The sequence below is a fragment of the Urocitellus parryii genome, chromosome 12, assembly GCF_045843805.1.
Source record: "Urocitellus parryii isolate mUroPar1 chromosome 12, mUroPar1.hap1, whole genome shotgun sequence".
Taxonomy (NCBI): Eukaryota; Metazoa; Chordata; class Mammalia; order Rodentia; family Sciuridae; genus Urocitellus; species Urocitellus parryii.
This window is the reverse complement of record NC_135542.1, coordinates 69839244-69983422: the sequence shown is the minus strand read 5'-3', so window position 1 is coordinate 69983422 and position 144179 is coordinate 69839244. Positions and strand designations below refer to the sequence as shown.

At 38.6% G+C, this 144179-nt stretch overlaps 2 protein-coding genes across 2 annotated transcripts; both read right to left on the bottom strand.

Moving 5' to 3' along the window:
- Nucleotides 1-8619: 8619 nt before the first annotated feature.
- On the bottom strand, nucleotides 8620-59844 carry Ston1 (stonin 1). The gene is made up of 4 exons (XM_026385728.2): nucleotides 59809-59844; nucleotides 23727-25703; nucleotides 15576-15778; nucleotides 8620-12924 (listed from the first exon to the last, which is right to left on the bottom strand). Exons 2-4 carry the CDS (start codon nucleotides 25654-25656, stop codon nucleotides 12850-12852), a joined length of 2208 nt encoding a protein of 735 aa, XP_026241513.2. The 5' UTR covers nucleotides 25657-25703; nucleotides 59809-59844; the 3' UTR covers nucleotides 8620-12849.
- A 9146-nt stretch (nucleotides 59845-68990) lies between these two features.
- Nucleotides 68991-134036, bottom strand: Ppp1r21 (protein phosphatase 1 regulatory subunit 21). The gene is made up of 22 exons (XM_026385759.2): nucleotides 133953-134036; nucleotides 120857-120925; nucleotides 118859-119005; nucleotides 116445-116546; nucleotides 115128-115292; nucleotides 114891-114949; nucleotides 113834-113928; nucleotides 108980-109032; nucleotides 108357-108506; nucleotides 104727-104828; nucleotides 104548-104636; nucleotides 102185-102321; nucleotides 97994-98086; nucleotides 93700-93827; nucleotides 90289-90441; nucleotides 87601-87693; nucleotides 84943-85185; nucleotides 76462-76494; nucleotides 75192-75308; nucleotides 73086-73184; nucleotides 71967-72095; nucleotides 68991-69654 (listed from the first exon to the last, which is right to left on the bottom strand). Exons 1-22 carry the CDS (start codon nucleotides 134007-134009, stop codon nucleotides 69625-69627), a joined length of 2343 nt encoding a protein of 780 aa, XP_026241544.1. The 5' UTR covers nucleotides 134010-134036; the 3' UTR covers nucleotides 68991-69624.
- Between the last annotated feature and the right edge of the window lie 10143 nt (nucleotides 134037-144179).

The window sequence follows — 144179 nt, the reverse complement described above, 5'->3', positions numbered from 1 at the left end:
AAGTGGCACGCTCCTGAATGCTTTTTGAATGCTTCTGAATGCGGCACTTCTCCACATTCAGAAGCATTCCAAAACAAGACTAAATCAAATTTTGAAACAAACATTTTAATCTTTTCAATCCCTTGAGGATATATATATGTGTGTGTGTGTGTTTATTAAGAAAAATACATTTGTAACCATAAGTGTGATGTTTTAAATTCCTTGAGGACTGATGAAATTCTTTATATGCTCCCTAAGTACCTAGCATAGTACCTCCAATCTGTAAAGCATTCATTAAATATTATGATTTGAATTTATTGTTACCCAGTTACAAAATGGAGTTTCTGGCCTATGCATGGGGAATGATTAGAGACTACCATGCAACCATTCTTGGGGGAAGTAGTGCATTGATCTAAATCCACCCTACCATTCATTCATATGATATTTTTAATTCAAGACATAGCTGCCTAAACTCCAGCCAAGGGAGCAGCCCCACACTACCAGCTTTGTTTCTACCACCACCTATTATTACCCTTGTATATGCGCTTCTTCCCAGAAAATGGGAAATCACAATGGGCAGAGCCAATCTAATCAATGTCCCAGACAGGGTGAGGTGGAAAAAAAAATGTAAGTAATTACAATATAATGGGATTAGTAGTAAAAATGACATATGAGGAGTCCCTAACCTGAATGGGAGGCCCAGGCAAGGCTTCCTAGGACCTCTCAACTGAGATCTATAGGACATAAGGGCCAAAGGAAGGAGGCAAGAAAGATTGTTCCAGGAAAGGACATTGTATTAAAGCCTGAGGCCTGATGACAGGATGGGTCTGAGGAATGAGAGCAGTTCAGCTTGGCCAGAGGACAGAGAACAAGGCAAGCTGGAGTGAAAGCGGAGGCTGTCTGGTAAGCCAGTGCCAGATAATGTGTTCCTCGTCACAGACAGCAGCATGAAGGCTAGGTCGGAGGATGGCCACAGTGAAGACAGAGACACGCCTAAAGGTCTGGAGGTATGGACGAGTAAGCAACACTGTTAGAAAAACCTACAGCAGAAGCAACATCAGAGTGGAAAGACAGCAAGGTCTAAATGACTGGCACTCGATTATATGAAGCAAGAAGGGAGAGAGGGGGAAGCCTCCAAGATCTTTGTGGAGATACAGGGAGAAGGGGCTGGGGCATCCCCCGATAGAGGAAAAGGCAATAAAAAGAGGACTATGAGCACCATCTAGCTCACAATCCTACCCAAGGCCATCTCTGATCCCAGAGCAAGTTTAATATAGAATTTGTCCTTTTCCACAATGAATTCTTAGCAAGGCCTTTAAAAAGTGTTTCAGAATATCTCAAAATTATCCACTGGAGAGACAGGCTCTTGGCATTTAACAATGCCACTGTTCAGAGATGCTCTTTCCTTGTCCTTTTCATGGCACTTGAGGACCTTTGGGTGGAATTCTCTCTGAACAGTGTGAAAATATCAAAATAAAACTCCACAGGAAAAGGACAAGCATAGCAACTAGGTGTCATCTCCGACCCCCACGCAGCCACTCAAGATCTGCAGCATCTCAGAGATGAGAAGCAGAAAAGGAGACTGAATTCTAGAGTATTCACAAGTGGGTTTCCCAAATCAGAGCTACCTTATCATGTATTCCATTAGAAGGGATTGATACTCTCAGTTGCAAAGTCCCAAGAACGTCCTTGTTTGGGTCAGTACAGTTGATATTTGAACACTAATACCAGTAAAGAGCATGTACTAGAAGATATGATCAAAGATTTCAAGAAAATAAAACTAAAATCTGTTGATCATAAAGGATTCTTAGAGAAATAGGACTCTTACTGTCAATGGGACATGTAGAAAGTCTCTGAATGCAGTTCTACTTCTAGAAAAAAAAATGAAGGAATAATACTTTGAATATATAGGACTGTACCCTACACCTGTGCCCATATTACTTGTCTTTCACCCACTACAGTGTTGAACTGTTAGTTTGGGGATTTTGTTTTTTTATTTTTTTACCTAAGGCAGCCCCTCCATTAGCAGTCTTGGGTCCCACCTCCTCTTGTCTACTTACAGAGATAGTCCTAGAAATTGTCTCACTCTATCCTTTGTGTGATTAGTTTTCCTTTTACTACTAGAACATTGCTAATAGGCATAAATATCTACAATCCAGTGGTGTACCAAGATGGGAGTGTGGGCTGTTAGCTCCAAGTACAGGCCATACCAGGTGTGTTGTTGAGAATTTAAACACAATAATGAAACAACAAAGTCACTCTGCATTTGATTATCAGCACACACACACAATCCTAAGAAGTGTCCACAATAAAACACTCACCACCCCCCATTCAATTTCTTTATTACCTTACATTCTAAATAATTGGCACAATTACTATTGGGTTTTAATAATGCATATCAAAGATGAATATAAGTATATTTTAATTTCTTAACATTGAATAAACATTATACTTACATGGAAGTTAATTTGGAGAACTCTAAATTATCCAGTTGGATCCCTGATACACACAGACTCAAATATATGTATTCACTTTGGGAAATCATAATGGGCCAGAATTTTTCAAACTTGTTTCACATGCAGTTTGTGTCTCCATCCTTCTTGGTAATACATATTCTTGGATTTAAGCCATGGATTCATAATAAGCCGTTATTGTAAAGATAAAGAAATAGAACTGAGTTCATTTCAATTCTGTCATTCTATGTGGACATGTCAAGTTTTTATTTGTGCTTTTAAATTTAGAAGAATAAAATAAAAAATAAAAAGAATTACAAGATATTATATCTTTGGAAAGTTTTGTTCGGTCACTTTGTACATTAAGTACTTAGTGTGCAGAGAAATAATATTTTAAATTTGAAGTTTATTCTTCTATTTTAATTGTAATAATTATTATTCTGTATCTTTTAATGATTCCAAATACTTATATAGTTTGTTATGTGAGATTTTGCTTTGATAAGAATTTGGGGTATACATCCCCTCCCTTTATAGATATTATGTCACACCTTATCAAACCCCATATGTGAAATACTGACCTCAACTACTGGCCTACACAATACACATACACCTAAGAATCTGACAGTTGCTTTGAGAGCTTAGTCTGTGGCCAAGTTACCTTCCTTCAGTCACTTCTCTGAAGATGGATGATAAAGAGCTAAAGTTAAGTGTGAACCCTGGGTTAGATCCCAAGAGACAGAGAGCTTAAATTAAGGCAGGGACATACCCCATTAGCCTTTGAGTTAATCTCAGAAGCTTCACCAGCACTTGTATATGGCGGGCCCCTAGATATCTTCACAGATCTTCATAGTTCTCCATGTCGGATGCCATCTCTCTAGAAAGCCTCTCTTCTAAAAAGGGACACCTCACACTGCACTTGGGTTTTACTTTCCACAGAGGCCTGCTTCCAACCAAACTGAGCAACTAGACTCTAATAATTTTGGAACTCACTACGTGATTAATGTGCCTCACCTCTCAATGTATCCCCAATGGGATTTAGTCTCACTATTCAACCCCTCTTTAAGCATTGTAATCCTAAGGAGAAATCATCTTTGTGTTTCAATAAATCATATGATTCATAAATCCTACTTTGACCAGCTCCTTATTTTAATCATAAAAGCAGTCTTATAACTAAACAGTAAGTCAAGAAAATAGAATATTACATTAGTAGTTGCTTAATTTCTGCCTTTTGCAGGTACTTTAATTATATTCAAATTCACTTAGTAGTACTGGACAATCATTTACACAGAACATTATTATATCAAAGCATAAAAAGAACCAATGCTTAAACAGGTAGATATAAAAACTATGAATTAATAGTTGTGCTTTTTTTATCCTGCAGTAACTTGTGGTCATTCTCAAGATTGTGAAACCAGCAATTGCTTCATAATTACTTTGAATTCAATAACAAAATTTGAAATAGGATTACCATACCAACATGATATGACATCAACCCAGCAGAGCTCATTGAAGAAAAAAATAAAAAACAAAATGGAAAGTGATTAAAGTAATGGCTAAATTTATTTTAAAATGTGTAACACCCACAACATCACAAATATGTTAGTGAAAACTCTGAAGAAATACAAGCTGGTACATCTAACACCTATGCAAGACACAGTACATGATTCAGTTGACATGGATTGAAAGATGACAAGAAATCATTTTCTATAAGCATTGACATTGAGAACATTTTAGCAATAATTAATATCAATAAGGTAAGATAGTAATAATAATTAAAGAAAAAAGAGACACTAGTAGAAACAAAGGCCAATACTTGAGTCTCAAGGAGGGCGGAGGGATCTCACTCTCACCAGCTACTCTCCTGATGTTTACAGCACAACTCCTCAAAAGACTTTGAGAAGTTCAGATCATGCCACCCAAAAAAATGCTGCTTTGGCATATTGATTATTTTAAGTTGATGAAACTTGAGAAATAGCAGTTGCAGGAAGGGTCTCTGACCTCCTCCTTTCTACCTAAAAGCAGGTCATAAAATTTCCCACAAGCAAGGTGGTCTCCTATGCTAGGAAGAAACATTCTTATCATCAGAGACTGGGAGTCAATGCCAAAATGGATCTGTACACACAAAGCTACTAAAAATAACCCTTACCTTCCATTATGTTCCACATTATTTCCTGGTCACCGTTCCAAGCCCCTTTCTCTTCTCATGTTAGCACAATTTTTTTTTATTTTTCACATAAAATTTAATATAAGCATTATGGTCTAAAGGCTTTTTTTTTTTTTTTTTTGGTACTGGGGATTTGAACCCAGGGGTGCTTTACTACTGAGCCACATTCCAGCCCTTTTTATTTTGAGACAGGGTCTCACTAAGTTGCTTAGGACGTCACTAAATTGCTAAAGATGTCCTCCAACTTCTGTCTCAGCTTCCAGAGTTGCTGGGATTGCAGGTGTGTACTACTGTGCCTAGAGCCTGGAGGCTTTTTTAAATTTTCCTTTTGAGGACTCCCACATACAAGTAGAAACATTAAATAAAATGTGTATGCTTTCCTTCTGTTTATCTCTTTCAAGTCATTTTGATTCTTAGGCCAACCACAGGACCTAGGAAAGTAAAAAGAAGTTTTACCTCCCCAACAGAGTATCTACTGTCTGGCTCTCTATGTGCTTAATTGGCTTTCCTTGCCTTTACTCCAATGACACTGCTGCCTGTTGCTAAATCCAGTGGTCAATTCTTAGTCCTCATCTTACCCTATACCAGCATTTGAGGCAGACACTACTTCCTTTCTCACCGAGATACCATTCTCTGATGTCTTCTCCTCCAGCTGCCCTTTCTTGGTCTCCTTTACTGTCCTTGTTTTTCCGACCTCTAAACTTCAAAAAGCCCAAGGGTTCAGCTCTCAGATCACTTCTAGTATTTCTATTCTCTCCCAGGTGATCCCAGCCAGTCCCACAGCTCTAAATTCTGCTGTTCCCAAAGTGGCATCTTTAGCCCAGCACTCTCTCCCACCTTATGCACCCAAGTAGGACTCACTGTCTCCACTTGTATACCTAATAAATGTCTCAAGGTTAACACATCCCATTCAAGCATAAACTCCTGATCTTTCGCTCCCATTCTGTAGCTGCTCAGATGAAAAATCTTAGAATCATCCATCTTCCATTCCCTCTCCCCCTCACAATCCACATCCAGTCCCTCAGCATGCACTGTTCTTTCTTGTATTTCAACAATTTTGCATCTTCTTTCATAACTCCTAATCACTATGATTGGTCACACCTGGTGCTACTGTCTGAAGGTTTGTGTCTTCCCAAAATTCACATGTGGAAATCTAACCCTCAATGGATGGTAGTAAAAGATGGAGCCTTTGGGAAGTAATTAGGATGTGAGGCTCCACCCTTACAAACAGGATCAGTGCTATTTAAAAAAAGGCTCAAGGGGGATTGGAGATATAGTTCAGTTGGTAGAGTGCTTGCCTTACATGCACGAGACCCTGGGTTCAGTCCCCCACACTATAATAGATTTTTTTAAAGGATTGAGGGAGCCTTTTTGCTCCTTCCTCCATGCAAAGACACACAGATGGTGCCCTCTATGAAGAACTGAGCCTTATCAGACATTGAATACTCTAGCACCTTGATCTTGAACTCTCCAACCTCTCATAACTGTAAGAAATAAATTTCTGATCTTTATAAATTACCCAGCCTATGGTATTTTATTATATCAGCAGGAACAAACTAAGAAGCCTGGGTTATTGCAATAGGCTCCTAACTGCTCTCTCTGCTTCTGTCATTGCCCCCCACTCATTCATAGACTCACCTTAACATGTAACAAAGTTCATGTAACTTGTTCACCAGAAACTCTCTAGGGGTTTCCATCTCATTTAGGATGAAACCTGAAGTCCTTACCATGGCCTACAAAGCCCTACCTGATCTCCTCCCTGACCTGCTAGCAACCTCTCTGATTTCCTTCTCCCTGGTCCTCTGCCACTGAGTAGCTATTTGCTGCTAGCCTTGATATTCCTGAGACAGTCCAAGAGCCCTGATTCTAGCACCTGTGCATTAGCAGTGGCTGGACTCACTCTTCCCTGAAGGATCCAGGTGACTCTCTCTTTCACTTTTTCCAGGTTTCTTCTGGAACTCCATTTCAACATTCTTCTGCCACTCTTTGCCACCCTCCCTTCTTTATTTTCCTGCATAACAAATTACTGTTTATTGTCTGACTTCCTCCATTATTATATACCCTCTAGGATAACAGCAATTAACTGTTTTGTGATTGTTTATCCCCAGTGTCTAGAAAAAATGTAGACACATAGAAAGCACTCAATAAACATTAGAATAATCAGCAAGATGATTGATTGTAATGACATAGCATTTTGAGGTTATTAGAAGTGACAAACTGTGGCAGCCAATGCCTTAAGCAACACTTCTGTACTTCAGATGGCGGCAGACACCTTTGGGAATGTCTCATACTACACTCATAGACTTGCTCATGACATAAGATTTTTAGAAGAAGAATGTTCTAATGGGCTTCATAAAAGAATGGCAACATCCACCCAGAAAGATTTCTGAGAGAAAGAGCTCATTACTGTTTTCTGAGGATTGAAAGAACAAAGCCTTGTCCCTGGGTCAAGGTAACATGGAATATTCTGCAAGCAAATATTTGCTTGGTCTTACCCATAGACTGAAAGTACAATCCTGGGCTGGAGCTAAATTTTAGAGACCACATTGACTTTGCTACATGCCCACACAAGATGGATTAATTACAATATTTTCTAAATCTTCATAAGTAAGATTTAGAGTTTATTAACTCTCATTAGAGTTTTAAATCAGTGGAGAAGGAACATGCTATTTTTCTGTCTCCTTAATAGAAATGTTTAGAGATAAGCATAGTATTTAAATCCTTGGGATGTGTAAAATTGTATTCAACAGCATTTTTAGACAAAGCATTAAGAATACTTTAAAGTGTTTGTCTACTGCATTAATTTTAATTATGCTTCACCGGACTCACGATGCTTTGAAATGATTTGTAAAATGCCCTCAAGATCTTTTATTAATCAAAATACAAGCTTCACCAAATTCAAATGCTGGTGTTTCTGACTCTGGGTAACAGCAGCTTGCCTGAGAGCACCCTCTTCTGTTTTAAAAGTGTACTGCAAGTTACATTTCATGGATATTACAGCAATTCTGGGTAGGACAAAGGGGGCTTCTCAGAAAAATGTCAAGATACAATCCTTTTATTTACATAAACTATCCTTCCTTCTGAGGTTTGGAAGGCTGTGCTGGTGTGCAGAGGTATGAGGGGAAGAAGCAAATCTCAAGGTGGAATGGCGATTTGTGTTTCTTCCTAGAATTCTCATGGAAATGAACTTCAATCTTTCAAAACATGGGGCAACACACTAATCCATTTTCTTCTTTCATACAGGTGGAAGGAACATAATCTTAAAAGCACAATATTACCTGAAACTTTTATCTATGGTATTTTTAGTAAATCAACTATCTGCTTGATAACCAGCAACTATCTTGCTTTAAGAATTAATTACAGGGCTGGGAATGTGGCTCAGGCGGTAGCGCCCACCTGGCATGCGTGCGACCCGGGTTCGATCCTCAGCACCACATACAAACAAAGATGTTGTGTCCGCCGAGAACTAAAAAATAAATATTAAAAATTCTCTCTCTCTCTCTCTCTCTCTCTCTCTCTCTCTCTCTCTCTCTCTCTCTCTCTTCTCTCTCTCTCCTCTCTCACTCTCTCTTTAGAAAAAAAAAAAAAAGGAATTAATTACAAGGCTCAGGAGGCTGAAGCATGAGGATCACAAATTCAAAGCCAGCCTCAGCAACTTAGCAAGGCTCTAAGCAACTCAATTGAGACCTTATCTCTAAATAAAATATAAAAAAGGGCTAGGAATGTGGCAGAGTGGTTAAGTGCTGCTGAGTTCAATCTCCGGTACCAAAAAAAAAAAAATTAATTACAGTCAAATTCATATCTCAATGCCAGCTCTAAGCAAGAACTTATTAATATACTTACAACAAGAAAAAAAATCCTTGTTTCATATAACCCTGGAAAATAGATAGGTAATTAGGTTGAGCCCCATGAAATTGCTAGCAAGAATGACAAACACTGGAAATTGTCAATGAAAATATCAAATTGTCAATATCAAAATCAATATCTCACCAAATACACACAGTTCTATACTTTAGGAGCAAAAGGTCCTAGGGACAGAATTGTGCAGGGAGTGAGAGGGTCTAGGATAGATGAATAGATACCTGGAAGCGGGCAGGGCTGCCTAGGTAGATCTGAACAAGAAAGAATTAAATGATGGGGCTTTGAGGGACATTGTTACAAACATGTCACTCGATGACACTTAATCCTTTCTCTTGCTCCTGAAGAACAACAGCCAAGCTTTGTCACTACCAGCAATGGCTAGAATAGTGCTCAGTGATCTTTCTGGTACAGTTTTGAAATATTAACTTTAATAGATAAAAATTTAATTTCAACAAATGTCAGTTTTCTTATGATGGAAAGAGAGGTTGGTTTCATTAGGGTTTTTTAATCAGCATTGATTTACTATTGTATCTATTATGGCCTACCCACCGCACCCACCCCAGCTCTCTGAAATATATTCTGCACTATTGGGTAAAAATATATTCTGCACTATTGGGTAAAAATAGTTTTCAAAACTTCAAAAACTTTGCTTTTAAATACACATGATTTCTTTAGTACTACTAAACAAGTTGCCCAAGTTGTACAATTCTGTTCTCCTGTGGACAAAGTTCAGCCTATTGTCAAAAAAAAAAAAAAATGGAAGTCCTATCTCATTTTCATCCAGGTTATCAATACCTTTACTTTGTCTTTGAATTATTTTATGAATATGTAAATAATAGAAGTCTGATATTAATGCACATGACTCTTGTCCACAGAAATGTAAATTAATTGTTAGGACAGGAGGATACTATATTTTTAAATTCATTTGAGAATTCCTTACTTCCTATATATGTCTCTTTTTGAATTCTCTTTGGAACTCCTTATGACTTTTTTATTTTATAGGGTCTCAAGTTGCTTAAGGTCTTGCTAAATTGCTGAGGCTGGCTTTGAACTTAGGATCCTCCTTTCTCAGCCTCCCAAATTGCTGGGATTACAGGTGTGTAACACCACACCCAGCATTGAACCAATTATAACAGCTTATGGATTCCCTCATTAGTGAGTTAAATAAAATCTTATGCACATACTCACTTCACATCTTTATGAGTCATGATTATTTGCTCTTTTAAAAATCATCCTTTATCATATCATCAATTACAGTTTGATGGTATTATTTTTCCAGGATATGCCAAGATGCCATGTTCAATGAGTCCTTAATAGTGAAGTCTTATACATATGCCTGACAGAGAGTCAATTTTTGAAGGTTATTGAAATTGATTTCACACCTTAAAAAAAAATATCCCCAGGCCTTGCAAAAGATATAAGTCCATAGCACAGCAAGAATTATTTGAAATACATCTTTAATTTTAGAAAAATCAATATGCAATCTACAAAATACTTTGTTACATGATTATTAGGGCTCAAACTGTTTTATATTTGTATTGATAGGACACAAAATCATATTTTGAGTAAAACATTATAACAGTCATTGTTAAGGAAGACCTTCTAACTGAATTTATAAGAAAAGGGCTGTATTATAAGCACAGCTCCAGAATTAAGGGAACTAAACTCCTAGAACTGTCTAAAATATACATCAGGTCAAAAATTTTAGCCTTTATGTTCTGAAAAATATCCTTTTTCCATCCCTTTTTAAATAAACTGTTGTGATTCCATTGAAAAAGGAAATATTCTTTAATTCAGATCTTCATAATTGATCATGTGATGATCAATCCGTGAACTCATTTATATTGTTACTATGACTCTGTGATTTGTAAAGTGACCAGACTAGAACAATTGGAACAGAATGGGAGTAGTCACAACTGCTCCTCTCTTTGGAAATGTGCCATGGTGTCAATCAAACAACTGACTTCAAAATGGTCAAACTCGTAATAAACAAGTAAACTAACCTAAAATGCTATAAGTATTTCTTCCTTTATTCCCTCCCGACTTCCTTTAAAAGTGAGGGGGGGGGGCTTGAAAATCACTATTTACTTTCTGACAAAAGAAATTCTACTTTCTATTTTTTAAATCTAAATGGACCCTACCTGATTTTTTTCACTTAGAGCTCCATAGTCACATTTGACCTCCTGCCATTTCTAAGGTCAGAAGAATCATATTAAGAAGGCTCTCATTCCTACACAGAATGTTAATTTAACACTAAGTAATGAATATTTAAGGTTCTAATAAATGTGCAAATTAACAATTATTCCGGAGCACCCTGCTGTTAATGCTATCAACCTTTGCATTGCTGCAGAAACTCAATTTGGGCTTTAGTCTTTTGTTACTATATTTTCAACAATGAGTCTTGAGATGCTCCCGGAAGTCTGGGTGGCTTGTGAGTAAATGACCCTAGCAGTGACATACCCACAGATACTAGTCAACCTGTGAAGCATGACAGACAATTAGTTGAACCCTTTGTTGAATTTATTTTGAGGTGTAAATATTCATTAAGTTCGTCTAAATCAGACTGTGAGTTCTTTGTAGGCCAGATGCCATAAAACATACTTGGAAGGGAATGGCAGTAATTAACCCAGCTAACTTCTGGGATTGTGGTATAGCATCAGATCTGGCCCATGGCCATATTTGTTCTGAGCAGACTGAAGTTGCTCCAGGGTGTGCCCATGCCAGATGATAAGAAAAGATGGTACAATTTTAAAAACAATCTCTCTCTCTCACACACACACACACACACACACACACACACACACACACACACAGAGATTTGCCCTCCTATAAACATAAACAGTGAGTCTCAAACATATGATATTATGAGCAATATGTCAAGTGAAGTTAAAAAGAACGACATCAATTCCTTTCTCCCATTGACTTTTGCATTCTGTGCCTTCACAGTAAAAAATGAAAAGCAATAAAATCTGCTAATTGATACAGACCATCATAAATGTTTGTTTTAATCTATTTGAACAGATTAAAATGAATGTAATACAATATTAAATAAAACATAGGAAATAAACTCTGTAGGCCAACAAAAAATGTTGTTGGGAAGAACATTATATCAGTTTTGACTCAAAACAATCCAGTAAATAGAGAAAAATGCCTCCTGATCATATTTAAGATTCAACATATATTGGAGGTGTATTAAAACCACAGAGAAGTTTGTTTTTCAGACTAAAAAACATAATTCTGACCTGTTGCTGTAAATACTAAAAGGAAATTACAACTAGTATTATAGGTGCTAATGATGCTGGCTTTTCATTAAAAACTAAACTACTGTAGTCATTTCCCTGACTTTGAAGAATAGAAATGTCTTCTCTCAGAAATATTAGTAAAATAATCTAATGTCTTTCACTTTACTCATCTTTTAAAGAATAATACTCTAAATTAAGCATATAATTAACAAAAATAGCATGATAGCAGCACTACATAAAATAATCATGATTTAGAATCTACTCAAGAGAGGCTTCTGTTAATTACAAATAATACTTTATCAAAATACATTCTTAGAGTCTATACTTTTAGAAAACAATATTCATGAACTTTTAAAATTCATCTTTAATGTACATAAATATTTTAACTAGTGTCCAATACTCTGATTCTATTTTGAAAGGAATCCCACCAACCAAAAGGCAGTATGTCTTAGTGACTTGTACTAAAATATGTATATCAACAGGAATAGCTTCTTTGCAGCACATACCAGAATACAAAGACACTTTTCAAATGATAACAGAGTCACGGAAAGACAGCTACCAGATACAGCCAATGATTACTTACCAATGTGGTCAGAGGATGGGAATATAAATAATTCAAAACCACTGATACTTCCAAATCTCCATTTTAGCTGTGGTTTCAACCTCATTCTCTACCAAAGCACGTTTCAGAGATGAGCAAAAGGGGAAGTTAAGTATTTTGGTTTACATCTTCTTTGATTGCCTTTCCCTCTGGTACAGATGCTAACACAGCAAGAAGAGATTGGGGACTGAGGGATAATAAATATGGCACTCAGGTAATCCAGAGTACAAAACAATCAGCCACTCAGTAATCAAAAATCAAAAACCCTTCAGCCAAACTGGCTGCCAGGATGTATTTCAGATAACAGTGCCTTTGAGTTTCAGTAAGAAGCAAAACATCACACAAATTATAGACACATTTAGATGAAACCCCTATGGCAAAACATATCAAAAGCACAAAACACAGAAGGTTTGGTTTTAGGTCTAAGCTTCTGTACACACAGCCACTGGGCCTGTCCTAAGCCCACCACTCAGAAGCCAATAGCAGAACTTCATGTGGTTTCTCTGAGTTACATATCTGACGTGTGGATCATCATCACTCTTGGTACTTCTACTGAGTTATGCAGCCACCAGCTTTATCTGGGTCTTCTCCATCGATTTTAATCCATTTCTTTTCTATTTCAACCTGTTATAAAAAAGCAAAACATGGGCAGCATTAGCAGTCCAATGTATACATGAGGCAAGGATGGGCCAGCTCACACTGTGACTTCAAACACAGCCCTCCAGCCTCCCACGCTAGCTTAGAAGAGAGCTCTCTTTGGGGACTAAATAACCCCTCAAATCCTTCCCTCCAAATCTGAAGTTCTTTAAGTCAAAAGTACTATAAATATGCATCTAAAATATTAACTCATTTTTAATTCCATATTGAGAATACATGTATATATTGATAAGATATTGACAAGTCTGGCTAGATGTGATCAGTTATCTCCTAAAGGATCATATTATACAGTCATTGGCCCACCCAAAATTTAAAACATACTCCAAATTATCTTCCTAAAAAAAAAAAAAAACTAGTTTACAAACTAGTAACCCAGTTGAGCCAAACCATCTGTGCTGCTTCTTTTTCTAATCTCATCTCAAATGTCCCCTCCTCATGGAGATCCTCCTGGACCACCCTGGAATAAAGGAGTCTCCCCTCACCTCATTCTCAATCCTGTTGCCCTATCATATTCCCTTTTTAGAATTCATCAGTTGTTGAAATAATATTATTTGCTTGTTTACTAATTTTTTGTTTGCCCCACACACACACACTAGAAGCTCCATCAGGACAGGGACCTTGTCTCTCTTGTTCACCATTGTGTCTCCCATCTATAGCAATAGCTGGAACTAGGACACAGTTCATCAGACACTAAAAGGAAGGTAGCATTATGAAACTAACAGACAGTGGGGATGATCAGGACTTTGAAGAAATAAAGACACAGATCCATGGTAAACCTGAGACACTTTGTTATATAATTTTAAGCTGTCTACTAAAACTATGTGAAATTGACGTATTCTACAAATAGGGAGGCCGGTATAAGTAAAGTCTCTGTGTGTACTTGACTCACATTTCAGTCATACATAACACTTACACAACTAGTATTATAGGTCAGGTTCCCAAGAAGCAGATTTCGAGATAAGATTCAAGTGAGAAAGTTCACTGGTGCGTTCTGCTGATCACTGACGACAGCGGGGAGACAGGTGGGCAGAGCAGCCAATATCTGGGAGGCTGACCCTTTATTGGTCCTGTAGACTTAGCCTAGCTGATCAAATGGGGTCTTTATACACTGTATCTACCCATCTCTGGACACAGGTGATCCAGGAGAGGACATGACCTTGGGGAAAGCAGCTCTCTTTAGCCATGCTGGAAAAGTATGTTCTTCAGTGCCAAAAAAAGTACCCAGGACAGCATCTACCCATCATTAATTCTATCGATAGGAAAAAATCACCAGGCTCAAACATATAGACTTCTAAAACAGATGGTCCAAAATAAAGAAAAATCCTGATATATTACTATGTTATAGGACCACTAGTTGGTGTTAATGATGTCTTATATAAAATCACGTGATTTTAATAGGAATAAATGAGTAGAAAATCAGGATGGCATTAATCATAGCTGAGATTCAACCAACACATATATTTAAAATGCTATTAGTATAAATATTGTCCATGTGCAAAACAAAAAGAAAACAAATTCTAAACAGAACCACCTGTTTGTTAAGCACTATTCAATTTCTGTGATTTTCGAAATATTTTCCAATTTAAAAAATATTTGTAAACAAAACCAGCAACATATGTCACCTTTTTAAGATACTACAGGAAATATGTGGGAGATATGCTCTGTGTGTGTTTCTAATGTATGTTTAATATATATACTGTCTAATATATGTTTCTAAACAGATATGTGTGTGTGTGTGTATACACATACCAAACTTGAAGATAAAAAGGAAAAATAATAATATATATGAAGAAAAAATAAGTTTAGAAACAGATGTAAGTGTAATTCACCTGGCCCAAGAGTGCAGAACTGATGGTGAACACTTAAAACTCTTGTAACAGAGTAACTCAGCATTTCTCAAAGGATGCTCCACAGAATACTAGTCCATGAGATATTTTTAAAATATATTTTTAGTTGTTGATAGACTTTTATTTTATTTATTTATAGATGGTGCTGAGAATCGAACCAGTGCCTCTCACATGCCAGGCAAATGTACTACCACTAAGCCACAGCCCCAGCCCCCCGTAAGATTTTGATGTGTGTTTTATACACACATAACCACCAGACAATCAGTCAATGAGTTGGGAAAAATTAGATAAGCAAGCTTAGCAATTTTCTTTTCGTAGGACTTTTCAGAACCTTCATTTAGTTAATTTACTATCCCAACCTTTTTTTTTTTTTAATTGAATCACTATGAGAGACACATGTTCCACAGCACATGAGAAATGCTATCCTAACACATGTTCCTCAGAACATCTTGGGAAATCTCACATCATAATTTTTATTACAAATGTACTTCTAAGATATGAGTTCATTTTAAATGTCCTGTTTTTCATTGAAAGTTACATAACTGCTAATTTGTGTTCTCCAGTATGGAAGGGAAGAACTAAGCTCAATAGTACTACAAAGTTTCCATGGCCAAACTTATTTTCTAGAGCAAATATTATTACACACACACACACACACACACACACACACACACACACAGAGTCACTTCAGAGGGTAAAGCAAATATTTAAAGCTAAATCAGGCCCCAGTTCTAGATGGCCCAACATGAACCAAGGGGCTCTAGGATGTACCTGGATGTTGTAGCAAGCTCGCTGTTGAACATGTTTCTGTGGCTGGACATCGCTCTCCACCCCCAGAGACCTGACCTCTGTCCTTGAGGCACAGGACTCAGGCATAGAAAACTGAACAGTAGCAAATGGATACCAGTCAGAGGGAATTTCTTGGTCTGATCCAAGTTCTAGTTTGTATGACAGACAGTGGGGATGATCAGGACCTTGAAGAAACAAAATTGAATGGTCAAAGTGTTTTAATGGCTGTTGAACATTTCTCCTGAACATAAAAGGCATTTATCTTTTACTTTAATAAGCAATTCCATTGGCATCATAGCAGTACAAATTCTATTTAAACAAAATGCTATCAAAATCTACAATTGTGTACCAAGTAGTGGAAATTCCATCTGCAGTTTCAAGTACTAGCTCTAAGAAAAAGTATAATTTTAGCCAGGCATGATGATTCAAGTCTCCCAGCATCTTGGGAGGCTGAGACAGGAGGATCATGAGTTCAAAGCCAGATTAAGCCACTTAGAGAGACCCTGTCTCTAAAATTAAAAAAAAAAATCATATATGTGTGTGCATGTGTGTGTGCATGTGCGCGCACACACGAGCACGCTGGGGATGTGGCTTAATACTTAAGTATCCCTGGGTTCAATCCCTGGTACCAAAAAAAAAAAAAATTACAATTTTGTTACTGTTACTATATACCTACAGAGATTAATTTCTCAAAATGTTTCCAATTATAAGTATTACAAAGTTTTTTCTCTAATTAAAAGGTAAGAGTAATGATTATAACATAATTATTTGGCCACAATGTGCTTTAGCCCTGTGGAAACCTCTTAAGCTCTTACAAGTAACTCTTAATTCATTCATTTTCTTACCACTCCATTTATAGATAATGCAAAGGTAAATTTCAGTCCAAATTAGGTTATATGAAAAAGTATGATTTTGTTAAATTTGAAATTTTATTACATTTCAAAAAATATTCCAAACCAAGAATTATTTTTTCAGAGGGACAGATTATTTTTCTCTACTGTAATTCTCATTCATCCTTCTAAAAAGCTTTGACTGGAACAGAGTGCAGAGACGGGCATATTGGCATCCAAAATTTCAATCTAATACTTGTTTTCACTCTATCCAATTTGTCATTTATTGAGCATCTATGCTACACCAGGCCAGGATCTATGCCAGACCCAGAGAGATACTGGATATACTCAAAAGATTTTAGGTGGGTTCACATATGTGTGTACATGTATTATAATGGAGTATAAAATATTTTCACTGCAGTAACTTTATAAATGATTCATGATCTTGTTGCCATTGTTCATAGCATCTACATATCCAATGTGGCTGTCTTAAATAAATGTCCATGATGACAGTAATTTCAAAAGCCAGATGAAATTGCTGTACCACTGACATAAATCAAGAACATTTTCATCAGAGTATAGCTTTAGGCACAAAAACAAGAGTTTAAAGGAATTCACTTAATTCTGAAAAGATAAATTGCCTTTCATTCCCTACAACCTGTTTCTTGTAGAGAAACTAATAGAATTCCAAGGCTGTAAAAGGCCTTGAGAAGTTATCAATCAATTAACCAACAGATGTTCATTAGCCACATCCATAGGAAAACAGTGGCCTCTGAGCACTTCTACCCACATCACTACAGGCAAAGTGATGACTTCATTCACACCCCACCTCTCAGGAGAGCCACAATCTATTATCCTTTCTAGACTCTGGCCACAGCCAGGATGCACAAAGTTCATTCACACTTAATTCAGTCCTACGATGGCAGAGTGATTAAGAATCCAACCTCTGCACCCAGACTACCCAGAGGGTGATCCAGCTCTGCTACCTAAGAGCTGTGTGATCCCAGGAAAGTTCCTTACTTCTTTAAGCCTTGGTTTCTCCATCTGAAATGAGGGTAATGATAACATGAACTTTAGATGGTTGTTGTCAGAATCAACCAGTTATATACATACAGAACAGGGAAAGTAGTGTACTCCAGTGGTACAGATGTGCTGCACATGTATTATTAATTTGACAAGTACTACTTGATTTTTATATCCAATATTATTACCTAATTATTATGACTGTGCTAATAAAGAAACTGAATTCTACATAGAGTTGAAAATTATACCGGAGATGATCTAATTTTTTTTTAAATTTTGACTTGTAGATGAACATAATATCTTTATTTTTATTTATGTGGTGCTGAGGCTTGAACCCAGTGCCTCACATATGCTAGGCAAGCACTCTGCCACTGAGCTACAACCCCAGCCATGGAGACAATCTAATTTAAGATTCATATTTTATAAGGAAAAAAATAGGGGAAGTTTTTAATAAAAATCTAAGAAAAAAAATTAAACCCAAGTTGAAGATCTCATATTTGTACAATGTTAGAAATAAAACCTACCTACTTTTCTGGGGGAAACAAATTGTGAAAAATAAAACCACTTTTTCTCTTCAAGTTTTCTGGGATATTTTTCCTGGCTTTTGGAGTACTCTAAATACTCCATAATGTTTACTAATACACTCCTTAGACTTTGAGCTCCATGATAATGGCTATCCTGGGACGTGGAGCTTAGCTGATTATTTGTCAAATTCACAGATAAATGAATGAAAGATAAAGGGAAATCCCGTCATCTCAGTTCTGACCACTAGGGGGCACTCCGGGGCTTTGATACTTGTTACTGTCACAGCCCAACTCCTAATCTTAGGTCGGGAAATGCACATCACAAAATCTTCTTAGATCTGTTTGATATCCAGTCCCCCTGAACCAAAATATTTAACATCTGAAACTGAACTGTTGAGGGTCCAAAGAAACGAATAATACAAGGATGACACACCAAAGTTCCTATGGCAGAGAGGCACAGTGGTGCACTCCTTATAATCCCAGCAGCTTGGGAGGCTGAGACAGGAGGATCACCAGTTCAAAGCCAGTCTCAGCAAAGGTGAGGCGCTAAGCAACTTAGTGAGACCCTGTCTCTAAAGAAAATAGAAAATAGGGCTGGGGATGAGGCTCAGTGGTCGAGTAACCCTAAATGCAATCCCTGGTATCAAAAAGAAGAAAAAGAGAACTATTGGTAAGAGGCATGTTTGCTAATAGACACTCCAGCACTGCCATTATTGCCCTTTCCAATTCTATGCTACTGTTTACACCGCCTGTGGCTAATCAGGGTTCTCATTCTCTTTCTGGGACTCTCTCTCTTTCCCTGCTACTTCCTCTCTCTCCCCCACAACAAGGCCTAAGCTCCTAGTTCTCCCCCACACCTCAGTGTGATGAAATCTATGAGCTCCCGCCCAGGCCAAATTTGCTGTAAAGGAACAGTGAGCATGGAAGAGCTGGTAAGAGAGACATTTCAGAGACCTGCAGCTCATCCCACCTCTCCTGAAATCGCAGGGGATCTCACCAATAGGAAAGCTGGGCTCACAATTTCCCAGGAAGAAAAGCAAAAACAAAATATTTTTAATTAGTGCCTAGTAGACTATTTCATATGTTCTCCACCAGTTTCCACAAAATATTTTTCTAATAGCGAAGGTTTTTCAGAAACTGGTTTGGAAAGCATGATATTTTAAAAATATTTTTTAAAGTCTTGTTCTCTAAACACACAAATCATATAAAAAAATCACACCGAGAACTAGAGATGACTTCTAGGATCCAGTTACTGTGAGTGGTTGGTCCACAGCAGCACTTGTTAGAGACACAGGGGTGTCAGCCCCAGCCCCAGAATTGGCCTCCATTTTAACAAAGAGATTCACGTAGAAGTTTAATAAGAAACACTGTCCTGAAACAAAGGCTTCCCCTCAGTCCCAACCTTCCTCTGCCTCCACCTCTTCTCACTCACATAACCAGCCCCCTCGGACCTGCACTCTCCCCTCCCCACTCTGACACAGCCCTCTTCTCCTTGTCAGGACCTTGATCTTACCTTGGCACCCAGATCTAATCTTTGCCAAAGCTTTGATCCCAAAGGATTTGTTCAGACCACTATCACTGTAAAATTGACTGAAATGCTTGTAAAATGCTGTTCTGTATGGGCCTGGCGCTCTGACAGTCTCCAGAAAAATCCCTGAGGGCCCAGATCAAGTCCAACCAAAGTCCATTCTTGTAATTGTTCTCATTGAGCCCAACTGCTGGTAAATACCAATGGGAGATGAGTAACAGGCCTCTAGATGATAGGAACACACGGAGCAGGAGGAATGATCTCTGCCTAGGAGATCAGACAGGGTTTCACAGGAGAGTGACCAAGTCAGTAGTTCTCCTGAGCCGTGGCTGCAATAGGAAAGCTTTTCACAAATATTAAAAACTGGGCCTCAGCCCCAGAGATGTGTTAGGGGCTGGGTACAGGTTGAATATCCCTTATCTGAGATGCTGGGGACCAGAAGAGCTACAGATTGTAAGTTATTTTGTTTTTGTTGATGATGATGTTTTTTGGTTGTTTTCTTTTTCTAATTTCATAATATTTACATAGACATAATATCATTGGAATGGGACAAAAGCCTAAATGAACTTCATTTATGTCTCATACATACCTTATACATACAACCTGAAGCTAATTTTATACACTATTTTAAATAATTTTGTGCATAAAACTGAATTTCATGGAATGGAATTTTCCACTTAAATGCTCAGAAACTTTCAAATTTGGGAGCATTTTGAATTTGGGGATTAGAAAAGTTCAACCTGTATGTTTTTAAAGCTCTAATGTGTCTAACATGCAGCCAGAATGGGGAAGCAGACTATTCACTCCAAAATGGGGAAACAGACTATTCACTTATTTACTTATGTGGTAAATAAGTATATTGATATCCAGTCCCCCCTGAACCAAAATATTTAACATCTGAAACTGAATTGTTGAAGGTCCAAAGAAACGAATAATACAAGGATAACACACCAAAGTGTGGTTACTGGGAGTACTGGGAATTGAACCTGGGACATCTACCACTGAGCTATTTTCAAGCCCTTTTTATTTTTTATTTTGAGACAAGGTTGCAATAAGTTGCCCAGGCTGACCTCAAATTTGCAATCCTCCTGCATCTCTCTCCAAGTAGCTGGGATTACAGGCATGCACCACCATGCCCAACACAGACTTAATTTTAAAAAGGTGAATGATTGACAGATCCTAGGCTATCTCAGCTAATGGCAACACCATTCCCCACACTAGACACCCTGACTTTGTCCCCACTGCCTTGCCCCCATGCCCAATCTGTCATCATCTTGGAGGAACCTCCTCTAAATTTCCTTATCCTTCCTTGTCAGCCTCCCTGTATCTATAACCTACTCCTGCACACCTCCCCTGCACTACACACCTGCCTTTCCAAAATGGGGTATGATACTGTCCCAGTCATACCTGAAGACACCTCTGAGGACCTGGTGACAAACTCCATACCCCATAACATGGCTCACAAGATCTTCATGTGCTTCTTTCTTCTCCTACCACTCCCCAGATTTTAGTAGATTACCCACCTACAGGCCTGTGGTTCTGCTGTTTATATTCTGAGTGGAATCTGCTGATAGTTCTGTGCCAAGCTTAACCACCAGCTCCTGAGTAAAGCCTTCCCTCATACCCAGGCTTATCTCTCCTATTTCTGGGATCTCCACTGTGCCTGTGTGTGCATGCTGGAATAGCATACTTCTCCCCAGTGCACCTGGGGGGGTTGCTCCTGGGTCTGTCTCACCTGCTACACTCACATGTCTCTGGAGAGCAGGGATCATGTTTGTGCATCTCCCCAGCATCCAGCACAGAGCCTGTACCTGGAGGAAATTTAGTGGGTCTGCAATGAAGGAATGAGTCTTCCTCTCAAGAAATTCTTGTTGATTCCATCCATTATCTACACCATTCATGCTGAGAACATCCAGTGTTATAACAGGATTATTTTCACAAGAAACTTTATATGCTGGTTCCACTTCCAAAATTTAAAAAAAAAAAAAAAAAAAAAAAAAAAAGTATGGGTTCAGTTTGCAAAATAAGTGGCGGCCCTGGCCAGGTTAAACTGAGAGCTTAGTCCTTTCAGGTCCTCCAGGACTACCTGCTCCAAGCAGGTTATATGAGTGAGAAAGACAGTGCAGAGAAGCAGCAGGATGGTCTCCCTGTCTCTCTGCTCCCAGCTGGTGAAACCAGCAGGCTAAGCTCTGCACTCCTCTCTCAGATGCATAATCACTACCACAAATCTATGAAAAAAGCATGTTTGATCTTTTGCTCCAACAACCATCTCTAGGACCAACAGAAAACTCCAGGAGCTGAGTTACCAGCCCTCAGGGGAGGCCTCTGGTTCCAGGAGGTTCCAGTAGGCATTCCAGCCTGCCTGCCTTCCCAGCTTTCCTTTTTTTTTTTTATTTCCTTTAATAAGATAAAAGCCAATATATCCTGATTTTGTTTAACCCTCACAACCTCAAAGTAGCACAAGTAGCTTTCACAAAAGATCACTGAAAACCTGGTTCCCAAGATCTTCTACTTGTTTCCCTGGCATGCAGACAATCTGAGAACCCTTCAACTTGCCTCAACAGACTAGTTATAAAAGAAGGCAGGAGGAGGTCTCTGTGGAACACATCATGGAAGATTCTGACCTTCTCATCACACTGGAGTTGGCCAGAAGGTGCAGTCAGAGGCTATCCATTGGGACCATGCTAACCCAGCACTACCCACCCTGCCTGGGCCCCAGCTAACCTCGCTGGGGAACAGACTCCCAGCTAATGTGGGAGTCACAAGAACACTAAGGGGTAGAACACAGCTTTAATAAAGGAGAAGACTACAGCGTGGGGACTTCTCTTCTAGACAGAGACCTAGGTTCCTCAGTCCTCCAAGCCTGTGTCTCTTACTTGCTGATCTTTGTCTGTAGCTCAAGCTCTAGTCAGTTGACAGATGTCACCAGAGAATTATAAGTCATGGAGAAGGTGGTCCACAGCCACCCGGGGAGCACTCCATGCTGCCCCTCTATCCACTGTAGCTGGGGCTTGCTTTTCCTGCTTTAGATCATTACAAAGTCTGTAGGGCAGTGTGTATACTGCCCTGCGATGAGGTTCACTTGGGAGCTCTCTAAACATGCTCGTGCCTAAGCCCTTGCCCCAGGGGTTCTGACTAAATTGATATGGAGCATGGCCTGAACATCCAGATTATTTAAAAGGTCTCAGGTCATTCCAACATTTGGTCAGGTGTGAGAAACACTATCAGAGGGTCACCCCAAGTAAAAGTTCTTCTTCTCAAGTCCACAGGCTTGAGAGGTCTCAGATGAGCTTAAATTTCCCTAAAGGACTAGAGCAGCCATGAGCTATTTGGAAACAGGAACCAGATCTTACCCAGCTTTACCCTCACACTTGCTACTGCACTTGGTATACAGTAAGTGCTCAGTTTGACTGAATACATGAGAGAATGAATGAGTGAATGAATGAGTGCATCAACTCAGATCTCCCAAACCTGCCCAAATTCACCTCCATAACTAGAAAAATTTTTAAGAAAGGAATAGCCCTAATTTCCAAATTTCCCTTGTTGTTTTATGATATCAAGCCCACTACTAACTTACTATCCTAAAATGAATGTGGGGCTAGAACTGGCTTTTCAAAGTTCTGACCTTCTAGATTACTTGCTCTGCAGATTTTTAAAAATAAACTGAATTTTTAATACTTGGATTGTGTCTAATTCTAAAACAACTATTTGAGACAGTTAAATAGGTAAATTCAGCCAAAGAAATCAATTTGGTTAAAAAAAAAAAAAAAAGTAAGCCAGTCTTATTTCCAAGAGCAGGGAGGGAGCAAAACCTAGGGAGGAAGCATGCTGGCTAAGAATTCAAAAAAGTTCAAGTATACTCATGAATGGCAGGTCTTTAAAGATTAATTAGCTATGTTAGAAACATTTTTAATATTTGATGTTGACAGGTTGATGTCAAAAAGCCCAAGGGAATGTCTGCATATTTTCCCTCAGTGCACCAGCCACAACAAACTCCTATCAAGATATTAAGAAAGATGTAAAAACTTAAACTTTTGTGGTAGAAATAGGCCCAAAAGGAAACAAATAAACCAGCTGTTGGGCTAAATGTTCCCTTTCCCACAGGTCTAGGTAAACTGGCCTCAGCTGACAAGTTACCATCTGTCTCTGCCTGCTTGCAACCCAAGGAGAAGGGAAAACACATTTATGTTATTTCCTATGGAAATCAACTTAGGTGTTGAATATTTACTTGAATTTTTATCAGGAAGCCGATCTATCTTCCACACCACAGCCCGGTAGGCACTCTCATATTTGGCTGACCCCACAGTGACCTGAATGACAGGTTCAGATTCAGGTTCATGTAAACTCCCCAGACAGGCCCTGCGGTTCATTTTGGCTTTCAGGGACTTCTGCCTCTGGAGGTTCATGGTCCAGAGAGCCTTGATCCACTGAGATGGGACAGGAAAGTGTATCATTATATTGTCACAGCCCCTGGAGGAACTGGAGTGGGATGGCCTCTGAGCCCACGGGGCCATGTTGACAAAGGCCTGAAGTTCCACGTAGGCGCCTTGGACAACCACGACGGACTTCACAGAAAAGGGAAGCTCGTCCCCATCATACAAAGTCTTAAAACGCATCAGCTCAAACCGGCAGGCATCAAGAGGGACAAACTTAACGACCCTGGACGGCTCAAATTCTTGTCCTTTCACACACTTATGAAAATGGTAGTCAAGAATCTCGATCCACTTCTTTTCTGGATCTTTTTCAAAACAGCATTCATCTTGCTTCTGCAGTCCAAGGTCATTCAAGGTTAAAAAGCACTCCACGTTCCCATTCACAAAGCAGAGGCAATAGATTTGAGTTATGACAGCACTTTCAACCAATTTCCCATCCTCTTTTGTGACTTTACCCCAAAAGTTGTCCACAATTTCCAGGGAAATTTCTTGCTCCTCATAGTTCTTCTTTGGTTTGGGAATGACGGGTAGCTTCAGCAGCTCCTCCTCCACGGTGGTCAGAAAGTCCAGGAAGTCCCGGTACTCTGTGGACCCCAACTTCAACATCTGCTCGACGTCTGGTTCATGCACGACTTCTGTCTTAGAATGGTATTTCCTTTTTTCTGTGTAAGACACATGTTCAATCTTCACAGTATGGATTTTTCCCGCCACACTAAAGTTTTCAACTTTGGGTTCAGAAAGTCTGCAGTGTGGGTCAAGCTGGAACTCTTTGAATGGCTTCTCCAAGCCCTTCTCATAATACATTTGCAAAATCCCTCCGGGTAAGACTTTCAGAAAAATTGGGCCCCACTGCCGGGAAGACATCATGTTCTTCTTTTCAGGGATTCTCAGCATGAAGGACCATCCGGCTTTGGGCTGGCTCCTGAAAAGCGTATGGGGGACAAAGGACGAAACAGAGTCTTCAGCATAGGGACACTGCGCAGACAAATTTCCAAGAGGGTCTTGGTGCTCAGATGACTGGAAGTGTTCAAGCTTCTCACAGATGTAGTCAAGGGAACATTTATTGAGGCTTTTCTGATCCATAGGCATCTCCCTGTCTCTTGACGAGAAAGTCTTTCTGCTTCCCGAGGGATCAAAGGTGAACTGAGAAGCACTGCCTTCATCTTTCCAAAATGGACTGGAAAAAGCACAGTCCTCCTGAAAATACTGAAACTGGGGAGCATCGCTTTGCAGCCCTCCACCTTCAGCCTGCTGAGGACTCGTCTCATCTGAGAGACCCACGCTGGGAGCTGGAGGTGTACCTGACGGGTCCTTAGGTACGAAAGCATAGGAGACACAGGTTGACTTAGTAGACAATAAGGAGGAACCTGTTCCTGCTGGCACAAGTGGACAGTTTGGAGAAGATTCTGGAATGGGATAAAGGACATGAACCCCTGATTTAGGGATGCCGGGAAAACCTGGGAAGTCTTTGGTTGGTGTAGAAAGGGGAGAATTACTTGGAGGTCCCGGACTAAAGTAAAAATCAACAATGGGAGAAGACAGTGGGGTGCTGCTGGCGGAGGAAGGCCCACTGGGAAATTCTCTGAGACCAGGCAGGTTCAGTTTAAGTCCATTTGGTCTACAGACACTTTGATTCTCCAGAGGGAAATTCTTGGACTTTGGAGAAGACTGAAAAGCAGGGTCATCATCAAAGGTGACCCAATTGCCTGGGTTTGTGGAGCACATCTTCAGGAGGAGGCTGTGGCCTTGTCAAGGAACCAGATATGTTGTCTCTGTTCGAGGAGAAAGAGAAAACAGGCATAGAAAATAAAGAGGAAAAAACAAGTTACTAGAGGTCTTTAGTTATGAAAAACACTGGGATATACAAGTACACATAATTACTGAGTGCAAACAAGTGTTTAGAGATGAATTCTTTTGATAGCTGAATGGATATTCTGTTTTTAAAAAGGATCCAACTGTAGGCTGTCTACATGAGACTCACTTTGGTTTAAGAATACATATAGGCTAAAAGTGAACAGATGTAGAAGGATACTCCATGCACCTGGAGATCAAAGTAGAACAGGGAAGGGACTAGCTTGGATCTAGAATGTCCCCCTGAAGGCCAATGTGTTAGGAGGCTTGGTCCTCAGCTCCTTGTACAAATGAGAGGTGATACAGCCTTTAGGGCCTAGTGGGAAGAACTTAGATCACTGGGGGTGTGCTCTTGAAGGAAATCGTGGAACCCCATTTTTTTCCTCTCTCTCTCTTTTTGCACCCAGCTGAGATGACTGGGCTTCCTCTTCCATGTGCTTCTGCCATGAGATGCTGCCTCGTCACAAGCCCAAAAGCAGTGGGCCAAGCATGGACTCAAACCTCCAAAATTGTAAGCCAAAATAGACCTTTCCGATTTTTAAGTTTATTATCTCCAGTATTGTATAACAGTAACAGAAAGCTGACTAACACAGGGGACCATATTTATATTAGATAAAATAAACTATAAGTCAAACACTGTTAGACAAGACCAAAAGAACTTATAATGGTAAAAAGGCCAATTCACAAGGAGGCAATAACAATTATATATGAACCCAACATCAGAGCAACAAAATATATGAAACAAACATTGACAGAAGCGAAGAAAGAAACAGATAGCTGTTACGGTTTCAATATTAGGTGTCCCCCAAAAGCTTATGTGTGAGACAATGCAAAAGAAACTTTAGAGATGAAATGACTGTGTTATGAAAGTCTTAATCTGATCAATGCATTAAATATCTGATAGGGATTAACTGAGTGGTAACTATAAGCAGGTAGGGCATAGCTGTTGGCTGTGGCTGGAGGAGGGGGTTCCCTGGGCTGTGCCTTTGAGGTATATATTTTATCTTTGTTGAAAATAGCTCTCTCTCTCTCTCTCTTCTCTCCTCCTCTTCTCTCTCTGGTGTGGTGTCCTGGGCTGCTTTCCTCCACCACCACACCTTTTCACCATGATGTTCAGCTTTCTATGGACTGAGACCTCTGAAACCATGAGCCTCAAAATAAACTTTTCCTGAAATTGTTCTTGTCGGGTCTTTTTGGTCACAGTGGTAAAAAAGCAGACTAAACCAACAGCCAAACAATATTAGGAGATTTCAATATACTACCTTTTTTTTTTTTTTTTAATACTGGAGATTGAACCCAAAGGCATTCTACCACTAAGCTACACCCCAGTCCTTTTATTTTTCTTTTCAGGCAGATGTCCAAGCTGGTCTTGAATTTGTGATCCTCCTGCTTTAGCCTCCTGAGTAGCTGGGTTTATAGGTGTGCACTAGTGTTCCCAGATTGCATATCCCACTTTAAATAATAATTACATCATCCTGACAGAAGATCAATTAACCAAGAAAAGACAGAGGACTTGAACAACACTATAGATTAAATGGACCTACCAGACAATATGCAGAACATTCCCAACAGTGGCAGAATGATGACACATTCTACTCAAGCACACAGAACATTCACCAGATCACGTTAGGTCACAAAACAAGTCATAATTTAGGAAGACCAAAACCACACAAGTATCTTTGCCAACCACAATAGAATAAAACTGGAAATCAGATACAGAAGGAGGACTCAAACAATATCTGGAAAGACACAAATATGTGGAAATTAAAGAAAACACAATCCAAATAATGGATAAATTATATAGTCACACATTGCAAACAAAAAAGGGGGTAGCAAGAGAGAGAATTAGAAAATATCCAGAGACAAATAAAAATGAAAACACAGCATAACAAACTTAAGGCAAGAGCAATACAAAAGGGAAATTAATGGCCATAATGTCTACATTAAAAATAAGAGAAATGTCAAAAGAAGTAACATCACTTTATGCCTCAAGAAGCTAGAAAAAAATAAACTAAGTCTAAAATTAACAAAAGAGAAAAATAATAGAATACAGCAAAAATTGATGAAATAGAAAACAGAGCTGGCTGGGTAAGGTGGCACATGCCTATAATTCTTGAGACAGGAGTCCCCTGTGTTTCTCCTTTGCTAGCAAAGCAATAAAATGTTTTTTTTTTCCTTTTTTTCCCCAAAATAAATAAATAAATAAGAAGAAGAAAATTGAAAATAGGAACAAAAAGCAATGAAACTGTGAGTTGCTTTTTTGAAAAGATCAACAAAAATGACAAATTTTTAGCTAAACTCATAAAGGATACAAACCTTAAAATTACAACTAATACCCCAGAAATAAAAGGTATCATAAGTGACTGCTATGAACAATCATATACTAACAAATCAGATCACAAGAGAAATGGATAAATTCCTAGAAACATACAACCTACCAATACTGAATCATAAGGAAACAGACCTATAACTAGTAAGATAATTCAATTAGTGATGAAAAATCTCCCAACAAAAAAAAAAAAAAAATTCAGGACCAGATGGTTTCCCAGCTGCTTTTTACAAAACACTCAAAGAATTGATGCCAAACTCTTTCAAACTCTTCCAAAGAACTGAAGAGGAGGGAACACTTCCAAACTCATAATGCCAGTTACCCTAATAACAAAGCCAGCGAGACACTACAAGAAAAGAAAGCAAAGGCCAAATATTCCCAAGCAAATATAAATGCAAAAATCCTCAATAAAATCTCTGGAAACCAAATTCAACTGCACATTAAAATGATCCTACACCATAGCCATGTGGGATTCATCCCTGAGATGCAAGGATGGTTCAATGTGCAATAATCAATCAACATGATCCACCACGTTAACAGAATGAAGGATAAAATCAACACAATTTTCTCAACAGATAAAGAAAAAGCATTTCATAAAATTTAGCAAATACTTTCATGACAAAAATATTCAAATTAGTAATAAAAGAAAATTACCTCAATATAATTTCCATGTATAAAAATCCCAAAGATAACACCATAAATCCCAATGATTTTCACCAACTAACAACAAATTATCCAAAAGGGAAATTAAGAAAACAATCTTATGTGCAATTATATCAAGAGGAAGAAAATACTTAGTAATAAACATAACCAAGGAAACAAAAGAATATAAAACATCAAAACTATTTAATGTCACTGAAAAAAATTAAACAAGACACAAATATGTAAAAAGATGCCCGTTATTCATGGATTGGAAGATTTGAAATTGTTAAAATGGCCATACTACCTAAAGCAACTTATAGATTCAATATAGTGCTTATCAAAATCTCAATAGCATTTTTTATCAAAAATAGAAAAAAAATTATAAAATTCATATGGAACCACAAAGGATCCTAAATAGTCAAAACAATGTAGATAAAAAGAACAAATCTGAAGGCCTCACACTTATTGACTTCAAACTTATACCAAAGCTAAGATAAGCAATACTGTATGGTACTGGTCTAAAGGCACATTTGCAGACTAATTGGACAGATAGTACAGAATAGAAATAAATCCATGGTCAATGATACCTGATAAGGGCACCAAGAATACACAACGGGGAAGGGAGACTTTCTTCAACAAAAGGTATTCAGAAAACTGCATATCCCCCCACAAAAACAATGAAATTAGAACTACATCTTACACCATATACAAAAATTAACTCAGGATGAATAAAAGACCTAAATGTAAGACCTAAAAATGTCAAACTCCTAGAATAAAATATGAGGGAAATTTTCATAATTTTCATCTTGGTAATGATTATTGAATATGACACCAAAGTACAGGCAACTAAAGTTAAAATAGACAAATGGGACTTTATTAAACCAAACAGCTTCTGCACAGCAAAGGAAACAGTCAAGGGGGTTAAAAAGAAAACATTCGGAATAGGAGAAAATATTTGCAAACCATAAATATGATAAGGGATCAATATTTTAAAAGATACATAAGGAACTCAAATAATTCAATAGCAAAAAACAAATAATTTGATTAGAAAATGCACAAAAGGACTTAAAAATTTCTCCACAAAAGACAGAGAGCCAACACGTACATGAAAAGATGCTCAGCATCACCAATCATCAGAGAAAATCAAATCAAAACCCGAGGTATCATGTCATACCTGCTAGAAGGATCAGTATAAAAAATAAACAAATAGGGCTGGGGATGTAGCTCAGCGGTAGAGCACCTGCCTTGCATGCACAAGGCCTAGGTTCCATCACCAGCACTAGTTAGATGAATAAATAAATCAAATGTTGGCAAGATAGTGCAAATAATGGAACTTCTGTACATTTTTAGTGGGAATGTTAAAATGGTACAGCCACTATGGAAAACAGTATAAAAGTTCCTCACAAAAATTAAAAATATGGCTACCATATTTCCAAGCAATCCACATCTTGGTATTTATCCAACAGAACTGAAAACAGGATCTTGAAAAGCGAGATTTGCACTCTCATGTTTCTTGCACCCAATTTTCACAATAACCAGCAGGTGGAAACAACCTAAATGCTGACTGATGGGGAAAGAATAAAGAAAAAGCAGTATATGCATACAATAAGATACTTGTCAGTCTTAAATTAAGGGAATTCTAACACAAGCTACAACACAGAGAGAGCTTGAGCAACTCAGGCTAAGTGAAATAAGCCAGTCACAGGAGGCAAGTACTGCAAGATCTCACATATGCAAAGTATCAAAAGTGGTCGGATTCATAGGCAGAAAGTAAATGGTGGTTGCCAGAGGCAGCAGGGAGGGACCAACGAGGAGGTAACTGTTCAATAGGTTTAGTTTCAGCCACTCAAGATCAAAAAGTTCCAGAGATCTTCGGCACAACAATGTGAATATAATTAACAACACTATGCTGTACACTTAAAATTTTGTTAAAAGGGTCTATCTCATTGTGGGTTTTCACGATTGAAAAAAAAAAAAAAAACTGTCCTATTTTCTAATTAAATCACTAAGTTTACTATGTAGCCAGACCTTGTTATCTTGTGGAAAATACAGGAGGAAAATCTAAAAGTCTAATTTATAATAAACTTTTATAATAAACATTTTTCATAATAAATAATGCATCAACAGCTCATAACCGAGGTTTACAGTTTAGAAACATTTTAAAATTCATGATCTTGTTCATCAAAATGACCCTGGGAAGTGTATGTTATTATTTGTTTTATAGGTGGTTTTGTTACATTGTCTAAAGTCACTCAGCAAATAGAAGATAGAATCAGGATTTTTTAAAATAACAGCTTTACTGAGATATAATTCACATACATAAACTCTACCCTTTTCAACAAAGTATTTTGTTGATTAACAGAGATTTAGTTGATTAATCTTTAGATTAAAGATTTAGTTGATTAACAGAGATGTGCAACCATCAGCACTGATTCCACAACATTTTTATTATCCTCCCAAAACCCTGTATCTATTTAGCAGTCACTCCCCATTCTCCCCTTTTCCCAGGCTCTGGCAACCACCTATCTCTAAACTTGCCTTTTCTGGACATTTTAGGTATGTAGAAATATACAACGTCTGACCTTCTATGTCCAGCTTCTATCACCTGGCATGTTTCCAAGGTTCACCATGGAATAGCACCTATCAGTACTTCATTCCTTTTTATTGCTGGATAATATTCCATTGTGTGGCTGTACCACATTTTGTTGACTCCATTCATCAGTTGGTGGACATGTGGTTTGTTCAGTTGCTTTAGCTGATATGAATAATGCTGCTGTACATATTTGTGAGTTTGTTTTTTGTTTTTGTTTTTCAGGTAATAGGAATTGAGCCCAAAGGCCCTCTACCAATGAACTACCATCCCCAGCCCTTTTTATTTTTTGACTTTGAGACAGGATCTCACTAAGTTGCCCAGGCTGGACTCAAACTTGCAACCCTCCTGCCTCAGCCTCCTGAGTCACTGGGATTACGGGCACGCACCACCCCACCTAGCTAGTGTGTAAATTTTGTGTGGTCATTTCTCAGGTATGGAAAGAACCAGATGTGAACACGGGTCCCTTCCGTCCAATCTGATATGAAATTATTCCAGTGGCACCAGAGTCAATGAGCTGTAAAGACCACTGCACTGACCTGGAGAGAGGGTCACCCGAATATTGGGCACCATGGTCACTCACGAGCTGTGTGCACAGCCTCTCGGAACATTCAGTGATTGCCCCAGAGTGAACTCTGGAGTCCTTTCCAACTCTGAAACAATTCTATGGTGGAGGACATTCTGTTGAAAATGTTTAGAAAAGCAGAAACGGTTACCACCGAGTTCATGGGCCTCAGTGCTAAGACTTTTAACCAAACACCCAAAGCAACAGAACAAAACTCCATGAGATCCACTGATGTGAAACTGACAACCCGCTGCGACAGGGCCCACAGGAAAGGCCATACTCCGTCCAGCCCTCTCGCTCCTTGTGGGTAAGGAGGGTCCAACCAGTGCAGCCATCCCAGCTTGGAGAAAAGCCAGAGCAGAGAGAGGGGGCCTGGGGCTCCTCTGGGGACAGAGCCCTCAGTGTTGTCATCTGCTGCCTCCACACATTCCTGAGGGAGGGCACAAAAACACACAGTGGCACAGCAGCCGGCTGCTAGGAGGGCACTTCACTGTCCCCTTTAGGCTGAAGCTGCCAAAAAGCACTTGCCCTGGGAGCAGAAAGAGCTCCACGGGATACCGCCAGGCATACCCCTCCCCCCCCTTCCCTCTCCCCCCTTCCCCTCCCCCTTCCCTCTCCCCGCCCCCCCCCCAGGAAGTCAGCAACAGGGTTTCTTGACCTGTCCTCTTCCCACCCTCCTCACGAGGACTCCAGCCAAAACAACTCCCTACATAGGATGAGAGACTGTGAAAATATTTACTTTAGTTGAGTTTATTAAAAAGAAAGAGAAGCCCAAGAGAAGAAATAACTCAGCTTCAAACTGAGATCCTGTGCCATAAACATTTTGCCTCATCAGTTTTCCCCTGGTAACGTCAAAGTTTGGAAGGGTGGTGTTCGTTTCTTTCGTGTTTGCTTGTTATGAGACAAATACAGTGATTTCCATAAGCCAGGAAAAGAAATCAATCCCATCTCTAATCAATCCCATTTCTCTGTATGCAGACCAAAAATTCTCCTACCTTGAACCCAAAAATCCGTGTAAGGTGCACTCCCACCCAACCCCTAGCTCCCTCCTGGTGCAGGATTCTTCTGGAGGAGACTCTCAGCAAATGTGCCATAAGTTTCACTCATCCCAACAGAATCCTGCATCCTGACCAACAGGAACCCAAACCTTTATCCCTGAAGGCAGGGGGAGTATAATGCTGCTCTGAACAAGCAGGTTTGTTTCCTCCATACTCCTCTTTCTCCCCTTTTCTGTCCCTCTTGCTGCCTTTCTTTATCAGACCTTCTGTACACATTTCCTCTTCTCTCATACCTCTGTTACCCCCCCCTATATATGACCTCATCTTTCTATTCTGGCCCCAGAGCCCCCACCAGTCAATTGGCCCAAAGTCAACAACTAGGACCATTTCCATCCAGTGCTTTCCTTCCCTCCTGAACTTCACAGGGAAAGGAGGCCACAGATTGCTCAAAGCCCCAGACTATAAGAAGCCTGCTAGGTCCTGGGAAGGGATGGGAAAGCCCAGGGCAGTTGAGATGCATCTTCTACTACTGTACCCCAGCTGCACGGAGACACTGAAGGCAGAAGTCTTCAAGCAGCAGCATCTATTTAACCTTACTTTGTTTCGTTTTGTTTCCTACATTGTAAGCAGCATATGATCTAATATACACCCTGCCCCCCAGAGCACTGACAGAGCCCTGACATGGACAATATCTCATTTAAACTTTATAACAATCCAAACCGGACTACAACATTTAGGCATCTTCCCCAAAGTCTAGAATCCAGTGAGTGCAGAGCTGGGAACTCAGAGCTCTGGGCTGCCAGTCCCCCAGCCACCTTCCTCAGAGGCAAAGACCCTCCAGTCTGACTCTCATTCTTTCCTCAACTGTGAACTCCATCCCTCCCTGCACGCCCCAGACCCTCCAGAGGGTCTAATTTCAGTCAATCTGGATCATGCTACAAACTCCTAGAAGACAATTCCAGACAAAGTTCAGAGACAGGGAAAGTCACCAAGACCCTGAGGAGTGAGGCACACATAGAGAAGGGAAATGTATCATGGTAGAAAGTTCTAGAAATCTAGGTCCAAGGTTTAAAAATTTGTAAGAAGAATACTTGCTTTTCTTTAAGATTATTAGACATTATTTATAGCCACCTGTTTTCAAAGCAGCATAAGTTGAACCCAAGAACAAATTAGATGCAACAGCCTATCCGTACTGGGAATAATGAGGATGTAGTTACAGCCTTACACATGAACACATATGACAGGGGGCATTCAGAAGTCTAGCACATTCCCTGGAATGTGCAAGACTTTAACAATCCCTGTTTTAGGGAAGTCCTAGAAAAATCAATTATTCTCACCATCCTACATGGTAGGTCAGCAACAGGAGGGAACTAAGCCTGAAAAATGTGCAAAAAGCCTGCACCTGCATAAGTTCCTACACTTTCTTTCACTTAAGAAATCCTGTGGGAATATTATAGAGATTATCACAAACTGACTCTAAATTATTTCTGAAAGGAAATCACAAATAGCAGTCCCTCTAATATCAATAATATTGCAACAGGTTTTGTAAATAAGAGGCACTGATATGGGGGGGGGGGGGAAAGCAGCCTCAACAAAAATAATTTGGGAATAAACTCTTTCAAGTGATCCCAGGAAAATATCTCATATTATTTAGAGTCAAGAGTGAAGCTTTTTAAGGAGGGCTCAAGTTTCATTTGTTAGAGCATTTTCCACTCCATCTGTGAATGCCTGACACGAATTTAAATTCAATATATTTTTATTAAATAATTTAAAACAATCTTTCTTACTTTTCAGCAAAGTAAATCTCTATATTGCCCTCTTCCGTTTAAAGAATCACTGAATTTGAGAGTCAGGAAGAAATTGGAGGCATTCTGTTCAATGAACCACACTAACAAACATTGTATCAAATAGTGTGTGCACCTGGTCTGCTAAAGGCTGTGTATGGATGCTCTCATTTAATACAACCTCATGGGCTGATAACATTATCATCATTTGTTAAAGAGAAAAATAAGGTTCAGAGAGGTTAAGCTACTCACCTAAAGTCACTCAGCCAGTAAGAGACAGGACCTGGGCTGTGACCAGTTCTGTCTGATCCTAAAGTCAAATGCCTCCTGAGGCCTAGGTGATTTGTTGGCATTTATTGTCCTGCCATTCCCGAATACTTTCCACCACCCTAACTAAAGAGCTAGCACCAGGGAGAGCCATCACTTCCGGTAGCCAGGAGCTCTCTAAACTGGAGGGACATTATTCTCACCTGGGAAGAGCCTGATTCTCCACCAAGTCCACCACATGCATCTGCATCAGGCTGTGGGAAAGGCAGACTCTGGAACATTTTCCTCCAAAGCTGCTCAAGAACAACAACAGCCCAGCATGGATTTGGATCATTTCTCAGAATGACTTTCACAACTCAGCCTGACCTACTTCCTGTCCCTTCTTGACTGTGTCAATTGCCATCCTATCTTTCATAACGAGCAATTTCTCAGAACTCTTGTCTAACAAATACCTGCAGGTGCCCCCTCTCCTGTCGGAGGTGTCTTGGCATACTAATTCTCCAAACTCCATCTAACTCCTTGAAAAGTCCTTCTTCCCATTTCACCTCTACCCCCTCTATTTTGCTGTTCTTTGAAGTTTTCCTTTGCTTTTCTTCAGAAAGCATCCAAAAAAAAAAAAAAAAAAAAGAAAGAAAGAAAGAAATCATCCAAAAAGGTACATAGGATGCTCTACCTTCTCCTGCAGATTGAAGAAATCAGATCAGATGCGTTGGGTTGGCAAAGCAGCATTCCAGGCCATTTGCGGCTGATGACGGTCCCTTTCAATATGTCTGTGGAGAACATCCTCCAGTGTGTCCCTAGCATCTGGCTTCTTGTAACCCGCCAGATGCTAAGGGAGGACTGAGGCTGAGGAAGGATTTGTTGGAGCTCAGGAGGTCATCACCAATGCCTATCTGTTTCCTCCTTGTACCAGCCCCAGCCCAACTGTCACCGTTGGGCTCCATTTTCCTCAAGCCTCAGGAACACATCTGGATTCCCCAGAATACCCTAACCTTTGCAGAAGACCGAATTTAGTCTTTTATGCCTCTGACTTTTTGCTCTGTAACAGTACTGCCTAACCCAGAGAAAGAATTGTCTTAATGTCGGTATCTGTGTGTTTTCATTGGCTGTTTCCCGAATAAGGAATTCTCAGATTCCCCACAGTGCCAGATTCCTCCAGAGCGATACAACTAGACTGGAGCTGCACTTGAAAAACCCTAGTCTTGTTTTGTGTGGTTGGAGGAGTGCAATCCAGTTACCCAAACAGCTCCCCGAGGATGCATAGGGTGGAAACCAAGTCAGGGCAGACCAGTGTGTAAACATGCATTGTGGAGAATTCTCTTCGAGGTTTCCTATGCTATGACAATGTTTTAAATATCATTCCTACAGAAGTTTTCCCTTTAAAAGGAAAAGCAAATGTTTGAAACAGAAAGGAAACAAGACGTCAAGGAAAATGAAAAGCCTCACTTCATTTTAGGTCATGGAGAAGTAATCAGTCCACGTGAGCTATACTATTAACACTTATGTTGTACAGTCCATAATATTCCATCCAAACCTGTGGTATTTAGGTAAGCTATGCAATAGGAAATACCATTTGTAAAATATGAAGCCACAGCATAATCTCCCCATGCCTTCGAATACTATCGGCTCTGATTCCAGCTCAGCTGCCCACCCTGCCTCTCCCCTGTGGCAGTTAACCTTCATTTTTCTGGCATTGAATCTGGGTCCTGGTTATTTCTTTAAGCTTATTTTATAATCTGTTAATTTCCTACATTTTGAGAGTAATGACAGAGGTTCTCTCTTTGACCAGATTCTAGCCAGGATCAGAGCCTCCTTCTTAAACAGGCCTGTCGACTCTGACCCATAAAGACTTGAACGAGAACAAACATGGCTTCTTATGGTTCAAGGCTGCATCCCTCCGATGACACTGGCCTCCCTTAAAGTGCCTGCTTGACAAAATTCAAGGCTGCCTCAAGAGTTTACTGTTTGTTTCAGCCCACACCTGAAGGTAGGGTTCCCGTTTTCCAGGTTTGATGGGAGGGTAGAAGCCAACTTTAATAAACACCAGTTTGCAAACTTAAATGGGTTTCACCCGGACCAATGCCCTTCCCATGTTGTGTAATTTTTCACTTCCTGACTCTACAGGGCTCAATCTCCCTTCAGAAGTCTCAGTCATTTCTGTACAAATCAAGTTCAGTTCATGCTAGCCTCTTTCCCCTAATGCAATAGTTATCACCAATGAAATCTATTCTCAGCAGTTTAAGGTCCCGCTGTTTATCTCTGACAACAGTATGAACAGATACCAAGCCAAAGATGAGAAGTCGGCCATCTGCCATCTCGGCCAAACTCGACCATTTTGGCACCCTGATCTCAGACACCCAGCTCTAGAACTATGAGAAATGAATCTCTTGTTTATAAGTCACCTAGTCCTTGAAGACAGCATCTTCCAAAATGGAGAGAGGTTAATAGGGTAGGGAAAAAAGACCCAGTGTCCCATGCAATTGAGAATTCCTGGTTTAAAAGATTAACAGGGCTCTTCATGGCTACCCTCTGCACAGCCTATAGGACACTAATGTGCTCCGGAGCCTTGAGGAGGAGGAGGGAGCTGTCCTCATAACACACATGGCAGGTGTGCCGCGACACTGTGGAACATGGTACCAGAGAACACACAGTCCACCCTTAAATCCAGATGCCTCAGCCTTTCCATTCTGTTGCCGGCTTCTCTTCTATGACCTGGAGGATCGGTTCTGGGGCCCCTAGTGGCTTCTTTGAGTTGGCAGGTTCTCAGCAGAGCTCCCTGGACTAGCAGCAGCCACAGGCCGTTTCCCTGGTATATCAGCAGTCCTCATGGGGGAGGCCCAGGCAGGGGAGCAAAGAGGGCCAGGCTAGGGTCAGCCTCTCATCCGCATTTAAGTGAGTGGCACAGACTTCTTGGCTGTCTGTCAGGCAGGCTGCATGACCAAGTTATATCCAAGTTATGAAGGAGGAAGTTAGATTAACTGGGGGTCTTTCCTAAGCTGGACCCAGTGCTGGGACCCAAGGCTCGACCAGCCTCTGCCTGGCCTACAGCTCTGCTCTTCATTCACAACACCACACCCTAGGACTTGTGGGTAGCAAGATAGGCATTTGAATCCCAAGTAAGAAGAGTCCTGCTCCGTGGGCTTCTGACCTCTAGTTATAGCAATGGCTCAACCCACAAAGGCAGAAGAGCATGGAGGTCAAGTGCTACGGGCTGTCATGTCAAAGTCACCTGGCTTCTCATCCCGGTTTCTGGAATCACTACTTCTAGGACATGTTGCTAAGTGTCTTTTGGCCTTCATTTCCTCAATCTATAATGTGAAAATAAAGAGTCTAATTCATAAGGGCCAAATAAGTAACTTGCCACATAGTAGGTTCCCCCCAAAATGGCAACATAAGGCTTACAAGCATGAGGTTTCCAAATCTGCATCATCATAGCTCCAAGGCCAGGGCCTGAGCAGCAGGCAATACCAAGCTTGAGAGGTCGCCAGCGAGAGTCCCAGGGCTTGTGTTTGACCCTGAAAGGTCTCTCATTTTCCAGCAAGAGAAAATCAAAGTGCAATCCTGGCATGTGCTGAACTGGGTTGTGATATGAAAAGCACTAGTTAATAACCAAGTCAGCACAACAGCTGGAGACATCAAAAATAATCAGGAAAGAAAGATTAAAAGTGACATGGCCCTTCACACATGCAGCTGATGACTTACTTTAAGGTTACAACCTGAAAACCTGGGCCCATGCTTGTCACCCACAAACCAAGACTTAACATCACTCTCTACCAGTGGTTCTCAACAGGAGCGATTTGCTTTCCAGGGGCCATATGGAAGTGCCCAGAGACACTTTGGGTTGTCATAGCCATGTGTGTGGGATGCTACTGGCATCTTGTAGACAGAGGCCAGAGATGCTGCTAACACCCTATAGTGAGTGCATTGGACACACAGGGCAAAGAATCATTCCTCTGGCAACATCAGTAGTGCTTAAGCTGAGAAACCTGCTCTAGGGTCAGGGAGCTGGGAATGTGGCAGGCCTGAGGTGCAGCCTTCTGCACTGGTCTGCTTGGCAGACAATGCTTTGGAAACCTCGGTTTGGCAATGTGCCTCGGATCACACAACCAGAAAATGGTTCTGTCAGAATTGGTCCCTATCTCAAATCCCAAATCTCATGATCTTTCCACAACGCCACACTAACAACCAGGGGCAGAAATCAGCATAGGACAGGAGGATAAAGGGAGATTTTAAGAGAGGACTCAAAGGATTTAACGGAAAGGGGGCAGGTGGAATCTGGCACTCAGAATAGCAGAGCCCTAGAGCAGACACACGACACAGGAACGCTTACCAGGAACCAGGGGTTAGCAGAGGGAGTCAGGGGTCTTTCCGGGCTAAGTGAGAGCTGAAGGCAAGAGAGAAAGAAAAGCCACAGGGCCTCAGAGCTGAGGGCTGAGCCAATTTATAGAAGGAGGAAATGAAAAGGAGTGACACACCCAGGAAGCCCAAAGTAAACCCAGGAGACAGAGACCCCAAGCAGGAAAGAGCTTCTTCCTGGGGTGCTGAAGGAGTGCAGAGGACAGGAACAATACAGACAGGAGGACTTTGGGAGTTTAGGGATTTGGTCGGCAAGGACAAGGGTCGGGGTCAATTTCAGCTGCTGAGCCAGGCTGCCAATCTGGAAGAAAGGGAACATGTTGCCCACTCACCCTACACGGAGGCCAGGCTGCTGCCCACCCACGTCACCACACAGACTCTGGGTTTTTGCAGTGTGATACTGTGTTGTTTCCTGGGGGGACTGGTCTCTGGCAGCCCTTCATACCCTACCTACCTTCTGGTTTCAGAGGCAGCACAGAAAGGACCCCAGGGCTTCCCACTCTCCAGAAAATTCAGCCCACTCCTGGCTGGAAGGAGGCAGACAAACAAACCTTCGTTCCAGCGAGGGCCTGCAAACAAGGTCTGCTTTCAGAGCCGGCTTCTGGCATTTGTGTTCCGTGGGTTCCTCAGTGGAAAGAGCAAGGCACTCAGAGAGAAATGAGAGAAGGCATTATCCCCACAACGGCCCTGGAGAGCTGGGCTGTGGTTACTAGAGGTGGTTCCAGGAATTTTATTCTGAATTCTCCAAGGAAACCATCAAAATGATGTGAGATAAAGTTAGCTGATGGTAGCCTGGCTCAGATCACACAACTTAAACATGTGAATCTCCTTCCTTCTCCCAGGAGGCCCAACTGCTCCTCCTGAAGATAAGCAGAAAGTCTTGGAAGTTTAAAAAACTTTAAAGAGGATCTCTCTCTCTCTCTCTCTGGACTTAAATATTTAGTAGGGGGCGGGGGTGGGGGGATCACCAAATTCAAACATTTTGCTATGAAAATTGGTCAAATAATTTATCTTAATTATCATGTAATAACCTTTAGTGTTTGAAGGAAGGCAAGTTGCTCAATAGCCCAAAAGAAATATTTAATGCTCTAAACTAAATTCCTTCCCATACACCAGACAAGCCGTGGTCAGTAGGAACAGACCTTCTGACCTGATTGGGATTGTGCCCTTCTAAGAGGCCCTACAGAGCTTGTTCATTCATATTGTGGGAGGACACCATTAAGAAGGTATCATTTATGAAGCAGAGCAGGCCCGCACCAGACATCAAGTCTACAGTCACTTTGACCTTGAAATTCCCAACCTCCACAACTATGAGCAATAAATGTCTGTTGTTCCTGAGCTGGCCAGTCTAAGGTATTTTGTTACAGTAGTCCACACTGACTGTTTACCTTAATGGGTTCTTGCATATTCTAAATAAAGCAACATCTGTGAAATGGCAGTGCGTGGGAGTGATCATAAACAGACTTATTACTATAGGTTCCTGCTTCTACAGTGCGTATAACCTGGTCGGAAAGACTAAAGAAAACAATAAATGAGAGATAAAACGTACCCTGCTAATATTCACTGGGAGACCCAGAGTGGCCAGCAACCCAGGCAACATGGCTCAAGGGCAGGGACAGCTTCAGAGGGAGGAAATGAACATCTGCTCCAGTGGAGAGACATGGGCAGCAAATCAGGCGTTCAGGATTGAAACACTGCTCGTGTTTTCTATTGATTTGGGTCATGTGCCACTTAACGCTGGTGTAAAAGAAGTTCTCCCACCTGGCTTTATTCACCCCAGTGAGCAGACACAAAATATCCACTCATGCACACATTTGGCATCACTACGGCAGGTCTCCTCTCTGGCTGTCTAAACTGGGCCACAAACCAACAGAGATAACCCGGGAGGTGATCAGGGCTGCACACATGCCCCCACATCAAATGTACTTTGGTATATCCATGGCCAGTCCTGGATGCTACTGACCACAAAGGTCACTGGGAAATGCCTACATCACTGTAGCTACACAGGCTGAAGCTACTGAATTGCAAGGGACAGGAGCAGGTTTGCTTCTATCCTCTCCAGCCCCATGGACTTTCATGAATGTATATGTGTATAAATACTTAACAACTTGAGCAATCCCAAAATTAGGAGAGATTTTTAAAAAATCACTGATTAAGGTTATGAAAGATCAGCATTTACTTAATGTCTTGGTCTCAAATGCAGACATGAGCACACAAAAAATAATATTCATATCTCTAAGTCCTCAGGGAGTGCTCGCAAAATACTTGTGAATTTTATTGCATCTCGGGGGCCACCAAAGGCTTCAAAATAATTTTGCACATAAAGAAAAGTCTGATTGGAAACATGTAAGTGGGCACCAATGGTTGGATTTGCCACCTAGCACCCTCAGGGTTAGCTTATATTTAAACACACAGCTCTTGCTTGGATTCTCAGTCACAGATGCTTGAACATGTGGCAGACTGACAACCCCTTCCTCTGGGCTCTAGAAAACTGCCAACCTGCTCAGGAAGTCTGTTCTAAAGTCACCCTGGTTCCACCCTGGACACAGCCCTGCCCAGCATGGCCCACAGCTCCAACAGATCTATCACAGCAAGGAGCTTGCCCATGTCTGAGGTGCTGACCACTCTATGCTATACACCTTCACCCACCACCCCCCACACACAGGGGCCCTCTTCCTATATTCCCCTCTCCACTGTGATAAGCACACAGATGTATGTCAGGTCTTGGAGCTGGAGTCGTAGCCCAGTATGTGGAAGCTTTGATCCAGCTCTGCTTCTCCCTGGCTCTGGAAGTTCAAACAAGCCACTGCTAACAAGTGGTTTCCAAGGTCACTTCAAACTCCCACAAACCATGAGGATTCATTCTCCCAAGATGGGGTCCACAGAGAAGTGGGTGCCTCCCAGAAGTCTGCTTCCTGCCTAAACTCCTCAAGACTCCTGCAACCACACTGCAGGCCAGAGGCTTTCCAAAGATGCCAGGCCACAATATCACCTTGCCCCCCTCCCATCGAGAAGGGATCCTGTTTCTCCTCTCCTTGAATCTAGGTAGATTTTGTCAACTCTGACCAACACAACGTGGCAGAAGCAACAATACCAATTAGGGGCAAAAGCATCAACTGACCCAGAGACCTCTCTTGCCTGCTAATTGGAGCCCTGAGAATCCCTGAAGAAGGCCAGGCTATTCTGCCAGGCAGAGAAGCCACATGGAACAGCCACATAGGGCAGCATTGTGGACATCCAGCCAGTTGAGCTTTCAGTGATTCTGATCCCTGTCACCATCTAACTGCAACAGCATGAGAAGTTCAAAGCAAGACCCTCCCAGCTGAGTCCAGTTAACTACAGAACCAGGAGAACATTGGGGTTTTAGGATGTGTGTGTGTGTGTGTGTGTGTGTGTGTGTGTGTGTGTGTAAAAATGTACATCTGACAGGGAAAGATTCACCACCATGCAGTTCAGGATCTCCACCAAAGCACAACCAGGCAGGCAGCCATGGGGAAGCAGAGGCCCCACCACCTGTAGGGGAAGGTGCCTAGATAGGAAGACAAGCAGGGCAACAGGCTGAGCTGACATGATGAGGTTCCTCATTGAGCATCCTTGCTCAGTTTGTTGGGCCCAATTACCAGGGCTCAGGGGCAGTAGAGCCTCACTCACTTAATGTAGGGGCAGGGGCAAGGCTTAGAGGGATCTGGCCCTTGGCCATGGTTCAGGCCTTGGAGGGAGGAAAAGTGGACTGAGTTGAATTACATAGCTACACCCTGGGGGCTTTAGGACAGCAGCCTTCCTTTACAGGAGGGCCCCCAGCGTGATACGACGTCCTCAGACCTCCTACCCATAACCACTTCCTCCAGGAAACCCCAGTGCAGAGCTCAACCTATTCTCTCCACTGTGCTGTTCACTGGGCCACATATCTAGGGTGCCCAGCAAGGATCGGGCCGCACCAGAGCGTGGATGTGAATTCCAAGTCTGAGGCGACAACTTCCTCCCGATTGACTTAGAGAAAGCCAACCACTTGGAAGTTCAACAAGAAGGACTCAAGGAGTTGTTCAACGCTGCATTTAGGTTTTTCAGCCTTTAAAGATAAAGTGAAACCTTGAGCCATACTTTTGAAGGAGTTTTATCTACTTCTTCTCTAGGCATACATGGGGAACATTCGCAGCTGCTTACCACGTGGACAGCGGCTAAAAGCACCAGTGAAAGGACTCAGAAAGCATGGATTCTGTACTTGGCTTAGCTCCTAACTATGGGACTTAGGGCAAACCAATTATCCTTTTTAGCCTCAGTTTCCTGATCCACAAAATGGAGGATATTAGTATGTATTCCTGTGGTTTAGTTAAATAAATGCCCAAATAAACTAAGATTATAGCAAGACTCCCATCTGATGAGAGCAGGTCTTTCCTCTCACTTCAGAATCCCCAGCTAATCTCTACTAGACCCAGGGCCACCTCACTAGGGGACCCTACCTCCAAAGCCTTCACTCTCGTCTCCCATCCATACTAATATTGTTCCAACCCATCCATGTGGAGCTGGCCTGATTACAAGGACTAGAACCTGCCTCACCACCCTTCCTCACCCCTGACCTATATCCTATTTCCAAACACTGCACTCAGCTGCCAACTGCCAAACTCAGACCCCAAGGTCTGCCTCCCTTGTCTTTGACACTAGATAGAACAGTTCATTCCCATTTCCTGGTTTTTCTGAACTTGGGCACAGGGCAGGTTTGGGGATGAGAAGCCAGCATCTCTGTTCAGGACCTCCTTCACCCACCAGAGGCCCGCACTCCACACTTCGCCTGCAAAATGAAGCTCCAATGTGCTCTTCCACATCAAAGGACTATGGGGAGCATCGTACATGGGGAAGGACGCAAAAGTTTCTTTGAAAACTATGAAGCACTAGGTAAGTTTCTATTGCTCTTGCTACTCTTGTTCACGGTCTTTAGTGTGGTCTCAGACTCTGAGTCTCTGGAGGCCTGGGATTGCTTCCCGGGCAAATTCTTTTGGTACAATGACCACACACAGAGAATAAAATTGATGCTCTTTGTGACTCCAGTGCTGTTAGCAAATGCAGTGTGATCCACAGGACAGAGGCTGGGAGAGAAGTCAGGAAACCTGGGTCCTGACCTCCTTGATCTGCCAATGAATTAACCGCATCACTTAACCACCCAGGGCATTTTGCTTTATGTGCATAATAGAGCTTACAAGCCACCCACATTCCTATTCACCAGGATACCAGGAGGGCAAAGAATTTGAATAGAAAAACACTGCACAGTATTTAGTGGGCACAGAGAGTTAGAAAGAGGAGATGACAAAGAAAAATGAAAGGGAAAAAAGAAAGAAAAGAGGGAAAACAGGTATTTGGGGTAAAGTATGAGATTCTGGAGAATGCCAGGCTGAAGCTGGGCATATTGACCATGCCTGTAATTCTAGCAACTTGGGAAGCTCAGGCAGGAGGACTGCAAGTTCAAGGGAAGCCTCAGCAACTTAGCAAGGCCCTAAGCAACATAGTGAGACCCTGTCTCAAAATAAAAATAAAATTGTTTTAAAAAATTTTTAAAAAGCTGGGATGTAGTTCAGTTGTAAAGCTGGTAAAGCATCCCTGGTTCAATCTCAGTACGGGGGGGGGGGGGGGGGGGGGGAGCCCAGCTGACATGCTAGTGAAGTTCCCTGTATACAAAGGGTCTCCCAAGCCTGAAAGTCAATGTCTAGGTTAATTTACCCCAGAGGGTCCAGAAGACAAAGCTGAATGAAAGAAACCAAAGTCTTCCAGCACCTGAGATACCAGAAACAGCCACATTCATTGCTCTTTGCTTATACAGCTCAGCTCAGAGCAAGAGGCAGATGAGGAAGTAACAGGCCCACCACCTGTACAAACTGTGTAATGTCCCTCGAGGGGTCCTGGTCAGGCCACATCCTGGCACACAAGGTCCAATTCAAGAAACATTCAAACACCATTCAAACACCAAGACCTGAAAGTACACGGGGCACAGTGGGGTGCTCCTGTAATCCCAGGGATTGAGGAGGCTGAGGCAGGAGGATCACAGGTTTGAAGATAGCCTCAGCAATTTAGCAAGGTCCTAAGCAACTTAGCAAGCCCCTGTCTCAAAATAAAAAAATAAAAAGGGATGAGCGTGTGGCTCAATGGTTAAGCACCTCTGGGTTCAATCCACACTATCCATAATAAATAAAATAAACCTGAGTGTTTACTTAGATGAGATTCACTGAGAATATGAGAAGAAAAGGTTCTCTTGGAATGAGAAAAATAACTTTTAACATCATTTAGTTTCAACCTTCATAATTCACAAATTTTTAATGCAATATCCCTGGCTGAGGATTTATTCAGCGGCTGCATACACTACATTCTTCAAGTGATAGAGACCTCATTGTGTTATAAGTTAGTTCATTTCATTCTCACTTGGACAAGATTAAACTCTTCTCCTTCCTATTAACCCCAAATTAACCTCCCCCAGGCCTCCCCAGAGGCTCTGCAGGCCTAAGTCTAAATACCTTTTCCTTTACCAGCCTCCAGAGAACTTGAGGCAGCTGGTAGGGGTTCCCCAGAGACTTTCCTAAGAGCAGGACAAATTTTCAGTGTATCTAAAAGCAAACCACCCAGCCCCCTTCCACGCTTCTTTCCTGATGACCTCAGGCCAGCTTTGACCTCAGACTGCGGTGGGACACTGTCTGCTGTCTCCACTCTACTCAGGGCATTGCATCCTGGCCCTGCCTCTGTGTTTGATTTACAACGACTTGGCCTCCTGCCCCAATTTAGGCAAATGCCGGTCCATCTTAGGACTCCACTCGGACATGTCACATGATGAGATTAAAAAAATAACAGCTCCAAATTCATTCCCCTTAATGGAAAGCAGCCGGTCATCTATCGTTGCCCTAATAATGAAAGACTTTAGAAACTGTTCAGCAGGCATTAAGTATTATCTTTTCTAGCATTTCATTTGACAGATGAGGAAACAGAAGTTTAGAAAGACAAAATTATTTGCTCATGGTAACAGAGCTGAGAAGATAAACTAATCTTATTTTCCAGCCCCATATTCTTCCTATTTCAGTTAAGCAGAAGCAAAGCTACATTATGCCTCTCTTCTGAATATATTTTGGGATAAATTTTCCATAGTTTGTGTGTAGTTGCACTCATTCTTTTTTTTTTAATATTTCTTTTTTTAGTTTTCGGTGGACACAACATCTTTATTTGTATGTAGTGCTGAGGATTGAACCCAGTGACATGCGCATGCCAGGTGAGCTTGCTACCGCTTGAGCCACATCCCCAGCCCTGCATTCATTCTTTCTTTGACTCAACAGAAATTGACTAAGCACCTATTATGCACTTTGTAAACAGTCTCAGTAAGAACTGAAAGAAGGTTCCCACAGGGATCTATATATTAGTGTGTGTGATCATACTGTGTGCACAAGTGTGTGTGAATTAAAACTCATGCATGGGGCTGAGGTTGTGGCTCAGTAGTAGAGCACTTGCCTGGCACGTGAGGCACTGGATTTGATCCTCAGCACCTCATAAAAATAAATAAAGGTCATCAACAACTATAAAAAAAAAGGAAAAATAAATAAATAAAAGCCAGGGACTTTCGTTCTAAAAAAGAGAAGAAATTTCTGGCCTAAAAAAAAAAAAGAAAAAAGAAAAAAACTCATGCATGCATGCATCCACTCAACAATAACCAAACACTTTAGAAACTACACTACACACCGCTAAGTCAAACAGTCACAAGCCACTACCGCAGGGCATTCTCCTTCTAGTAGAGGCCTTTCTCAATGCTGTTAAAGTGATAAAGCCCATCCCAGGAGTCTGTGGGACTCAAACCCAGATGCCTAATTAAGACTGGCAGGAGTGGTGGTGGTAACTACCCATAATGGTGGTGGGGGACTGAAGCTGCTGGCCCTAGGGAATTGAAAAAGCCTCTAAGAAGAGTGGACCTCTGAGCTGAATCTTGACAGTTGATATGAACTGATCAGGCAGAACAGAGTGAAGAGTACAAAGGCAGGGAGGAGAGAGGGCCTGATCCTGCCAAGGAAGACAGGCACAGCTAGGGAGGCAGACAGGTGGGGTCACAGAAGCCATTCTTTATTATGCTAAGAGTGTGTGTTTGCTCTAAATACAATAGGGATTCAGAGGCAAAATTTAAAGAGAGAATAAACAGGATCAGATTTGAATTTGGGAAAGCAAGCTCTGGCAGAGAACAGGACAGATTAGAGGGTGACAAGGCCAAAGGCAGGAAAACCTGGCAGGAGGCTAGGCAGAATTCAGGTGAGAAACCGGCATTGAACCTGATGGCTCCGGCCCCTACACGCTTCAAGTTTGAAATATATCAGGGGAGAAGAAATTGTTTTTCACGTATGTCTCTCTCGGCACAGGTAATTTCCACAAAGCTCTGCAGATCTGTAATATCACCTCATTATTCTCCTTGGTGATTCTGGTGGCCCCAGAGAGTGACGTCACTGCTCAGTAAGTGGTGGCTGACTTCATGAGCGGTGGAGGTGGAGAAGTCCTTACCAAATAAAGTCAGGGTTCAGGAAGCACAGAGAAATCAAGTTTAAGCAAGGCAACATCTGAACCAAGACAAACAGAAAAGTTTCAGGATGAAAGGCATGGAGTGAAGAGCACAGGGAGCATAGGAAACCAATAAAGCAGCCAGCGCCTGCTGTCTCTGGTGGGGAGATTCTGCATATCTCCCTTTGCAGAGTGCACTGCACACAGCCCATAAAGCACCCCCAAGAGAATCTGGGAAAGGAGCCCTTCTGGTCAGACAGGCAACAAGAGGTAAGAGTCTGGAGTCTGCAGCAGAGTTGGCACAGGGGGTGTGCATGTGTGAGCAGTTAAGTAGGAACATCTGGCAGCAAAGAGGACTGTGTGGGTGAGAAAGAGGCAGATGCCAACAGGCAGGGGGCTGTTTAAAGCTGGCTAAGCCCCATCACATGTGCCATTCGCTCTTGCAGATGACAAAAAAATGATTAATAAAGAGGATAATGTTAAGCCCAAAATAATGTATTTTCTTACTGGAGGAAAATGCTGATCTAGGCAAGTCTGAGCTTTCTTGGAACTGGAGGATCCTGACATTATCATCTAATTCCCAGGAAAGCCTGACCATTTTTTTTTTTTTCATAAGATCATTTTTCCAAAAATCAGGAGCACTTGACCATTGGTGTGCTACTTAGAATGACCCCAACTGAACACTTTCCACTGAAGCCATGACAGAGCACTGGGATTTTTCACAAAATTCATGAGGTTTTGCTTCAAGCCACACAGGAGCAACAGGCCCGGAGCTGTGCTAAGCAAGCTTCTCAGGTGTAAAGATTTGAGATTAAAATATTTCTCTGTTTGTATTAATGCTAAACAGACGCCAACAAAAACGAGGTTTGTAATATCAATTACTATCTTCCAGGCCTTCTAAATTGGCCCGGAATATGTATTACCGTGAGCTAGGAAAAAAATATTCAAAGGGATGAACAGGGGCCAAGATGTCAGTCCCATCTCTGAATTTCTGGGTCATGGCTGTTTTAAATTAGATTCTCAATGCTGTTTCCATGAAACTGTTGGCTTAGCTCTGCAGTGGAAAAGCTATTTTTGTGCTCTGGACCACAGATATGAAGGCATATCCATAATTTTAATCATTTTGTTTTCATAACGCTCTTTCCCTCCACTTAAGAACAGTCAAAGCTATCACTGTCATTACTATTTCTAAAAAGTCCCTTGCAAAAATTGACATGCTCTGAGTCATACACAGATGCCACAGGACCCAAATAATGATGGTTGTAAAATAAGCACATTTTAGGTTTTGTGAAATTCTCAAGTAACACCTTCAGTATTTCTTCCTATGGCTACCTTCTCTCTGTCAGCTCCCCATCACCTACTCTTGAATGACTCAGGAGGGTGTTCAAGCCCCTCCTGGGAAAATCTAGTCCCAAAAGTGTCTCTCTAATACTGACACTTAACAGGCTCCCTCTGGGGTCTTTGTAATAAAAGTTGTATTTCCTTAAAGGAGAAGAGCACCAACAAATAAAGTGAAGAGATATTTCTGGTTAAGAGGGTCCTGGTTCTTAGGTAACCACATAGATATTCTATAGAAAGCTTCAGGAGTAGGCTGTATGGGCTACCAAGTGGCATACAAACACATTAAGAAATCTTACACAAAAGAAAAGTAAATTGATTACCAAGAAAATAGAAGATAATAGTGGGTATGACCAAGGGCTCTCTCCAGAAGTATTCCCTATTAGACCTTCTAAAGCACAATCCTGGTTTTGAAAGAACCGGCAAGAGAAGGTACAAAATGGGAGGGGACTAACATTTGTGAACATTAATATATACCAAGCACTTGACCCATATATTTCCTGTCATCTCACTGAATTTCAGATCAACCTGTTGAGGTAGATTTTGTCATTACTGTCTTACAGAGAAGAAAACAGCCTTAGATTATTAAATAACTTGCCTAACGCATTGAAATCCATGCCTGCTTGACTCTAAAATCCATTTCTTTTCCATTATGACTTAAAGCTTATGTGAGGATCAGAGAAAACCAAGGACTAACCCTGGTTTGGTTTCCTTAAAGTAAAGAACAGGGTTTGCTGGAAGGGTTGGTGGAAGATGTCTTTGTGTAGATTATTTTAAACGTGACAAACAGGCTCCACTGATGTCAATCAATGTCCTCAGAGATGGTGTTGGCTGCAAGTAAAGAATCAATTGCTTAGTGTATGCCTCTCTTACCATGAGAGACACGATAATCATGTAGCCCAGCAGGGAGAGAAAAGCAGCTTCACACAGCACAGGAACACTGGCCTTTCACATGCAGTATTTCCCTTCAGTGTAGGTGTTGGGATGCTCACATCATACTCAGATGGTGTGCTGAAGTGAGATTGCCTTTTACAAACTTCTCTTGAAGGTCTTAATCTATTACGGAGACTCTAAAGGCCAACACTTGGAAAGCATCATGTTTGGGAAATTCAGATCTCATCTAGACAGAAAATATGTGGCCAGACAGACAGCAAGACACCACAGCAAGGGTGCCTGTGATACTGATGTCAGCACCAGTATCAGGAGCAGCCTATTCATATATTCACATCCTAATGTATATGTATTTACCTACTTGGATTCTACTTTACATATAACACAATGAACTTTAAAATTAGTAGTTAAAAACTTTATTCACAATGATGGATTGACAGAAGAATTACCCTTCCTAATTAATCCAAACACTTCAGAACACAGAACAAAAAAATATAATAATAAAAATATGTTCTAAAACCTGTATATAATTAGGTACCAGCAATGAAGAGGGAAGTCAAAGTTCGATCAACAAATGGGAGCTGAAGCCACAGAACTCATGGAAAAATCCAGAGGCGTCAGAGGCCTGAATAGCGAGCACTGGGATTTTGATGACAATGCGTGCAATGGGGGAGTGCAGGTGATGGCCACCTCATAGTAGGAGCCCTCAGGGAAGCACCTGCACAATGCTGAGGGCCACAAAGGCTGCTTCATAAGTGAAACAGATCTAGAAGAACATCATTCACCCATGAGAGGAAGCAGCAAGAAAGCCTGTCATTTGCTTGGGCAAAGAGTGGAAAATGAGAGACCTATAAAATATGAAATCCAGGCTTGAACTGCATGCAAGAACAAGGATTAAATGCATACTTCCAGATCACACAGGGGCTCCATGCCAAGAAATTCACAAAAAGGCTATTCTGGAGTGAGTAAAACACACAGGGCACCAGCTGAAGTAAATGTAAAATTACTTCATAAGGATATGCTAACCCTCTGAGTGCAGAGGATTTCTTTGGAAAACAACTCCTGATGAGTACGTAAAACATAGGAGGAAATAAACCACCATTTAAAAAGAAGACAAATAATCTAAAGTATAAAGTATTGAAAAAAATTCAAATGTTTAGAAATGATAAGACAAAAAAAGATCATATTAGAAAAAGACAGATATGAAGTAACAAATAGAAATCCTATAAATTAAAAAAAAGACACTGATTTCTTTAAAACAATAGATGTGTTGAATAATAAACTAAGTGGAGATGAAGAAATATTAATAAATTGGAAATAAAACTAAAAAAAAAAAAACACTCAGAGTACACTGAGAGATAAAAAGATACACAATACTAAAGAGAATTTTCTTCAGGCCCAAGATGGGAAGGTTCAAGGTTTGCCTAATGGATTGCAAATGGAGAGATGAGAGAGCGTAATGGATATGGGATCAAGGGCTTTTAGCTTCTGATATTCAGTCCTACTCCTCTAGCACGTAGAAGCATTACTGACACATAGTGACTGCCCAACAATTATTTTAATTATATTTCTTCTAAAAAAAATTTGTAGCAAAAACAACTGAGAAACCTCTAGAGAATAGACAGAAGTCTTCATCACAAAGGCACACAACTGAGTTCCAAGGAGGATATACAAAAACAGACCAACTTGGATATCAGTGAGAAAGACAGAATGTGAAAGGCAAAGCAAATCTGGAAAGTCTCCAAGAGAGAAAACAGATTCCCTAAGAAAGAGCGATGTGCTGAAAAGATATTTCATTAGGAACGACTGAAACTAGAAGACAGTGGAATGATAGCTTCCGGAAGTCAAGAGAAAGCTACTTAGAATTCCACACCTTGCTAAATCATCTCTCAAGACTGACCTGCAACACAGACATTCTCAAAATAAAAGACTGACTATTACAAGACTGAGTATTAGAACCCCAGACCTTTACTGAAAAAATTTAGCAGTGAAGAAGAGGTAAGCAATGGTATGCAAGAAGCAATCCAGAGAAAGAAATCAGGAAAGTTAAACAAATGTTGGTTATAGGAAGAAAGGAAATAATGACCAACCTTTGTGGCAGTGGGTAGGGGGAAATTGGAAGAGTTTAGACAATGTGGAAGAGGGGCAGATCAAATTTAAAGTCATCTAAAATCACTGCATTATTTAGAAGAAAATAAAGAAATTGACTAGACTTTTTTAAATACACATGCTAGAAATTGGAGGATACTATTAAAAAATACAAATATACATCTTTCAAAAACAGTTGACAGAAAAACAGAAATACGCAAAACTTGATCAATTCAAAAACAAAAGGAAAAGAAGAAAAAAAGAGCAAAAGTGGTAAAACAAAAAAAAAAAAAATAAGCCAGGCTCAGTGAAACCTGCCTATAATCCCAACAACTCAGGAGGCTAAGACAGGAGGATTGCAGGTTCAAAGCCAACCTCAGCAATTTAGCAAGACTTTGCCTCAAAATAAAAAATAAGGGCTGAGGATATGGCTCAGTTGGTAGAGTGCTTGCCTCACATGCACAAGGCTCTGGGTTCAATCCCCAACACTGCCAAAAAAATTTTTTTTAAAATAAAAAGATCTCAGGATGTGGCTCAGTGACTAAGCACCCTGGGTTTGGTTCCCAGCACCACAAAAAAAAAAAAAAAAAAAGGAAGAAAGAAAGAAACATGGCAGAAATAGAATATATACCTACATATATTATACACATGCATATAACATGTGCATAATATAAATATATATTACCAAGAATGTAAAAATCTTAAATATATTATTTTAGGTTGAAATTTTAAAAATCAAGAAACATATAAATGATTTTTCTAATATACATATTTAAAGTAAACTCTTAAAGAAAAGTTAATATAAAAAAAAATACTGGGGCTGGGGTTGTGGCTCTGTGGTAGAGCGCTTGCCTCACACATGGGAGGCACTAGGTTCAATCATCAGCTCCACATAAAATAAATAAATTAAGGTATTGTGTTCATCTACAACTAAAAAAATTTTTAAAAATACTTACCAAGAGTAAGTGAGTATAGCAATATTAACACCAAGCAAAATAGAAATCAAACCAAAGCCATTAACAGAAATAAAAGAGGACATTACATAGCAGAATGAAAAAGAAATTCAAAGACTATACACACCTCCAATCCCAGGGACTCAGGAGCTGAGGCAGGAGGATCACAAATTTAAGGCCAGCCTCAGCAATTTAATAAGACCTGGTCTCCAAAAAAAAAAAAGAGCTGGAGATTTAGCAAGGTGGTAGAATGCCCCTGAGTTCAATCCCCAGTAAAGTTAGAGGAGGAGAAGAAAAAGAAGCAATTCACCAATCATGGATTTGCATAAGCACTGATGGAATCACAAGAAGAAATTAACAAATCTACAATGAGAGTGGGGGTTTTAATATTTTCCAGAAACCTAGAGGAACTCAGAAAACAGGCATTAAAGCAGGAAAGACACGACAAATTTGACCTATCAGAGTGATACAGAATTTTGTACCATTCCTTTTAATGCACATGCAGAATGTTTGGTAAACTCATGTAATTAGACATAAAGGAAGTCCTAACCAAAAAAAAAAATATATATATATATATATATATATCGCTTTAGCCACATTATACATTTAGATATGTGATGCTTTCATTATCACTTAGCTCTAAATATTTCTTTTTACTTCTGATACTTAAATTATTATATTAGTATATTATATGGTCTATATAATAGTATATATATATATATATATATATATATATATATATATATATACACACACACTATTATACGGACCATGCTGTTTTTTCATAATGTAACTAAATTAAAATTATAATTTAAACAAAGTAAAAATAAAATTTAAGTTGAAAAATGGAAAATTAAATAAATCTATAGGCTTAAAAAGAAGTATCAGAAGTAAAAAGAAATATTTAGAGCTAAGTGATAATGAAAGCATCACATATCTAAATGTATAATGTGGCTAAAGCAATACTTATAGCTTTTAATTAATTTATTGAAAAACAAAATATAAATAAGCTAGGCATCCACTCAAATAGATAGAAATAGAAATAATATAGATAAAAAATACAAATGAAAAACAAAAAATATGGATAAGAAACTGTTTATTTGAAAAAGCTAATTAAATAGACCTGTATGTTAATTAAGAAAAAAGAGCTGACACAACATATTATGATGAAAAGAATATAAGACACAACAAATACTTATAAAACCATAAAAGAAAATTATGAACAACTTTATAAATTCAAGAACATATAAGTGGATCATCTTAACTAAATAATCAAAACTGAATCAAAAATAGAAAAATTAAATTCATTAATAATCAATAATAATTTATGAAACTTGATACAAATACCCTGTATAAGTGGTTCAGATGATTTCACAATTAGTTTTAATGTTTTTTTTGTTACCAGGGATTGAATCCAGGGGTGCTTAACCACTGAGCCACATCCTCAGACCTTTTTATATTTTATTTTGAGACAGGTTCTTGCAGAGTTGTTCAGGACCTTGCTAAATGGCTAAGGCTGGCTTTGAAATCACGATATTCCTGCTTCAGCCTCCTGAACCACTGGGATTACAGGCGTGAGCCACCATGACTGGCCCCTTAACAAACTTTTGTTTATTCATTTATTTATTTTTGGTACTAGGAACTGAACTCAGGAACACTTTACCACTGAACCACACCCCGAGACCTTTTTATATTTTCTTTTCAGATGGTCTCACCTAGTTGCCAAAGCTGCTCTCAAACTTGCTATCTTCCAGCCTCAGGTTCAGGAGTAGCTGGGATTACAGGTATGGGCCACCACATGTAGCTCAACAAATTTCTAAAGAACAGATAGTCTCTATCTCTTATAAAGAGTTTAAAATATATAGATATATAAATGAAAGAGGAAAAGCTATCCACTTACTTAATAGGATTAATATAAACTTAAAAAACAAAATGAGAACAAGAGAAAAAAGGAAAATTATAGAATAATTATTTAACTTGCGAACTTCCAAAAAATTCTAAATAAAATGCTAGCATATTATACCCTATAAAATAAAAGATTGTACATCTGTACATGTATATATATATATGCATGTTTTTAACTATATTTTAATATTTATTTTTAATTATACTCATTAATCACATTGTAATATTAAGAAAGAAAAACATACGATAATCTTATATAACTTACATGAAAGGCATTAAAACATTATATAAAATCAGTCATAATACAATTTTTAACTTAAGAAATGTTAAGAATAGACAGAAAGTTCTTAACTTAAAAAAATCTACTAAAACCTAAGCAAAAGTTCATACTTAAAGGAGAAACTTTTAAGAGTACATATTAAAGACAAAATTTAAGGGTAATCTCCATCACTGTCACTACTGAATATTGTAGAAGTTCTACCCAAGGCAATAAGAAAGATACAGAAGCCATAAGTAATTGGATAGAAAAGACAAATTACTGCTGTTTTATGATTACTAAATTAAAAGTTCAAGAATATTTACATGTAGACTTTTAAAACTAATAGGAGAGGTCAGGATGATACTAGATAAAAGAATAAAATTTAAATCCAGGAATATTTCTATGGACCAGCAAATAACAAATTAGAAAATAAAACAAGAAAAAGAATATCATTTAAAGTATTGACAAAACCTATAGAAATAATTATAGCAAAAGTTGTATTAGAGATTTATAGGAGTAATCACCAGTAGTTCTGAATGAAAAAGACGAGAAGATCCAGTATTATAAAGATGTCATTATAAATTGAGTGCAATTTCAATAAAAATCAACAGAATTATGAATGTGTGTGCAAGTAGACAGACTAACATTTATATAAACTCGTAAAACTCAAAAGAAACTTTTAAAAATATGAATGTAATCATAAGCAATTATTTTGTGCTTCCTTACATGGTAGGGACTATTCTAACATTTTTCATGCATTATCTCCTCAATTACTCTTGGAGTGTTTACCATTATTATTTGTATTTTATAGCTGGTAAGACTGAGAAAAGTTAAGTAATTTGCTCAAGGTTAGTCAGCTAGAAAATCACAAATGCTCATGGAGCTTGGGGTAGGATTACATTTTCAGAAATCCACACCTACATACGTATAGAACATTTTTGAGAAAATCCTAAAATCTAGGGAGAAGACAGGTTACATTACAATGAAATGACAATAATCTGTGATCAGACTAGTAGCAATATATTCAAGAAGACAATGGTGAAATATCTTCCAAGGACTCAGGGAAAATAATTTTGTTTAGAACACTACACGGAGACAAACTCTCATTTATAAGAGCAAAAAAATTTTAAAAATTAAAAAAAAAACACGTTCAGGAATATGAATATTTTACAACATGCCAAATACCAAATTTTTTTTATAAAAAAAAAAAGCTTCTAAATTTACATTGGCATGAAGAAAAATGAACCCAGAAGAAAGGAGTAGGTTGTCAAAAGTAGCGGCCACATAAGTGCCATGAAGAAACACAAACATGGCAGAAACAGGTCTTTCTCCCCCTCACACTAGCCAACACCTCGAAGAACAACAAAGGCCCATATTGGCAGAGCTCTGAAGGCAGAATTTGCCTAATCTACTTTAAATCTTGCCTTGTACTGGAACTATTCCAGAATCCCATAGGGTGCGTAGAACTCCTGTCTAGCTGGAAAGTCTCCATAGAATTCTGAATACTTCTCACATGCAGAACTGGTTCCCAAGGAAAGGTGAGCTGCCTCTGACTAAGTCTGGAGCAATTTTCAAAGAACGAAAGAAAAATAATAGTGGGAGGTGAGAGAGGTAGAAAGCAGGAACATTTTGCAAATAATCAAAATATTAGTTCTTATTAAAGCATGAAATATTTTTCCTTCCCCTTTTTATCTACTTTTTCCTTATAGTTAAAATAATAATAATAGTAATAATAATAATAATTATTATTATTATATCACATGTTCAGGGAGAAAGTAGACAGTAGAAATTGAGATACACAGACTTTTACCACTGACCTGAATTCAAGATTCAATTCCAGCATTAGTAGCTATGCAGCTTTGGGCAATTTACCCCTCTGATCCTAGTTTCTGAATCTCTATAATAAAATAATAGCAGTACTTACCTAAAGAGTTTTAAAATGACATACTATGGTGTCAGTGCTTAATGCTCCATAAATATTAACTAGTATTGTCGTAAAAAAAAAATTGAGAAACATAGCCAAGCACACACACACAAAAATCAAAAGCACCTGTAATCCCACCATCCATAGTAATGCATATAATTCCAATTTTTAAATATATTTTCAAAAAGAGAAATTATAGTGCTTTCTAATCTATAGCTAGCTCTATAAATTCACTCCCATATTCTAAGCATGTCTTATACAGTTCAGTATTTTTGTACAACATGATGTTTAAAGGTCATATGGTATTCCTTTGGGTTGTTTTATTTCTTAAGGACCCCTACCCTCCTTCCTCTCTGCAGGTACCATACTTGAAGTTATTGCAACTCATCTGACCTGGCTAGATAGGGGCTGCTTGCCTTCTATTAGCTAACCATCCAAACCACTTACTCCTTAGTTCAGGGACCCTTTGTAGCCTTCATGACACCCCAGCATCCACAGCAGTCTATCGTCAGGTTGCTAAGCCACCTCTGTAATGCCAAACCACCCAGTTTAACAAGATTCCATGAGAGGAGCAAAAGCTGAACAAGGCAGAAAGACAGTTTTTCTCCATATAGTATCAGGTATTAAATACAGGATTAGAAATTCTCAGAGGGAAATTTAAAAAAAAATGTCAGGAAGAGGAAGAGACTGAAGATTCTTATCTGAGTACATTGTTTTTCTAAGCAACAGGGCCAAACAAGTTTAAACCTCAAGGGCATTTTTTTGAATGGAGTCACAATGCTTCCTTATCAATAAAGCTTAGAAACCACAGTAAAACCTTACAGTTTCACAGAATGGAGAACTGTCAAATTGATCAGTGGAGATAAGTAAATTATATTCTGTTTTAAATGTTATTTTACTTTCAATGAAATTTTTTTTAAATTTTTACTTCTAAATGGTTCAATGCCTTGACCTGTTTTCACAGGTCAATGTTGTTCACAATCTGATCTACATTTGTTACAATCACATTTATTGTTTGTACAGAAAGGGGAATGGCTAAAGTTCTTGACAAGTGTGTTCTCCTTACACACAATAAAATTTGAACATCACTCCCTGCATTCCTGTTCACACAGTGAGCAAAGCTTTTTCTTCCAGGTCATGTGGAAGTAAACCAGGCTCCGGCTGCTTCCCCTACTCTGATTCTGAGTGAGTGAACAGAGGTTTGCAATATAATCCAAATCAATCCCTAAAAAGAATATCCCAGATTCTAGACTCCATTTTCCCAAACCCATGCGAGAACTAGCAAGCTTCCTCTAAGCACCCAGAGAACCTAACTTGTCATGGAAACACTGATTCAACCATAATAAGAACCAGCATAAAAACCACAATGAACTAAACATGTCTTCCAGCCAATCAGACTGTAGTTGAAGCCACAGCCTGGGCATTTAATAAATGAGTTTTTTTTTTTTTTTTCTTTGTGGTCCTGCTCATTTTAGCCTCTTCCATAGCCTTGTTTGCACAACTTCTATTTAGAGAAGGGAGTGGAAAGATGCGGGCTAGCAAGGCAGAGACCTGCAGATGGGTAAGGCCAAGCTGGAATGCTAACAAACGCTGCTCAGCCCGGCCCGGCCCTGCCCTGCCCTGCCCATCAAGCAAATTAAAACTTGTAGCCTAGAGGCAGCTTTAATAGCTCGTTTGGGGTAGTCTAAAAACAAGTTACACTTGCTTCTTTCTCCTACCAAAACAGTTGAGTGTGGACCAAAGTCTGCTTTCAAGAGGCAAGGTTCTGCACCATATTTTTAGCAGGCAATCTCTTCTTCTCTTCTTTTTATCATTCTTCCTGTTTCTTTTCTTTCAGGCTTAGAAAGACGAATTATATGAAGTGTTTGTTATTATCATTGGAAGAAAGCAGAGTCAGTGGAGAGGTTAAAAAAGAAGATGCCAAACCAACAGAAATAGTAAAATCCTAAGAAGGAATAGATTTCAACTACCCTTACCCCTCAAAAGTTCAAATCCCAAATTCCAGAGAATGTTATTCCTGCAGGAAATATTTGGACAAGTGTGGCGGTGCTTGCGGCTGCGTCCCCTTGGCCTGGCTCCTCGCTTTGGGGGGACAGGATAGGCTGAAGACTTCAGTAGGGGTCTAAGTCTGGGGGCCACGGGCCTCCGAAAAGGGTAGGAGACAGTAGTGCAAAGAACAGGGGCCAGAAAGAAACTGAAGGGTCCTGGACGGACGAGATCCACAGCCCCCACGGAGGACTGAAGGGCAGGGCCACTGTCCTCTGTCTGGGAGACCCGGGATCCACGCGCGCGCGCGCGTGTAGAGCCCCCGGCCCCGCTCGGGGAAATGAATCTAGATGCTTTTTGGTGCTGTTGGAGTTTGCTTTCTTTAGACTCGGACCCAGAGCACAGGTGAGGAGGGGAAGCCCCGTCGCGGCCCACCCCCTTGCCCGCCCGGGGCGCCTACGGGGCAGCGAGTGCAGGTTGAAGGAAGACGGGGACGCAGCACGTCGGGGCGCCGAGCGAGCCCAGGAGTTGCCCGAGTCCCGGGATCCCGCCCAAAAACTTTCCTAGAGAACTGAGAGTGGCCCCACCCTGGAGAGGGGGCTCCCAAAACTTCCCCGTCTGTTCCCCGGGGCTGGTCACTCACGCGCAGCGTAGCTGGGGCTCCGACTCTAGCCGCCGCCATCCACACTGGGAGGGGTGGGGGAGGGGCGGGGCGGGTCCGGAGCCCGCGGAGTGGCAGGGAGGGGAGGGGCTCCCGTCCCCGCCCCTCTCCTCCAGCCCCGGCTGGATCCCCTTTCTCTTCTTTTCTTTCCCGCCTTGGATCGATCCCCTGAAGTTTTTCCTAGTGTCCGATTCCCCAATTTGCCTTCCTGCGTGTGTCTTCAATCTCTGAATCTCTAGACCCCAAAAGGAGGAGAGAGCGCTCACTCCTGAAAAAGTGTGGGGGGGGGGGTGGTGGAGAGGGGTAAAGGATTACTTTGAAAGTCTCTGCAGAGGGCCTCTTTTCCCTTCAGGTGGAACCCACCGTGTTAGCAGGGTACGATGAAAGGTAAAGGTAGAACCCCGCCTTCCTGGGAGCTGTCAACCCTTGGCAGGATGGCTGGAGACAGTTGAGTGACAGGCCAAGCTGTGTGGCTGCAGCCGGAGATAAGTATCTACTACATATACCTCGGTGTGCCGCCTTTGGAGTGCAGAAGCCAGGAGAAAAGGAAGTCGTCCTCCCAAGAGAGGTTTTAGAGTGGATTCTAGACCTTGCTCCGTTGCCCGCCTACAGGTGACTCAGAACTAGTCTCAGCCTCCTCCTCAAGTGGGCTGCCTCCCTGGAAGAGAGAATGAAAGGAGGAGCCCCTCTTCCCAACAGACCCGGCCCCTTTTCCTGGAAGGGAGACTTGAGCTGCGTTAAACAGGCTCCGAGGGGCCAGAAAACGGAATTCCAGAGCCTAGGGCATGGTCCTTTGAGGGCTGGCAAGATTGGAAGGTTTAAGTGGGGAATGTTCGGATGGGAAAGTGGAGCTGGGCATTGAAGCAGAAAACAGGAACTCCATGAAAATGTTTAAGCAAAACAGTATTTTGATCCATATAGTATCCCATTCACTTTTGATTTGCCAGAACCTGGCATATAGTAGGTACCCAGTAAAATCTTCATAGATTCAAAATGGCAATTGAGAAATAGATTAACAGTCTGCAAGATGAACTGCCTGGAAAGAGGGGAATTGCACCTCAGGAGAGGAGTCAGGAGGAGCTGATGAACAGCTCAAATCAAGTGCTATTTGGATGGTGGAAAGGAAGTGGGGGGGGGGGATTCTGGCAGATTCTCACAGAACACTTCCCTGCCTTTCTATAGCAGTGTGATTCTTTATCTTGCAGGTCTAGGCTTTTTTTTTTTTACCTTCGAGTGTCCATGAAATGGAAAAGATTTAAGTACCCTGTTCAAAAACCAACCAGTGTTGAGAACCCCTGTTCAGGGCTATGAGGGAGGAAACTGACATTCAGAGAGGCCAAGGAAGCCTGAAGTCACACTGCTGGGACCGATTTAGGATACCTTTATTCTCGGATAAGATTTCTAATTATTTATACTTAAGACACTCAAGCAAACAGGAAAAAGGCCTCATGCCCTCCTCACCTCCCCATTTCCTCCAGCTACCTTCCCAGTGATGCTCTAGAGTTGAGGAAGGGCAAGTGAGAGTCTGTAGAATAGGAAGTCAACTCACTGGGGTCTCTTCAGAGATCTTCACTAAAACCAGACAGCACTAGTCCCAGTCAGACGCCTGGGAAGGAGCTGAGAGAAGTGGAGAGAGAAAGAAGAGCTGGGGACGTGGGAGTTGGAGGAAGAGAAGAAAAAGAGAGGTGGCAACTCTTTGTTGTTTGTGTGACTTGACCTCCCCCCAAAATTGGACGTATTATTATCCTGTGTCTAGCCCACCCTTTACCCTAGGGCCTCCCAGAGAGGCCAGCCCATCTCAGAAAATGCTGCAGCTAACTGGAAAGAGGATTCATACAGAAAACAACTCACTGGAAAAATAGTAATTATCACTGTACTTCAATAGAGTTCTGAACACACCTTTTGAATTGTCATCTTTGAAATAAGCAGGATGGTCTTGATTAGTACGTAGCCCACCTGGGGAAAGAAATCTCTTTTGGAAACGTTGACCAACCTCTGCAAAGCAAACAGGCCCATAATTTTCTATAGCATAAGCACAGTTGGTTGAAAACCATTTTATCTTTGCAAAGGATAGGCCTTCCCCTTCTTTGTGATTCAGCATTGCCCCCAAAGATTGCCACTTTCATGAATGCAGATTTATTTCTTGTACTCCAACACATATTTCCAGAGGATTCTTTCTGGCAATGTCCTTTTGTATCAAAATCTGGTGGTAAACAGCTTAGCCTGGCCTCAATAGCTAAGCCATCACAGTCATTCATCCCCAGCTGTGACCTCATTTTACTCCAGTTCTTTCCTTGCTTTACAATAAGTAGACTCTCAGACTGTGTCATTTTCCTTTTTGTTAACATGTTTCCCTAACCCCACAGCCTTTTTATGGAAACATTTAGGATTTCTACAGTTTAACAACAGATCTCTAATGTGTCTATAGATAGGGCCTAGTAGATTAACTTGGAATTCCTCAAAACTCAAGTCAGCCAGAGCTGTCAAGATCAATTAATATAACTTCAGGAGGAAAAACTGGCTTAATCCCAAATGATTGATGAGAACATTCCTCTATAAAACCTTTTCAATAGTAAGCCTCTATTTAAATGATAACACTCATTCAAGATAAAGTAAGGGCTTTTTGGAAAATCACATTCAAAAAGTTGTTAGTGGATAGCTTCAATAACAGTTCAAATGAAACAGGAGGAAAAAAAAAAAAAACACCCTGCCATTTTAGATGCATGATGCATTCAGACCTGATGTTTGAAGAACTAGCTACTGCTAAATGACTTTTTCTATGAGGAAATTCTAATACCCATTGGATGGAAATTTCCAGAGATAAATGCCCATGTCTTCAATGAGAGTGTCGATTGAAATCAATGCTGTTTAGGCCAGTAGTCACCATTCTGAACTTCTTGAGATTGCCTGTCCTTTATCCTGCAGATGGGACACCCTTAGGTATGGCTTGAGCTACACTGACCTTGGCTACAGTTGTTGATCCAATCCTTATAATGTATCCAATTAGCATTTACTGAACACTTCCTGTAAACATGACATTCTGCTAGGCACCAAGGGAAGTAAGTAAAAGAAACCTGCCTCACAGCATCTGAAGCTGTTTAGAGAGATGACGTACATAAAGTAACTATATGAGACTGGTTGACAGTTTAACACAACTGAGGAGTATCCTAAAGAAACACAGGAAAGCTGGGAGAATATCCTTCAGTATCTGTGCAGGATGTAATTGAATGACATTTTGTTCTTTGTTAACTGAACTTTACTGTTTCTATTTTGGGGCCCAGAAGATGTCACCATGGGGCTATTCCACTCCTCCCTTGTGTTTAAAGAGAACAGTGTGGTTGAGTTCAGGGATATTAAAGCCCCCCCAGGGGGGAGGGACTCAAGGTTCTAACAGGAGAGGTACTTTTTTGAGGCCTCTATTCCTGCAAACAAAAGTCCCCAGCATGTTTCCATCTATGACTGAATTTTTCTAATCCTCTCCTTAGGAAAAGTTATTCTAACACTCTCTAACCCTTTCTTTCAAAGACTTGGAAGAGCTATAATGGGTTTTCCTGCTTGAATACTTTGATTGCCAGTTAATTTCCTAATTTAGATCTAATTACTAAACTGCTTAAAAATTTAAGGCAAAGAGGCAACCACTTACTGACAAGCTTTCCATTTATCACCATGGTATCTGAGGACATGGCTCTTAGCCGAGAACAGAAACTTCCTCTTCAAACATAGAACAAACTATTCCTTGTCAGTGTGGCTCCCACAGATGTTTTCTTAGCCATCATCAACCAACTATGTTGCTATCTTCACATGTTAAAGTTAAGCAGTTTGAAGTCTTAAGACATGGGAGTAATTTCCAGGGTTAATGCTGCATAAAACAAAACTATAAATTGCACATATTTTCTGTCTGAGGAGTTTTACTATGAAGAAGGCTTTAATTCATTCATTTTGTTCCAACTCATTTGGTGACTTGGCTAATTGGTTCATCATTTTAAGTTTTTGCTTTTTTTTCCCACACTTTTGTTTGCAAGCGGAATGGCTGAGTTTGGGGTTTGTTTGTTTAATGGATAATGAACTTGAAAGTGGTCATGTTGTTAAAAAGTATCTGTTAGCTTAACTGATAGTTTCTTACCAAATGGCTGAGTTTGGGGTTTATTTGTTTAATGGATAATGAACTTGAAAGTGGTCATGTTGTTAAAAAGTATCTGTTAGCTTAACTGATAGTTTCTTACCAAAAGCAATAAAGAATCCAATTTTATCAACTTTGAAAACTGAGTAGTAGTGCATGTAACAAGTTAATGGAGAGGGAGTTTGAAAAATACCATACAGTGCTATTTATTGGTTTCTTAAAGCTGTGCTTGAAGGCTCTTTTCCATGCTTTCAAGGAATAGTGTAGATCACCATGTGGACCAGTGCCCCCTGGAGTTGTGCAGACAGGTAAAATGCTTTTCCCCCTTCTCATTTGGTATTTCTTCTCACATAATCCTAATTTGACTAAATACATATTTTATACAGCCATGAACTAACAGGAATAAAAAATGAGAGTTGTGTGCTTGATACTTCTCATTTTCCAAATTTCCAACAATAAGTAGGTAATATATAATCAAGAAAAAGTAGGAAATGTCATTTTAATACGTTCTAAAAATCCCATCTTCTTCAGTAAGCAAGGCATGATTAATTAGTCCTCTTTTGGTCTTGGCTTTCACTCTGCATCGACTTCAAGTCCCTACTCTGTGCCTAGACTGAGAATTTCCTCTCATTTTTTCACTTTCCATGCCACATGAGGCCTGGACAGGAGAGGTAAGCTGCAAAGGTAAGTAGGGGGGAAGGGCAGTCACTGGAAGGGCTCCTGGAGCTGAGTGAGGGTTGTTTTAAAGGTAAAAAAGATACCCAGGATGTTGAAGAAGGGAGGTCCTGGGACAACAGCAGTGCTGCTACCAGAGATCAACTAATACAGCCTGGTGCAGGTTGCGGGTGCTGGGAGAGAGTTTTTGTTTTTTTGAGATGGGGTGTCACTATGTTGCCCAGGCTGGTGTTGAACTCCTGGGCTCATTTTAAACTAATCTCCTGCCTCCACCTCCTGAGTAGATGGACTACAGGCACACACCATGGCACCAGGCTTGAGAGTTCTTGAAGATGAAGTTGGCTAAACACTCAATTGATTTGACCACACTGAGAGCAGAGTTATCATATCTGGGAGAATAAATTAGTGATGAGAATCATAAAAAACATAGTTAATAATTTTAGAGTTGTACAGAAAAGGAAAAGTATCATAGGATGTTATATTACTCAGCTACCACTAGCATTTGAGTAGTCACAATGAAACATATACCGAATATCAACCTAGACAAATGTTGATATACCAATTTAAAGAGAAAGTATTTATGTGAATGTGAAGGCTGGGGACAGGAAGTGGATAAAGTAGACAAATCTTCATCTTCCACCTGCAGAGTCAATTAGAGATGCCTAAGAGGAAAGCAAAAGTAACATGCTTTTTGGAAATAGAGATACCAAGACAGTGAGCAGCAGTGGTTTTCTCAGGTGTTGTGGTTTGGATGTGGAATGTCCCCCAAAGGCTCTGCATTGATGGTTTGGTCCTGGGAGCAGCAAAGTTTACAAGTGGAGCTTTTGGAAAGTGATTGGATCTTGAGGACTCCAATGCAGAGCCTTTGGGGGACATTCCACATCCAAACCACAACACCTGAGAAAACCACTGCTACTCACTGTCTTGGTGTATCTATTTCCAAAAAGCATGTTACACTGCTAACAGACTTCCCAGAGACAATAAGGAGCCATTCTGAAGGCTGTCTGTCAGGAAGGTGGGCTCTGCAGAGACATGTTTTAGAAAAATTATCTGCTAGAAGGGGTGGGAGGACTGGAAGATGAGTCCAGACAGGTAGCCAGGGGTCAATTTCAGGTATTGAGTAAAGAGAGGTTAGAAGTCAGAAACACTGCAAAGACAGAAGTATTCAGTAAAACAAGATAACCAATGAGATGTGCAAGATGAGGAGGAATCAAGGGGGATTCCAGGTCTCCAGATTAAATTTCAACTTGGAGAAGCTAGCTGCTTCTCCCTCAATCCTCCTCAGTGATGCTTGTTCAGGCCCAAACCCTTGGATTCATCTTTGACTCCTCTCCTTCTCTCACACCCCACCCTCCAACCAATCAAAATTCATTCAATAAACATTCACTAATTGCCAGGTAGTGTTCTAAGAACAGAGTACAGCAATGAACAAACCAAACAAAAACACCTGCCTTCACGGAGCTGTGTCTTCTAGAGGCAGAAACAGGCAACACATAAAGCAAATAGATCATATGCCAGATTGTGATAAGTATTAAGGAAAACAAAGCAGAGACAAGTAATAAAAGTATAAGGAGTTGCAATTTTGGATAAATATGTTAGGTAAATCCTATCAATTCTGTCTTCAAAATAAATCCAGACACAGATTTCACATAACTTCCCCCATCAGCACCATGGTCCAAGCTACCATCATCTCTAGATGGCCTCCTGTTACTGCAGTAACCATCTAACAGGTCTGTGTTTCCACCCTGTTCCCCCCTAATCTATTCTCAACTGAGCAACAAAGAATTGTTACTAGAATTCTATTAAAACTTAAAGTCAAGTAATGTCTTTGCTTTGTCCCTAACTTTCCAAGGACTTCCTATTTGTACTCACAAATTTTTAAGACCAACATCTACAACCCACAGGTCAGTTACCTTGTCTGCTGTCTCATCTTCTCCTAGTATTCTCATCCTTGCTCCCTCTACTCCAGCTGCAGTGGGCCCCTTGCTTTCTTGGATTCTGGGCTTTCTCCATACAGGACCTTAGCACGTGCTAGTCTTCCTGTGTGATACACTCTTGCCCCGAGGTCTACATGACTCATGATTCATTTTCTTCAGATCTTTACTCATTTGTCACACCTTTCTTGGTCTATCTTAAAAGCCAATATCCCATCAAGTCCTTATCCCCTTCCCTGGCTTTATGTTTTCCTCTTCAGTACTTAGAAGCTTTTAACACATTGTATATTTTATTTACTTTTGTTTACTCCCCCACACTAAGTTCAATGATGAAAGGTATTTTTGTCTATTATTTGAGTTCCAGCACTTGGGATAGTTTTTAGTGTATAAAAGGCACTCAATAAATGTCTGTTGACTAAATGAGTATTAGGTAAGAAACACATCTGGTGAGATGCAAGAAAACTAGAAAAAAATGGGAGGGGAATTGGGTGAGTGAATTTACCATTGACTGAACCCTGGAATTGTGAGCTGCCCATGGGATACCTGGTAGAGAATTCATATGACAGCGTGAGCTCGGGGAATAGCTCAGAAGAGGTCAAAGCTGGAAAGATGAGATCTGACATCTCTCAGTAGACTCAATGACTGAGAAGCTAAAACAGGATCTTGAAGAACACTTAAAGGAGAACCATAGAAGAAACTGAGAAAGAATTTGCACAGGAAAAGAGAGCAAGAATGTAAGAGAAAGAAGCACTGGAAAATCCAGAAGAAGAAAGATCTTCAAAGACAAATTGGGTTATAATCTTTCACATTATAGAACATTCAGGCAAGAGCAGAGATGAAGAGAAGCCACTGGACTTGGCAATCAGGTGGACACTGGCAAGGCTCGTTATAGTGGCTTCATTATAATGTAGGCAATGAAACCTGACTACCCCAAATTAAAGGAGCAAATGGGTCTTGAGAAAGATGGGAAGACAACCAACAATAACCATTTCCATAAAATCTGGAAGAAAAATGGAAAGAATATGGACAAAGGAGGAGAAAAATAAATAACTTAAGTAGCAATGACAGTAATATTACCAGTAACATTTATTACTAATAAATAATCTTTATACCAGGTACTCTAGGCAATTTACAATATTAATTCATTTAATCTTTATAAAAATCCTAGGAGGTAGGTATTATTTATATCTCCTATTAATAGATTAAAAAAAAAACTGAGACACAGAAATGCTAAGTAACTAATCTGTGAGTAAAAGGATTTGAACCCAGGAAATTTGGCTTCTAAGTCTAAACTCAACTTTTTAAAGGATGGGTATATTCAATTTGTTTGGAAGTTGGAGGAGAGGAGTCAAGCAGAATGAGAAATTGAAAATGTAAATGTGAAAGGCAAAGTCCTGGAAAGGGAGTGGCACCAAAGCATTGAAAACATGTTGGCTTTATGGGGAGCAGGAGCCCCCATTGCCTCACAGTCAGGATGGGTTTATATATAAACAAGTGTGGCAGTGAAGAGGCACTCCTGCTGAGGGGCTGTGAGTTTGATGGTATACAGTCTGATTATGAGGGGGCAAGGCTTGAGAAGTGGTATAGTCATTACTGAAACTTGGAATAGAAATGCCAAAGGACTCTCATGGAACAATGTAAGCTTGGAAGGTGAGGTTCCCAAGCTCATAATAGGGTGAGCTAGTCAGCATGGTTCTTTGATGTTTCCCTCAGAGTTTGGGGACCTGGGTGCAGGTGCTGGTTTAATTGATAGAGAATTGGAAATCGACAGTGATAAGGTGAGGGGGCAAGGGACTGAACTAACCCCAAGGTCCCCCAACCCAGGATCCAAATACTTTCACTGCCATGAGGACTGAGCATAACCAGAGTCTCTCTCCATGGCAGGCAGCTGAGGACTCAGGGTAAAAACCACAGAAGCAGCCTTGACACTGAGCACTGAGGGAAGCCAATGATGGGCTCTCAGCTTAACCAGAATAAAGCAGGTGGGAGGGTGACCAGCAACTGCCTAGGAAGAGCCTCAAGGAAGACGCAGTCACAGGGAGGGAGTTAGGAAGGAAGGAATTTCAGGAACCCCTCAGCTAATCTGGGGAATTAAATGGGCCTGTACAAGCAACTGAAAAAGGAACAATCTATTTTGGGCTGTGGGAGTGGGGGTGCAAGGAGAGACACTCCTGAAGTTTACACTAAAATGACACAAAAAATATTTATGGGATAAACCACCGGAGCCTAAAGGTCTTAGGGTTCTTGTTTGACCCTTGAGTGTACAAGCAGCTCTCAAGACAAAACTCAAAAGCATTATAAAGGATTAACTACAATTATTCCAATTTGGGGAATTAGAAAGATTACATCTATGTCAACTGAGTTTTTATAAGTTTTGTAAGGTCGACTTTAACAGGTTTTGGTTTCTTTTACCAAATTTTCATAGAGACTGAAAGTTTGACATAAGTATGAATTTATTGACATGAATTTTCTTGAGCTATTATCCTAACACAGAGAGGGTACTGAAGAGCTGAAGACAATGATAATAAACCCACAGGATCTGAAGTTTGCAAGACTCATTCCCTCTGAGAGGGAGGGAGAGATAGAGAATATGAATAAATCTTTAAAAAAGAATCTGGAGACTGCTTTCAATTATAGTAAGAAGTAATGACAGTTTGACAATTTAAGCATTTTATCCAGAAACATATATCTATTCCATAGATACCAAATTGGTTACCATATAATTGAGTTTGAAAATATACAAAATATTTGTTGTTCTCACATACTGAAATTAAAACCTAATTTTAAAAAGTGCACAGTAAAAACAGCATAAGGAAACCTATAATATCCATGGTATGTGTACTGTTTTCCATTTTACTGTCAACATCAAATTCTGTATTTGCCTTACTGGTTACAAATATATTTTAAATGTTTCAAGGCCATTTACAACACTGACTAGTTTACTAGGTCCAACAACACTTCAGCTTCCCGAAGCCGCCAGCGCTGGACGAGGAGTCTCGGCCTGCAGCTCTGTGCAGCAGCAGTAGCAGCAGCTCTGGAAAGAACAGTCGCCAACCAGCTATTTATGAGCTATCGACTCTTGTTCTTTTTTGAATTTCCCTAGGCAAAGAAAAATATAAACAATAAGAATACAAATTTCCAAAAAAAAAATAGTTCACATAGTTTATAAACCAAGCTGTCAGAAGGCCATATTTCACTTTGGAACATTTTTGCTTCCTGGAGGGAGAATAGCCGATAACCTCACATTGTAACTTTTATTCAATAATCGCACAACAGTTTACTTTTAACTCTCCCTGCTTTCTACTTCTGTGGGCCCTATCCCTGTGGGGGCTGGGGTAGGCAATAAAGGAAGAAAAGCAGGCTACTATCTGGGATTTACCAAAACCTCAAAACATTCATTTTGTTCTAAAGACAACAGAGAATAAGATTTCATGAAACTGAGTAAAAAATTTTAGCCTAAACATGCTTTTTCACTATTTAAACAAACACTGTATAAAGGCCTTAATAACTAATAATTTTGAATATGGGCCAACTAAATGCTAAATGATACTGATTATCTGTCAAAAGTAAGCTGAGAATAGTTAGAGAGAAAATATCTTCACTTATTTCCAATTCCATCAAATAAGGAAACTTGAACTTTCTGGTTTTGTATAATGTTTTCTTTTTTGGAGCAGTTCATTTCTTAGGAATACATTTTAATTAAATTCCTAAACTATGAGGATAGATACATTTTTTTTTTCTTGTAAGTGGGGAATGCCTGCAGAATACAAATACTAAGAGAAAGATAATAGCAAACAAATGGTTGAGGATATTTACTTGGTATCCAATGGAGACAATGTCAACTCAGCCATAAGATGATGCTATAGCACTATAAATTATTAATAAACTTGAGGGGAAGCAAAATACAGGGATTACAGCATGATCAAAGAAAGGCTAACAATATAAACTCCTAATTGAAGACAAGTCTCTTAGAGATTTCTTAATGACATGTATTTTGAGGAACAGATTAAAAAGCTCTGAGAAAACTTGAAAATTCCCTACCTTCTGAAGTAGCTATAATCTAATTACCTCTGGGATAATGAGCTTTGCTGTGCTCAATATTTACCCTCTTCAATTCAGAACCAAATGCTTTGCAGATTCAAGGCTTTCCCTGGACTCACTTTACTTCTTTTCAAATGATAGGTGCTAAAACTGGCTTTCTCATTCTATACTAAAATGAGAAAAGACAAAACGTAACCTCTTCAATGTGTGTGCTTTCCTCCATGACTAGGAATATAACCTCAAGTTAGACATTTCCCTGCTGGAATATCAAGAGGCCAAAAAGGTAAAAAGAGGCATTATTTAAGAAGGCCAACCCCCACCTTCTGCCTCCAAGCTCAAGTTTCCTGAAGCACGAGTAACTGAAGAACCATAATCAGAACCATATTGGCTGGTTAAAATCATCACAGTGAGGCCCAGAGAAGCATCAGAGACACCCTCTAAAGTAGGGAGAGGTCAACAAATACCATGATACTACACTGAAAAATAAAAATTATGTAATACAAATACATTAACATTATGTATTTTCCAAGAAGACCCCAACTGACCTCAATGTTGCCCTACACCACCACAAGCAGAAGCTAAAATAAAGCTATGGTTTATTCATCTCTACTTCTTCTCCAGTGCACAGAGCAGGATTCAATAAATGCCTGCTGAATTACTAAGTAGCAGCAGCAGATCTCAAAGAGCACAAGCTATAGACAGTGAATTCCAGCTGATGGTGGTAAAATAGCCTCTTGTAGTTACTGAAACGTGCTAAGCATCAGAGATGACACATAGAACTGAGCACCTGGTCCCTTAAAGCTTACCATCTTGGCAAAAAAATACATACTACATACGTTATGACACAAAAATAAAGATATGGCAGGTGGATATATACATTCCAACCTAAATAGATTACCGGTTATCTATTGACCTTGGCTTAGACAACAGAGGCTTTATGAAAAAGGTAATCTCCAGAGTTAAAAAGAGTCAGACATTCCTTAGTTATATGGATACCTATGAGAATAAATTTTGTTAAAGGTTACTCAACAGTACCATTTAGATACTTTTGTAAACAAAGCACAATCCCCTTCCTAAAAACCTCTGTGCCACCGCCACTCTTCCACAAGAATAGCAGAAATGCCAAAAGTGCCCCCAAAGAAGCAGACACAATATTAATGCCTCAAAAAGTCAGAACTTCTAAGTTTATAACTCAGTCAAGGAAACTCAATTTTACTTTTTGATAGGACAAATGAGATTAAGAAAAATGATCTATACGCATTATATATCTCATAATCTTTCACTCCTGAAATGCACAACAGTGAAATACCTTCTATTAACTATATTAAATACATTGCAGAGGGACTACCTCTTCACCTCACCCCACATACCTTACTGGACATCTTCAGGGTGTCAATCTCTTCTCTCTGTTTAGACAATGTCTCATTCATGCTGCACAGATGGTCACTCATCATGCTTAACTGATCCTCATAACTCCTTTTGGTGGTTGTCAGCTCATCCTGAAGAGCAAAGGAAAAGAGAGAAAAAAGGAAATTTAAAGTCCCACTAGTCACTTTAGTCTGAAGCTTTTAAAATTAGTTTTTAAAATTTGGAAAAGCAACCTATGAAGATGGCCCAGCTGATCAATTAACACAAAGGTGAAGGCACAGGTCTAATTAAAAAAAAAAAAAAAAAACTTAAAAAGAAATGGAAAAGAAGTTTCTCTCAGCCTTCAAAATATGTCCTTAATTTCTTTGCAAAAATGTTTAAGGGTTTCCTTCTGTACCAGGTGTAAAATCATCAGAAAGGCCAGAGGACTAAATGATCTTTCCAGATCCCCTCAGGTTTTCTCAAGCCTCACACAGGGCCTCAGACACTTTCACACCATCCCACTCCTCAGTGGCCCACAGCCCTCGAGGGACGAAGTGCCCTTCCTTTCTCCTCCTGCTTCTCATGCTCTCTTCAGGCCCCTCAGATCTGATCCTACACGGGCTCCTAACTAATCTGAGAAGCTGATCAACAAAGAGGAGCTGGGCACTGTGATGATGTATTTTCCTTGGTCCGGTTCCATGTTTACGTAACAAGGGTACCATGTTACAAAACAAGATGGTGAAGAAGGAAGAATGTTTTGCAGCCCCACCTTTCAATGTAGGTCAGTTTTATGAAAAAGAAAAGCGAAAGAACAGAATAATGTGTGTAGAACAAGCCTCCAGTCTACTATGAGGAGTATTTACAAGGAAGGGGGTGGGAGGATTATCAGTAAATATAATTCAAGCACATGCTGACTGTAGAATAATTTAAAATAAAGGTCAAGTCAGAGAAATAAACAAGTCAATCACTTTTTGTCTGACATAAGATGTTTGTTTAAAATACGCTAGGAACAAAGTGGTTAGAAAAAGCATATGCAGAGGTCAAATGCCACAACTGCTGAAAGGAAAGGCTGACTTGTCTGCCCAAGGGCTTTCAGTGAAAAAACATTAAGCCTGCTTAGATAACACTTACGAACTCACCTGAAGTCTGCTGATGTTCTGACTGGCAAGTTTCATCTCCTCTGTCAATGCCTCCTTAGACTTCTCAGCCAAAGCTAGTCTTTTAGTGAGTGCTCTGCACTGTAAAATCAGAAAACATTCCATTTCTAGAAACAGTGTTTTCCAAAACCAAATTTACTTCAGAGAAGGTTATTAGAAAATAATCCCCAAAGGCCAAAGCCATTCATTTTTCATTCATTTCACAGCACCTGCTGAACACCTACAGACACTGTACCACACCTGAGTACAACAGATGAGGCCCCAATTGCATCATTTTAGAAAGGGAATAAAAATTTTGTCTAATAACCCAGGCCCATCGGTGTTTTTTTTCCCTAGCTCTGAACTAATGACCACTTGTCAAAAAAAAAAAAGTAAGAACTTTCTACATTCACCCATATGATAGATGAAAAGGGAAGTGATTATTTTAAAAGTGATCAATGCATGCTGGCCATGGATTCTAAGATACTTTTAGTCCTTCAATAAAGAGCGCATTACAAGAGCAATAAAAGCTTCACAGTCCCACCTGATAAGTTATTCTTTATCTGTACGGGGGAAAAATGAGCCCAGGACCGTTATGATCACAGCTGTTTTCTCTGGGAGTTCTACCAAACCTAGACCATCCAGATACAGAGCAGATGAAAAAGGAAAAATTCTATTTTGCACTATTGTTCAAAGAAAGTGAGTAATTAAAAGGATCGATAGACTCTGATAAGACCATTGAGAATGACAAAGAGGAACTGATGAGACACACTTGAATGCTGTGTCCACATTAGGCGCTTGGACTAACCATTCCAGTAAAGTCATTCAGGAGGTCACCACTTCCTGTTTACAGATGAGGAAAAACTGGGACAATCTACAAATTTTTGTATCACAATTATGCTGAAGACATTTATGAAAACAGGCAAATCTCTTGAAAATAAGATAGCCTAAAAAAATTTCCCATTTACTCTTTTTATTTCTCAAGAAAATTTCAGGACAGTTCAGCCAACCAAATAAACTACATCCTATTAATCAAACACCAACCCTGCTCAGCACTAGATGAGACAGAGAATGGAGAGACGTGTAAGGCACAGGTGCTCATGAAGGTGACAGTCAAATCTGAGACATTAACTCAGCAGTTAGAGAACCAAATAATGAGGATACACTGCTGTACCGTATGGCTTAGGTATTACAGCAATTCCTCTGCAAGTTTTCTCATTTGCTGTCCTCCCTGCTTTTTGCATTCCAACAAATGATCGCTACTGTTCAACTTATCAAACATGTATGCAATAGCTGCTTGCACACTACACTGAGCTAGGCACACATCATTTAGTTTAGCAGGAAAAATACGCAAAGCTCCTCTCCACTTCTAGCAACTGGCCTCTTCATCTCTACAGTATAAGAGAAAATCACAGATAAAGTCAGGTCTCAATAAAGGGTGTTGTGTTTTTCAATATCTTTAACAACTTAACTTTAAGGTTACTTTTTTTTTCATTTATAGTAATTAACTTAACTTGTTATTTAGAAATTGGAAAGTGTTTTTTTTAAAAAAATATTTATTTATTTTTTAGTTTTCGGCGGACACAATATCTTTATTTGTATGTGATGCTGAGGATCGAACCCGGGCCGCACGCATGCTAGGCGAGCACGCTACCGCTTGAGCCACATCCCAGCCCTGGAAAGTGTTTTTTTTAAAAACGGTATATTTGTTTTTCACCTTGCCTACAAGAGAATTCCTTCATCTCTGATCATCTACCTGTCCTTAACTGTAAAACATTTGAAATCTCTAATAATAATACTCCAAAATGTATATTATATGACTATAGAAAAGGCTACTTCTAAGTCCCCCGGCTATCTTTCATTAGCTTGGAAATGACAAATCAGTCTTATTGAAATTAAGATTTGGGGGGCGGTTAATAGACTAATCAATATGAACTGCAACCAAAGGCATAGACACAGGTACACAGAAAATGCATATTGATTTCTCTCTTCTAGCAAAAGGTAGAATAGGTGGCCTGATTCCTGAAGGGGTGAGGAAAACCACCAGCCCAATTAACTCTCCCCAACTCACCTCAGCATAAAAATGCCCAATTAACTCCCCTGACTCACCTCAGCATAAAAATGCACCGACTTACTGTCAGCCAGCTGCAGCTGGGACGTAAGCTCCACTATCCTTGCCATGTAGTGATTTTTAATTAAGTCTTCTCGAGATTCCACATCTGGAACCTAAATAGAGCACACATAAATAAACACATGCCAGTAAGATGAAGCAATTCTAGGGGGAAAAAAAAAGACAACATTTTACATATTTTCACTTGAAATCTGATAGGGAATTACAGTTTGCCTACCCCCTCAAAGGAACATCAGGCATAGCAGGTAAATGGACACCCCAAGTTTCTTTTATTTATTAGCATTCTGCCTATCTCAGAAAGAAGCTGTGTTCAGAAGAAAACAAGGCTGAGGTAAAGTACTGGAAAGCTCACTGGGGCCATATCCTTCCACTTGGTTTTTATTAACCTCAAATTGGACTTTCAAAATTTCCTTCTGTGAGACTCCTATGTGCTCTAATTGGAAGAGGGCAGGGGAAAAGGAGGGATTTACTGGAACTCTTACATTCTGAACATTCTCTTTTCTCCTAAATTATCTTAAGACAATTCTAATGCTCTTAGACAAACTAAAAAATTAAACTATTTCTATACTGAACAGCTCTTGACCTTTGTTCCAAACTGATATTTCTCCCAGTTACTCTAACAATGACACACGATTGAGTTTAAAAATACAAGCAGAAGTTCAATATTATCTATATTATAAGATAAATAAGGAAGCCAAAGAATTTACCAACCTACTTGAATTATATTTATTGGTTTGCCATACTAAGTGTTAAGATGAATGATTTCAGGGTTCACTTAATGGTTATTTACAAATTTGTATGTAAAACTATTTCAACATTGAAATGTACAAACCTATCCAGCAGGCCAAATCTGAACTGCGTTCACTTACTTCAAACAAACTGTTTATCAAGGCCCTAAACAGTACTGCTTTCCTGGCTGCCCACTGCAAGGAACAATATGGCTCCCGGCTTCATGCAGTATACCAGTGAATAGATGGCCAAGCAGGACCACACCTTGTCAAACTGCCAAGACAAGTCACTCAACAAGGCAATTACAAAAGCAGGCTATAAATTGTTGGTGACAGTCAAAACAGAACCAGAGAGAAAAGCAACATGGATCCATTGATGGAGGGGGAACTACTGGCCCTACATTTGCTGGAATTGCTAGGAAAGAACCACAACTGGACCAAGAAAGCTTCTGCAGGATTTTGTCACAAACATGGTGCCAGATATTTACAAACAGACAACACAATGCCAAGTGCACATTACCTCACTGTCAGATGTCCTGGTTAAAGTCCCAATCTAGAACATAAGGGGAAAAAAAATCTTTAGCACAGAATGTTTATATTTCAACCACAAAATGTTTAACATATATAATCTTTTCTCAGTCCACACTGGTTTACAGAGCATTGGGAATACAGTTCTGGAAGATAATCCTTGGATTATCCTTTACTATATGATGTTGTCGCTGCATTCACTATTTCTGCCATGAGGCAGAAACCGATAATGACCATTATTAAATCATCCCTCAAAATGCTGAATAGCCATTTTCACTAAAACTCAATAAACTATCTATGAAGAACAAGAGGAATATCAGCTTTGGACCCCATCTCATCATTTCCATTCCTATTTCCAAAGCAGTAGCCAAGGCAGGGTAAAGATGGTTTTATGGTGACCATAATTAAACATTCTGAACAGAAAACACAAATAATAGATATTCTGGCTGAAAGGTCCAAAGCAGAAAGAAGAGCCAGGCACAGTGGCACTCTCCTATAATCCCAGCCACTTGGGCAGCTGAGGCAAGAGGATCACAAGTGTAAGACCAATCTCAGCAATTTGTAAGACCCTAAAGTCTTAGCAAGATCCTGTCTCAAAATAAAAAATAAAAAGCACTAGGGACATGGCTCAGTTTTTAAGCACCCCTGGGTTTAATTCATGGTACCAAATAATAACAACAGTAATAATAATAAAAAGGAAAAATAAGTATTTTGGATTTAGTATTAAGACATTAATAAACTTTGAGATTTAAATTAATGAAAAATATGTAATTTTAAACACATTAGAGTACAGCTAGATTTTAAACGTTTGCTTTTATGGATTAAGATTTCAAAAACAGTATGCTTACTGAATTCAGGCTATTGTTCAAGGTGGAAGGGCCTATGCTTGGGCACAATGACTTAAGAAAACTACTAGAAACTCAGTTTCAATGGATTCTACTAATCAACAATGATACCAAGTAGACAGTTTTCACATATTCTAAATAATACCAGTAGGAGGGGAGGGGACATGGGAAGAATGGAGGAACTTTGGATTGGGCAAAGGTGAGGGTGGGGTGGGGAGCATGCATGAGGGTAGGAAAGATGGTGGAATGAAAAGGACATAATTACCCTACGTACGTATGTATGATTGCACAAATGGTGCAATTCTACATAGTGTACAACAGGAGAAAATAAAAGTTGTGCTCCACTTGTGTACAATGAAATGAAATTCATTCTGCTGTCATGTATAACTAATTAGATAACATTTTTTTAAAAAAGAGTACTATTTTGAAGAGAGAGCTGTGTGTACTAATGAATGTTATGCCCACCTAGCTATAAAAGAATCTTTTATAAGACTTTTTTATATAAGAGTTATAATTTTGTACTCAATGAAGCAGGAGTAGCAATTACTCTGTCTTTTAGTTAAAACTTCTTATAATTACATGCTAATCATTTAATTTTATATATTCAAATATGACTACATTTGATGAAATAAACTTCAAAAGTGTATCTATTCCACTTCCCCACCCTCACACCTTACTCCCAAGTTATGGTTTGAAAATACCATATAGTACAAAGTTCTTCAAAGGAATGATATTACATAAATGGAAGGAAAGTTTTAAAATATATTTTCAACATTTCTCAAATGCTACTAACAAGAGCTAAACTGATACAGCTCTTTTAGAATATAGCTTGGCAACAAAGATCATGAATTAAAACATTTAGGCTTTATAACCCAGTGATTCTAACCTTAAGACTATATCCCAAAAAAATCATCCAATACACACTCTTAAGCATTAAAAAAAGATGTTATTTAAGATAATAAAAATTAAAACCAGCAGAGTATTGTGCATAAAGTATTCTTTGGGTTTAACTAAGCCCTTTCTGAAATATGTATATTCATTTTGATTCTGAGATTTTATGTGTGATAATTTTTGTATTAGTGCATTATAATTATACATAATAGTGAAGCTCATTTTGACCTAATTATACAAGCATGTAAAATAATTTGTTCCAATTCAGTCTCTAGTACTTCCCCTTTCCCCCCATTCTCCCATTCCAACCTGTATTCCCTTTCCTTTACTCATTGGTCTTCTTTCTATTTATTTACATTCTTAAAATTAGTTCTTTATAGATATATATAAAGGTGAAATTTGCTGTGGTATATCCATATATATAAACAAAGGGTAGTTCAGTCAATTTCATTCCTCTTCCTTTCCTTCCTTTTCCTGTCCTTCCCTCCCCCTCAACTCCCTTCTTCTACTCTACTGGTCTCTGTTATTTATATATTTCAATTACTTTTAACTATTCTGCTTTCTATCTAATATCACAAATTTATTTTGGCATTGTTTTATTATTATGGGGTAAAATTGGAAATATATTAAAGAGATTGAATATTAAAAAATTATAACCAACATCCAATCATAAGTAATCTAAGGCATATTAGATATGGAATATTATGAAATTAATAATAGAATAATAGATGTTAATTATAATCAGTAATAGATTATAGTTTCTCATAACAGAATGTTTGTGTATTAATATTATGCTTATAGACTTAAAATTTTATATAGTACAATCTCAAATATAATAGGAAATTTTGTAGAAAAAAATGTAAATAGTCACAATGATGACTTGATTATTCATGATATCTTTTTTTTTCCTTAACTCATCTGTATTTTTTAGTTACAATATACATGTATTTTTTTACACTTAAAAGATATATTTTTAAATTCTACTAATTAAAGTAATACTTTTAATTCCAGAAAAATATGAATATTTTTATTGTTCTGTGGTTGTTTTTTTTTTTGAGATTACAATGTTCTCTTTTTTTATATAAAAAATAATGAGTTGGGCTGGGGATGTGGCTCAAGCGGTAGCACGCTTGCCTGGCATGCACGTGGCGCTGGGTTCGATCCTCAGCACCACATACAAATAGAGATGTGTCTGCCAAAAACTAAAAAATAAATATTAAAAAAATTCTTTAAAAAAATAATGAGTTGCTGGATATTCAAATTACAATACTAGGTATTTTAATAAAAAATAAAATTTAACTTTTGAAATACTAAAGGGTTAAAAATTATAGGTTTCTATGTTATTTTTTCAGCCTCAAAGTGCTTGCACCAAAGTAATCTGGTAGTTTGTAAAATCAGTTTCCTTTGTTAATCAGTTAGCTTTAAAATGAGCACACTTGTTTCCAATACCCAGGAGAGAGAGACAGAACATGCACATGAACACATACACATAGAGCTACATGCTTAGTTCACTTATGTGCACTTAAGGGGAGACAGGGAGGATAAAGAAAGACTGGAAAGTAGAAACATCAAAGAAAGCAAAAAACTCCATCTTTTTTTTTATCTCTATTGTCTACTACGTGTGAGGCAAGTACCAGATCGTTTTTGGCAGGAATCTCCCATATGCAGAAAGAATTGCATGGTAAGACTTTTCTTAGCCTGAAATACAATTCCTGCCTTGAACTCCTGCTCACTTTTAAAACCCTTTCATGTCACCTCTTCTGTGAAATCCTCAACCTAAACAGGGAACTTCTCCATGATCTCATAGCACTCTATGGCTAGCCAAGCAACATTAAAAGAACCTAAGAGAAGGCAGTATATTTTCATTATATAAACTATAATACAGAAAATGAAAGGAGACACCCATGTCTTGGTTCTCTAATACTAATGATTAAAGACAATGCCAGAAATAGTGGTTCATGAAAAAAGTGGCATCTCAACTATACCTTAAATGATGGGTATAGTTTGAATTCAACAAAGTCAAGGAGAAGGAAAGAATTGTCAGTGAAAGTAGATGAGGGCAGAGGGGTTTTGAATAAACAGATGAGGATAAAAGTTATGAATAAAGAGTTATCCAGCAGAACAGAGATGGGGAAGCAAAAATGCAAAGGACACTATCAGAGAAGAGAGTTCAGTTTCAGTTAGTACAAGGAAATGAAGAAGCTACAGTTAGAAAGACAGTTTTGAACTATCTTTCAAGAATCTTCAATGCTAAATGAATGAATGGATTATATTCTATAGATAACAGGAAACCGCTAAATCTCTAGAAGCAAGAAAGTGCCAATCACTAGTAGACTCTAGGAAAAGTATACTGACTGCACTGTGTAAGGGTGGTGTAGGAGGAAAGAGACCCTCAGAGATGCAGACAGTAACAGACAAGAAGAAAATAAGGCTACATATACACATGCAAACTGGCCAGCCTACTTAAAGCCACAGCAACCTTGAAATGCACCAAACCTAAATAAAGTCCTTATTACTCATGGCCCAACAGCGTTCAGTACTAAAGTTTTTTCATATTCTTGGAAACTGTTAACACATATGGATGAACAGTGCTTGCCACTGAAAATGTTCAAAGTAAAAATTAGTCCTCAACTTTCAGCAATTGACAATACTCACTCAAATGCACAAGTGTTACCAACTTCTGGCACCTCAGGAAAGCAAACAGTGAACAAATGGGTTTATGTTGGCTAGGCTGACATAACTGACACTGATCAGAGCACGAGACTCCATTAGTTAAGAAGTCAGGTTGTCCAGTTCTTTCTCCTTGTTCCTCAGTTTCCTCACTGATAAAATTGGTATGTGACAGTCCTTACAATCTCACAGTCCCTATGATCCTGGATGAGGACTGACTCAGCTAACATACTGCAAAAGTCCTTAGACCCCAACCCAGAATCAATAGCTGCAATCACTTTCACTGTCAGCTATGTCTCCCCTGGGCTAGTCTGTTCCCACAGTTACTCCCAGGCCAACAACTACTCCACTGCCAGCACAAGTGAAAGATGAGGAAGGAACAGATGCAGACAATCAGGAAGACAGGAAAGAACGAGAAAAAATTCCAACACAAAAGCAAAGTTCAAAGGAGAAGGTAGGAGTACCATGTCACACTGCCCCCAGATGCTACTTGGACAGATTTGAAATTCTGTTTGTTGAATGTCCCTCTGGTAACTTCATTTATACCCTACAGTTAAATGTTAAACCACTGATGTGGGGGTGAACTTAGTTGCCTTCTCCTATGGGGCAGCATGTAGGACTTATGACTGTGACAATCAGCAGGGCACCACAGGACCTGTGGCCCTGGAGACCATTCAGGGCAAAATTCCAGGACGTTTCATTATTATTATTATTATTATTTTGCTTTTCTAAAAATGTAATTCTTTCTTCCTCTTCTATATTTTGGTATGAAAAATTTTTTAAATTTTACAGAAAAGTTGGGAGGAAAAAACAAAAGGTCTACCATCTAAATTCAATAGCTCTGTAAGGATATTTTTTTTTTTCTGAACAATTTGAAAGTAAGTTACAGACATTATAATACCTTGCCCTAACTACTCTGACATTTATCTTCAAATAATGAAGATATGTTCCTAATATCTCCATAATACCATAACCACACCTAGGAAAACTAATAATATCTAAGGTTCTGGCATGGTGAAGATGAGATAAGGTCTGTATACATCTTGGAAATAAAAGCTGCCTTCTACATTTCACCATCAGGTCCTCTGGGTGAACCAGGTGCAGGTGAATCTGAGGACCATCTTGCTTTTCAGTAGCATCAAGAGCCACAGGGGTAGAACAGTAGAAAAGCACAGCCAGAGGGCAGGGTCTTTCAAAAGCAGAGGGACTCTCCTAAGCTCCTCAAGAAAGGCTGGGGAAAACATACCTGAAGGGACTATTTGATTATATGGGCATTTTTTTTTTCCTTTCTGATTTCTCCTTTTCTAGATTTTCCTAATTTTTTTTTTTAACAGTAGGCAGGATATTAGAAAACTTTGTAAAAAGAAAGTTTCAATTCTGTAAAGTCGATAAGAGATATTTCTTCACCTTCACTTTCAATGTAGTTAAAAATAAGGCCAGACAGAATTAATATTATTAAAATGGCCATATTACCAAAAGCACTTTACAGATTCAATGCGATTCCAATCAAAATCCCAATGGCATTCCTCGCAGAAATGGAAAAAACAATTATGAATTCATCTGGAAAAATAAGAGACCCAGAATAGCTAAAGCAATTCTAAGCAGGAAGAGTGAAACAGGTGGTATCACTATACCAGATCTTAAACTATACTACAGAGCAATAGTAACAAAAACAGCATGGTACTGGCACCAAAACAGGATGGTAGACCAATGGTACAGAATAGAGGACACAGAGACCAACCCACAAAATTACAACTACCTTATATTAGACAAAAGTGCTAAAAGCATACAATGGAGAAAGGATAGCATCTTCAACAAATGGTGCTGGGAAAACCGTAAAACCATATGCAACAAAATGAAATTGAATCCCTTTCTCTCACCATGCACAAAAGTTAACTCAAAATGGATCAAGGATCTAGGAATCAAACCAGAGACTTTGCGTCTAATAAAATAAAAAGTTGGCCCTAATCTCCATCACGTGGGGTCAGGCCCCAAATTCCTTAATAAGACACCTATAGCACAAGAGTTAAAACCAAGAATCAACAAATGCGATGAATTCACTAAAAAGTTTTTTCTCAGCAAGAGAAATAATATGTGAGGTGAATAGGGAGCCTACATCCTGGGAACAATTTTTACCCCTCACACATCAGATAGAGCTCTAATCTCTAAGGTATACAAAAAACTCAAAAAGTTAAATAACAAAAAACAAATAACCCAATCAACAAATGGGCCAAGGACCTGAACAGACACTTCTCAGAAAAGGATATACAATCAATGAACAAACACGAAAAAATGGTCACCATCTCTAGCAATCAGAGAAATGCAAATTAAAACTACTCTAAGATCATCTCACTCCAGTAAGAATGGCAGCCATTATGAAGTCAAACAACAAGTAATGTCGAGAATTCGGGGTGGGGGTGGGGGGGTACTCTCATACATTGCTGGTGGGATTGCAAATTGGTGCAGCCAATTTGGAAAGCAGTATGGAGATTCCTTGGAAAGCTGGGAATGGAACCACCATTTGACTCAAACTATTCCTCTTCTTGGTCTATACCCAAAAGACCTAAAAACAGCATACCACAGGGACACACCCCCATCAATGTTTATAGCAGCACAATTCACAATAGATAGACTGTGGAACCAATCTAAGTGCCCTTCAATGGATGAATAGATTAAAAAAAAAATGTGGCATATATACACAATGGAATATTATTCGGCACTAAAAAATAACAAGATCATGGCATTTGCAGGGAAATGGATGGCATTAGAGCACATTATGCTAAGTGAAGTTAGCCAATCCCTAAAAAACAAATGCCGACTGTTTTCTCTGATATAAGGGGGGTGACTCAAAATGGGGTAGGGAGGAAGAGCATGAGAAGATTACCTCTAGATAGGGAAGAGAGGTGGGAGGGAAAGGGAGGAGAAGGGGAATTGCACGGAAGATGGAAGGAGACCCTCATCATTATACAGAATACATGTATGATGAAGTGAGGAAAAAGAAAAAAAAAAAGAAGGGTGTCACATTAGATTGGGTAGAGAGAAGTGATGGGATGGGAGGGGAAGGGGGGAAAGGAAGGACATCAGAATAAAATAGACATTATTATTGCTGTATGTATATATGCATGACCAATGTGATTCTGCAACCTGTACACTCAGAAAAATGAGAAATTATACTCCATCTGATTCATATGTATGATATGTCAAGATCATTATACTGTCAAGTGTAATTAATTAAAACAAATTAAAAAATAAAAATAAAAAAGGCCAGAAATATAAAGTTGTAAGATAGTTTGCCAACGTCCTGCCTTAAAAGAATTAGCCTGATGGGTTTCTATGTTATATGTATGTTACAGGGCTTTATACTCTTAGGTGTACCATGTAATTGGTTAAAAATTGTATTAGTGGTCATTTCTATTAAAATAGTTAGGCATTTGGTCCTTAGAAACATAATCACATATTTCAAGTGTTTTTATGGAAAAACAAATCATCTTAAATTTGACTTCCTTTATCTCTTTCAGGAACACAGTTCTCATCATAAGGGTTCATGTAAAATCACAAGGAATTTAATGGAGTTGCCTTATCAAGGAGGCATCCTGCTTACTAACCTGCATTTTTTTCCTATAGCATATGTATCATTCCTGTTATAGAATGACACGTAATTTAGATAATTGTGATAGTCTGAATGTGTCTCCCCAAAATTCTTATATTGAAATCATAAACCCTGAGGTGATGATATTAACAGATTCAAACCTTGGGAGGTGACCTGATGGAATCAGTACCCTTGCAAAAGAGACTCAGACAACCTGTTTGTCCTCCACCATGTGAGAACACAGTAACAGATGATCACATATGAACTAGGAAACACACCCACCAGATACCAAATCTGTGGGTGCCTTGATCTTGGGAATTCCCAGCCTCAAGGACTGTGAGAAATAAACTATTGTTTATAAGCATCTTGCTTATGTTATTTTGTTGTAGCAACTGGAGTGAACCAAGACAATGGTTTTAAACCCAAGGATAAACAGATACCAACTAGCATTTAAGCAGGCAACTACAAAGACACTTACCAGACTGGTGCTCTGAACAGGCTCCAACACAGCCTTGGCTACAGCTTCACCTTGGCCAGTAGCATTCAACATGGCAGCATTTTCTTGGGCCAGCCCAACAAACTGGCCACCACCTGTACTCTTCAGCTTATCTGCGATCCGCTGGTTTTCTTTCTCTAGCTTGATTTTGGCTAACTGTGCTTCCAACATCCAATGTTCTTTTTCCTGTTCCAGTTTAGAAATCTTTTCCAAACTCTGTTGAACCTTGAAAAGTCACACAGAGTTTTGCATCTTAGAGAATAATGCAGACAAAACTTAGTGACAAAAATAAATAAATAAAATATACAATATAAAGCAAAACTACATCACAGAGGTTAAAAAAAAATCTGACACTGGAATGGGGAGAGATTTATTAAATAGGATACAAAAAGCACAACCATAAAATGAGAAACAGAACTAATGCACAATAAAAAAACATCTCTATTCATCAAAAGACTTCATCTAGAGAGTGAAAGGAAAGCCAAAGAATAGAAGAATGTGTAAATGTTTAACCCAGAACATATAAAAAATTCTTTATCCAACAGATATATTTTACATAATACCCAGAACATATGAAGAATTCTTACAAATCAATAAGAAAAAGATAGATAACTAATAGTAAAAAAGGCAAAAATAAGACCACCAACAACAAAAGACAGGCACTGGATCAAGACCATAAACATAGAAGAAGGTGCTCAATATCACTAATTATCAAGAAAAAGCAATTTAAACCATCTATTTGACTACAATGCAAAAGACAGAAAATACAAAAGTATTTGTAGAACAATTTGAACTTTCATTCATATAATGCTAAATGAAAAAAGTCAGGACTGAAAGAGTATATACAGTATAAAATCATTTAATAAACAGTTCCATATCATGCAATAAAACCAATCTATGGTATTAGAATGCAGGATGATTATTTTCTTTGGGGAAGAGGAGAGTAGTAACTAGAAAAGGGCATGAGTAAGGCTTCAGGAATTCTGATTATTTTTTCCAAGGCATACCTTACACAGAGAAATCTCTCTCTCTCTCTCTCTCTCTCTCTCTCTCACACACACACACACACACACACACACACACACACACACACACATCACTTTTAAATCTAGGTGCAGTGTATTTAACTTATAAAAATTCACTGGGATGTACACTAGCAATTTGTATGTTTTTCTCTAAGTATGTCACACTATAATAAGAAGCTAAGACATACCTGTTAGGGCAAATAAAAACTTGAGAATTACCTAAAAATAATAGTGATCTTATAGTGAATACACATGCTTTACCAACTATCACAATTGAGCAATTTCCATGTACCAGACACCATTTGTGGTACTTTCTTCCTCTTATCCCACTGAAGCCTTCAACAGCCCAACAATTCTGATTTATCAAAGAGGAGAACTAAGGCTCCCAGCAGTTAGACCATCTGCTAGGCTAGAAAAGGAAGAGCCAGAATTTGGGGCCCCATATGCCTGTTTGAGAAGTTGGCTTCTTTTTCCTATATTACACTGCCTCCCACTGGCTCAAAGCATGCTTACAAGACCCTAAAAGGCACGTGTTCTCCTCACTTTAGAGAGGCAAGAAGGGAAGACTAGAGTGTTTGTCAGACCAGCCCATAGCTGGTCCAAGGTACAGTGGGAAAAACATGAGCTCTGAGGTGAGGTAGTTCTGCCACTTTTATATAGCTATTCTGGTTAATATTTACTTAATTTCTTTTGAGCCTTACTTTCCTTACATTAAAAAAAAGCCCAAAGTTAATTTTTAAGGTATTCTACATTTTACTGTGTCTGAGGAACTTTGTTTTTTTATTATTTTTTTAATTTTTTTAATTAGTTGCTCAAAACATTACAATGATCTTGACATATCATACATTTGATTCAAGTGAGGTATGAATTCTTTTTTTTTCCACATGTATAGATTGCAGTATCACATTGGTTTTACAGCCATGGAAACTTTGTTTATTAAAAATCACTTTGTGGATGAAATTTTTAGTCCTAATACCTTAACACATTAATGTTGAAATGATAAGTGATATGTGTTTCTTATTAAAGTAAGGTCAGGATTGACAAAATGTTGTCTTGGTAAATTTATTTGTACTCTCTTTAAAACCAAGTTTTTCCAGAACTAAAAGCCAGCTGCTGATGTGAATAAATCTTTGAAAATAGCCATACTGATTTCAGTTTGTACCAGTTTCTGAAAGAGATAGTACTTCCCATTCCCACTTGCCCCCAAATTCAACTGACCAACTAAATACTAGAAATTTCCCATTCTTGCTCAGTGAAGAAATGAAAATAATTTACTGAGTCTCCAGGCCCCCTCACCCCATTGATACCCTAGTATTTCACACATTTAAATCTAGCACCTTAAGAATTAATCATCATGGCCAAAGTATGTTAATATCATTCTAGTGCCAAATGAAACACCAACTTAATTAGGAAGACTTTTTTAGAATATCAACAGATTATTCAACAAATCATACCTATGGCCTTTTTTTAGCATGTATAGAAAATTTTATAGATTAAATGTTTACTAATGTAGTTTTTTTGAATCAGTCAGCACCCTATATGCCTTAAAAACCTTCTCCAGAGGATCTAGTATTTCTGCTCTTTAACAATTTCCATCATTTTCCAGGTACCATACCTGTTGTGCAAGGCCTTCTCGACTTTCAGTAGAGCTGAGAAGGACCCGGCGGTTTGCCAGTGCTTCCTCATAAGGCACAGACTCCAAGAGGGGCTATGGGAAAAGCACCATAAGAATAAATAAATAAATAAATAAATAAGAATTAAAAGAAAAATATTGCATCATCTTCCCCCTGGATCCTACATGCACAAATAAGAATGCTGGATAATAGGATATGATAATAAGTTCAGATGTACAACAACATAGATTATTTCCTTCAATGCATGTGAAAAGAATATATTTGTATTTAAAAAAGACAATAATGAAAGAGAACTTATTATACCAACTATAAGATACACTAACTTACACTATATGGACTTGCACCAAAATACAGATCAACAACAGAACAGAAAATCCAGAGACAGACAAAAGCATACATAAAAATCTACTATGTGACAAACACTACATTTCTAGTTCAATGGATAAAGAACTACATAAATGGTGCAAGGACACCATGTAATTATCCAGAAAAAGAACTAAGATCTTTTTCATATCTTGTACCAGAATAAATTCTAGATGAAAGATCTAAAAATTTAGATGACAAAAAAATTGGGAGAATATTTCCATAACTTTTGCAAAGTACCCTAGCTGAGAATGACCACCAAAAAGATCTGATATTAACTTTTTTTTATTTATTTATTTATTTATTTATTTATTTAGGTGGAGGGTGGAACTGGGAGTTGAAAGCAGGGTCTTGCACTAGCATGTAAAACATGTGTTCTTCTACTGGGCTACAGACTTCTCAACCCAAATTCTTAATATAAAGAAGTTCTTTCAACCTTAGTTAAAAATATATTTTTTAAAATGTGTAAAAAGTTTGGACAGAGAATTTACAGAATAAATACAAATGACAATTATGAGAGGACATTCAACTTCATAAATAAGCAAAGATACACAAATCAAAATAACAGTAAGAAACCCTTCCTCTGAGATTGATAGATATTAATTGTATGGGTTAAATTCACATGACTATAAGCTGTAAATAAATAACTTTCCTGAAGTATAGTCTAAGAAAGGTGCCAAAATTTGAAACATTAACAAACTTTCAATCAGCAATTCCATTTTGGAGAATCAATCATAAAGATATAACTAAAACAATTAGATAAATATGGGGAGATAGATTGACTTATACATTATACAGAGTATCAACACTGAAGGGAAATTTGGCAGTAACCATTAAAACTTAAAATGTGCAAACCACATGGCTCAAAACATTCAATTTCTCAGTATTCCACACATGTGTCCAAGGAGATACTTAAAAGGCTAGCCACTGCAGTATTACTGAGACAATAAAAATAATTAGAATCAACCTTAATGCCTGACAATTAAGGGAAACTTAATGAACCATGGAATATTCATCTTACAAAATTCTATACTGTATTCAAAAGGAATGTAGCAGGCATCACATATAATGACATAAATGGCTAAAATATATTTTAAATGCACAACAAATCTTGCATTATGTTTAAAAAAGAAGGAACTAATAAAAAGAAAGAATTCTATATATTATTACACACCAAACTGATATATAAAGGTGCTTCTGGATAGAAACTGGAATTAGAGATATTACCTGTAATGTTCTAATTTAAAATAAGAATGTATTTGTCTAATTTTGTAATTAAATATTAAAGACAGTTCAGTGGTCGATCACTTGCCTACCATGGCAAGAAACTGGGTTCAACCCCCAGCACTGTATTAAAATTTTTTTTAAATAAAAGGAAAATAAAAATTTTAAAGAAACACAGAGAAAATAATAAATGCAAAGTTGCACATACAAGAACTCATTGCAGCACTGCATATAACAGTGAAAAATAGGCTATAACCTACATATTCATCTGCAATAAAATGGTCAAATTATTACATTAATGACTGAAATATTACACAGGTGTTAAAATGATGATAGTAATTTACATTATAGATATCTATTTTTTATGTACATATGAACATATTCACAATACAGTAAGAGAAAAAAATTCTAAAACAGCAGATGCAGCTAGATACATTTTGCTATTTATAGCATGTGTGGGTACATACATCCATGTGTGCATCCATGTTAATTTTTTTTTTTTACACAGAGGTATATTCTAACAAAGTGAAGAGTAACTAGCTATATTTGTGTGGTGGATTTGGGGAGATCATAATTTTCTTCTTAACATAATACCATATCTTCCAATTTTTTTTTGAAATGACAATGTATCATCACTACTTAGAAAAAATTATAAACATTTAATTTTTTTCTGATTCTACAAGTTTAAGATAGACTTTTGACATCTGGTATTTATTGCTTGCCAGGTTACCTCACTCCAGGCATTCTACCTGGCAACATGACCTGTGCTTACCAAGTAAGGTTTGGGTCTCTGCCACCTTCTCTTCCCCAAAGATCCATTCTAACACCACCAACCACCTACACCCCAAAATTTTGTAAAATCTAAATAATATAGCCAGGTGTAGTGGTGCATGCCTATAATTTCAGCAACTCGGGAGGCTGTGGCAGGAGGCCGTGGCAGGAGGCCAGCATCAGGCACCCCTGGTTAAATTCCCAATACAAAAAAAAAAAAAATATATGGACTGTGGAAAAAATCTACTACCATTCTCTGGAATGATTCCTAATATTTTCCTTCATTTAAATGTTAAAAGCAGCTCACAAACCTTTCTCAAAGCCTTCATATAGGCAGCAGCTTTTTTCTTGTACTGTAGCATACATTCCGCTGAAAGAGGACTAATGAATCTATTTGACGCCTTAGGCCCGTAGCTCAGTGAAGCAATGAAGTAGTCCACATTGTTGCTGAAGAAAGATGCAATCTAAACAAAGTGTGACAAGAAGATAAATTTTGTTTTCCAACAATAATCTAGAATTTATAACTAATAGCTTTCAGAGCAGTTTAAAGATGCTGAGAATGGAAATGAAATTCCAAAACCTGCTCGGCAGCCCATATTTATTTATTGTGAGAACAACTCCTGGACAATGATAGATAATAAAGAGAATATAGCTACAAATATTCAGAACTGACTTCTGACATGTCCTATTCTAGACAATTTCTATTCTTATTGAAAACCAAGACTCATTCTGATGTATTCTGTAGGTGACTTTTATGAGCTGTTTATCTCAGTAATTTCTACACTGATTTCAAAATATCCACATTTGGGTTTATTCATTTCATTTGCATTTTAACTAAATATTTCACATTCTTACAGAAGACAAGATATAGCACCTTGAATATGTAATCTCTACCTAAATTTAATTTGTAAATCTCAATTTGTAAATTATAAAAGAAGAAAGAGTAAAAATCCAGTAGATACTTATCATTTATAGATCCAACAAATTGTTAAATCTATATAAACAGCCTCAAAGAGCCATAACTTTAATTTTGCTGAGCCATGATTTGAATCTACAGTGCTGTATGAAATGGTATTACAAATAAAAACATCTGGCTAACTGTCCTAGCCAGAAAAATCAGTCTTGGAGACATTAAAGAATACCCTGTCTTGATAAATCTGAAAAAAATGGCTTGTGAATAGAGTACATTACCTTGGTTAAAAACTACTCTAAGCCAGGCATGGTGACTCACACCTGGAATTCCAGGGGTACAGGAGGGTAAGGCAGGAATAAGCCAGTCTCACTATCCATGAGGCACTTAGCAACTCAGTGAGACCTTGTCTCTAAAAAAATACAAATAGGGGTGGGGATGTGGCTCAGGGTTGAATGCCCCTGAGTTCAATCTCCAATAACCACCTCCCTACCAAAAAACCTACTCTAAAATTAAGCAATTAATCACTATTGTCTGAGGGTATATTTTTCATTAATATTTTGTTATGTCAAATAAATGGGTATTCCAAGAATATTTTTAGTTGTAGATGGACATAATACCTTCATCTTATTCATTTTTATGTGGTCCTGAGGATCAAACCCACTGCCTCACATACACCAGGCAAGTGCTCTACCACTGAGCTACACCCCCAGCCTCCAAAAATCTTGAGCTATATTCCCTGTGAATGCAGGGACACACCCAACACCTAAATTTAAGTCATGTTAGTATACTGTAAGGTAAATTTTCTTTCTTCTAATATTTTTCCATTTTCCAAACTTCCTTTAATATATATATGCTATTCCTTCCTATTGTGTTTATTATTACAAACTATAAAATTTAGTTTAATCAAATCATATTTGCTTATTATTAGGATTTCACCAACTAACACCCGTTCAAATAGTAATGGTTAAAAAACATTTATAAAAACTCTAGAGCAAAGATCAGATACATACTTTCACCTGAAATAACATTTTAAGGTTTCACGAAGAGCAAAGTTAAAATAAACTGTGAAATATGCAGGTATTTAATATTTCCGTGTTTTTATAAAAGACAACAAATGCAGAGATGCCTATAAAATATCAACTTTTTCCAGAATTTTTAATTCAATCAAAGTTGTCCTCAGTAAGCTTCTGGCATGCTGTAAAATGAAGGAGATAAAAGAAAGCAGTGGGGATGGTCCTATGGCTCAGGAATCTTTGGCACGAATATGTGAATTGACTGAACCTAAAGATAACACTTCTTAATTATCGCCCTAAGCTACAACAAATGGTCACAAAGATCAGTCCAAATTCAGGAAAAGTGACACTGAATGTCTAACATGACCTACAATCATTTTGGATTGATTTAAACCACTTCAAGAAAAATCTCTTATTATTAGGATCAACCCGTCAGAAAAAAACAATAATGTATAAATATAGATATAGAGATGAGAACTTCCTTTAGAAATTATGTTGAGCTGCTGAAATAAATGGGCTAAGTTAGTTCTGAATAGTCTTTTGGTTTTATATACATGGTAAGGTCTCCAATGTGGGGAGCCACCCTGAAAAACTACACCTTCAAGTCCTGAAGCAGGAGGCTTTGACCAATCTCTATATTCAAGGTGATTGGGCATTGACCCAGTTCGGATAGCAAGGCAGGTGGTCAGGTGTAGGCGTACCCCTGAGGTTGTTACACTCACCTGCTCCCTTGTAATCCTACCCCTTCTGCCCTTTTATGGATAGAACTTTCTAAGATCAGTGCCCCCCCACAATAAAAGCTGAGTTCCAAACATGCTCTCTCTCTCTCTCATCAGCCTCTCATGACTTTCTTTTGCTCTCCCTTTTGGGAAGCCTAAGGCCGAGAGCCTAGGGAAGCCATCCTGAAGCTTGTGTAAAAGTAAATTGTGTCTATGTTTTAATTTGCTCCACCACAAATTCACACAAGCGACCTTAGTTCAGCTGCCCGTGCTGGTCAGGGGCCTTACTCCAAGACATTTTGTCAAAGATATTGATGACAGCATGACACTAAAATATGAATTCTGAAGAAATTACAATATCCACAATCATAAGATTTTTAAAGAAACTGCAATTTATAATAATAATTAAGAACTTAATGACACAAACAATCATAACCTAATATTAAGGGTTCAATGAAAGATACATATTGAAGCTGCTTCAAAGGAATTGTTAAGATACAAAAGCACCACTGTCACAACTGTTACCAAATACTATGAGAGAAGTGAGGCTCTAATCAACTTAGCAAGACCCTGTCTCAAAATAAAAAATGGGCTTGAGCTGGGGCTCAGTGGTAAAGCCCTCTTGGTTAAATACCTAGTACCAAGGGGTGGGTGTAGTATGAGGGGAAAAAAAAAAAGCCAAAATATTAACAAAGGCTGTATTGGGTGACTTTTTTGCTTTCTCTGAACGTTTCCATTGCTTTATGTAACAGACTCCTGAAGAACCTATATTGAGACTATGCAGAATCTTCAAATCATTCAACCTTGCATTGACATGACCAGTGAGTGACCTACTCACTCACCACAAATACCAAACAATCACTGCCATACTGTTTTAAACATTGAGTAGATAATTCAACCTGAAGAAAGCTGAAAATGTTTTTAAATAAAAATAAATAAATATGGGGGAGGGAGGAGGAAAAAGGAACAACTATATTTTACAAAAAAAAAAATTATATTCCAAAATTTTTACAGGTAAATTTTCCTATGTAATTAAAAAAAATTTATAATTGTCAACATAAGCCAGAAAATAATTACCTTTCCTGCTCCATTTGTTAATGCCACTACTGATGACAGGATACAGTCATTTGTTGTTATCAGCTTCTGTGTTGCTGTTGGAAGTTCATGCTCTATTGTAGCTTTTTGACTATAATGTTTAGAAATATCTATAAAAGCAATCAAATGAAAACTCATTACTATCTATACACAAGTTCACATATAGATAACCAGCCCACTCACTACTCTTACAAATTTATAAAGTAAGTTTGACAAAGAATGGTCCCAAGTATCACGATTGTGCTGAATATTATCAAGTAGGCCACAAATTCAGGAGAAAGAAGGGAGAAATAAGTGTTTCTTAACACCACCTTGGCTGTCTTGACTACAGTCACCAGCCGGTCAGTCTGATTGTTAATAATTTGAGGACTAGCCTTATTCTAGCATTGGGCAAATGATCCTGACCAGGATTTACCACTTAGAAACCACTGTTTTGAAAGTCTAACAGGCACTAACAAGAAATTATCTTATAATTATATAAGCAACCCTGAGGCTAGAACAGCCAACATAGGCATGATGTCCCATAATCCATACTGGACCTTAGGTAATTTGCTGATACATACACTAGCAATAAGAAATGCCTGCACAGCCAAATAAGGATTGGATACTCCAATGTCTGCTTCATGTGCTATTACTTCCAGTCCAATAATTACAACAAAGGTCTGTGGCTAAAAAGTACAGAAAAAGGCTAAGAGAAATTGCAGCAAGACTGGTCAAAGAGCTAAGTTTTGGAGTTTTTCTGGGTCTCTGAAATATATAATGATTTTGCCCTGGAAATAAGGGAAAATGGGAGGATTATTATGACAACATTGATTTATAGTGAAGGGTGATTACATTTTTAAGTAATAAATATTTACAATACAGTTTTCACTGAATTTCTTAGACTTCTTCAAAGAACACTATCATTACCTAAAAGCTAAAAATAAACCATAAAACATGAAAATTTACTGTTATAGAAACTGTACGTAAAGAATTTCATTTATTCAAAATCAAAAATTTAGTTGATTTTACATTATGCATAATTAAAAGAAGAAATGAGACTATTTGGAAAGAAATGGTATTAAAGACTTAACCTAATACTTTCATATTTTCATACAAAATTACTATATTCTATAAAAGATTATTTTCACTAAAATTTTAAAACTAAGGAACTGTTTAATCAATAAATACGTATTATTTATACAGTCTACATACCTATATACATCTTTAATTTAGTATAGTTTCAGTTTTGAGAAAACTTCTTAATAGTCTCTGTATACACTTTAGTCCCTTTCCTTCTTATTAACATCTTTCTTACTACATGAAAGTTGTTACAGTAAGGGAACTAACCAACATACTATTATGGTCAATAAATATATTTTTTAAATACTTTTTTAGTTGTCAATGGACCTTTATTTATTTATACATGGTGCTGAGAATCAAACCCAGAGCCTCAACATGCTAGGCAAGCGCTCTACCACTGAGCTACAACCCCAGTCCATATTTTTTAAAATAAATGATAATCTCTATATATTTTGTAAGGTTTCCAAGTATATAAAAATTCAGTTAAAATAGTGAAATTTATTTGTATACTGAATATGCTAACACCTAAACAGACATTTTCTTGTTACACACAGTTTTATTCAATATTTTTCTGGAAGTATACAATGTTATAATACAAGTTGGTTAGCAGGCAATCTTGGTTTGTTAATAGGTAATTGAGGTACTTTTCTTTTATTAGACCTTTATAGTTATACATAGTTTGAGATACTTATGAAAGAGGTACAATACTAAACAATGCTATTGGAGTTTGACTATAATTCTCCCAATCCGATTGTTTACTCATTGTTTGATCCAAATATTTTAGCCATTTAGGGTGTCCCTTGATGTTAAATTTTAGCTCCAAAAAGTACAAAGGAATCACATGACCAAGACCATGTATTTATTTTTTCCTCTTATGTTTTCTATGAATCTACTTGCTTTGGATGTCTCTGAGACCAAAAATCAAATCATTCTCATATAGAATGTCACTTGTTAAAAATTAGTTCCTATAATTCTTTGTGGTGAAAACATTTTTGATTGGTAATAAAAATTGTGAAAATTGATTTATTTTATGAATAAATGAATCATTTAAGAGTAAATTGCTTATTTTATGAAAAAAATTAGTTTATTCCCATTTTAATTCTATGTAAGATAAACACTTTTATAACTCCCTCCCTATCTTTGTTTTTACACTGAGAACAATCTATTAACCCACCTCCTCATCTTCCCCTCTTACTTCCAAATTTGATTAAGCAATAATTTGGGGGAAAGCAGGAAGGGCAGAAGTTTGAAATAAGAGTTCTCTTAAAAACAAAGATTCTTCTGTTAATGCTCTCAGATTTCATGAAAGATATGCAACAGTCTTCCATACTAGATATGTAAACAGATTTGAACTGTAAATCTAGCAACATGGCTCTAAACCTACTTGTCAACATTCTTCAAGTTTCCCAACATTCTTTCTTTATATTATGTTCACCTTCAAGGAAAGAAACACGTGTGACATAAAGGAATAAGGAGGTTTCTGACCATCCCATATTTTCCATCAGCTCACATCAAACAATAATAGTTGCACACTTTGATACTTGGCATCTTCTCTATCTTATATAAGGTATGAACAAAAGTATTAGAGAACTTTGTTGGTTGATAAATTAAAATAGCAACATAAAAAAAATCAAGATTTTTTTATGTAAATGAAATGTTAAGATCCCTTTCAATTAGGTAGCTATCATCCACTGCTCTAGTATCTCCTATTTAGAAATTCTGAAGAAACTGCTAGCAGGAACAAATGATAATATTCCTTTGGAAATTTAAAAACCAAGAAACCTGGAGTCATAGAGGTACCTGTGGTTTCAAAGGCCTAGAACTCAGTTTAAAGAAAAGTTCTGGAGCCAGGCACAATGGTGCACGCCTGTAATCCCACTAACTCAGGAGGCTGAAAGAGGGGGATCATGAATTCAAAGCCAGCTTCAGCAACTTAATGAGGCCCTAAAGACTCAGTGATAACCTGTCTCAAAATAAAACTTAAAAAAATAAAAAACAGGCTGGGGATATGGTACTCATTGGTTATTCAATCCTGGGTTCAAACCAGGGTACCAAAAAAAAAAAAAAAAAAAAAAAAAGTTCTGGAATGACCACTAAAGCTAAGTCCCAGCTCCTCAAACCAAAAGTTGCATAGGAAAAAACAGTACCTGTTTATTATGTTTTCTACAGATCAGATTAAGTTCTGCAAGTTTGGGATTGACTACTGTGAAGTGCCACTGAAACTACCAATGATCAATCAAGCAATGATTCCTGAAACCAGGGGATACCTCTAGAGATACACTGACTTTCAAAGTTCCCAAGGAAGTCCCATTCTCCAGATGATGGCAAAATGCTGCTTGGTAATGCTGCTGGGATGAAGAATGAAACTCAGTGCCATAGATGTTTAACAATCTGTAAGAGGGTACCAAGCATACCCTTCTTATACATGTTATATACAATAGCTTTAAGTTTTTAAAATTACTGTTTGTGAAAGGAGTTACTAATTGTTAACTAAACATCACAATAAATCATTTGGGCACCTGGGTTACTTCTAATAGTACTTAATAATCCCTCCTGCCTGTTTTCCTTCCCCGACCCCAAGTTTCTAAAAGGAAAAGAAAGGAGTAAAGAAATCTAGAAGCAACACAGAACTACTGATTGGTCAAGGCTTAGAATCACATACAAAGAATCATATGAAATACTTTAAAAAGTTACACTCTGCCTACCAACATAGTATATTCTTAAGAACACAAAAGAAATAAATTGACCAAGATTTAAAAACATCTTCATTTCTTAAAGCTATGCTGAATGAGATAGGAATTAGGCATTTTAAACATCAAAATGCACAGATGTATTCTTTCTTGAACTTTAACCTTAGTTTTTTCAATTCTTTCATGCTTAGGCTCTAACAAGCGTAAAATATTTCGTTAAATGCCTCTGATATAGCATGTCTTGTTTGGTAAAATCCATCTACCTGCATTTAGTAGGGGTAATGTCTTTCTGGCTAATGTACAGTGCACAGGGATTTCTATTCAGCACTTTGTTTACCTTCAGAAATGAAGCAGATGGGAAAAGCAGAAGGCAATAGCTGTGCACTTTTATGTAAGCCAAATGCTGCTAAGCCTTTTATCTAGGATCTCTAACCCTTGGCAGTATTTGTTTAAATCTCATTCAGACAGATCTGAGAAGTGGGATGAAGGTTTTAAGCTTATTTAAGTTCTTTTTCAAGGCTTACCTTTCATGACATCATGAAATCCATGCAGAGCAACACCAACATTTGTTAAGACAGAACTATAGTTTGTCCGAAGGAGTCCATCTGGTTCTGTACCTAGGAAACCAAAATCACAAACTTAAGCATTTTCCTGTCCACCATCTCCCTCTATTTGGAAGAAGAAACAGTGTAACGATTGCCCATAATGTGTTGGAAACAATGGTCCTTAAAAACCTTAACAGACATGTTCATACATAATGGTGATAAATAAACACAGGAACATTTTAACTGGTTTGGATTTCTCATGTCCACAAACATTTTTAAGATCCAAAAATTAAATTTGCTAAGCCAGAATATGTCTTAAGAGTCTGTGAATTTTCATCTTGTTACTACATAACATGTTTCTCGTTTTTTTCATTCCCCACACATTATTTTTTGCTGAATATCACTAAAATATTATTATTCAAACATCATGGAGTTCTACTTCTGGCATAATAGCATGAGGGGCTCTCTGGATCTGCTCCCCACAAAACTGGTGATGACTACAAAAAAGCAATCATTCAAAGTTTCAGGAAATGGTTCTAAGGACACATAACAAATGAAGAAACACTCAAGAAAATTTGTAACAACTCAGCAAGAATAGCAAGAGTCCATGGTATTTAAAACAAGACATATTGCTTCCCTTCCCTTACCAGCTCCTGGAGGTTAAGAAACACCATCTCAACCTCAAGTTCAGCCAAGCACACAGCACTCCAATTCTTCTAACTCCTGGCTCAGGGGCCGGAGAGCTCATCGTGTCTCCAGCTACCTGTTGCTAAGGCTAAGTACTGGACAAATGCAGCCAAGAGGTGAGAAGTGTTCCCTTTCTGCCCAGCCCCTGCTCCAGAGATGAAGATTCCAGCTGAACAAGGCACTGAGAATTGGGTCTCTCATCACCCTTGCCCCTGCTCAGCAACAGGATTTTCAAAGTTCCATCTTAATAATATTAAGTCTTCTGATCCACGAAGACTTAATGGCAGGCCAAGGAGTCCTGGTTTGCTGCTCTACCACTTCCACCAAGCTCTCAGAGAGAAGTGCAGCAACTGTCCCCAGCACCAGAACCATGGCTCAGAGACTTTTGCCTTGGGGAGAAGCAGTCCTGAAAATAAGAGCTTGAACCTCTTTTCAAAGGAGCTGACAGTATGTGGAGAAGTTCAAGCCTAAGGCTCTCAAAAACTGGAGCCTGTGGTAAAAGCACAGGGGCAACTTGTAGGTTCACTAGAAATTTAAGCTAAACTGTAGGCTGGCTTACCAGAGAAAACTAGAAAAGAAGTATCAAGAAAAGCCCTCCTGGGATCAGAACAAATTTCAAACATTGACCTCAAAACCTCTACCTGCTAGTTATATGCTAGGTCTATAACTACACACATAACTTTAAGATCAAATTTAATTGGATCATCCTGTTATCAATTTGTGCCCCAAGGCATTCTGGAAACACAAGAGTAATCAGCCAGAGTATAATTAGGAAGGAGACAGCAAAGGAGAGCCCTGCCAAAACCACTGTCATCCCAGATGACGGTGTGCATGTGCAAGGCTGAACTCTGAGAAGCAGCATCCAGGTATAAAACTTATGCTCTAAAAACAAGAAAGTGGTGTTGAATGAAATTAAAGAAGATATATATAAATGGAAAAACATGCCATGTCCATGGATCATAAGACTTAATGCTGTCAAATGGCAATATTCCCTGTAAGTTTTCTAGGACTACTGTTACAAAATACCACAAATGGGTGACTTAAAACAAGAGACATCTATTTTCTCAAAGTTCTGGAGGCCAGAAGTCCAAACTTAAAATGCTGGCAGGGCCATGCTATTACCAACAACTTCTAGGAGAATGCTTTCTTGCCTCTTCCAGGTTCCACAGACCCCAGGTGTTCTTCAGCTGGTAGTAGGGCAACCACAATCCCTCCTCTGTCTTTATGCATCATTCTCCCTTAGGTCTCTGTCTCCAAATCTCCTTTCCCTTATAAGGATGCCAGTCGTTGTATTTGGGCTCTTCCAGTATTACCTTATCTTATTTGATTATACCTATAAACCCTATTTCCAAATAAAGTCATACACATACATACTTGGGGTTAGAATGTCACATATCTTTTTTGGGGATACAAGTCAACCCACTCTCCAAATTGATCCATAAATTTAATGCAATTCCCATTGGAATCCTAGCTGACTTTATTGTAGTAACTGACAAGCCAATACTAAAATTCACATGGAATTATCAGGGATCCTGCAAAACAAAACAATTTTGAAAAAGAAAAACAAAACAGGAGGACTCACACTTCCTGATCTCAAAAACCTACTACAAAGTAACAACCATCAAGACAGTGTGGTACTGGCATAGGAGACATATAAGGAACAATGAAATAGAATCAAGAATCCAGAAATAAACCCATACATCTATGGTCAACTGATTCTCAATAAAGGTACCAAGACCATTTAACAGGAAAAGGATTATCTTTTCAACAAGTGAAGGAGGGACAACTGGATACAACATGCAAAAGACGAAACTGGATCTTTACTTTGCATTACATATAAAAATTAACTCAAAATGGATCAGAAACCTAAATGCAAGAGCTAAAACCATAAAACTCTTAGAATATAAGTCTTTATAACCTCAGATTTGACAATCAATTCTTATATATGACATCAAAACCATGAGCAACAAAAGAAAAATCAGATAAGGATTTCATCAAGATTAAAAAATTTTGCTCTTCAAAGGATACTATCAGGAAAGTGAAAAGACAATTCACAAAATAAAAGACAAATGTAGCAAATCAGACATTTAATAAAGAACCTGTATCTAGAATATATATTTTAAAAAAACTCTTATAATCAATAGTAAAAAGACAACCCAATTACAAAAGGGAAAGGGTCCAAATAGATCTTCCACCAAAGAAAACATACAAATGACCAATAAGCACATGAAAAGATTCTTGACATCATTAGCACAGAAATACAAAGTAAAACCATGATGACTTATTGCTTCACACCCACTAGGATGGCTAAACTCAAAAAGATAATAATAAGTGTTCGGGAGAATGTGGAGAACAGAACTCTCAAACATTGTTGGTAGGAATGCAAAAATTGTTGGTAAAGCACTTTGGAAAACAGTCTAGCAATTCCTTAAATAGTTAAACATAGTTATCATATGATACAATTCCATCCTATCAGCATATACACAAACAAAATGAAAAGATATGACCACATAAAACTCACACATGAATGTCTATTGCATCATTATTCATAATAGCCAAAGCAACTCAAATGTCCATTACCTAATGAATGGGTAAATAAAATATGTACATCCATACAAGGGAATGTTATTCTGGAATAAAAAGGAATAAAGTTCCAATGCCTGCTATAATTTGAATGAATCTTGTAAACACTATGCTAAATGAAAGAAAACAATCACAAAAGACCACATATTATATAATTCCATTGAAGACCACATACTATGATTGCATTAGTATGAAGTATCTAGATTAGGCAAATCTATGGACAGAAAGCAGATTAGTAATTGCTTAGAGCTAGGGAAATGAGGAATTGGAAAATATAAGGGTGAAAGCTAAAGAGGTAATGAAAGTTATCTAAAATTACCTACTCATGGTGCATACGTCTGTGAATATACTAAAAACTATTGAATTATACACTTTAAGTGGGTAAAATGTATAACATATCAGAAAGAAAGCTGTTTAAAAACAAACAAAAAATCAGATTACCAGGAAATTCATAGCATTCTGAAATACATCACTGAAAATAAAGTTCACTAAAATTACCTAAAAATGCTTTTTTCAAATTAGGACCAAGAGAAACAAATGGTATCTTTACTACTAAAACTTCCCTGTGCTACCTGTTGGAAAGCTGCTACAAATTCTTATGACTTGCTCTTCTCCATTAAAAAGAGGAAGAGCAAAAAGGGGATGATATTTAATGGATGCTTTAATGCCTAATATTTTACATTCTTAATAATCCAAACATTACCTCCATTTTATAAATGGGAACACAGAGGCACACAGAGGTAAAATGTTTTGTCCAGGAGGCCAGAGGATTTGAATTCCAGTTTTTCTAACTCTAGATCCTAGTCTCCTCTTATTCTATCAAGCTAAATCATCTTCCCTTTCCAGGTTATTGTGCTTTTAAGTCCTTCAGTTTGAACCATAAGTAATAAACACACTTACTTGGCAAGGCGAGAAGAGTGACATAAGTCTGCAACTTCTCAAACACAGCTGTCATCTTTTTCATGTCCTGAGACAGCTCTAGATTTCTGGCTTTTAATGCAGATGTGCAAAGAGAAGATTCACATTCTTCTTCTAAACTAGGAATGGGCAGATTTTTTTTAAATGAGCATCCTGAACAACTTTCAATTAGCTATTAGAAATCATCTAAGTTCTCTTAATGATCATATCCAAATAAAGATTTTTGTAGAAAGAGAAATTTGACCTTATGTTTACATGGCTCCTTTTCATGCACCATGATACACAAAATTGCTTGGTGCAAATGCCAATGGAGTAACAGAGGACTAAAGAGAAGAAAACCTAGCTGGGCATGGTGGCACATGCTTGTAATCCCAACAACTCGAGAGGCTAAGGCAGGAGGACTACAAGTTTGAGGCCAGCCTCCAATAAAAAGGGATTAGGATGTAGTTTAGTGCTTAAGAGCCCCTGGGTTCAATTCCCAGTATCAAAAAAAAAAATTCTTTAAAGAAAATATCAAGGCATATGCCTATCATCTTTCCAACCTGAAAGCAGTATAAAAGCATTAGAATTTTTTAAATGTTAAATATTTTAAATCCTTTATTTACAGGGAGGAAAAAAAAACATTGCATATACTGAATTCCTAAAGAGAATTAAACAAGAACTATTACTACCACCACTGCCACTAGCTGAGAGTCTCACCAAGAAACCTTTTTTAATATATGTAGTAGTTTCAAAATCAAATTTACTTAGCATGCATAAAAATACACTTTGCCATCAACAAGGTGGTGCACACCTGTAATCCCAGCAGCTCAGGAGGCTGAGGCAGGAAGGTTGAAAGTTCAAAGCCAGCCTCAGCAAGTTAGCAAGGACCTAAGAAACTTAGCGAGACCCTGTCTCAAAATAAAAAATAAAAAGGGCTGGGGAGTGGATCTGTGGTTAACCACCACCACCACCCCATTCAATACCCCTGTACTCCCCCAAAAAAAGTAATCATGAAAAAATATAGTAAGATAAAATTAAAATGTTTACTTCACATAATACTTTTGCAATGATTCTTAAACAGAATCTTATTAAACCCAAGCCAAATCAATAAGGTATATTCGATTTTAATTGTTATACTTCCAGCGTTAATTTCCAAAAACTATTTTAACTGTAATGAACTATATAACATGTAAAGATCTGAATTAAATTATAATTCATAATTATTCATCTAAGTCATAATCCCCTAATTCCTAAAATTCCCTCAAACACATCATAGAATTACTGAAATACTTTGTTGGGTTATAATTAAAAAATAAAATATCTCTTAACATATGTTAGTTTTTTTTAAATAGTAAAATGTTATATTTTCATTATCTGTAAGTAATTAATCGACACCTTCTAAACCTTATTTTGCTAAGAATAAGTATATTCTAGCCAGGCACACGCCTGTAATCACAGCAGCTTGGGAGGCTAAATAAGGAAGATTGCCAGTTCAAAGCTAGCCTCACAAAGCTAGCCTCAGCAAGAGTGAGGCGCTTAGCAACTCAGTGAGACCTGTCTCTAAATAAAATACAAAATAAGGATGGGGATGTGGCTAAGTGGTTGAGTGTCCCTGAGTTCAATCCCCAGTACCAAAAAAAAAAGAATAAGCATATTCTTATCTCTTTTATGTTCAAGTACTATTTTTCATTTTTTTTAAAAACATTTGTTTAAAGAAAGTTAAATCTTAGGATGAAATAGAAATCTTGGTGGTTTTAGACAAAAATTTAGATTAGTTTTACATAAAAAATAAAAATTTCCAAGCAGCATTATCAAATTCACACTTATATGTATTATTTTTTTCTTCCTTCCCGGAAATATTTAAGGTAGACCATTAAAGGTTCCTAAATGACACATCCTATGAGGGCTTGAGTGAAGTTTTTCATTTAGAACTTCATCAATAATAAAAACAAGAGAATATCATCTCAAAAATACCAAAAGATAATAGATCCATGTATAAGTTAACTATTATAACTCCCTTCTTGATGTTTACAGCAAAGGGATAATCAAACCCCCAACATGAAATATTTCTTTCAATAAATGTGCCATTCACAATGACTGAAAATATTTCTCATAACATCATGTGGTTATAAGAGTAATCACAGTACAAAACTAATGAAAATAAAATGTAGCTGATAACTACAATTCAGTTTTCTTAAATACAATTTTACACTACTCAAGCATGGTTTTCCTTCTTAACAAAAGTCCAAATCAGCTGCAGTGCAGAAAAGTCCAGCAGATCACAAGAGGCACATGTTACTATTGCATTAATTTCAGCACAAGTCAGGTTCCACCCACAGTTCCCTGACCTCCAGGAGAAGTACCTTTTTAATTGGTAAGGAAGAATCTTCCTAAGGAAACATATATAGGACGTTAGGTGCTCTGAAAATGTTTTCAATTTCACAGTTGTCTCCTGGAAAAGAAAAAATAATCTCAAAGTTAAAAGTGCAAATGGATAAAATGAAGTTCCCATTTCCAGAAGTAAAACAAGCAAGAAAATTACCAGGACAGTCACAGTATCCTCAGTAATACTTTCAAATAAATGAAGCATTCCTTCCTCAAGGGGGCGGACATAAGACGCATTTTCATGAAGGTATTGTGAGAACTAATAAAGAGGGAAGAAACTGTAAATTAATTTACTGGAAAATAACAAACATCAGCACATTTGTAAATGAACCCACTGAATTGTAAACCTAAATGCTTTTTTCAAGTTTTCTGGGAAATTTGGCTTTTACCCGGATGGTAATACCTCTGCTACCCCCAAACCTCATCCCATTCCAAAATGAGAAAACAGAAAGGGGTGACACAATAAACAACCAGGCATTGGAGGAAATGGAGAGAAGATAGGGCAATACAACTCAGCTCCAACAGGTGGCATTCCTCAAACACTTGCCTCTCCCAAGGCTGCCAGTTTGAAAAGGGAAAAAAAATAGTAAGATCTGAAAACCAATACATAGATTTTGTGCTATGTGTCTCATTTTTAAAAAATAAAGCTTTTTAAAAATAGTCTATTATTTTTATTGTATATGATATTCAGTGTTAACAAATAACAGGAATGTAATTATTAAAAAGAGGACATAAAAATTTTTATAATGCTCACTGATATCTTATTATGGCTTAAAAGGACTGATTCATTATGAAGAATAGATTTCAAGAGCTATGGTTGCAGCTCAGAACGGAGCATATGTTCTGCATGCACAACCCTGGGTTCAATCCCTGGCACAAAAAAAAAAAAAAAAAAAAAAAATCAGAAGAAAACTCCCAGAGTTACTTTAATTTAGAAGCAAAAGGGTAACTTTTAGCTATAAAATATTTCAGATAAGTATTCTATAATGGCTCCAATTTCAATTTCTCAGTATAAAAATGTAAGGTCTCATTCTGCACAAACATGATTCAACTGACCCCACTGCAAAGTATACAGATGTAATGTCCTGGGCAACTCACTCAATCTCTCTGGGCTTCAATCTTTATAGCTGTAAAAAAAAAGATGAACTCTAAGCTTACAGTCTCAAGGACTACTTTATGATTCTACGAAGAAGTTGAAATATTTTGGTCATCTTTTAACAAATGGTTTCTGAATCTCCTTCAATTTTATAAAACTTATTAGAAAAAACATAAAGGGCCTTTCATAGGCTAAAACACCAACATTTTACCTTTGAGAATATTGAGGAAATACATGAGTTCTTCAAAATAATGAAGTGTCCCAGAGAAACTAAGGTCAACACATTTGATTCTCACCCTGCATATAATACGGCAACACACTAAAATAGTAGGCAAAGAACCAATATAAAGTAGAATTTTTTTTTTGGTATTACAGAAAGTATAACTTTCTATATGAAAATACAGAGTACTGTTTTTCCTATGCAGGTCTTTTAAAAGTTGTTTCCCATAGTGACATTTAAAGATCATTTCAAAGACCCAAATTTAATTTTATGAATTTCAGTAGATTCATGGAGTCAGACCAAAATTGATGAAAACCACCTTCTGAAGGCTCATATGTATAAGGCATAATGATGCTGATAAGAGCTAACCTTCACAGAGTTCTCATTATATGCCAGACTTTCTTCCTAGCACTTTACACATATTATCTCATGTAATTTTTCAGACACACACAACTGTGAGGTAAGCACTCTATCCCTTCACTTTAAAGATGAGGAAACTGAAGCACAGAGAGATAAAATAAGTCTCCCAAGGGGACATAGCTGGACAGTGGCAGAATGGACTGGAACCCCAAGAAATCTAACTCGAGTATCCAAGTCTTTGCTACACTAATTGGCACTTTGGGACTTCACAGATACAAATACTGCTCAACTGCTAGAAATACCACATAATACATGGTGAGGCAAGAGAACTGGGAAGAAGAATCACATAAAGTAGAAAGAGTGGCACTCATTTCAGATCACCACATTATCGAGCCCTCCAAGTATCAAGATCCCTCGACTTCCTTCCTGTGTGAGAGCTGGCCTTAAATATGGCCCCAATGATCCCCAGGTATTCTTGTATACCACCCTTCTCACATTGTTTGGGAGTTAGTTTGAGTGACCACTACAATGTGGCAGAAGTGATGGTATGTGGCTACCAAGGCACTGTATAACAGGCAGTGTAGCCTCCACTTCGCTCTCTCTTGGATCATTCTCTCTGGGGGAAGTTAGCTGCCGTTTCATGAGGGCGCTCAAATAGTCCTGTGGAAAGGAGCATTTACTGAGAACCAGGCTTCCAACCAACATTCAACACCACTGAGTGAGGGAACCGCCTTAGAAATAAATCCTCCAAATCCAGTCAGATCTTTCGATGAATGCAACCCCAGTGAAACCTTATCAGAAATCTTAAGCCAGAGACCTTCCAACTAATTAGCTCCCAAATTTCTGACCCACAGCAACAGTGTGAGACAATAAGTATTTGTTGTTTGAAACTACTAAGTTTGGGGGCAATTTGTTATAGAGTAATACATAAGAAATACACTCATTCACATTTATTTTACCTTTTCAGTTAAATGAAATTTTGCAAGCCTAAATTCTGTTTTGGAATTAGCTAGGGAGAAAAAAAGGAAAGAAAGGAGCAAAATCAAGCAAGAAAAAAAAAGCATATATGGACTGAAGCAACATTCAAACCTCTTCCTATTCCATGTTAAAAACTCACAAACCCTGGGCTAGGGTTGTGGTTCAGTAGTAGAGCAGTTGCCTCGCATGTGTGAAGCACTGGGTTTGATTCTCAGCACCACATACAAATAAATAAATTAAATAAAGGTCTGTCAACAATTAAAAAAATATTTAAAAAAAAAACCCTCACAAACCCTGAAAATGCCTTCTAGTTTGAACTGGATAAGCAGTTTCACTCCCGTTCCTCATCCCAAGAGGAAGAAAAAAACCTATGTACCACACAAGTTTGATTTTTTGTTTTTGTTTTTTGTGTTTAAGCATGACCAAGGATGAAGGTTACACAGGGACCACAAATAGGAAGAGAGAAAAATGCAAGCAAATTAATCTTTCCAATAATAGAATGGGATTTCTAATATGTTACCCCTAGTCAAAAAGTTGCCAAGGCTTCAATTCTACAAATAAAGTAAAGGTCTATGCCTTAGTCTACCCTCAGGGATCCCCCAGGCCCTCTCTACTTTTTCTCTTTTCGATCTTACCTCCCATTCCTCCCCTCTATGAACACTGGCCAAGACTACTTGTTCATTTCTCCTCTATCTCTTCCCGCTTCCTCCTTCCTGTTTCCTGATTTTGCTCCTGCAGTTCCCCTTTCTGGGGGAAAAAAAAATATCCATCCCTCTTCTCTATCCTATTTGAATCCAGTTCATTCTCTAAGATCCATTCAAATTCCTAAAGAATCTTTCCCAGAGGATACTACCCATGGCAATCTCCCTTGCTAAGGATATCAGATACCTTATTGGCCACATCCCTCATTCACGCACACTGAGGTCTTTCAAAAACTCCCCTAGTATTTCAATTCTTAAGAATCTCCATTTCTGCCATATGTTGCCTTGAGAGTAAAGACAATGACTTGTGGGTTTTTCCACATCCTCCTCAGTACTTGGCTCATGCACAGAAAGTGGTCTGAAAATACACAGCTCCCTATTTGTTCTCTCAATATGTTCAGGGCAACAAAAAGCATTCTAAATTAAATTTACCTTCTGATTCAATGGTGATATAGTGTCTATGGCAGAATCAACAGGAAAAATCTGAATCCTCTGTTCTGTATAGGTGTGAAAGTTCAGAAGAGCTGTCACAAGATCTTGAACAAAAGCCAGGGCCTGCCCAGCAATATCTCGCATCTTCAGCTTTAAAATGAAAAGTGCACTCAGTTGAGGTCACCTACAATTATTATTCTAAAACAACTTTATTAAGCCTATTCTGGAGAAAACCCTTGAATTCTACTGTGATGGTTCCTTATTCATTTGATCCTATCTAAATTTTAATATTCCTATCTAAGTAAATTAGAAAGATACCAGTCTTTGGCAAACACACCCCCGACCATTTAACCTTGGCCATTTAAGTCCAACAACATTAAGAAAAGCATGGTTCAAAAATTAAGGTATCCCATTATTCAGTTCTAATGTTATCAGATAAGAGAGACATCAAAAATTTGTATTACTCATTAATTCAATAAAAAGCAAATTACACAATTTAAAGCAATTTATGAGAAAGTAAAGCAATGGTTTAGCACACTGAATAGAAGCCAAAGAACTGATTCTTGTTTCTGGAAAGTTTAACATACATGTGACTGAAATAAAAACAGAACTTTGTCTTTTACCTGATGCCTCCTATTGTGGAGTGGAACATTGAGCGCGTTATACTGACTATACTCTACAAAACAAAAATGAAGCGCATTAGGTCTCTCGTTTTAAATTTACAGAAAAACAGCTTAACTACAAACTAACAAATGCTCTGCAGCAAAATCAGCTTCACATGAGAATTTTTTTTAAATATTTATTTTTTAGTTTTAGGTGGAGACAATATCTTTATTTTATTTTATTTTTATGTGATGCTGAGAATCGAACCCAGTGCCTCACACATGCTAGTCAAGCACACTACCACTTGAGCCACACCCCCAGCCTAACACATGAGAATTTAAAATGATCAGCAACATAATCACAGTATGGGAATAACAAAATTTATATGGAGTCAGTAGTTTCTCAGACAAAATGACACTTATACCTTTTTTTTTTTAACTTCAGGATAGGAGAACAATTTCTGTGCTTCCACTTCTAAGAAATAATTTTAAATACTTTTTTGGGGCCTATCAAGATTATTTAGAAGGGCTCATGATGTTCTTGCTATCATCACTCTGGCTTCTATGATAACCCTGTACACAGCAGCCACATTAATCCTTCAAAAAATACCAATTTTTAAACACTACAGTGTTCAGAAATCTGTTACCATCTGCTACTCCTGATTCCAAGGAAGCAATCCTCACTTTCTTGGGATGGTTTCACTGTCTTCCTCATGGTCCCGCTCTCCATGCTCCAATCTGTCATCAACCCATGATGGCTCCCTAACACCTGGCCTCACACTTCCTACACTCCTCATTTTAATGATGTCATCTCTACTCACCACTTTATCCAATCATACTGCTGTCCTCTGCCACGTCCTCAGTCAGAATGCCCCAGGCCAAAGTCGGATTCTGAAAGTTCCTCCACCTTTTTCACCCAACGCTCTCTAATGCCCCCACTGCTATGCATTCCCAGCTTCCTCTCTGTCCATCAATACTTCTCCTATCAACTCTGATGGAGTCCTGCTGCTCCTCTGACCCCAGGCCTTGTCCAACAATGCTTTCGCTAACACAAAACCAGAGCTGGGTCTGCTATAATATATTTTGCCTAATTTCAGGGGAGCATCAACTCCACTCTGTGATCAGGATTTCCTTGCTGTGTTCCTATGATACTTCCCATGATAGCCACTCCAACCTTTTCCAGTTTAAGCCCTGGATACCATTCCTCACCTCCACTCCTGCTTCATGGATAGGATGGCCTCCCCCTTGCCATGCTAAGAGCACCAGAGCCAAAATGAAAGGGATCTTACCCTGCCCAGCTTCCATCTCAGAGTCTGTGGCTCACATATCCTTTCCTCAGCTAATCCTCCTCTTGGGCCCTTAGTAACAGCTGCTCCTGACCTGCTCAGGGACAAGATACATCAGTCCGTCCCTCCCTCCTTAGTGTCACCTCATTACAAAAAAAAAAAAAAAAAAATTGTTGCAGCTCACTTACCTCCACAGTGATTTCTCTTTCACCTATACCATACTTAACCTACTGTCCTCACCCGACCTCCATGCACACAAACTTTTCTTTTACTTTGCTAGTCCGTTAGGCTCTCATCTATTTCCATTTCCATTTTCTTCATTCTCATGGCTCAAAAAACAGAATTGCCTATTTCCCCATCACCCATTCACCTACATGGAAGCATTACCTCAAAGGTTTCTTAGTCCTCTCAAAGTCACAAAATCAAATCACTAAAACCAGCTGCCTCCACCACCATTACTCTTATGACCTTTCCACATTACTATGCAGAATTAACCAACACCACCTGGATGAAACACTTTCTTCTCTAGGTTCTATTTCATTCCATTTCTCTAGCTTCTCTCCCCGCCCCCACACTTCCACCCCCATCACTGAGCTGGAGAAATCAACACAGGCAACTGACCATGGTCTGAAACTAGAGCCAAAATAAACCTTTCCTACTTTAAGTTTCTCAGGCATTTTGTCAGATAAATAGAAAGCTAACACATCTACCTTCATTAAATTTTTAAATTTTATTTATTTATTTACTTATTTATTGGTACTGGAGATTTAACCCAGGGGTGCTTTACCACCAAGCTACATTCTCAGCCCTTTTCATTTTTATTTTGAGACAGGGTCTCACTAAGTTGCTTAGTGCCTCACTAGTTTGCTGAAGCTGGCTTTGAACTTGTAATCCTCCTTTCTCAGTTCCCAAATTGCTGGGATTACAGGTGTGTGCCACCACACCCAGCTCATATTTACCTTTTATTTCTGTCAAGTGAACCACAATCTTTCCCCTTCACTGCCTTTCTTCCTAACCTCCCTGAAAGAACCAAGCTGTTCTTATTCCTTCCACAAAATTCCTCCACAGTGACTTCTCTTGCACCTGTACCATACTTAACCTCTGCCCTCACCCTGTCCCCCATTCACACAAACTTTTCTTGAGCCTGACAGCCTAGGACCAAGCCTCCATGATGGCACACCAGAACTATCATCACAAAAGCCTCAACTTCCCTTTTTCCCACTCCAAGGCAATCTACACTCTATCACTGGATTAGCCTTGTGGAGTACATGAATCTCATCAGGACAGTGCTTGGCTCAAAAATCTCTCCAACAAACAATGGCCTTATAAACAAAATCCTAAGTCCATAGCCCAAAATTCTAGGGTCCACTCCCACTCTCCCTTTCAGAACTAACTGTAACTGCCCTCTGCATCTCACTCCTAACCCCCATTACACTTAATTACTGTTCCTGGGGTCATGTTGGAACTCTAGGCCCACATATCATACTCTGCACAAATTCTCTTGCTTGTTCTCCCTCTTCTCTGTCCAATAACCTGCTTACACACACACAAGCCTGACTCAAGCACACTTACTCTGGGAAGGCTTTCTCAAACACCCACAGAATAATGTCACTTTCCTCTAAAACTCCAAGTGGTTCTTCATGGCACAGTCTAGCTTGTATTTTCTATACAAACACTTCTATATCTATCTTTGCCCTATAGACCATAAATTCCTTGAGGGTACAGATTTCTGTCTTACAAATGTTTGCATCTCCTATGCTACCTACCCATCTAGGCACTCAGCAAATGATCTCTAAATATTTTGGGAACTAAAAGTAGCTAATCCATATGTGACATAAGGACCTAAAACCAAGTGACAACTAGTATTGTTAAAGAAAGGATGAAGAGATTCAGAAAGAAGTTATTAGCACCTGATGACTAACCAATACAAGGCTTCAAATGAAAAATTTAATACAAAGATTTCAAATTCAAGGAAGCAAAGTATGCTAATTTTTTTTTATTTTTCTTTTTTTGGAGGGGCGGGGTACCAGGGATTAAACTCAGGGACACTCAACCACTGAGCCACATCTCCATCCCTATTTTTATATTTTATTAGAGACAGGGTCTCACTGAGTTACTTAGTGTCTCACCTTTGCTGAGGCTAACTTTGAACTTGAGATCCTCCTGTCTCAGCCTCCTGAGCTGCTGGGATTATAGGCGTGCGCCACCTCACCCAGCAGTATGCTAACGTTATTTACATTAATACAGAAGCTAGAAACAGATGTTGTTTTCAAAGGTTTTTGATACAATAATGACAAATGCTTATTTTAGTGTTGGACCAAACTACTACTACTATTTTCCTGTGATTTCTTCTCTTTTCTCTCCCCCCACCCACCCACACACATACACACACACACACATTCTTTCTCTCTCTCTCTCTCTCTCTCTCTCTCTCTCTCTCTCTGGTCTTCCCTAAGAAAAATTTAGGTGAAGTAAAAAAAATTAATTTCAATCATGTGATCACAGAAAAAGAAAATGTACATTAATTTAAATATAAGTTTCAAAATCCAAACAAAATTTTTCTTCACTTTCAAGATCTTGACTTAATTCTTACACAAAAGTTACTAACTTGGCACCTATTACAAATGTAAGGTATTATCTAGTTTTTCATTTGTTTTTTGCAGTAATGGCAATTGAACCCAGGGCCTTACACATGCAAGGCAAGTAATCAAGTGATACACCACTGAGCTATATCCCAAGCCATTTTTACTTTTATTTTTGTTTTGTTTTAGTGTTGGAGACTGAACCAGGAGCACTTTACTACACAGTTACATCCCCAGCCCTTTTTATTTTTTAAATTTGAGATAAGGTCTCACTAATTTACTTATGGCCTCACTAAATTGCTGATGCTGGCCTCACACTTGTAATCCTCCTGCCTCAACCTCCCAAGTTGCTGAGATTACAGCCATGAAGTAAGCCCAGCCCTTTCTATTTTTGAGACATGGTCTCACTAAATTGCCCAAGCATGACTCAAACTTTTGAGCTTTCTACCTCAGCCTCCCAAGGTGCTGGGAGTACAAGTATGACCCACCACACCCACTTGTTGTACCATTTTTGTATTTTTTTTTAAGTTCTTTTTTGTTGCTCTTGGATGTGTAAGTTACCAGACCATGCCCAGAATAAAGAGAAAGCCAGGCTTACCCAAGGCAGCTTCCTGACTGTCACTGGGGACAGACTGAAGGCCAATATCAGGCTGAAAAGATCTACCTCCCACTACCAGTATCTCCCCACCATAAACAACTTTGCTCATACAAATATCTGACTACTTTATGTGCAGGTTCATTTTTACCATGAGATATGATAAATATGTGCAATACAAAGATGTGGATTTGGGTTTTTTCCAAGAAGACTGACTCTGGAGTGATTATATGTCATTTAAAATCCCCCTATACAATATGAGAGCCTAAGCTAAGGAAAAGAACAAAAAGAAAGCAACCCTTTGTTCAGCCAATTAAATTTTTTGCCAAAGTTATTAGAATTGTTTTAATTAGTTGGCTACCACAGAGAGGTTCAAAGTCGCAAATAACAGAAAACTGTACACAATACCTACTTGTATCATTAAAAGGTACTTTTTCATTGATGATTGATAAGGATTCCTCCAATCTACCTGACAAATCTTCATGAAGACTCTTTAACTGTAATTGACTGAAAGAAAAAACATAAAACCGCATTATCCCCTGTCAGACAGTGAAACATCATTTGCTTATTACCTCAACAGCTGGTTTCATGCTCTCAGAGAACTGTGCCTGACATCTGGGACACTCTGAGCAGAGAGTTGTTAAAAGATAAAGAGAAACACTATGCCTGAATTCCAAATCCCCCCAGACTTCTGCAGAATAGTGTGAGAGTCTGGAAGAATTCATCATAGTCCCAGTATCTTACAAAACTTAATTCTTCCCAGCTCAGAGTAATCTCAGAGCCACTTCAAAAGCATAAGTTTTCTCTTCATACCACATAAATGTTTGTTCAGTATTACTCCAAAGTTTTTATTAAAAGTATTATATCAGATTTCTTCTCTTGAGCACAAAATCTGATGATTTGTTTTGACTCAATCATGAGCAGAGGTACACATGTAAACCGTTCATGTAATTCTACCAATTCATGTAATTCTACCAAAGCAACTGAAAAGAAGCAAGAAATTCATTTGAGGGGTCCTATTAAAACTTAAGATATAATGTTACATACCAAATAAATGCTGGGAGTATGACTTCAGCATGCACTGCTAAGTAATAATTTTGATGTAGATATCCCTAAATTATATCATATAACCTTTACTTTATCCAAAATGTAGCATAAAACAGTTGGCAAAGTGTTTATCAGTCAGCATTCCTGCATGAATCCTCTCTTTAGGGCAGGCTGAAATAGAAAGTATCCAGTCCTCAATATGGGAGCCCCAAAAGGGTATCTGCCATGGCCCAACATATCTGTAGGCTGAGGACTAAGGCACAAGCCCCTCTCTCAAGAATGCTAAGTCCCCAGAGAATGATAAAGGATCCTGCTCCCATCTCCTCATCTCAAATGTGAGACAGATAAGACAGATGAGTTGCTAAAACCCAAACTAAGGTTTTTTTATTTGAGGGTCCCTTGGAATTCATGTTTCCACATACCATTCTTCTGTTCGAAGTCGACATTCCTTGGCCTCCTTTTCTAGAGTCTGAGATTTTACCTGAATTTTAGAAGAAAAAGAAAAGTTGACATATTAGGTTACAGATGGGAGCACACATGGGGGCCACTCAGGCTACAGGGTCCCCTGAAATGACTAATTCTACTCTCCATAAAGCACACCAACAATTTATAAAAGCCTTAACCCACTTTTAAAACATTCTAACAATAATGAACCTTACTTCTAGTTTAGCTTTGTCATTCTGCAGTTTCTCGATGGTTTCCATGTACTTCCGTGTCAGGCCATCTACCACAGCTTGGTGCTGGGCAGCTTCTGTCTCTAAAGCAGACAGCCGACTCCGCAGCTCTGCTTCCACATGCTTGTGCTGTTCATCAGCTTCGAAAAACTGAAAAAGAAAAAAATGTTTTTTGACTTTTCACAGTCTAATATGCATAAATGAGAAAAAAAACAACAGCAGTGACTATTCACTGAGCAACTTCCATATGGCCCCATTCGCTCACTGTGCTAGATCAAATAGGCATTATCTCATTTAATCCAAGAGAGAATCAGAAGTAGTATATACAAATATGGAAATTGAAATTTGAAAGGGTTATATAACTTGTCTAATGTCTCACAGTTCAAAATATAGTAGAAATGAGATTTAAATACAAGGAACCTACCCAAAGCCTGAACTTCTTTCCTCTCGGTCTCATGAATTTCTATTGAAACAATTTTTGGCACACAGGGAATCAACTGATTAGAGTGTAACTTCAACTCTACTTACTTCCACACTGAAATAATCAAAAATTTAAGTGCTATTCCTAAAAAAAGGCAGAGCTCTTTCCCTTAATAAGAATTTAATACTGATTAAGAATTACGAATACGTACAACACAAAATATACTGAAGTCAAAAGCTCATTTTTCAAAGATAAGAATTTGTGCATATTTATTTTCCATCATTTGACCAAAAACGAGAAAAATTAGGAAGGACAGTTGGATATACTGCATTACGATTCTTACAATATGTTCAATGGTTTGAGGCATGCCAACAGCCAGGGAGTAATACACAATGCCTGACAGTGACTTTTCAACACCATATAAATTTGTGAGTACCTGCCATGAGTAAGGTTCTACCTTGGAGCTGGGCATACAAAGCATACCTAGTCTATACCCTCAAAGGCATTATAGTCTAACAGAGGTACTGATAAAAACCAACTAAGCATTAATAAATTAGAAAGCAAACCCTACTTCCTGATAACCTCATTAAATGACCCATCCAATCATTTTCCTGTGCAAAATGAATAGTGCCCAGTATATTTCTGTATTGTTAAATTATAAAGCTATTCTGCTGTACTTTGAATAAAAGCATATACTTCAAGGCAGATATCCAAATCAAGACATATGTAAGATTTGAGAAATGAAAATAAATTTAAAGACCTCAAGAGACATTAAAAATCCATCTGGACACAAAGCAGTGTATTTGCTCTGGTTTTTCCACCTTCCAGATTGTGTGACCCATTTTTTAACTGATAAAGAAAAAGAGAAAGATCTTTCTCACTTGTATATGCAACCGTTCATTTTCTTCTATCTTCTTTTGCAGATCTTCATCAAAGACACTCTTCTGCTCTTGGCTCAACTGAGAAGAAGACTCTCCACTTTTCTGATGGAAAGAATAAGTTATGTCCACATAACTTTCATCCTTTAGAGAAACATCCTAAGGTACACAGATTCTCTATCACCTTAGTAGCTTGTCTCTTCTATGTGTTCACCATTCTCAAACAACCCTGCAAAAGGTATACAGTCCATCATTTAACTTTTCCTACGTGATACAAACTGGAAGTGTAAACACTCCAAAAAGCAGGAAAACTTGAAAGAAAGAATGACAGAAAATAACAGATAAGGTTCACTATTCTTTGCAGATAAATTCAGGGGTAATTCTGTTGGAAAACAGAGCAGACCCAGAAAGCTAGTAATAATAAGTATGCTAATAAAAACCATTTCAATTTAATCTTTCAGTTTCAGAAATGAGAATTTTAGCAATTCTACGAGTCTGAGTTATTAAACTCCCTTAAGAAATTGTAATAAATAATGTAGCAGTATTTCACAAAGATAAGCTATATAAGAAATCACATAAATTTCTAAATTTAAAAAAAAGTCAGGTAAAATAAAGCTATTATAAATAAACATAAGAAAAAAGCTAAAAGATTATTTAAAAATCCCTTCACTTTGCTTTTTAACTAATATTCACTTTTTCTACTGAGAATAATAGTACTATTTAAAAGATCTAATAATGAACATTTGTTTTCAGATGATTCACAGAACTCAGACTATTCAAGGAACAATCTAACAATGCAATTGTGTTCAAACATCAGACACCACCCTTTTCTCCCTTTTCTGTATCCTCGTTCTTCACTTAAAATAAAGTTACCTACTGATTCACTATAAATTAGTTTTATTTTATTTTTTATACCTTTATTTTATTTATTTATTTTTATGTGGCTGAGGATCGAACCCAGTGCCTGGCTCATGCTAGGCAAAAGCTCTACCACTCAGCCACAACCTCAGCCCCATAAATTAGTTTTAAAAGCCCTCTGAAAACAGAGCAGCTATGTATAAACAACAATAGTAACATGAAATATTAATCACATCTGAACACAAGAGATGCAAAAAGAACAGTGCTGACTGACATGTTTGGGGGCCTCAAGTACTTCCAAATTTGGATAGCTTTAATTAAAAATAATTCACAAGTGTTATACCCACACCTCTGCTAAACAGTTGTAGTCTAGCAGGGGAGGGGATATTAATAACCTGGTGCACCTGTTTGAAGTCTAGATGGCTGTTTCCTTCCCAGAGGTCTTTCAAAATTTCCAGGGCATGTATATTTTGACAACTTCCCAAGTGACTCTAATACATGTCTATTATCCCCTGTTTCCCCCTTAACTTGAACACTAGCACTCCAGAGAATCCTCCCATGTAGGGAAATACATATGGAAAAGGTATTCACATATTATGTGGCAAATAGAGTCCTAGGCACTTTCACATGATCCCATTTAACACTCACAACGAGACACACACTGCTTCTTCGGAGTCACTGTACACTTTTACCCACTCTATTATAACTGCTTCTACCTATACATTCTGGAGTATGGCTCTCTACCTTACAAGACTCTATCACTAGCCCCTACTACCCCCGTCAAAAGCAACTTCTTAATCATAGGAGGTTCAAAAATACCAAACATCTATCCTAGTGCAGTAGCAATTTTAACTGACAAAAAAAAAAAAAACCTAAGGGAAAACATTTATTTTTAAATCTCAAGACAAGAATACCAAATTGGCCTCATAAGAATAAACACTATGAGGGCTGGGAATGTGGCTCAGGCAGTAGCGCGCTCGTCTGGCATGCGTGCGGCCTGGGTTCGATCCTCAGCACCACATACCAACAAAGATGTTGTGTCCGCCGAGAACTAAAAAATAAATATTAAAAATTCTCTCTCTCTCTCTTCACTCTCTCTCAAAAAAAAAAAAAAAAAAAAAAAGAATAAACACTATGAAAATACATCTATTTTAAACTTACAGACCTAAGTTGAAACCTGTGTTTCAATTGTCACTTTCATATTTCATATTCATATTTCATATCAATATTTCTCATTTTGTTTGCCCTACTTTGGGTTAATGGCAACTTCATGTAACTAAAAGAGATCAACAATTGTGACCAATGTGAAATATTCCACTGACTTTTCTCAGCCACTAACTCAACTATATACAAGTTTGGTGCTCATACATCTCTTAAAACTGACTTTTGCAGTTTTAATATCTACTAAATAGTAGATATTAATAGCAAACATCTGCTTTCTTGACCCAATATCAACATATAATAATAAAATGTTAGAGAACCTGGAGATGGGGTTTTCTGCTGAAACCAGTGTCTGCGCCTCATGATGAGCCACACTAACTTGCCTTTAAAGAACCTACCTTGTTTTTCTTGCCTCGAGGCTCACTTAGGGATAGTTCATCTTGAAGTAGCTCTACCCTCTTGGCAAGCTGCAGATTTCGAAATGTCAAACTATCCATTTCCTGTTGTAGTTTCCTCAATGACTGATCCTTCATTTTCAGTTGTTCCTATATCAAAGTGAAAACAAAATGTACCTCACCCTTTAGCCTTGAGGTTTAAAGATAATAGGGGGAAAAAATCTTTGTTCCAGGAAAATATAATCAAAATCTCTTGCTTTAGGAAATTCGAGTTGCATGTTTGTCATTTCAGTTCTTATGTTTTTAGCTGTGTTTTGGGAAAGAATCATCTTTTGGCCAAACCAAGTAAATTAAAAAATAAAATTAAAAAAGCAAGTATACTGAAATAACAGTGTTGAAAACTTAAAAGTAAAATACCTACAACTATATTTTGTTAAATCTATGACAGTAAACAAACACAAAGCCTGAGGACACAAATTTATAAACCTAAATTTGTTTTAAGAGAATTCAAACTCACTATTGATACCCTTCAGTGAACAAGGAGGGGAAAAAATGTATTTGTATTTCTTTTTTTCTATAAATTCTCTCTGCTTGAATATAAATCAGTCAAAATATGGAAATATGGAAAGCTAGAGAGAAATATTTAGTTTGGCTCTATTTTGAAAAAACAGAACAGTCAGGTGTAGTGGGGCAGGTCTGTAATCTCAGCTACTTGGGAAGCTGAGGCAGGAGGATTCCAAATTCAAGGCCAATTTCACCAACTTAGTGAGACCCAATCTCAAAATAAAAAATAAGAAAGGGTTGGGGATGTGGCTCAGGTGAAGTGCCCCAATCTGACAGTCTGTCTCACACACACACACAAAGTCAAGTCCATGAATATTTACCATACCCAGCAATTCATTTAAAGCCTATTACTGAGGAAAGTATTTCCTATTTGTTGTAGTCTGCTTTCATGTTTGACAGCCTCCTATTGCTGGTTGTTTGATTAACTATGATTGTAGCGATAGTGCTAACAGTGGTGGCAGTGGCGATGGTGACCACTGTTTCCATCTATGGAGCACTCACATATCAGTGCTAAGTATATTTATTATTTTATTCACGATTTACAACAACTCTATAGAGGCTGATAACATTAGCATCCCCCTTGCAGAAACTGAAGTTTAGAGAGAGTTTGGAATAGGATCTTCCAAAATTAATGACTGGTTAGTAGAGCTGGAACATTAGTCAACTGGTGGTAACTTATTATAATAATGTAAAGAAATTACTTTTTGTTTTATTATTCATTACAATGGTCATTGTAATTACAACATAGTTGATAATTTGCTAGTCTGCTAGATTAGACTGTTAGGTTGTCCAAGAAGGAATCTATATCCTAGTATTAAATTATCCATCACTTAAAAATATCACTAAGCATTATTTATTACATGCCTACCAAAATGAGGTAGAAACAAATTCCTTCATTTCCTATCATATTTCTCCACTAAGGTCAACAAAGGTGCTGATGGTAAAATTTATCACTCAGTGTTCAGATTAACAAAGGTAATTAATATCAACTAGCTCAACTAAAGGCAAGATTAATAGACTAAATGATTTATACATTCAAATCCATTTATTAGGGCCCTACCATCTGCTGAGTGCCAAGGATACAAATATGAATACAACATAGCCCCCTCCAAGTGCTGTCTGGAGATGACCACAGATGAGAAGCCCCATTAATCCAGATGGATTTTAGCTAAATAAAGGCAAGGTACAGAAGAAATGTATTAAAGTCAAATAACACTTTTAAAGTAATTTTTAGCTAAGAAAATCAAAATATAATATTCATGTAATAGTAATTCCTAAGCAAGTAGGAGTGTTAAACACAAAAAAGAATATTACTATCCCCTATCCTTAGTGAATCAGTGTCAGAATTGGGACTTTTACCCTGAAAACCAGCTGAATCCCCTGCTTTGAGTATCACCAAACGCTTAACATTCATAACATAAATGATCTGTTAGATACCTTTAAAGCAGCAGAATTTGCTTGTTCATCCACAACACCTTTTTTTAGGACCTGATTCTGAGCCCGAAGCTAAAAATGGAGAAAGCAATAATTATTTTTAATAAAGCAATTAGAGATCACTTGTAATTACTTTATAGGAATCATTACATTGAATAAGTATCTTCTTGTGTATACATACACACACACACAAATTGTACCTGCATGTGCCCCCAAAGAACATAGCAGATATCATAATTTGCCATTTTATAAATAAGGACACACAAGCTGAGTTCCACAATGACATAAAACTAATTGATGACAAAACTGTGACTAAAATCCATGTCTCCCATTTTTAGCCCAACATTCCTTATGTAAAACTAAGTCAGGTCCTTAAATTAAAAATACAAAAAATAAAAAGAAGAATGAAAACAAAGAAAAAAATATAATAAATAATAGGGTACTAAATATGCCATTTTCCTTGAAATTCTGACACATAATTAGTAAAATACATATAGTTGGACATATTATGGAATAAGAAAGTGGCTCAAGTGGTAGCGCGCTTGCCTAGCATGCGTGAGGCACTGGGTTCAATTCTCAGCACCACGTAAAAATAAAGATATTGTGTCCACCTAAAAAACTAAAAAATAAAAAATATTTTTAAAAAATCAAATTGTGGGACACTAACATACCCAGCAGGACACCACCTCATATTAGACTTGCAAATGTCATCACAGACAATAGCCTTAGAATGGTAGACCTGTTATCAGGCATCAGTCAAGGCAGTGCACAAAAACTAAGAACAGGTTCAGTTTTTAAAATAATAATATCCCCTTGCATTTTAACACTCATTACAGACCAGGCACCATCTGAAGTGCTTTCTACACATTACCTCATCTAATCCTCACAATCCTAGGAAGTAAGTATTCTAATTATCTCCAGTTTAGAAATGAGGAAGACGAGGCACGAAGAAGTGGTAGCAATGCTGAGATTCAGACCCTAGCAGTTTGACTCCACTGTTGTAATGCCAACTAGACAATGGTGACTGCTATTTTACAAAGTTATATTGAAGGGAAAAAAAAGGAGCAGGCTGGTGAAGGGGAAGCTTGAGAAGAGGAGGGAGAACTTGAGCTTTTTTTTTTTTCTCCATTGCTAACTACTAAAAATTCAGGCATAACTTTATTTAAAATAAAAGCACACTTTATTTAAAATAAAGTACACGCCTGTAATCCCAGCAGCTTGGGTGGCTGAGGCAGGAGGTACAAGTTCAAAGCAAGTCTCAGTAACTCAGTGATGCCCTAAGCAACTTAGCAAGACCCTGACTCTAAATGTAAAATAAAATAAAATAAAGTATGTGAATAAAAAAAAATATGCAGTTTGATTTTTGACTTATGTATTCATCTGTGTAACCGTCACTGGCAGAGTTCTAGAAGGTAAAATCCACTTTTCTAGTAAGAGTAATATATTCACAGGAGAACACAGCATGTATAAGAATAAATACAGACTCATATTCCAAGGGCCCAGTCTATTCTCTGAAAATGAAATAATAGGACAATTTTATTTATGAGATTTAGGGAAAAAAAAACTATTTCTAATTGTGCATAACTCAGATCTGTTTCCTTTAAACTATGGAAAAATGATTCTTCTGTGTCAAAAAAAAAGAAATATTTGACTGCTAAACCATAAACTAAATATTTAAATTCTATAGAAAATGTACAATTCTATGACTAAAAGAATAAAAGGATGAACTTACTTTTAGAAAGTTAAACATCACACTAAACTGCTACAACAGAAAGCCATTATGCCATTTATTAGACAACATAAACTTGAGAAACCTCACTTCACCTTTGGAACATCAGCCACATGGTCTACAAAAGGGATGAATATATATACCCTATCTTCCTTTTTCTGAGGCTGTTGTGAGAACCAGATAAGAGACCTACACAAAGCAATTTTGAAACGATAAAGTATTCCACAAATGGAAACTGAAGTCTCATAATTAGAATGGACCCAAAGGGACAACAGGTGCATTTTTTATACTTTGCCCAAGGAAGGCATTGTACTAAATGATATGAGAGATAGAAAGAAATAAAAGATACGGTCCCCGTTTTTGAAAAATTTGTAATTTAAAAGGGAAGATCAAATATGAAAAGATAATTAGGTCCGGGCGCAGTGGCGCATTGCCTATAATCCCAGTGGCTCGGGAGGCTGAGACAGGAGAATTGCAATTTCAAAGCCAGCCTCAGTAACACCCTATCTCTAATAAAATATAAAACAGGGCTGGGGATGTGGCTCAGTTGCTTGTGTGCCCCTGGATTCAATCCCCAGTACTACTAATAATAATAATAATAATAATAATAATAATCATCAATACTAGTACTTCCTGCTCTTTAAAAAAAAAGAGTATGAACATTACAACCCATTATTAAATCCCAAGTTTTTAATTCTGCTAATATTTCAATGAAATTGACACAGGTCCATTAAAATAGACTGAAAATCATAATCTAGAACTTATATATCCTTTGTTATCATAAAGAATAAAACAGAGTGTCTTTTAAATAGGACATTGGGACAATATGACATCTTTAAAGTATATAAGTCATCCTATAAGTAGAACGTTTGGCAAATATTACATCTGAAACTATGGGACAAAATGGGTTCTCTAGAAAAGGAGTTGATGAACTAAGGTCTGCAGGCCAAATTGGCTTTCTACCTACTTTAAAGTTTTACTGGATCATAACCATACTCATCAGTTTCTGTATTGTATACAACAGAAAGATATTAATAGTCGTAATAGATACTGTATAGCCCCCAAGCCTAAAAGGTGTACTAGTGTATTATTTGGCTCTTTACTGAAAAAGTTTGATAACCTCTGATCTATAAGTTCAAAAGGGAGAAATACCAGTTTAATACTAACTTACATCATGCAACATTCTACTTTTTAAGTAATATTAACATACTTGTGAATAATGTGTTACTTGGTCTGTTTTTCTGTTTTGTTTTGGGGGGGAGTTTTCTTTTGTGTGTGTGTGTGTATGTGCATGCATGTGCTGGGGATTGAACCTAGGGATACTTTGCTACTAAGCTACATCCTCAGTTTCTTATTTTTAGACAAGGTATAACTAAGTTGCCAAGGATGGCCTCCAAATTGTAATCCTCCTGCCTCAGCTTCCCAAACAGCTGAGATTACAGGAATATACCACCACACTGGCTAGAATCACAGCAATTTCAAACAGAAATTAACCACGACTTTCATTGGTAATGCACAATGAAAGCAAACTGAAAAGACCACTTCGTTAGAAAGCAAAAACGAACATTCAAATAATTATTTAACATTTAATATGATTATAATAAAACATGATTTGGATTTCCCTTTGGAAATGTTGTTGCTAAGCTGAAAACTCAACATGGTTTCAAAGAAACTGCTTAACAGAAAATACTGCTTTTTAAAAAAATGTTTATCTAAAATACCTGTGTATTATTTAGTAAGTAGGAAAGGATAACAATGATTAGCTTGGCAGAATCTACTGCCATTCCAACCATACTATGTAGCATTTGATGCTCCCTGCACTTCAGCACCATTGCCACCACATGACTGCACAACAGAATGAGCAATATGTCAAATGCTGATAGTGCTGTGATCAGTCTGGTCTTTTAGATTCCATCTTCCTCCTCTCCAGCATTCACCACAGAGGGGAGGCAAACACAGTGTTTCTGTTTTAGATACAGTTCCAAGATCACCAGATGAGCTCTAATGCTGGTAGGAGATGAGTGTGGAGAATTCAATACATTTTGATATAATGGAGAAACAACTGCCCTCTAGTCTCCATTAGACACAAAAACTCCAAAAGACAATGCAGGCTATTTCCAGACGTTGCACATCAAGCTCTTCTGTTCCTTTCAGTGGAGGACAGTACCTCCAAATCCCAACTATGTAGCCCTCTTAATCCTTCTAAATCTCATTTTGTTGTCCTGTAAAATCTGATTAACTTTATCTTTATTTTGAAAGTACAGCCTTTCTTTACTTTGGCCAACCAGATCCCATCTGTCCTTCTAGAAGCCCACTTCTTACCTCTGATCCTACTTCCTCCATATTTTTTTCCTAATTGCTCCTTGCAGCCCATAGTGAGCTTGCTTCTCAGTTTCTTTGGCATTTATTAGTAATAAGACATCTCTCACTAAACTGTTCAATTTAATTTCTTAAAGTTATTTATGTATGATTTCTGTACTCCTCTCCCATCTGTTAATATAAACTGTTCTTTGTGGTAAAGACTCCAATATACGTCCTTGTATTTCCTGCTTACAATGAAAGATCAATGCTGTGGATAGAGAAAGCACTCAAAGTTTTAGTCAATTAATCAAATTACTGAATATAAAGGTATTTAAATGTAATGCATTATACAACTATAAGAGACCATCGTCACTTTAACATTTCCTAAGACCCTTCTCCAAACGATTAGAACCTGTGGTCCTATTGGACACCAAGAATCCTCACAAGTCCTGAGAATGCTTCTCTAATAATTAGTGCCCAGACCTGTTCTGTTTAACTTTGGTTCTGGAGTAATCCAGCATCATCCAGGCCTATCACAAAGCTATTTCTCTAGGGACACAGAGTAGTGGTGAGCCAACTATGAACTCTCTCACACCACCCTGACAATTTCTCATAGAACAATTGGCCAGATATGAGGGATTTATAGTTTTCAAACACAAACTGTTGGAGGGCTTTGTGGAGAGAGTTCAATGAGTCACCCACATGCATTGTTCATCTAAACCTCAATCATCTGGGTTTAAATCATTTTTTACATGGCTGTTTTCATGCAATGGACAGTTTGACATTTAAACATGTTTTATAACCCTATAAAATGAGCCTTTAAACATACAGCTTTTCTTCATCAAAAAGTTATGTGGGCAACTAGTAACCCTAAGCCTCACCTAAACTCTGATTCAAAGCTTCAGAATGTGCTAGGTGCAGTGGTACATGCCTATATTCCCATCTACTCTGGAGGCTGAGACAGGAGGAGCACAAGTTCAAGGCCAGCAAGGGCAACTTAGAAAGACCTTATCTCAAAATATAAATGAAAAGGGCTGGGGATGCAGCTCAGTGACAGAGTGATTGCCTAGCATATGCGAGGCCCTGGAATCAATTCCCTGTCTGTGTCTGTCTGTCTGTCTGTCTCTCTCTCTCTCTCTCTCTCTCTCTCTCACACACACACACACACACACACACACATCAAAAAAAAAAAAAAAAAGCTTCAGAACATTGAAGTTATCTGCAGATATGAATTGCCTTACCTGGCCTTGATGATCCCTAAATCTCCTTCCAGGTATAGCATTTAAGTATACTAAAGTGTTGGAAATACCAACTGGTCTTTCTCTCAGGCTATTTGCTTGTTCCTATGCCAGCAAGGGATAAAGCATGTGCAGGCTACTTACTATGCACTAATGTCTGGGTTTATTTTGTCACTGATGCAGGAAAAAAACTCCTCTTCAACCCAGCCCAAAATGGAACCTTTTCTCCTTCTCCTGCTCTCATGCAGGGAAATTCATGAGGACAACTACCCTCAACCCTTGCAGTCAAGCTACCCACCATCAGTGACTGGATGGGTAAGACACTGAACTAAAGAGGAAGAGTGGGCCAACCCTTGTCTTTCTAGGACCTGGCTGTTCACTATTCAAAGTGTAGTCCATGGATAGTTGCAGCAGCACTGCTTGGGAACAGAATCTCACACCCAATCCCAGAACCACTAAAACAGGATCTGCAGTTTAGCCAGGTCTTCAGGCAAATCACACAGATATCTACATTTGGGATGCACTGATCTAAGATCTAAACAAGCCCCATTCAACAGGGTAGCGATTTAAATTTATTTAAAATAAATAAAATCTAAAATTTAGTTCCTTATCCACACTCTTCATTTTGAATGCCAATTACCACACATGGCAAGTAGTTAATCTGCTAGACAGCACAAAGAACATTTTCATTCTCATGGACAGTTCCATTGGATAGCACTGAACACAAAGTTGTTCTTCAAACCAGCTTCAGTATGAACCCAGCTCCTGAGGCTACTTCTCTCACAGCAAGGAGTGATAATCAGATTCCACCAAGCCTCATTATCTGAACAGAAAACACAATGAACCAAACTGACTCTTTCCCAATATAAGTAGCTCTGTACTCAGAGGATAAGTCTAAAAAGTTCCCAATGGAGATCTCCTTCACAACTAAAAGAAGCATTAATTGCAAAGTAAACTGTTAGAGAATTAATGAATGTTTGGCTCTCCTATCAGTTTCAACTGCTTCAAATAAAGATTCATAAAGTACCAGAGGGCTGTGTGCAGCTGCACATGCCTCTAATCCCAACAGCTTGGAAGGATGAGGCAGGAGAATCGCAAGTTCAAAGCCAGCCTCAGCAACTTAGTGAGGCCCTAAGCAACTTAGCAAGACTCTGTCTCTAAATAAAATATCCTGTACATCAGTGATGGGTCAACTCAAAGAGAAATTAAGGAACTTTTCCCATTCACAGTAGCCTCAAGAAAAATAAAACATTTGGGAATCAACTTATCAAAATAGGTGATACACCTCTACAATGAAAACTACAGAACACAAAAGAAAGAAATTGAAGAAGACCTTAGAAGATGGAAAGATCTCCCATGCATAGGCAGAATTAATATCATCAAAACAGCCATATTACCAAAAGCACTATATAGATTTAATGCAATTCCTATTAAAATTCCAATGTTATTCTTCATAGAAATAGAAAAAGCAATCATGAAATTCATTTGGAAAAATAGGGGGCTCAGAACAGCCAAAGCAATCCTTAGTAAGAAAAGTAAAGCAGAAGGCATCACAATACCAAGACCTTAAATTTCACTACAGAGCTACAGTAACAAAACCAGCATGATACTGGCACCAAAACAGACATGAAGACCAATGGAAGACAACAGAAGACACAGAGACAAACCCACATAAATACCATTATCTCATACTAGACAAAGGCTCCATAAACATACGTTGGAGAAAAGATAGTCTCTTCAACAAATGGTTCTGGGAAAATTGGAAATCCATATGTAGCAAAATGAAATCAATCCCCTATCTCTCACTCTGCACAAAACTGAACTCAAAGTGGATCAAGGACCTAGGCATTAGACCAGAGACCCTTGTACCTCCTAGAAGAAAAAGTAGGCCCAACTCTCCATTATGTCAGCTTAGGAACTGAATTCTCCAACAAGACTCCTAAAGCACAAGAAGTAAAATTAAGAATCAATAAATGGTATGGTTTCAAACTAAAAAGCTCTTCACAGAAAAGGAAACAAATCAAGAACGTGAAGAGAGAGCCTACAGAATGGGAGAAAATTTTTGCCATCTACACCTCAGATAGAGCACTAATCTCCTATATAAAGAACTCAAAAAACTTAACACCAAATAAATAAATAACCTAATCAGTGGTGCCAATGCCACTTCACAGAAAAAATACAATTGGTCAACAAATATATGAAAAAAATGTTCAACAACTCTAGCAATTAGGGAAATGCAAATTAAAACTACATTGAAATTTCATCTCACTCCAGCCAGAATGGCAATTATCAAGAATATAAATAATAAATGTTGGGGAGGATGTGGGGGAAAGGTACACTCATACATTGCTGGTAGGGCTGCAAATTGATGCAACCACTATGGAAAGCAGTATCAAGATTTCTCAGAAAACTTGGAATGGAACCACCATTTCACCTAGTTATCCCACTCCTGGATGTACACCCAAAGGACTTAAAATCAGCATGCTACAGTGACACCGCTGCAACAATGTTTATAGCAGCTCAATTCACAAAACTGAAACCAACTTAGGTGCCCTTCAACAACTGAATGGATAAAAAAAAAAAAATTGTGGAATGGAATATTACTCTGCCATAAATAAGAATGAAATTATGGCATTAGCTGGTAAATGGATGGAACTGGAGACTATCATGCTAAGTGAAATAAACCAATCCCAAAAAACCAAAGGCCAAATGTTCTCTCTGGTATGCAGCTGCTAACACACAATAAGAGAGGTGGAGAGAAGAATAGAAGTACTTTGGATTAGACAAAGGGGAATGAAGGGAAGGGAGAAGGGATGGGAAAAGGAAAGACAATGGAATGAATCTGACATAACTTTCTTATGTACATATATGGATATACAACCAGTGTAATGCCATGTTATGTACAACTACAAGAATGGGAAGTTATACTCCATGTATGTATGATAGGCCAAAATACATTCTACTGTCATGTATATCTAAGAAGAAATCAAATAATAGAAAGGAAGGAAGAAAGGAAGGAAGAAAGAAAATACAAAAAGTGCTGGGAATGTGGCTCAGTGGTTAAGCACCCCTAAGTTAAGTCCCTAGTACCAAAAAGGAAAAAAAAAACAAAAACACTAGTTTCAATAGAGAAAGCATGATGGCACATGCCTGTAATTCCAGCAACTTGGGAATCTGAGGCAGGAGGATCATAAATTCAAGGCCAGTCTGAGCAACATATCAAGAACCTGTCTCAAAATTTAACAAAAAAGGGCTGGGGTGGCTCAGCAGTAGAGTACTCGCCTAGCACGTGTGAGGCACTGAATTGGATCCTCAGCACCACATAGGAACAAATAAATAAAATAAGGCTATTGTGTTCAACTACAACTAAAAAAAAATTAACAAAAAAATTTTAAAGGGCTGGGGAAAAATGACAAATTTAATTTTTAGCAAAATTATTTTGCTAATACTTTGCTAATACCAATTCTCCACTCCCCCTCTCCATTTCTGATACCATTTCTTGAACTTTGATCTTTAAAGTTTAGCATGTGCTATGGTTAGAATGTTCAGGGTCCCCCAAAAGTTCATATCTAAAGGTTTGGTCTATAGGGTGGCCACACTGGGAGGCTCTGTGGACCCTGGGGTCTGTTTGTCTCTGCATGATGATTCAAAAGGTAATTAAGTGCTTGCTCCCAAGTACTCCTGCCACTGTCATTCACCATGTGCCATAAGTATCAAGGGTGAGCCTTTACTAAGCCTTTCACTGTTTGGGCTTGGAACTTTCAAAACTGTGAACTAAATAAACATTTGTTATAAGTTAGCTGCCTCAGGGACTGTGTGGCAGTAACACTTACTTACTAATATAATTTGCAACAAAATCACAGTAGTTTGTTACAACATAGACTTGCTGGGTTCTACCACGAGTTTCAGATTCAGTAAGTCCAGGGCAGACTCAGGAGTCTGCATTTCTAATCCATTCTCAGATAATAGGGGTCCAGGACACACACTTTGAGAATCACTGACCTAGCACAACACAAACATTAGCAAGATCTTGAGACTTGCTCACACATGGTACAGGCAATACTGCCTTGATTAGCTTTCCCTTGCATCTTTACCTAATAACTTTGAAAACCTGTCCCTACATACCTTCTCCCTCCCTCAAACCACTGATTCTGACATTTTAAAAGCCTCTAATGACTTCCTAGTTGCCCAAACCACTGGAGTCTTCATCTCCATTTTTATCAACCTTTCTATAACACTTTGTTTTAGCAACCTGTTTGGTTCCTAATTCTGTCCTGTATTGGCCTCCATGGTTCATCTTTTATCTAACCATATTCTCAGCGTCTTTTATGGGAGCTTCTCAATACTTGGTGGGGGTTTTTTTGTTTGTTTTTGTTTTTTGGGTTTGTGTGTTTGTGTGTGTGTGTGTGTTGTCGTTATTGTTGTTTTTAAAACTTCTTAGGATGAAAAATTATTACCATAGTTCTTAAGCAAGGAAAGACCCTTTCCTGAATTACAAGCTGAGATGTACACCAAAGAATGAGAACATTTTTCAAAGTCTTTGGATTAAGGATCGTGCTTACTGCTCTTCTGATATGTAGGCTTCCTTCTAGAGTAACAGAAAATCTTTTTCCTTAGTATCCTAAATAAAACAAAAGTACAGTATAAATAGATTTCAGTATCAGCCCACAATTTCTGTACCAGGGAAGGTAATAAAATGATTGACTACCCCTTGCATAGGCACAGGAATGAAGAGGTCATAGAACTCATCTAGAAAATGTCTCACACTGGAATTGACAGGGAAAAGCACATGAAATTTTTTGACCAGTCTCTGTATCTTGTGCTGTAAAATTTCTATAGCAATGCAATGTAAAAGAATGAGAAAAGGAGCTGGGCACAATGGCTCACACCTGTAATCCTAGCAACTCAGAAGCTAAGAAAGGAGAATCACAAGTTTAAGGCCAGACTCAGCAACTCAGCGAGACCTGTTTCAAAAAAAAAAAATTTTTTTAATGGGGTGGGGGGCTAGGAATATAGCTCAGTGGTAAAGAAATGGTCAGGCCCGATAAAGGAGATGGTCCCAAGCTTGATAAACTTCCTATATTCCCCTTAGCATCCCTCCTCCTGGCACATCCTTCCCATGAGTGTTCCCCACATTTCTACCCAGATTAACTCTCAAAGTTCATCTTTATGGGAATTACTTTAAAACATTAGACTTTGTCCTCACTTTTAGCCAGGTCATCTCCATTAGAAATTTTCAGCAATTACCCCTCAAATCACCTCAAGCTAATGTGTGAATCGCCTAACTTTAATGTGCCCTCCATCACTACATTTTATGACTGCATCTAGCCTTTAACATCCCCTTTGTTCCAAAGGGCTCTCTGTCCTGTCAATCTTCAACTGTCAGTGGCAGTTATAACTCTTTACCTCAGAACTTCAGGGTCACTGTTGAGTCCTCCCTCACTCACCAAGTCCCAAAGAATGCATGAGACCCAAAGATGAGCACCTTAATGCACTCTTTATATCTTTCATCAGTTTAGTGCTATGAACAAAGCATTCACTCAAAAAGGAAGTAATCTAAGAAGTATTTTTTTAATTATGGTTCCTGATTCCAGCCTCCCCTCTCCATCCCCAAAATCACTAACTTTATTTAACCCTACATTATTCTCCCCAAAACTATTCCAACAGCCTACTATTTAGTTACCTTTTCACCAATCTTGCCCCATTTCAACCCATACTCCATACAGTCAGCAGTTTCTTTCCTAAAAGTAATGTCACTCCCCAACTTAAAAAAAATATATAACTCAAAAGATAAAGACCACAGTGGGTGTGGTACAACATGCCTGTAATCCCAGTTATTTGGGAGGCTGAGGCGGGAGGGGTGGAATATGGAGGCCAGCCTGGGCAATTTAGACTCTGTCTCAAAATAAAATAAAATGGCCCAGAGATACAGCTCAGTGGTAGGGCACCCTGAATTCAATCCTGGAGATTAAAAAAAAAAAAAAAAAAGATAATGTTCACACTTATTATTTGATATCCACAACTCATGATCCAGTCCAAATTGCTTACCTCTCCAACCTCATTTCACCACTCTGCCATTTATCTTACAGAGTCTGGAAAGCTACTACCTCCTCCTTCCACCTTCCCTACTCCCTACTCTAAATAACTTTTAGCCTTACTCCAGGAGGACTGCCTTGGTGCTCCCTTTGAACTAGCACTTGTTATACTGTACCATAATTATGTACTATGTTTGAACTTTCTCTTAAAGGTGACCCTTATAGCTAGAACCCTGCCTCACTCAATGGACCCTGGCATAATGCTCACAGGTAGTCCATTAAGTATCTGTTAAACACATTTGTATAACTAAAAGAATAAAATCTTTCAAAGTTTTTTAATTACTTTAGGAGGCTATAAAATTATTTGATCAATGTAGTAACTGCTCAAAACATTTTTGCAACTCCTCTTTTGCCATTTGGAATTGCTTTCTGAGCTTGTTTACTCTCCAAAAAAGAAAATCAGTCCCTTTATACCCACAAAACATTTTCAACCAAATATAGTAGAGGCAACTTTGAGCACTGCCATCCTCCACCCTACCCCCCTTCATTGTATGGATTGGCTCCAAACTTTTGGTCCTTTCAAACAAGGAAATTCTCCTTCAAAGGATGAAAACTTGCCTTCACTGACACTGTGTCACAGGATCTTAAGATGATTTCAAATGGTAATGCAAGAAAGTTTTGCAGTTGGAATGTGTAGTGCCTCAAAGGGCTCCTATTTGATGGTGAAGACTTAAGTGTTTATGTTTAGATACGGGTTTTATTTTTCAAAAACATTTCATTTCACCTTGCTGAATATCTGTTGAATGAAATCCTAAGGGGGGAGGGGGTGGGGGGAATGGTGCATCTCAATTTCTCCAAAACTGTAAAAAGGGGGCTAAGTCTTCCCATTGACTCCATGAATGCCAAGATCACTGAAAATTCAGCTTAATGACTGCTGAATCAATTTCCAAAGATCAAAGCGCTTTAATAACTTCATTAAAATATTAAGGCAGAAACACCCTACCCAGAAACTGCACCACCCTTGTCCAAGGAAGGAGTTCCACCATTTAAGACTGATGCTGTAAATACGACAAAGGAGCAGGTCCCTATTTTGCTTAATTCAACATGTATGGAGCAACTGCTGGTTGTTCTGTCCTATTCCTGGTGAATGAGAGGAGAGGAGAGAGGGAGGGAGGGAAGCAGAGGGAAAGTGAGGAGAAGGGAGAGAGGGGGAGAGGGCACAGCCCTAGTACTCAAGCTGCAAGCTGTCAAAATCATTCCAGACAACATCTTGCGAGAGCACTGAATACATTCACAGCCATCCATCTCTAGTGAGGCAGTTTACACGAATGACACTATTTACCCTCCCAAATAGATTTAGGGGCAGAAATGGCTCTTAATCATCCCTAAGGGAAGGGAAGAACAACGGTAGATCTTCCCCATCACTTGGTATGGGAAAAGTGCAGCTAGGGAAGGGGTGGTCCAAACCTTTCTCTTCCCCTCAGGGCCAGCACCAGAGGCAGAAGCCTGGATTTCTGACATCCCAGTGCCAAGCCCTCTAGTTCAGTAAGAAGGAACAATCAAACTCCAGCTCATTTCTGCAGAGACGCACACGGACCCAGCCACCGCCCGGCCCCATCTCGTGGGAGCTGCAGGTAGAGGCAAGGTAATGGTGGACAGAGAAGGTGGAGGGGAGGGGCGGGGAGGGGCGCGCTCGCGTCCCCCTCAGTGGTCCCCCTCCGTCCCGACAAGTCGCTGCCAAGGCAACCCAAAGCCGCAGGGCCAGGGACCCCTTACTCCCCGCCCACGTTGGGTACCTTCGAGTACTCCTGAGCCAGCTTCTGGTACTTCCCCTGCAACTCTGCCGAGGCCATGGCCTCCCCCGCCCCGTCCAGGCCAGGCTGTCCAGGCCGCTCAGTCCCGCCCCCCGCCCCCAACCCCAGACCCGCTCCAGGACACGGCTCAGCCAGCGTCTGCTGCTCGGCCACTGCCGCCGCGCCTCCTCCTCCGCTTCCGGGTTCTCGGGGTGGGAGGAAGGCGGAGTGGGACCGGGGGCGGAGCGACCACCGGGGGCGTGTCGACGTCTCGACGTCACCGCCCCACCCTTACGCCCCCGAGCACGTGCGCGCGCCGCCTCGCTGGCGCGCCGGGATTCTGCCTCTGAGAGCAGAGGGCGCCATCTTGGGCCACGCGACAAGATGGCGACCCGGAACGGAGACAGGGCGTATCGGGAAGGGAAGCGACTGATGAGTGTACAGAATGGGCGGGGGACGGAGAAGTGAGACCGTGGTTGCGAAGAGCAGAGGACCGGAAGAAGAAACATTCTAAGAACATCAAGAATTCTAATCTACCCCGTGCTTCCCAGTTCCTATGGCAACCGACTGGCATTTGATGGTTACCTTGTTCACAAGGAGCGTGGAGAGAAAGACCGCTGTATTCCGCTATCTGGTTATCCGGAGATGGCAGCGGGACATGTCCTGCACTGTGAACTATCAGACCTACCCCAAATGTATAACGCTGCTGCCACTTTCTCTTGCTCCAGACCAGACAAACCCTTACTGTCTTTTTTGCATTTTGATATTGAAATTTCTTTGTGTCGGTTCTCTACCCAAGTCGCCCGCCCACCACTGTCCCCGGAAGCACAAGTTAGAGTCTTTTTCAGTGAATTGAGTAAAAGGCCGTTAGGAAATTGCAGATATTTTCTGCCAAGCATGCAGATAGAGTGGAGTTAACAGTAAAAAAAAAAAAAAAGGAAGCAAAACTAGTCTGCCTGGGTTATTTTATGACACTTTTGCTTGAATGACAAACTGCATCCACTGATTAATTTTAATGTTTTTTAGAATTTTAGTAGGCATTGCATTTCATTGCAACATTGAAATTTTCATCAATAAAGAAATGGATAAATAGATATAGGCTACATATTTGCCATGAATTACAATATGGATATTAAAACTAATGACTAGATTTGTGTGTATCTGCATTTGTTTGTATCAACAGGGCAAAAGGCCATGTTAAATATAAAAAGAAATTGCGTCATACTATAGGTACATTTTTGAAATAAGTAACATTTGTATTGTTTGTGGACACACAAACATGTACTAAAAATACAGAAACAAGAACTGAAAGGGATACATTAAATTCTGGATACTGGTTGCCTCTAATGAGAAACAGGGTGAGGAAACTGGGAAGAAGAAAGGAATGTAAACTTTACTACAGGGTGTGTGTATTTTGTGTGTGTATTGGTTACTGGGCATTGAACCCAGGGGTGCCTTACCATTGCACTACATCCCCAGTTTTTATTGTTGTTGTTTGTTGTTTGTTTTACACAAGGTTTTGCCAAATTGCCAAACCTGGCCCCAAACTTGTGATCCTCCTGCTTAGTATCCTGAGTTGCTTGGATTGTGCCACCACACCCAGCCTAAACTTTATTTTTATTTCCTTAATTTTTAAAGTAAATATGATAGGGTTAACATTATCTAAATAATAGTATAGAGATGTTATATTAGCACTTTAGAATGCTTGAAATTTTTCATGATTAAAAAACTGTTATATGAAAAAATGTTAGACATTAGCAATTAGGGAAATACAAATCAAGAATACATTGAGATTTCATCTCATTCCAGTTAGAGTGGCAGCCATCAAGAATACAAACAACAATAAATGCTAAAGAGGATGTGGGGGGGGGGGAGAACACTTTTACATTGTGGATGAGATTTTAAATTAATACAACCACTATGTAAATTAGTATGAAGGTTTCTCAGAAGACTAGGAATGGAACCACCATATGACCCAGCTATACCTCTCCTTGGTATTTATCCTAAGAAATTAAAAAAGTCATCATACTGTAGTGATACATGCATACCTATGTTTATAGAAACACAGTTCACAATAGCCAAACTATTGAACCAGCCTAGGTGTCTTGTCAGATGAATGGATAAAGAAAATGTGATATATACAATGAAATTTAATCCAGTCATAGTAAGAATGAAATTATGTCATTTGCAGGAAAATGGTTGGAACTTGAGAACATTAAGTGAAATAAGTCAAACTCAGAGAGTGAAAGGTTGTATGTTTTCTCTCATATGGGAGGTTAGAGAGGAAAAAGGAAAAGAAAGGTGTGAGGCTAGGGAGAATGTCATGAAAATCAAAGGGAGATCAGTAGAGTAGAAGAAAGGGACCAGGGAAAGGGAGGATAGGAGGAAAAGGGAAAATATAGAGGGATGATATTGGCCAAATTGTATTGTTATATTGTATGCATGTATGAATATGTAACAGCGAATCCTACCATTATGTATAACTATACTGCACCAATAAAAAATATACAAGACAGAGGGGAGGGGAGGGGGTATGGGGGCAGGAAAGATGGTGGAATGAGGTGGACATCATTACCCTAGGTACATGTATGACTGCACATATGGTGTGATGCTGCATTGTGTACAACCAGAGAAATGAAAAGTTGTGCTGTGATTGTGTACAATGAATAAAAATGCATTCTGCTGTCTTATATACTTAATTAAAATAAATAACTTTTTTAAAATATGGAAAAGAAAGAAAAAAAAACCTATGTTATCTTGGTGTATTTTGGCTGTAAACCAGGAATTTTATAGTGAAGGACTAAGGCTATATCCGTTGTAATGTGTAAGAGGATTATAGACTTTAAAATGTTTATAATTCTTTTTCAAAATGTTAATAATTTTCAATTTGTTAATAATCAAGTCCTACTATCCAAACTTTCAGAACAGTAGTTTTTAAAATTGTTAGTTTTCTGTGGCACCACCAAGTGGCAGAATTAAATATTGTGAATTTCCATTGGTTATAAAAGAATGAAAAAAAAATTTAAATAACGTTCCAAAGAAAGAATGTGCAAGTTTAGCCAGAGAGCCTGTGTAATTTTGCTAAATTTAGAAATTTCTTTTCCACTGACTAATCTAGTTGTCCTGTCAGATGTATTATTGTAAAATCCCAAATGATAAGTCCAAATACATTAAAATTAAGAATCTCTTTCTCAAAAGACCTCACTAAGTGAAAAAAAAATATAAAACCAAAGAATGAAAACAGATATTTGCAATATACATATCCAATAGAGGTCTCTTTATCCAAATATATAAAGAGTGTTTACAAATCAATAAAGGAAAAGACAAGCAACAAAAGAGGAAAATAGCTAAGAGACTTCAACAGGATTTTCACAAAGGAAGATATACAAATGACCAATATATATGCAAAAGTATGTTCTTTCTGTTAGTAATCAGGAGGAAGTGGAGTTAAAACCACAGTGAGATACCACTGCATACACACACAAACGGCTAAAATGAAAAAGATTGAAAAGAGTAAGAATACAGGAAAGAAACTTGCATAAAATGCTGGTAAAAATGTAAATTGGAACAGTAGTTTAGGGAAAAAAATTCGGTGTCATCTCATTTGAAAAGATACATATAGTACACATCACCTAGCAGTTTCAACCAGAAAAAAAAAAAATGTGTGTATGTATTATTCATCAAGAATACTTGTAACAGCCAGGCGCAGTGGAGCATGCTTATAATCCCAGTGGTTCAGGAGGCTGAGGCAGGAGGGTCATGAGTTCAAAGCCAGCCTAAGCAACTTAGCAAGATCCTGTCTCTAAATGAAATATAAAAAGGGCTGGGGATGTGGCTCAGGGATTGAGTTCCCCAGGGTTCAATCCCCAGTATAAAATAAATATAATAATAATAATATTCATAACAGAATTACCCATAAATAACCAAAACCATCCAAACAGACTCTCCAAATGTCTTATCAACAGAATGGATAGGTAAATGATTGTACATTCATATTATGGAATGTTGAAAGCAATGAAAAAAGAGTTACTTATAGTAGATTTTTCATAAATCTCAAAAAAAAAAAAAAATCCAAGGGTAAAAGAAGCCAGATCTGAGAAAACAATTATACTGTCTGATTTGATTTTTATAATGTTCAGAAATTGATAGAATTTAATCAAAGGCCCAGGGATGCATGGTTGGTGGTAAAACTAAAACAGTAAGGAAGTGATAACCAAAAAAGGAATGTGATTACTTTCATGGGGGAGAGAATGGAAACTCTAAGGAGGTGGGTGTAAGATGGGCATTGGCAATGCCCTATCCCTTGCTTCTGTGGTGCTACTGAAAAACCAGCCTCTACCTCAGAGCAAAGCCTGTCCAAAGAAGGGATGACCTTTGTCCTTGAAAAGACCCACAGAGCACTCCTAGGCACATTCCCACCCTGCTAAGTGGTTTATCTACAAATAACAGGAGAGATCTGCTGTGCCAGGTGTCCCTGACTCAGTCAGGCTAGGTGGGGACCCATAGCAACCCCCTAGCAGCCACCAATCAGCATGAGACAGGGAAATACCTGGGATGCCAGATGACCCTCCCAGTAGTTTATGGTGGTTGATATCATGTTGGGAAACCATGTAGTTCAGCACGTACACCCGTTTTGGCTTAAACCAATCAGTTCAAATGAATCCCCCTCTTGTAGTGACCAATCCCCCCTACCCAACTTGTTTCCGCCAGTGAATGTGCTAATCATGTTTTAAAGTTGTTATTTGATTTTCCCGTGGTGTGTGATGATTTGCTGAGATGCTATGATGTATGTGGGGGTCCCTGCCTTCTCCAAAGAATGTATAAAACTGCTGCAAACCCTGGGCTCGGGGCCTCTCAGCGTCACCAGTTGCTGTGTGTGTGTGTGCGTGCGGAGGACCGAGGTAGCTCGAAATAAACAGCTCTTTGCTGTTTACATGGATCTTGGTCTCTGGTGGTCTTTTGGGGGTCCCGAATTCGAGCATAACACTACATGGTTGTTGGCTTCAGCTAATCCCTTATGAAGTGTGTTTCTGTTTCATGTGCTTTATTGTATGGGTATTACAAACATGATAACAAAATGTTTGAAGTCTCAATTATCTTGTGTTTGCCAGCAACAGTTCTCAACTATAAGCAGCATGCTTGTGGGGAATGGTATGAACAAAGGACTCTTGGAATTACTGTACACATGCAAGTGCTATGCTGATCATTACTGTCTGGGAGTTTTGTTTGTTTGTTTGATCACAAATGTCAGAAACCAAACTCAAAGTAACTTGGAACCAAATGGGGAACTCATTGAAAGAAGTGAGGCTATGTCACAGGACAATAGGAAGAAAACAGCTACAAGACCTCAGTTTTTAGGCCAGGTTTTAGTTTCTGCAGTTTTCACACTCCATCTCTGCCTCTTCCTGCAGATGCACTTTTATGAGGTAACAACATAGAAGCCCACAGATACTAAGCCTCCCGTGTCACAGTTTTGCCTCTGTTGCCTCCAGGAAAACAAAAACAACAAAAAAAAGTAGGTTTCTTAGTTTCAGTTTGAAAAATCCCAAGGAAAATCTTTGATTGGCCCCAGTTGGGCTAGATGCCCATTCCTGGGAGAAGCTTTGGCATGAGGTCTTAGTTACATAGCACAGGCAGGGCAGCTGGGAGAACCATCAAGCCATGACCATGCCAAAAGAGATTAGATTACTCTTTCCTCAAACAAAGACTTCTGTGGTGTAAGCCACTAGGTTAAGCAAGGACACACCAAAGCAGAGGCCAGTGAGGGCCAGAAAGCAGCATCAGGATCTCCTTGATGACAAATCCAGGTCCCCTGCTCTGCCCTGCCCTTGAGGACATAGTTTTTCTCAAACAGATAGAAGTCATCTCTGAAGGGGTCAAAACTTGAAACAAATGAGCATTTCCTGAAAGGTGTAAGGATATCTCACAGAACAATAGGAAGAAATGAGCCACAGGACATTGGAACAACGTAAGTCGGGAATCTGGATGTTTCTGCAATTCTCAGGCTCCATCTCTGCCTCTGCTGGACTGGGAAATCATTAACCGATGAGTTTGATTTTCCTCTTCCAATAGAGTGGAGACATTTGAGGAAGACCAGATCTGTCATATAGAAAGGAAAGACTTTTCTCTCCACACCTACGCATAGCATGAATCAATTGTGGTCTCACCCTGAATGAGCAAGAAAAAGTTTTGTTTGTGTATTTCGTACTCCATGCTGAACAATGGATCTGGTGTACAGCAGGACTGGCTTTCTTAGCCATCATGGAATGATAATTGTGAACAGTTTGTCAGATCCCATACCAGAGATGGTGCAAGATGAAGTTGGACCATGGGACAGAAAGGGGGACTATTCAGGTCCTATCTGAAAGGCTGCCTCACTTTTATGTGGAGTGCATTCCACAACACAAACACTGCATCTTTTTGAGCCAGGGGGTAGATGATGGGTGGTGCAACACTGCAGAGGAAGTGGGGACCTACCTATTTCATTATTTCAGAAAATGGCTGAAGCAAAGATGAACCCATGATGGGGGAGGGCTGGGCTCAGATCTTTATTAGGAATAGCTCCTAACCTGAGAGCTATTTGACATGCAATGCTGTTCTCATAACAGCTTATCAAACCAAAAACTCATATTAGAATACACAGCACATTTAACCCCTCACTCTTCTAAACAACAAAGTCACAAAGTGATAGTGAAAGTTGGATTTTACTGGCTTACGGCAGGCTCTGGCACGCAGTGTTTACAGTCAGAATTCAGTTTTCATGGACTTTGTATCTGCAAATTTGCATCAAACTTATTTGTAACCTCAAAATCAATAATCACAACACTTTCGAGGTCATTTACAAATATGCCCAGAGCAACAAAGATTTGCGTCACCCAAAACCCACATTTCGGGCTGAGATCAAACAGGGAGATGCTCGCCTTGTTTCAGCTCTCCACACTATAGTGGATGCTGTTTAGTGTCTCATTTTTTTGGATTTTTGAAGATTTTTGCTTTTTAAAATGGCTCCCAAACTTAGTGCTAAAACACTAGACAGGGTTCCTAAGAGCAAGAAGATTGTGATATGGCTTACTCAGAAAATACAGGTGTACCCTAAGCTTTGTTCAGGCTAAGTTTATAGAGCTGTTCACCACCGGTTCAACATCAATGAATCAAGAATACATGTTAAATATAAGGAGCCTTTAAATGGGAACACACATAAAACATCTTCACTTGGTGAAAATATTGTGGCCAGAGGCTCATAGGGACCTAACTTTATATTTTCCCTAGATTATGGTATTTGCTAATTTAATGTTTGCAGCAATTTATAGAACAAAACTACATTAGGTAATGAGAATCAACTACATGTAGAACAAGTGGATCTTCCCTCAGCCATATGGGCAATGACCACTTATGCCATCAGTTTCTTGATAATATCAGAGGTATTATACAATCTCTGAGTAAACATTATTTCATGATCCAGTAGAATCACATGCTTGCTGAAGTCAAGGACTTCTTTCAAATTTCAGCGCTCTCTCCACGCCCTTTAAGTCATACATTCTACTTCAGAGTAACTTGATGTATACAGAACCCACTATAGTGACATTAGACCAATTTGCCCCACCAGCATCACCCCCTATATAGTCATAAAGAGAAGTAAGCAAAGATTTTCTCTGACCTGGTTTCATAATCTCTATGGCCAGTCTCCATACTTGATTAGGGATAATAGAGAACGAAAAATGTTTATATATGAGTGGATAGAGGGGAAGGTCTGAGTCTGTTTTCTGTTGCTATAACAGGTTACCACAGACTTTTATAAAGAAAAGAAGTTTATTGAACTCACAGTTCTGGATGCTGGGTGAAGTTCAAGAGCATGGCATCAGCATCTGCTCCACATTTGGTGAGGGCCTTCTTACTACATCAGAACATGGCAGAGGGTGTCACATAGCAAGACAAAGCAAGTGCAAACATGCTAGCTCAAGTCTCTTTTCCTCATCTTATAAAGTCACTAATGCCATCATGGGGGGTCCCATCATCATAACCTCATCTAATCCAATTACTTCCCAAAGGCCTCACCTTCAAATACCATTAACATGTGAATTTAGAGATCATGTTTACCATCCATGAACCTTTGAGGAGCACAATTCAGACCATAGCAGGGAAGGATTAAGGAAGGCATTTAATAATAATGTTAGGATGAACAATAAAAATAGCCACAAGGACAGTGTGTTATTTTTATTTTTCATTCGGTGAGAAATGCACACCAACTCTATCATGGGGAGTGGGGAATGGCAGGGAAGAAAAGAACTTTACTCCCCATGATTTTTCTCTTGAGCAATTAGCTCCAAAGTTCAGGTTTAATAATGAGGGCTCAGTGAAGCAAAAGTCTGAACAAAATCTGATGATTTGCAACTTTGAGGAGTCTTACTAAAAATAGGGATTCTGTGCTTGGAAGTTTTGCAACTTCTTCCTTTGGCTGTGCCCCAGTACTTTTCCTGTCTCAGTGACAGCAGGACAGAAGATGGATGGGATGAGCACAGAGCCAGGCATGTCATATCCAAAGTCACATGGCAGACCCTGGCAGAATCAAAACCAGAAGCAAGTCCTCTGCTTTACTATTTAGCTCAAAAGGTCAGAAGTCAGTCAGTCCTGGATTAGAGGTGAGGGTGCCAGACCATTCATTATACTTCTTATAATATAATGAAACCTAATGCATCCATGACCCTTTTGCAAAAAATCTGACCTCCAGATCTCTAACCCATACCTGTTCTCCCATCTGCTTGATTAATTTAAAATAAATCCCAAACATCATAGTATTTAATGCTTAAACTTTTCAGCACATATTTCTAAAATAAATGACTCTTTTTTATACATTATTATTATATATGCTAATAATGACTAATGTATATGCTTTATTCATAGTTTTTACCTAGTCCATTTTCTGTTCTTGTCCAGTTTCTCAGATATTCTTCACTTTTGACCACCTGGCCAGTTCTGCAGAGTCCTATTTAGGTATTTTGTACAGCATGCTTCAGTTGGGATTTAGCTAATGTTTCCTCATGATTTGACTGGGCTTAAGGGTTTGGGGAGGAGATTACAGAGTTAAAGAGCCATTCTCAATATGTTGAACCAAATTTACATAGTAGAAACATGCCAATCTCGGCAATCTTGATAACCTTTTAAAGTTTGATGTCAAAGAGTTGCATCTTCTACCAGGTGCAGTAGCACACACCTGTCATCCCAGTGACTGGGGAGGTTGAGGCAGGAAAATTGTAAGGTTAAAACCAGCCTCAGCAACGTAGCAAGATCCTGTTTCAAAATAAAAATTAAAAGAGCTGGAGATGTGGCCCAAAGGGAAAGTGCCCCTGAATTCAACCCCTAGTACCACAAAAATAAGTAAATAAATAAAAATACAAAAGCAAAGAGTTACCTCTTTGAAGTATGGAACTTTCCCTTTCTGCATTCTTTTGCCCTTAAATTTCTGATTTTATGCTATTTACTGGGCATAAAACAAAGGATGTGTGTTAAAGAGCAATAGATAATAAGACCAGATCTGGGTAGACATTGTATTGGAACTCTAAATATGGCCTTTGGGGTAGAGTGGAGGTGGGGACCAGAGGAGGTAGATTGAAGATTTAACCTCTACACTTCTGGAAGTCCATTCCTGTATTCTACAGTATGGGTGTCGTGTGTGTGTGTGTGTGTGTGTGTGTGTGTGTGTGTGTGTATTAAAATATACATATATAAAATTTACGTTTTTAACTTTTTTGGGGGGTACTAGGGATTAAAACCTGGGGCACTGAGCCACTGAGCCACATCCCCAGCCCATTTTATTTTTGTATTTTGAGATAGGATCTTGCTAAGTTGCTTAGGACCTCACTAAATTGCTGAGGTCGGCCTCAAATTTGTGATCAAGGCTGGGATTACAGGCCTGTGCCACCACAGGAGGCCATTGTAACCATTTTGAAGTGGTTCAGTAGCATTAAGTGTATTCACATTGTTGCACAATCATCCCCATCCATCCAGGATGTCTTCATCTTCCTCAACTGAAACTCCAGATCCTTAAATGCTAATTCCTTATTTTCCTCCCCTAACCCCCAACCACTCTTCTACTCTCTGTCTCTATGAATTTGACCTCTCTAGGGCCTCTTATAAATGCAATTATATAATGTTTATCCTTTTGCTTCTGGCTATTTCACTTAGAATAATGTCTTTACTTTTCAGTCATATTGTAGCATATGTCAGAATATG

Coding starts and splice junctions, on each gene's coding strand:
- Ston1 (XM_026385728.2), bottom strand. CDS start 25,656: ATGTGCTCCACAAACCCAGGCAATTGGGTCACCTTTGATGATGACCCT. Junction 15,779..23,726: donor GCTTCCTGATAAAAATTCAA/GTAAATATTCAA, acceptor TGTTTCTTCAAG/GTCCTGATCATCCCCACTGT. Junction 12,925..15,575: donor GAGCTTGCTACAACATCCAG/GTACATCCTAGA, acceptor TTTTTATAACAG/GTTGAAATAGAAAAGAAATG.
- Ppp1r21 (XM_026385759.2), bottom strand. CDS start 134,009: ATGGCCTCGGCAGAGTTGCAGGGGAAGTACCAGAAGCTGGCTCAGGAG. Junction 104,637..104,726: donor AGGATACTGTGACTGTCCTG/GTAATTTTCTTG, acceptor TTTCTTTTCCAG/GAGACAACTGTGAAATTGAA. Junction 102,322..104,547: donor CTTCCTTACCAATTAAAAAG/GTACTTCTCCTG, acceptor GCCCATTCCTAG/TTTAGAAGAAGAATGTGAAT.